The 144,179-nt window shown below is 40.8% G+C and overlaps 1 protein-coding gene, 1 long non-coding RNA gene and 1 pseudogene across 6 annotated transcripts; 2 read left to right on the forward strand and 1 right to left on the reverse strand.

Annotated features, from left to right (window-relative positions):
• Positions 1-1,476: 1,476 nt before the first annotated feature.
• Positions 1,477-34,945, reverse strand: NRBF2 (nuclear receptor binding factor 2). 5 transcript variants are annotated; one of them, XM_088020061.1, is made up of 5 exons: positions 34,719-34,797; positions 24,722-24,915; positions 18,369-18,453; positions 14,180-14,220; positions 1,477-2,975 (listed from the first exon to the last, which is right to left on the reverse strand). In XM_088020061.1, the coding sequence occupies exons 4-5, from the start codon at positions 14,201-14,203 to the stop codon at positions 2,265-2,267; spliced, it is 735 nt and encodes a 244-aa protein (XP_087876187.1). In that variant the 5' UTR covers positions 14,204-14,220; positions 18,369-18,453; positions 24,722-24,915; positions 34,719-34,797; the 3' UTR covers positions 1,477-2,264. The 5 variants fall into 5 exon arrangements, with proteins under 5 accessions (XP_087876187.1, XP_027979785.1, XP_027979786.1 ...); XM_028123984.2 differs by having other exon boundaries at positions 24,665-24,915; XM_028123985.2 differs by lacking the exon at positions 24,722-24,915 and adding an exon at positions 31,035-31,117 and having other exon boundaries at positions 34,719-34,790.
• A 619-nt stretch (positions 34,946-35,564) lies between these two features.
• Positions 35,565-79,023, forward strand: LOC148162177 (uncharacterized). Its single transcript, XR_015767124.1, has 3 exons — positions 35,565-35,644; positions 38,887-39,037; positions 78,875-79,023. It is a non-coding gene; the product is annotated as an uncharacterized LOC148162177 (long non-coding RNA).
• A 33,777-nt stretch (positions 79,024-112,800) lies between these two features.
• On the forward strand, positions 112,801-114,529 carry LOC114224776 (induced myeloid leukemia cell differentiation protein Mcl-1 homolog pseudogene; annotated as a pseudogene).
• Positions 114,530-144,179: the final 29,650 nt, after the last annotated feature.

Genomic DNA, 144,179 nt, shown 5'->3' on the forward strand with positions numbered 1-144,179 from the left:
TCTGTTGTCCTTCTGTGAAAAGCTGACAGTGAGAAACTTCCCGGCCTTTCTAACATGCAGCTGGTTATGTGGTCAACAGCGAGAGGCCACCACCAAGTAAGTTAGGACAAGAGCCCGCTAAGAATCCGGTACAAGCAGAATGCGTTGTCATTCCGTGCCAACAGGCTATTCTCAAGCTAAATGAAGACCCAGGAACACGGGAAAGCCCGGCAGGCAGCGGGGCCATGTGCCCAGAGGCTGGGTCTTTCAATTAAACAAAACAAGGGTTTTTTATTTCATTATCTACTCTATGGAAGACACCGTGAGACTGCTGCAAAGGTGCCAGTCATGCTGGTCAAGAGGCACATACGTTCTGTTAACAGATTCAAGCACAAAACTCAACGGAATAAACCAGATACGCACTAGTGTGAGAGCTTCAGAATAACATTAAGCAGAAGTCCATGCAACGCGCACTTGCTCTGGAGACGCTCAGAACGGGGTTCTGACGAACAGGTCCAAGTGCCGAAAGTGAGCGGAGGGCGGGGGGCCAGGGCACGCTGGCCGGGCGAGGGGGGATTGACTTAGAAAAGGTTCAGGTCAAAATACAGCAAAGCTCAGTTTCGGGAGAGAAATGGTGAGCTGGGTGAGTTTCTTTGGGGCACAAACTTTTATACTTTTTTTTAAGCAGGCTCCAGGCCCAGCCTGGAACCCAACGTGGGGCTTGAACTCACGACCCTGAGATCATGACCTAAGGGTCAGAGGCTTAACTGACTGTGCCACCCAGGCGCCCCTGGGGCACAAACTTAAAATCTGAAGTTTTGTGAGGAAGGTTAGGCAAGCAAAATACTCTGAATCTTTGATATTACAACACTGAGACGGACAAACTGACATAACTTTAACAGAATAGGAAGTCTTTTAAGAAGCTAGTTTATTTTTGGTTTCACCCACAGCAAGATGAGACATGAAAAAAACGTGGCCTCCACAAGCTCACTTCCATCTCATGCTCCTCCTGCCAGTTTCATCGCCAAACATGAGCCCAGTCCTACCCCTCGGCCCCACTGTCCCTGAGGTCGGTCTCTGAGGCAGTGTGGGGTCCGGCATCTGTCTGGCACTCCCACAATTCCACACAGTGAACACAGTCTAGGCTTTAAACACACCCCGTGGCCTGTAGCCGCGGGCTGCGCTCACGTCGTCCTCCTCTCCCTCCCTCCGGGAATGTCTGAGGCTGAGCCGGGGGGCCAGGGTACAGCCACCCCCTGCCTGCGCACTGTCCGTGTGGCGGGGCAAGAAGAGGGGGCACACTTAAACCTCAGGAGCTCCCTGTCCACCCCACTCTGTCGTAGGGGAAACGGACACACGCCCTGAAGCCCTGAAGCACGACTTTAACAAACACAAGGAATCACCTGGCTGAATCTCTTCAAGGGCATATGCAGAACTGACAACAGAGGAGCCACCCAAAACCTGCTTATCAACTGCCAACCACATTCAACAAAGGTATAAAACACAATTACTTTATTGACTTCTTACAATCAAACAATGCCAACTACCATCACTTCCACTCATGCATCAGTAAAGGATATGTCCTTAGTACTTTCAAATGATACATTTAAACAATAAACAAAACAGAACTTAAAATGCACCCTGATTAATTATGTAAACTGGTAATTTAAAAAAAACAAACAAACATAACAATTTGGTTCCTTTCTTCATAAAATGGAAATTTAAATATTTCTCTTGATAGTCTTGAGGTTCTCATGAGTAGTGCAAAGTGTGGCAGAGTTTCATCTAGAAAGGTGTGTCTTACACACCTTATTCAACAAATGAAATGTGCATAACAAAATGCATAGAGTCAATGCATGATAGAAAGCATGTTTCAAATACAAGGTGGCCCCTCAGGCCGCCATATTCTTTAGGTTTTGCATTATCATTTATGGCATTATAGATTAATTATACATAACATACTTTTATACATTTTAACCCTGAAGATAAGAAAAATAACTGTTGCTTGAAAAAGTTATTCCAGGTAGCCATTTGGTTTGTATCAGGAGAGAGGGAGCCCCCGGGGAGCCTGGTGTCTGCCCCGTCTGGAGTCCTCAGCGCCAGTGCTCAATTGCACACGGGACGCGTCACAGTGAGCGTTTCCCGGCCCCGCGTGCCCCCCCCACCCCACGGCGCGTCTCTGCTATCACCCCCCGTGTGGTTTTCCCTTTTTTTTTTTTTTCTGGATGAACTGTATTACTCTATCATTTTGTCTTGTCTTCTCAGCTCTTGTCTGGCCTTCCATTTCAATTATTCATAAATCCTTTCAGAAGATCCTCCGAGAGCTCCATAAGGGGAAGTTCTGGAGATGGGAAATCCAGGGGCGGGAGACTGGGTATGGGGATGTCCTTGGCCCTCCCCGCGCTCGCAGCCAGGCTCTGCCAACCGGACGAGGCCTCGGCAGTCTCGGGAGGTGGCGGCAAGCTCCACAGCTCCGACTTTTCTACGAAGTCAGCATCGACACCCAGCTCCTTCTCTACTGCGCCTTTTAGAAGTCTGGCCTTTTCGGCCTTCAGCTGTTTATTTTCTTTCCTTAATCTTTCATTCTCAGCCACAAGGAATTCCACATGCCTCTTCAAATCGGCAATCTTGGTTGCCTGCTCCTCTATAACTGTCTTATCATCTTTGGGGGCTCTGCTTCCGATGCGCGGCTCTGCCGGCTCACGCTTCTGCTGAAGTAAAAACAGGAGAGTGTCTGGGTCCCTGTCAAAGACCCCCTGAATTTCAGGCAGATGTTTCTCCGCGGAAGGGCTGTATTTCTCAGAGAGAAGGGGACTCTGGCCCTCGGCGTCCTCAGAAGAGGGCTTGGGAGATGCCTGCAGTTGGGCAGCCGCCTCCCTGTCTGTGCTCTGCTGGGCTTTCAGTCTCTCCTCCCGCTTGGCCCTTTTCCACCTCTCCTGGATGAGGAGGAGCTGTTTCATGTGGCTATCCCTTTGCAATTCCAGTGACAGATGAGCCTATTACACAGAAGGAAAGGGATCATTTAACATTTAAGTCTCTTTAGTAATATCCAATGAATATAATCCCAAGATCCTATCCTCCTTTCTGAATAACTTTATAACACTTAAAATTTACATACTATGTTTGCTATTCAACAGAGCCTCAAATTTTTTCAAAACAAGTATTAGGTCTCAGCTGGGCCAGAGGCCACTCCCACCCACAGCAGTCATGGCCCCGCCACAAAGAGGGTCCCTGCAGGCCACAAAGGGGATTACGGAGGACTGCACCTCTGAGCCCCACAGGACATCTCCTACATAAGGCCACTCCGTCAAGACCAGGAGATGAAGGTGAGCTCCCTAACAGACAGAAATAAAGGCAGTTAGTCAAAATAAGGAGACAGAAGAACACATTCTAAATGAAAGAACAAGACAGACCCTCAGAAAAACAAATAAAACAAAGATGAGCAATCTACCCCATAAACAGTTCAAAGTAATGGTCATAAAGATGCTCATCAAACTTGGGAGAAGAATGGATGAACGTAAATCTTCAACAAAGAGACAGAAAATCTCTCTACAATAAGAAAGTACCAAGCAGAGCAGAAGAATACAATAACCAAAAAATACACTACAGGGAATAAACAGATTAGATGATACAGAAGAACAGATCAGCCATCTGAAAGGGTAGAAATCACCCAAAATCAACAACAAAAGAAAAATTTTTTTGGATGAGGATAGTTATTTAAGAGATCTCTGGGACAACAAAGCATAATAAGAAAACTTACATGAAATAATTACAACGACTGCAATAGCCAAACTATGGAAAGAGCCCAGATGTCCACTGACAGATGAACGGATAAAGAGATGTGGTATATATATACAGCAGAATACTACTCAGCCATCAAAAGAATGAAATCTTGCCATCTGCAATGGTATGGATGAACTAGAGGGTATTATGCTAAGCGAAATAAGTCAGAGAAAGACAAATACCATATGATTTCACTCATATGTGGAATTTAAGAAACAAAACAGATGAACATAGGGGAAAGGAAAAATAAAATATGATGAGAACAGGGAGACAAACCATAAGAGATACCAAACTCTAGGAAACAAACAGGGTTGCTGGAGGGGAGGTGGGTAGGGGGATGGGGTAATTGGGTGATGGGCATTAAGGAGGACACTTGTGATGAGCACTGGGTGTTATACGCACCTGATGAATCACTAAATTTTACCCTTAAAATTAAAAAAAAAAGGAATAGAGCTTTTCAAAAATAATTTTTATCTTAAAACAAAAAAGAAATAGCTGAAAACTTCCTTAACATGAGGAAGAAAACAGACATCAGGTCCAGGAATCAAAAAAAGCCCCAAACAAACTTAACCCAAAGAGGTCCATACCAAGACATATTATAATTAAACTGTCAAAAATTAAAAATAAAGTGAATCTTAAAAGCAGCAAGAGAAAAACAACTAGTTACATATAAGGGAATCCCCACAGGGTTATCAGATGGGTTTTTGTGGGGGTTTTTTTTTTTGGTAAATCTCCTTCCTCACCTTTGTAACATCTAATTTTTCAGGTGGTTTTATTTTATATCATTTCTGTACAGATCTTTGCACACTGGTTTAGATGAAAACTATATAACCTCAACTATAAAATAACATTGGGATGTTATTAATTATATAAATCAATTTTCTTTTTTTGTTTTTTTTTTTAAAGATTTTGTCAGAGAGAGTGAGAGAGCACAAGCAGGGGGAGAGGGAGAAGCAGGCTCCCCACTGAGCAGGGAGCCTGATGCGGGGCTCGATCCCAGGACCCCAGGATCATGACCTGAGCCAAAGGCAGACGCCTAACTGACTGAGCCACCCAGGCATCCCTAAATCAATTTTATTTTCACCATCAAAATGATCATGTTCTATCAACAGCGGTGTAAAGTCCGCCATCCGCCATCACCGGAACTGCAGCGGCAACTGGGAGGAGCAACATGGGAAACAGTTTGGCAATTTCAGAAATGAAAACACTTTTCCAACGTACATGAGTCCCATAAAAAGACCAACGTGAAATATTCAAATACTAGAATGAAAAAGAACAAGCATCCCATACTATTCAATAACTGAACACAGCTACTCTTTCTTCTGCAACTGAACCAAGTACAGGATGCAGCTGGAGGACAGAGATCACAGACAAGTTTTCATAATTTCAACACATTTCATTCTCGGTTTCTGGAGTAGAAGCACAGACTGGAGAAGTGTCACTAAGGAGGAGGGGGACCAAAAAAATCCTAGGAGAGCTGACCACAGATCACGTGGTACAAATTTTAGGAAAGTGCAAAACTCCTGCCTGGAAGTGTGTTTTTCTGACCACCACCGTGAGGAAGACAGTGCAAAAATGTGATCATCTATTTTTCCCCTAAGGTCTTGTTAGGTCTTCTAACATCACAACCCTGATTCACACTAACAATACTAGAGTCCTGACAAATAATACCAATTACGGTATCTGGAAGGAAATGGAGAACATGTTTTATTTGCCTGGTACTCTGTTTAGGACCAACTAAGGCCCTGGTCATTGACACGATCTCTCCTAAATGCCGGAAAGGCTCTGGCCTCTTAAGATAAATGCTCTGGCGGTGCTCGTGTCTGCACAAAGCATGCCTGCAAGTCCCTGGGTCCCCATGCCAAGGGCAGAAACCCCTGGCGGCGTAGCGGGGAGAGGAGGGAGAAGGCTGGCTCTCTCCCATTCCTCCCAAAGAAAGCACGGGAGCAGCCGCGGGGCCTCAGCAGGACACCCCCTGACCTTCCGAGGCCAGCCCTCTGTGGAGCCGCCACAGAGGAGGCTCAACCGGGGCAGATGTCACCTGCCGCACGAAAACCTGGAATACGAAAGGTGTCAATTCTTCCCAAATCGCTATACAGGTTTAATGCAATTCCATCCACATCACAGCAAGATGCCAGTTACAAAAGAGGGGAAGGCTAGGCCTCTGGTGGGAATGTTACAGTAAATCCTCTGCCAAAGAGATGTGTTCAGTTATTGAATCCTGAACCCTAAAAACTAGATGTTGTTACAAAGATGATCCAATCCAGTTACTGAATCCTCTGCCAAAGAAGAGTAACTGTGTTCAGTTACTGAACAGTATGGGATGCTTGTTCTGTTTTATTCTAGTATTTGCACATTTCCAGAATCAGGTGGATTCTAAGCAAAAGGTCTGCAGGCCAGGAGCGGCACGATATACTCAAAGTGCTGAAAGGAATCAACAAATACCCAGCAAGGCTAGCATTCTGAATTGAAGGAGAGATAAAAGAGTGTCCCAGACAAACAAAAGCTAAAGGAGCTCATCACCACTAAACCGGTTACAAGAAGCATTAAAGTGGAAAAGACCAAAACTAGAAATAAAACACATGAAAGAAAAAAATCTCGCCAGCAAGGAAAAACATAGGAAAGGAAGTGGACCAACCACGGATAAAGCTAGTATGAGGGTTAAAAGACCAAAGTCGACAAAATCTACTATAATTAGTTAAGGGACTCATTAAATAAAAAGGTATAAAACAGATGTCAAAAACATAAAAACGTGTGTGCGTGGGGGTGATAAAGTGAATGCACAGAAAGGAATCCAATGATAACACTCAAGAAGGTAAATCACAAGGGAAGAGAGCAATAGAAGAAAAGAACAAGAAATGCAAAACAACAAAAAAACAATGTTTTAAATGGCAATAAACACACACCAACCAATAATTACTTTAAATGTAAACAGACTAAATGCTCCAATCAAAACAGGTAGGGTAGTTGAATGGATTACAAAAAAAAGGACCTACATACATGTTCCCTACGACAAACTTACTCCCAACCTAAAGACACATGGACTAAAAGCGGAGGAATGGAAAAAGATATTCCACACAAACAGAACAGAATAAAAGCTGCAGTAGCAATATATCAGGAGAAATACACTGTAAAACAAAAGCAGTAATAAGAGACAAAGGAGGGCGTTACACAATGATAAAGGATCAATCCAACAAGAAGGAAACACCTGGAAACATTTACGCAGCCAACATAGGAGCATGAATAAATACATAAACCTAAATACATAATACCTAAATACATAAACCAAATATTAAACAGACCCAAAGGGAGAAACTGACAGTAACAGAGTAACAGGGAACTTTTAACACCCCACTTACACCAAAAGATAGATCCAGACATAAAATTAATAAGGAAACACTGGCCTTGAAAGACAAATTAGACCAGATGGACTTAAATCCATCCAAAAGCAATAGAATATACACTCTTCTCAAATGCACATGAAACAGTCTCCAGGATAAATCACGTTAGGCCACAATAAATTTAAGACTGAAATCATTTCAAGCATCTTTTCTAACCACCAGAGTATGTAACTAGAAATCAACTACAAGAAGAAAACTGGAAAAAACACAAACACGTGGAGGCTAAAACATGCTACTAAGCAAGGTCAGCAAATGAAAAATCAAAGGGGACTCCAAAAAAAGACATGGAGCAATGAAAACACAACAGTTCAAAGACTATGAACACAGCAAAAGCAAAAGGGAAGTTAATAGTGATACTGACGACCTCAAGAAACAAGAGAAATCTCAATCTAACCCTTCAGATAAAGGAACTAGAAAGGAAGAAGAAAGCCCAAAATAAATAGAAGGAAGGAGATTATAAAGATCAGAGTTTCGGAAATAAGTGAAATAGAGACTTTAAAAAATAGAAAAGATAAAAAACGAAGAGCTGGTTTTCTGAAAAGACAACAAAATTGATAAACCTTCAACACTCGTCAAAAAAAGAGGACACCTACATATAAAATCAGAAATGAAAACAGAAGTTACAACAAATACCATAGAAATACAAAGGATTATGAGAAACTACTACAAAAACTTACATGTCAACATATTGGACAACCTAGAAGAAATGGATAAATTCTTAGAAACATATAACTTCCCAAAACTGAATCAGGAAGAAATGGAAAAATTTAACAGACTGATTACTAGTAACTGAACTGAATCTGTAATCAAAAATTCCCAACAAGCAAAAATCCAGAACCAGATGACTTCACAGGTGAATTCTACCATTTTTTTTTTTTAAGAGTTAATACCTATCCTTCTGAACCTATTACAAAAAATAGAAGAGCTAGGAAAGCTTCCAAATTCTGTGAGGCCAGCATTATCCGGATACTTAAACCAGACAAAGACACTACAAAAAAGAAAATTAGAGACTAATATTCCTGATGAACACAGATGTAAAAATTAGCAAAGTATTAGCAAAAAAATTAGCAAAACTTAGCAAAGTATTAGCAAACCAAATCAACAACACATTAAAAGGATCATCCACCACACCACAATCTAGTGGGATTTATTTCAGGGCTCTAAGGACTGTTGATATCTGCAAATATATCAACCAGATAATACCAGGTTAACAAAATGAAAGATAAAAATCATACAATCATCTCAACAGAAGCAGAGAAAGCATTTGACAAAATTCAACATCTATTCCTGATAAAGAAGCTCTCAACAAAATGGGTTTAGAGGGAAGATGCCTCAACTTTTATAATAAAGGCCATATATGAAAAACCCACAGCTAGTATCATACTCAATGGTTAGAAGCTGAAAGTTTTCCCTCTTTAGATCAGGAACAAGATAAGGATATCAACCCCTGCCACTTATTCAATGTAGTACTGAAGTCCTAGCCCCAGCAATAAGAAAAAGAAATAAAAGGTATCCAAATTGGTAAGGAAGAAATAAAATTGTCACTATTTGCAGATGACAGAATACTATATAGAGAAAACCCCTAAGAAGCCACCAGAAAAGTATGAGAATAAATGATTCCAGTAAGGCTGCAGGATACAAAATATACAGTAATCCATCATGTTTCTAAACACTAGTATCAAAGTAGCAGAAATTAAGAAAACAATCACATCTATAATTACATCAAAAAGAATAAAATATCTAAAAATAAATTTATAATCAAAGAGGTGAAAATGACCTATACTCTGAAAACTAAGACATGGATGAAAAAAAAATTAAAGATGACACAAATAAATAGAAAGATATACTATTAAAATGTCCATATTACCCAAAGCAATCTACGGATTCAATGCAATCCCTATCAAAATACCAATGACATTTTTCAAAGAACTAGAATAATCCTAAAATTTATATGGAAACACAAAAGACCCCAAGTAACCAAAGCAATCTTGATAAAGAACAAAGCTGGAGGCACCTGGGTGGCTCAGTCGGTTAAGCATCTGCCTGGTCATGCTCAGGTCATGATCTCAGGGTCCTGGGATCGAGCCCCAAGTTGGTGGGGGACATCCCTGCTCAGTGAGGAGTCTGCTTCTCCCTCTCTCTCTGCCCCTCCCCCAGTCATGCTCTCTCCCTCTCTCACAAATTAAAATCTTAAAAAAAAAAAAAAAGAACAAAGCTGGAGGTACTATACTCCAGATTTCAAGCTATATTGCAAACCTATGTAATCAAAACAGTATGGTATGGCACAAAAACAGACACAGAGATCAAACAGAACAGAACAGAGATCACAAAAATAAATGCACATATAGCTAATCTATGACAAAGGAGGCAGGAATATACAATGGGGAAAAGACAGTCTCTTTAATAAAACTGGCCCACTACATGCTAAAGAATGAAACTGGACCACTTTCTTACACCACTCACAAAAATAAACTCAAAATGAATTGAAGACCTAAATGTGAGACCTGAAACCTAAAATTCCTGGGAAAAAACATAAGCAGTAAGTTGTTTAACACTGGTCTCAGTGATTATTTTTTGGATCTGCCTCTTCAAGCAAGGACAACAAAAGCAAAAATAAATGGGACTATATCAAAATATAAAGCTTTTGCACAAGGAGGAAACCATCAACAAAATGAAGAGGCAACAACCTACAATATGGGAGAACGTATTCACAAATGATGAATCCAATAAGGGATTAATATCCAAATATATAAAGCATTCATAAAACTCTTTATGAAAAAAAAATCCAACTAAAAAATGGGCAGAAGACACGAATGGACATTTCTCCAAAAAAGACATCCACATGGCCAACAGACCCATAAAAAGATGCTCAACATCACTATCCATCAGGGAAATGCAAATGAAAACCACAATAAGGTATCACCTCACACCTCTCAAAATGGCTAAAATCAACAACACAAGACACAGCAGGTGTTGGAGAGGATGTGGAGAAAAAATAACCCTCGTTCACAGCTGGCGGGAATGCAAACTGGTGCAGCCACTATGGTGGTTCCTTAAAAATTTAAAAATAGAACCACCATAGAACCCAGTAATTCCACTACTAGGTATTAACCCAAAGAAAACAAAAACACTAACTGGAAAAGATCTCCGCACCCCTACGTTCACTGAAGCATTATTTACAATAGCCCAGATATGGAAACAACCTAAGTGTCTATGGAGAGATGAAGAGATAAAAAAAGATGTGGTGTATATGAACAGTAGAATATTATCCAGCCATTAAAAAGAATGCGATCTTACCACCTGTGACAGCACGGATGGACCTAGAGGGTCTCACACTACGCAAATAAAACAAGGATAAGATAAATACCATATGATTTTACTTATATGTGGAATCTAAAAAGCAACTGAACAAACAGAAACAGACTCAAATACAGAGAACTGGTGGTGGCCACAGGGGAGGGGGATGGGTTGATGGACGAAATAGGTGAAGGGATTAAGAGGTACAAACTTCCATTATAAAGTAAGTAAGTCATGAAGATGAGAAGTACACCACAGGGAATCCAGTCATTGAAGAAACACTGTATGGTGAGAGATTGGAACTATACTTATGGTCACCATTGCATAATACACAGAATTGTCAAATCACTATGCTGTGCACCTGAAATTCATGTAACACTGAATTATCAACCAAACTTAAAAATAAACAAACGAATGAATGAATGAATGGATGGCAGTTGAGGAAGAGAGAGACTCAGGAACATGCCCAAGGTCACACAGCCAAAAGGCAAAGCTGAGGTGTGACCGACCAGGGCAGTACGGCCCCACTGTGGTAGTTTTAAAACATGTCTATAAACTTTTGAACAGTCCTATCAAGGGATGGAGTCTAATGCCCCTCCCCTCAAACCTGGGTGGGCCTTTGTAGTCAATTCAAGGAACAATGCAGAAGAAGGGACAATGCTGGGAAACCTAACTGCCACGTGGCCAGGTCACAGAGACCAGAGAGAGGAGGAGGAGGAGGAGGAGGAGGAGGAGGAGGAGAACGATGCCGTGCTACCTGAGGAGCCCCAGCTGTCTCAGGCCGAGCTAAGTCTCCCTAGCCCAGCACCAGACAGAAGCCACCTCCGAGATGACATCATCAGCCACCACCATCTGACTGCACGAGAGCTCCCCACCCCAACTGATAACTGCCCAGCTGAGCCCAGTCAACCAGATTTGTGAACAAATGCCTATTTAAAAAGGAAAAAAAAAAAAAACCTTTATGATGATAACGCAAAAACCTTATGATCTCCTTCCACTTAATGAAGAGTAAATCATGCCATATAGTTAATGAACTTACCTGTGTGTGAGCAGCTTCATGTGAAAATCTAGTAACTATGCTGCAAGAACCGTATGAAATGTTTCTGCGTCCTCAACATCGCTGAAGTATTCATTTATTGTGTCTGACACCGTGTGCAAGCCTTGTGTGGAAGCAGTCTACCTTTACATGGGCATAATGATGAAGTTTTCTTACCATTTTATGACCTTGCTTTCAAAGAATTACATTACCATTCGGTACGCCTCTCCCGTAAACGGGAGAAACCACATATTAGTCTATCATCACAGGTGTGTTTTTTAAGATGTAACAATGTTTCCAACACTGTATTATGAATATGACTGTAATACTATACAACATAAACATTCTATAATGAATGAGTCATACATTAGTGTTTAGGCTAGTCTACCATAAAGCAACCATATTGCTGCTTCTTTGCTTTCAGTGCATGAATTGTTTGTTATACCTGCAAATGAGTTTTCTTCACATTTTCATTTTTGATGTCTCATGTCAGTAACACATGTAACATCTACAGTACTGATGTCAGTAGTAACAGACAATTCATCCCATAAACAGACAACAGAAACCTTAACCTATATAGAGTCGACAAATACAGGACAGTATGCTAAACATATTTTCTCTTTCTTCTGATTTTATTTTTTTTTTCTAGCTTATGGTTATATAAGAATACAGTATATAATCATGCAACATACACAGTATGTGTAATCAACTGTTTATGTTATTGTTAAGGCTTCTGGTCTACAGAATATCAGTAATTAAGTTTTGGATGGGGGGGAAGTTTAGGCAGACTTTCGACTATTTAGGAGGCTGGCACTTGTAAGCCTCAAGTTGTTCAAGACTCAACTGTATTTTCCACATTTTCTATGCTGAACATGTTTTTTGTCAATGAGTATTTGTGGAAACTTTCTGTTAACAATTTTCTACTTGTAAAAGTAACATATTCTCAGGGAAGTGTGTGGGGGGAAAAGCTTTTAATATTTTGTTTAAAATGCTATGGCATTCTATTAACCATACTGGGTGCTTTAAAAAAATTCTAAGTGAGAAAAACAATGGTCTAAAAAATAATAATAATAGGGGCAACCTGGGTGGCTCAGTCGTTAAGTGTCTGCCTTCGGCTCAGGTCATGATCCCAGGGTCCTGGGATCGAGCCCTACATCGGGCTCCTTGCTCAGCGGGAACCCTGCTTCTCCCTCTCCCACTCCCCCTACTTGTGTTCTTGTTCTCGCTGTGTCTCTCTGTCAAATAAATAAATAAAATCTTTAAAAAAATAAAAAATAATGACAATGTGATTCAATCAGAATTCTATTCTGATATGATGTTTTAAAATTTTTTAAACAAAAAAGCAAAAACAAAATAACTGGGCCTTTCTACCTTAGATAAGCTAACTTTTTTATTCATATACAAACCCCCATTCATTCAGAAAGTCAGAAGTCCTTTCCAAATCAACATATTGAATAAGAACTCTTTTGAACAACCCTACCCCTCTGAAATGCCATTTGTACTAAGCTTAAAATTAGAAAACTTTCCTCTTTAGTCATTCTACAACTAGTTAAGATCTTTTTTTAAAGATTTATTTATTAGAGAGAAAGATGGGGGGGGGGAGAAGGAGAGAGAAAAATCTCTAAGCAGACTCCAGGCTGAGTGCAGAGCCCAGGGTAGGGCTCGATCCCAGGACCCTGAGATCATGATCTGAGCTGAAATCAAGAGTCAGATGCTTAGGGATGCCTGGGTGGCTCAGTCGGTTAAGCATCTGCCTTTGGCTCAGGTCATGATTCTGGGGTCCTGGGATCGAGTCCTACCTGATATCAGGCTCCTTGCTCAAAAGGGAGCCTGCTTCTCCCTCTGCCTGCCGCTCCCCCTGCTTCTGCTCTCTCTGACAAATAAAGAAAATCTTTAAAAAAAAAAAAAGTCAGACACTTAACCAACTGAGCCACCCAGGCGCCCCAGCTAAAATCCCTTTTTATTAACAGTGGTTCAGGAGGCTCAGTGCATGTTTGTATTATGTGGCTAACATGAGCAGTTCTATACCAAGGGAAGAGCACAGAATAGAACGTAACTTTCAGGTTCTCTTGGTTCAGTTTGAGGAAGCGGTATTTTTTCCCTGCCCTCTGATATCCCCTAAGGATCTCCTTAATTCAATTAGACAAACACTACTGAGTATCTCCTATGTACCCTGCCACTTTTATAATCAGAAAATCATCTTTGGATAAACGTATTTTCAAAACCTAGGTAGGCCCTCCCCAAACACAGAAGAAATGTAAACCGTTGGTGAAACAAAATTTAAAGGTACCAGAACTGCTTAGGAGTTCAGGAAAAAGACAAATTCAGATTTAAATTATTTTTGGCATGCAAAGGGAAGGCCAACTGGTTTCCCATTGGCCAGACCTGCTTACTCTCTGTGAGTTAATGCTCAGGAAAGGCCCTAGAAGTCTCTAAGGAACACATTTGGTGATCTGAGATCTAGGAGTAACTAAGAAAAAACAGAAGTTTCTGCATGCCATGTCTGGGACACTGAGAGCAGTTCACTGAGTTTTAATTTTTGAAGGACTCTTCTCTTATCCAACTTATGTATTTTGGACTATGGTGCTTTGAGAGGGGCACAATACTTTATTTTATACACAGTTCAAGTCTCCACAAGAAAATCCTTCTAACCGTTATCAAAAATATTAAGAAACTGTCTCACCTGCTCAGACTGCGTGAGCTTCATGGCTTCAGAAAGATATGCTGGTTAAAAAAAAAAAGGCACATTAATATGACAGTCATAATCTTGTAATCAACAGGTCAAAGGAAGAGTTTTAGTACTCCTATGACAAAAAGAACTAGTTTTAGAAGCAATTCTGCTACACAGTTATCCTGTTCCTGAACAGAAACAAGGTGGGGATTTTAAGACAGGATTCCTAACTTCTCCAAGAAAGAAGTCAGTGGTAACCAACTGTAGATATTCTCTACCCCATTTTGAAGGGGTTTGTTCTTCAAAATCCTTGTAGATTTCATAATTAAGAAAGTAAAGATGGCCTAATTAGAAATATAGGATCAGGAAGGATTAAAATTAAACAGGAACCTATCAAAACCCTACTACTCATTTTGATCACAAAAATATCAAGAGACTGATGATTAGTGTCTTTTTACCCACATGAATACCTGGACTCTATCATTTTAGCCTCCTACAGAACTTTTATTGAATTATTTCTGAGCTATCCCATCAACCTACCATGAATCAGGTAGTTAAGAGCCATAAGAACCTGTTGACTTATTTATTGTAAGCAAGTTGCTGAGGACAGTATGTCTTTTATGAAGACCATTAATGATCAGTAATACATTTCTCTCTGACCTTAGGATCAGTTTCTGGGTGACTTAATTTACTTGGATTTAAAAAGTCACTGTAAAAATCCCTAATTTTCCTCTCTGAGCTACCTTCTAGAAAGCTCAAAGCCAAGTTCTCCTATCAAATAAGCAAGAACTCATGGTGCATTTTGTGAACTATGCTTCCAGGCACTCCTCATTTTATCTTTCTGTGGCTTCCCCATCTGCTTATTTTTAATTACATTTTATATTTTGCTATATTCCTCTCTAAGGCCTTTTATATACTGTGGAACAAAACAGGGTATAAATGACAAGTAATATAATAATAGATCACGCACAGTCTCCATTTTTTATTTCTTGCTTACTATAAACTTTTCAGTGTCTCTCATCCCTACATTAAGTTCCTTTTTGCCTTTTTGCAGATACTACAAGGCAATGTTTCTGTCTTCTTAATTCAAATATTTTAAATGATTTTGTTGTCTGCCAGGTTCTATCATAGTCTTTAAGATACAGATTAACTGGATGGTCTCTCCCCAACAGAAAACAGTTGGTTCTACAGCCTTTGCTCTAGCCATACAAAAATTTTTCTCAACTTTTGCCCTTTATTCCTATAGTAAGTCTGAACTACCCTAAACTACCTATTATGTCTGCATACATTTGTGTCCCTGTGTGAACTATAGTTTGCTTTAAATCCACTTTATAAACAAATGGAACAGTTTCATAAAACCAGCCTTAAACCAACTGGACTGCCCTTGTAGAACCTTGAAATCCTAACATGACAGCAGAGGATACCCAAGGACACTGAGTCTCCAAGTACAAAAGAATCAAACAAGAGTCACACTGTCACTTAAACCATGTCCCCTGCTTCAATTTAAAATTTGGGTCTTGGGGTGCCTGGGTGGCTCAGTCGGTTAAGCATCCGCCTTCGGTTCAGGTCATGATCCCGGGGTCCTGGGATCGAGCCCCGTGTCAGGCTCCCTGCTAAGCAGGGAGTCTGCTTCTCCCTCTCCCTCTGCCTGCTGCTTCTCCTGCTTGTACACTCTCTTTCTCTCTGTCAAAAATAAATAAAATCTTAAAAAAAATAAAAAATAAAAAATAAAAAAATAAAATAAAATAAAATAAAATTTGGGTATTAAGGGGTACTTAGCTGGCTTAGTCAGTAGTGTGTGACTCTTGATCGCAGGATTTTAAGTTCAGCCCCACGTTTGGTGTAAATCACTTAAAAACAAAAATCTTAAAAATATGTACTCATAAATAAAATAAATTTGCTCTTTTCACTATTTGTGAAAAAAACTTAGGGAAGTGGACTGTGTAAGACTACAAGTAAGAATTCTAACGACTGAGCCACCAGGCACCCCTAACCACGCCAATTTTCAAACTAGCATTACATTCACAACTCCACTCTAAAACACAAGGCTATTTTTTTTTTAAAGATTTTATTTATTTGACAGAGAGAGACACAGCGAGAGAGGGAACACAAGCAGGGGGAGTTGGAGAGGGAGAAGCAGGCTTCCCGCTGAGCAGGGGGCCCATTGCGGGACTCCATCAATCCCAAGAATCGATCCCAAGAACCATGGCCTAAGCCGAAGGCAGACGCTTAACAACTGAGCCACTCAGGCGCCCCACAAGGCTATTTTTAACCAAGTCTGAACTCCAAATCAAATCAGCTCAGTGGGATTAACTAATCACACTTAAATTCTATCTCCCTCATTAGAGCTAATGGGATCCAAAAGGCTGCCTTTATCTTTTCTACTCTGAGAATGTGGCAGACTGCAGATACTGAGAAAGTAGGAAGGGGCGTGTAAAGCCCAACATCAATCTTAACTCCTCAAATAAAGACAGGGATGTAGAGGGTATCTGGGTGGCTCAGTCGGTTAAGAGTCTGCCTTCGGCTCAGGTCATGATCCTGGAGTCCCAGGATGGAGTCCCACATCAGGCTCCCTGCTTCTCCCTCTGACCCTCCTCCCTCTTGTGCTCTCTCTCTCTCAAATAAATAAATAAAATCTTTAAAAAAAAAAAAAGACAGGGATGTAGGTTAGGAATTAAGGAGACCTTTCTCCCTTTTATATACTCAATCTCCTACTGCTCAATGCACAACATATGCTGGTCACTCCATTGTATTATATTTTATATACATGTAACCACAACCACTGTGGGTTATTTAATCAAAGGTATGATTTCAGTGGCATTCATGCACAACATTTTTTTTTAAAACATTTTCTTTATTTGACAGAGAGAGAGAGAGAGAGAGTACAAGCAGGGGTAGTGGCAGGCAGAGGGAGAAACAAGCTGCCCACTGAGCAGGGGCTTGATCCCAAGACCCTGGGATTATGACCTGAGCTGAAGGCAGACCCTTAACTGCCAAAGCCACCCAGGCGCCCTACACAACACTGTTTTTGTTTTTTTTTTTTAAATAGTGTAGTACATTGTCTTTTCTGTAAGGTGACTATAAATTTAACAATTTGATTCACAACAAAATATGGTTTATGAAAGATTTAAAGAGCACTAGCTGCCAAGTTTAATTTTGTATAAAGGTCTCCATGAAACTCACCATAAAAATTCACAAAGACTTACAGGGTACATATTAGGCCCCCAGCCTTACTGCTGAAGGGGTACACTTCAGTGGCAAAACTAATTCTTTTAAAAATAAGACTTGAAATTTTCTCTGAAAATCACAGGCGTGTAGGCAAAAATCACTGACATAAAAGAACTTAGTCAAACCAGTATCCACCATGTGGTCTGTATTCCAGCACTAAGGCAACACTGGAGGGTACACTCTGCCAAGAAACAACATGGTTTTAATCATTACAGTGGCCTAGAAGGAAAAAAAAAGTGTCTTCCTCGCTCTAAGAAAGGTGGCCTATTTTGAATGTAGCATGAGTAAAACACTCCCTCCCCGAAGTTTTTAGGTTCGTTAATCAGCCAACAGAAACCAGTCTTTACAAAACAGACCCCAAAAATCTATTTCTGAGTTCAACATATGCTAAACTGCAACTGACTGGGATAAAATAACTGTTTGATAAGAAGTCATTAATTCTAAACTTCATATCTAAAAGAAAACGATCATCAGCATGATACCATAGGCATGAACGTACAAATGAAATATTCAGAAAGAAGCTAAACAAAGAGTATTACCAGCATCTCAGAAAACAAATTCAGTGAAAACTAATCAGTTAAAATTTAGTTATTACTTTCATAACCCAAAACGGCTATTTGAAATTTATTTTCCATAACAACTAAGATAAAGTGGTAGACTTCTTGCAATCACTTCTACCTTTAGGAATCTTTGGATTCAGAAAGCTGTGTCCACAGTCATTTACCAGTATGGCATATGCAACCTTCATGGTTTAGGAAGACTAGATTAGGAGGAACTACGAAATCCAACATACTCACATGAAAAGTAATCCAAACCGATATTCTGGTGGGTCAGTAGTGTCAACCTTGTATATGTAGGGCAACACCACATCATTACTACTGTGACTTTCATTCTGAATAAATTGTTGAGATGGCTGGAGAAAAGAAACTGCCCTCCAGTTTTAGACTCAGTATTTCTTTAGAAGAATACTCACCTGAAGCCTTTTTGTGACAAGAAATAGCCTCTTCGTATTTCCCTGCAGCTAATAAACGATCTGCTCGTCTGCTCTGTTGATGAGCCTAAAAGAAAAACATTCCCAAATTCCTCTGAATTATATAAAAAGATATGACTTAAAAAATTTTTTGGGGGCGCCTGGGTGGCTCAGTCGGTTAAGCGGCTGCCTTCAGCTCGGGTCATGATCCCAGAGTCCTGGGATCAAGCCCCACGTTGGGCTCTCTGCTCAGTGGAGAGCCTGCTTCTCCCTCTCCCTCTGCCTGCCTCTCTGCCTATTTGTGCTCTCTGTCAAATAAATAAATAAAATCTTTAAAAAAAAATTTTTTTTTGGACAAGATAAATGATGCCCTTTTTTCCCCACACATCAAACCATTACAGCTATATCGGTAAGAAATCTAATGGATAGCTCTTTGAGGTGTAGCATCTGAAAGGATTGGCAACTTTTCTCAACTCTACCAATAAACCATTCGTTTCACACCAGGCACTTAACTACTTCAGTGACTCACATTCTTCCACTCTTCAGAGATTAACCAAGAGTTATAATCACAGATTGTTACCTAAAATGTATATTGAATTGATTTTTAACAACCTTTCAAAACAAAAGTCATCTTGTGGATCCTTTCACTAGTTTGTATTGTTCAATAACTAAAATCAGGAAATTTCCAGAAAAGTCAAGCTTCTCTTACATCAACTCATTCTTCCCTTCCAACATTACAGTTACTATTTGTTTTTAAGATAAAAATTTGCACACTGTACAGTTGAAGAATTAACTATACAAAAAATTTTTTTAAGATTTTATTTTTTTATTTGACAGAGACACAGCGAGAGAGGGATTGCAAGCAGGGGGAGTGGGAGAGGGAGAAGCAGGCTTCCCGCTGAGCAGGGAGCCCGGTGCGGGGCTCGATCCCAGGACCCTGGGATCATGACCTGAGCCGAAGGCAGACTGAGCCACCCAGGCGCCCCTGACTATACAAATATTTAATATTACAGGGATTTCTTTTTCAGGTACCACTGACCAAAACAACAAACTCAGAACTTCTGAAAGCAAATGACTAAAGTGCCCCCGAATGTAAGGGAAAATCAATTAATAAGTAGTAACTGGCCTCTTCGCATCTGTGCTACACTTTCTAAGTTCCTACAACTTTATATATTTCCCTTTCTGACATAAGGACGTCCAGCAGACCCCTGGGGCCACATAACTCACCTAAGGTTATACAATTAGCAGCAAAGAAGAAAGAAATGATCAACTCATAATTCTTCTAACTAGTGTAGTTTTCCTCACAAACTCACAGATGATTTAGCAAAGCTTCTTAAGAAAGAGGTGAAAAGCACTGCACACTCATGTCCGCAGCAGCGTTAGTCACAGCAGTCAGAACATGGAATCAAGAGATCAGTGGAGGAACAAAATGCAGTACAGACACACACACACACACACACACACACACACACGGGAATTCGTATTCAGCCTTGCAAAGGAAGGAAATTCCAACACATGCTACAACATGGATGAACTCCGAGAACATTATGCTAATAATAAAATAGAAAATAAGCCAGTTACCAAAGACAAATACGTATGATCCCACTTATACTGGTACCTAATGTAGTCAAACTCATAAGAACAGAAAGTGAAATAGTGGTTGACAGGGGGTGGCAGGAGAGAAAAGTGAGGAGTTGTTGAAGGTGTAGAGTTTCAGTTTTGTAAGGTGAAAGGTTCTGGAGACCTGTTGCACAACAAGTGAATGTACTTGCTACTATACTGTGTACTTAAAAATTATAGAGCATAGTTTATGCTATGTGTGCTTTACCACAATTTAAAAAAATTTTAAGTTTATTTATTTTTTCAGTAATCTCTATACCAAATGTGGGGCTTGAACTCAGGACCCCGAGATCAAGAGTCACATGCTCTTCCAACTGAGCCAGCCAGCCAAGCACCCCTTTACCTCAATGTTTTAAGAAGGCAAAAAGCAAATCTGTACCGTCAGGTGTAAAGTGACTTAACTTGAATGTTTTTCAAAAACTGTGCCACAGATGCCTCACAAAAATACTTCAGAGAATCAGTTTTGCAACGGAGATTAGAAATATTCTGGGCATGTTTGCAAATCATGCTCAATCTAAAACAGAGGTGAAGACAAAAGTAGGAAACAGCGCTCCTGGCAATGCTTGCTGTTTACATTTCCCTTCTATTTTTGTAAGGAAGACACAGCAACACTCTTTAAAAGCAAGATCATCTGGGCGCCTGGGTGGCTCAGTCGTTAAGCGTCTGCCTTCCGCTCAGGTCATGATCCCAGGTTCCTGGGATCGAGTCCCACATCGGGCTCCCTGCTCCGCGGGAAGCCTGCTTCTCCCTCTCCCACTTCCCCTGCTTGTGTTCCTGCTCTCGCTATCTCTCTCTGTCAAATAAATAAAATCTTTAAAAAAAAAAAAGCAAGATTATCCATTTCAACTGTTTCAGAGGCTTTTTATTCTTCAAATAATAACTAAACTTTCTCCCCTAAGCCTCAATTTATTCCTGAAAATAATAATGGGTAAAAGAAATGACTATATGTTCTGAACACAGGAGTATTTTACAGTACCCAGAAATGATACAGATCTTTTGGGAAGAGACTACACATGAAGAAAGCTAAATTATGATCAACACAATTTCTCTAAGTAATGTGTTCTGATAATGTAGTTAAAGCAAGTGGCACTCTATCAACAAGGCTCTAAGTCTTTTTCTAAAAGAAAAAAAGGGGTCAATCTGCAGGTGCCTTAACCTTTCTGAGCTTTGTAAGAAAAGCCATACATAAGAGACAAACCTGCTCTGAAATTCCAAACTACCTCCTAACTATGCATGGCAAAGTGCAGATCCATCCCTACCATGAACCCAGGGCTCTGGACTCAAGTTTTGGCTTTCCCACTAACTAGTTAAATTACTTCATCCTTCAGGCTCTGTAAAATGATAGATATGGACCAGACTGGTGCTTAAGTTTTAATGGAATACAAATCACCTGGGGATCTGGTTAAAATGCAGACTGATTCTGTAGGTCTAGAGCAGGTGCAGGTGAAGCAGCTGGACACACACTGAGAAGCAGGGATGAGATGCTCTCTGAGGTCACCTTGCTCTGATGCTGCATCTGTGTCTCTGATGACATTAACCACTTTCTACTTCGTACTATACTTATGAAGCTCCCTAATTCAACTTCAAGCTCCACAGTAAGAGAATAAATTGTTTCTTGAACACCAAAGAAAAAGTTCTCCAGTGGTGAGAACAGTATCTCCTACTCCTCTTGAACTCACTAAAACCTCCCCATGTAAAGTCCAATCTCTGATCACTCTGCCAATTCAGGAGTGACAGCTCATTTAAAAACAGACACCTGGGGTGCCTGGGTGGCTCAGTCATTAAGCTTCTGCCTTCGGCTCAGGTCATGATCCCAGGGTCCTGGAATCGAGCCCCACATCGGGCTCCCTGCTCAGAGGGGAGCCTGCTTCCCTCTCCCACTCCCCCCCTCTTGTGTTCCCTCTCTCACTGTGTCTCCATCAAATAAATAAATAAAATCTTTAAAAATAAATAAATAAATAAATAAAAACACACACACCTACTCTAGGTCATTTGGCATCACAGCAATCAAATTCCCTATTAAAAAAAAAAAATACAGTTCCTACTAAGTTCTTGTTAGACACCCAGCAAGCCCAGACTCCATACAGAGCTTGACTGCTTAGGTTCAACTCTCAGCTTGAACATTTATTAGACACATGAAATTGGCTTTCTTAACTTTCTGCCTCAGTTTTCCCATCTCTAAAATGAGAGTATTGTAAAAATTAAACTAGTTAAAAGACAACAGAAGCCTTGGTGGTACTTGCCATCAAGTTCACAACGTAGTTGGGGAGACTAAACTGTTTTTTTTTTCCTAGCTGAAGATATTATAGGAAATTTATTTTGGTAATACTTCTTATTTATTTATTTATTATTGATACTTTTTTTTTTTTTTTAAAGTAGGCTCCATGCTGGGGCTTGAACTCACAACCCTGCGATCAAGAGTCAGACACTTAACCTACTAAGCCACCCAGGCACCCCAATACTTCTTATTTTTAAAACAATTTTTAGGGCGCCTGGGTGGCTAGTTGGTTAAGCGACTGCCTTCGGCTCAGGTCATGATCCTGGAGTCCCGGCATCGAGCCCCGCATCAGGCGCCCTGCTCAGCAGGGAGTCTGCTTCTCCCTCTGACCCTCTTCCCTCTCATGCTCTCTATCTCTCATTCTCTCAAATAAATAAATAAAATCTTTAAAAAAAATCCAATTTTTAAAGATCCTGTTAAGTTAAAATTAATCTCTTTAAATACTGTTCTTGGTAGAATCACAGCCATTAAACATACTAAGTCTATAAATAAGTTTCTTTGGTAATTCAAAATAAAACAGGAACAAGAAGCAACTGAAATGGAAATACTGGTTGAGAGATTCTAAAAGCAGTCTGGGCAGTGATATATTTTAATTCTGATAACATGGGGGGGTTTTTGGCCAAGTATTTCAAAATGCACTGATTTATGGAAAAGGCTGTTATCTCAATATTTCATTTTCATTAAGAAAGGGTAAAAGACACTCCAGGTCTTTATGAATGGTTTCACTAACAAGTCAAAAAATGTTTAAGCCAAGAATGCATCTATTTTGGCTACTAAACCAAACAAATTAAGCTTAAATTTTATTTATCTTTTTCTTAAAGTATCAATCCTGGCCAGGAAACTGTTAGGCAGAAAAGGCAACATAACACTCTTCAAGAGCTTCAACTCCATTAACCCATCTTCATCTCCCTTGCTGATAAGACAAATGAGCTAAATTTTTTGTCTGTTTTAACCCTCTGGATTTCTTATAAAAGTGTATATAAATCTTTCATAAAAATCAGTGTTTTCCAAAACAACAGAAACAGACTCATAAACACAGAGAACTGGTGGCGGCCAGAAGGAAGAGGGGTGGGCTGATGAACAAAATAGGTGAAGAGAATTAAAAGATACAAACTTCCAGTTATAAAATAAGTCACAGAGATGAAAAGTACACTATAGTCAATAACAACATAACAATGTTGTGTGGTGACAGATGGTGACTATTTATGGTGAGCACTGAGTAATGTATAGAATTGTTAAATCACTATGTTGTACACCTGAAATTAATATATAACACTATGTCAACTATACTTCAAAATAAAAATAAAAAATTAGTCTTTTCTGTCCTGATTATCTTTCCCATTCTGATACATCACAGTTAACTAATCATTAGTAGTTGCTTCCCACAGGATATTTTCTTTTCTAATTCAGGTATAGTTGACATGTATATTCGTTTCAGGTGTACATGACTTGATATTTGTGTATATTGGAAAATGATCACTACAATAATTTAACATCATACACCATACATGATTACAAAAAACTTTTTTTTTTTTTTAAGAGGTGGGGAGCAGAGGGAGAGGGAGAGAGAGCATCTTAAGCATGACCGTGAGATCATGACCTGAGCTGAAATCAAGAGTCGGATACTTAACCAACTGAGCCACCCCACTGCCCCAAAACTTTTTCTTCAGATGAAGACTTTTAAGATCTACTATCTTTGCAACTTTCAAATACGCAATACAGTGTTATTAGCAACAGTCACCATGCTATACATTATATCCCAGGACTTATTTATAACTACAAGTTTGTACCTTCTGACCTCCTCCATCTATTCTGACCACCTCCTCATCGCCACTTAAGGCAACTATCAATCTGTCCTATGAGCTTGGTTTTTGGTTTTTTCTCTTTGCCTTTTAAGTTCCATATGTAAGTAAAATCACACATTATCTGTCTTTCTCTGACTTACTTCACATAGCATAAAGCCGTCTGTGTCCATTCATTTTGCCATAAATGGGAAGATTTCAGTGTGAGTGTGTGTGAGTGTGTGTGTGTGTGTGTGGCTAAATAATATCCCAATGTATAAGTACCACATCTTTATCCATTCATCCATCAATGGAAACTTAGGCTGTTTCCCTATCTTGGCTATTACAAATAATGCTTCAATGAACATGGGGTCCATATATCTTTTCAAGTTAGTGTTTTCATTTTCTTCAAATACCCAGAAGTGGAACTGTTGGATCATAAGGTAGTTCTATTCTTAATTTTTTGAAGAACCTCCATACTGTTTTCCACAGTGGCTGCACCAATTTGCATTCCCACCAGTAGTGCACAAGGGTTCTCTTTTTTTCACATCCTAGCCAACAATTGTCACTTCTAGTCTTTTTGATATTAGCCATTCTAACATGGGTAAGATGTATCTCACTGTGGGTCTGATGTGCATTTCCTGATGATCAATGATGCTGAGTATCTTTTCATGTACCAGTTGGCCATCCACATGTCTCCTATAGAAAAACGTCTATTTGGGGTGCTTGGGTGGCTCAGTCGGTTAAGTGTCTGCCTTCATCTCAGGTTATGATCCCAGGGTGCTGGGACTGAGTTCTGCGTCGGGCTCCCCGCTCAGGAGGGTATCCTACTTCTCCATCACTCATGCTCTCTTCCTCTAATAAATAAAACCTTAAAAAAAAAAAAGGAATAATGTCTACTCAGATCCTCTGCCCATTTTTTTTTAAAGATTTTATTTATTCATTTGACAGAGAGAGAGAGCACAAGCAGGGGGAGTGGCAGGCAGGAGGAGAGGGAGAAGCAGGCTCCCTGAGGAGCAGGGAGCCCGATGAGGGGCTCGATCCCAGGACCCTGGGACCATGACCTGAGCCAAAGGTAGACGCTTAACCAACTGAGCCACCCAGGTGCCCCCCTCTGCCCATTTTTTAATTGGACTGTTTGCTTTTCTGCTATTGAGTTATATGAATTCTTGATATATTTTAGACATTAACACCTTATCAGATGTATGATTTGCAAATATTTTCTCCCATTCATTTTGTCGATGATTTCCTTTGCTGTGCAGCTTATTAGTTTGATGTGGTCCCACACAATTATATTTTCTTGATATTCTTTGTTGATTCAGTTATTTTCTTTGCTTCTCTATCAACTGTAGTAAGCAGATTCTGATGTAGCTCCCAATGACCCCTGCCTTCTGGTATTCACACGCTTATGTAATCTCTTCCCCTCTAATGTGTGCTAAACCTAGTGACTTGCATCTAAGGGAACAAAATAGAGCAAAGGTGGTGGATGTTGCTTCTATGATTAGTTTACAAAAGACTGTCACTTTCATCTTGGTAGCACTTTCTCTCCCTTGCTCACTTTAATGAAGCCACCAGTCCTGTTGTGAACTGCCCTATGGAAAGGTTCACATGGAAGAAACTGAGGGTAGTCTGCCAACAACCAGCAAGGAACTGAATCCAAAAGCTGATTACAAAGCCTTCAAGGAATTAAATCCTACCATCAACCATGTGAGTGAGCACGGAACTAGCTCCTGCCCCCGTGGAACCTTCAAATGGGACTGCAGCCCCAGATGACACCTTGAGGGCAGTCTTGAGAGACCCTGTAGCAAAAGACCCAACTAAGCCATGCCCTTATTCCTGCCTCACAGAAATTGTGAAAAAACAAATATGTGTTATTTTAAGCTCCTAAATCTTGGAATACTTCACTGAATAAGTCACATACTAATGGTATGGCATCTTTGTCTTTCATTATAAGCTGCCTCAAACTCTTAGAAAAAAATTTTTTTAAGTAAACTCTACACCCAATGTGGGACTTCAACTCACAACCCAAGATCAAGAATCACATGCTCTACTGACTGAGCCATCCAGGCACCCCTAGAAATAGATGTTTAAATAGGGAAAGCAGTGACTGGCCAATCTTCATGAGGTTGTGATACTCGTCACTGAGTAGCGAGTATTAGATTTCATGATACTACAATCTCATATTAAAGTACTTTCTGGCATTTAGGGTTTACAATAAACTGATGTAATTTTGTTGAGAACCTCTTGAATTCTCATGGAGATTTAGATTTATGATCCAGCTATGAGGGAGTAGCTAGCATTGGCTTACCTCCAGCTGTAGACAATTACAAAGCTGGATACAATATATAAAAAAAAGTTTATAGACACTGAACAAAAAAGTAACAGAAGGCTACATTTTCAAGAAAAGGGAAAAGCACAAGGTGAGAACTACATTCACCTGGCTTTCTTTCTGAGAGCGCTTTCCAAAATGTATTGCAGAAAAATAAAACCCCCAGGCAGACGGCAGTATCTAATTGGGAAGGAGGGATGGGGACTGGAGTCAAAAGGCTGGAATTTGAGGAGGGTCCAGGATTGGAGGGAACTGCAGTGAAGACGACAACCTAAAAATAGGCATAAAAAATCCTCTCAGGGGACACCTGGGTGGCTCAGTCGGTTAAGCGTCTGCCTTCGGCTTAGGTCATGATCCCAGGGTCCTGGGATCGAGCCCCACATCGGGCTCCCTGCTCAGCGGGGAGACTGCTTCTTCCCCTGCTTGTGCTCTCTGTCTCTCTCTGACAAATAAATTAAAAAAATTTTTTTTTAAATCCTCTCAGGTCCTTACCAAATGCCTAAGCTGCACGTGCAAAGGGTATATAACTCAGGAGGCCTAGCAGACACTGTGCAGACATTTCCAAAGCCACACATTGGGGAGACAGGTTGCAGTTTAGGCTGGACAGACTACAGTAACCCTGGTGAACACCAGAGCTTTCAGTTCATACCCCAGGAAGGTCAGCCCTGGGACTAAGGATCACACTCTAGGCATTATGGGTAAAACTAAAATAGGCCCACCCTAATAAAGCCTAAAAACCAAATTTAGGACTAGATCATGGTGATCTGCCTGTATTTTAACTGCCAACGAGAACAAAATACTCCTTAGAGGAATATTCCTATTTCAGTCTCTACAACACATCATCCACAATGCATGACATACAATAAACTTACTAAGCATGTGAAGCTGGAAAAAGTGACTGATAATAAAGAGAAAGACAACAGAAACAGACGTAGAGATAATCCATATATTGGAATTAACATCAAGGAACTCAAAGTAACTATGCTTCAGGTATTAAAGAAAATACAGAAGACACAACAGATGAAAACTAGAGATGTGGGACAAAAGTTCTGTAAGAATTGGGACCTTGTCCCATTCACTGTTGAATGCTTGAGGTCCAGAACAGTATCTGAGGAGAGAGTACTTACTCATAGTTGCTGGGTTAGCGGATGAGGGAATGAATGCTAAGTTGCATGGAAGGATGGGAGATTGGTAAATGCTGACATAATATTACTGTATTTCAGAAAAATATCAGAATAAAACTGCATCAAAATCTAAAATAACTATACATATATACAAAGAAAGAATTGGTCCTTGATGCACTTATTTCATTCACTATTTCATCCAACAACCAATCTCTAGCGCATTTTAACCAGAATTTTCCTACTCCCTCTTGAGTACAAATGAAAGTCCAATACAACAAAATGTTCTAAAACATTTACAGAAAGTAAAACACCTTCAGATTTAGTAGTGTCTTACTGTATGCCCTATACAAATTCCTCCCTTCCTGAATCCTCCTCAGAAACAGCCAACACTTTACACATAATCCCACTCCTCTCTGTTAACACGGCTCTTCTTCCTCAGTAATCAAACAGGATTCTTGTGGAAGTTGCCATATTCTTATATTACCTCGTCCCCTGGACACCTAAAGAATTTGTTCCACTAGATTTTCAAGTTTAGGAACAGAGAGTCTGTCAAGAAAGTTTTAAGTGGTTGTAACTAATGTGACATTCAGGAATTAACCAAATAATGTAAGTCTGCAGAGAGAAGTAGAGCAGTCAAGCCTGAAGAGGCAGAGGGAGAATCTGATTATCTTTGAGCCTCAGGTCCCATATGTTCTTAGACCCACCTACATTGTAGCCCTGCCTTTCCTGCACCTTTCTTTTGATTCCAATAAATTATCCCTTTTGGCATTAGCTAATCTTAAGTGGCTTTCATCACCTGCAACCAGTGAAAATCCTAACTACAACTAGATTACTTAATGACTGCCCCCACCAAGAAGTACCTCCTACTTCCACATACTAACTGCTTTAAAAATACAGATTCAATATTGTCTTTTTTCCCAAAGGAAAACAGTATTACCTTCTATTACTTTTCATGTATTTATTTCTGTGTCCTTGGGGAAAGCTGTACATAAAGATGACAAGAGGAACACCATAACGAACACGATACCAAAAAGGCAGAGGAAAATGTAATGTCCTCTTGAACCCTGTGGTAGGGTCTTCAATAGAGAGCAAAGGAGAAGCTGCATTTACTCTCCCTTCCCCCAATAAATTCACTGTAAGTCTCCTACAGGCAAGTAGTATCTCCTAACAGTAAAGTAAGTACTGAATTGACCTGTCAAACTAATGTAATTATACTTACGATAACTGCTCAAGTGTTAGAGAAGTCCGAGACCTGTTTTTGATTTTAAGTCTAAGGATCAATTTCTCCCACATGCAGCTCTGCTGCATCTTTTTTCCTACTTCCTTTCCAGTGTAGCTTACTTTTCTTCAGAACTGTCACCATCTGCTGTGAAGACAAACTGTAGGATACAATCCACCAATGAGCTGTGAAATCAATTTAGTGGGTCAAAAACCAGCATTTAAAAAAACCTAATAGTAAATATTAGAGTAAATATTTAAGCTCTAATAGTAAATGTTAGGGCTTAAAAAACCTAATAGGAAACATTATATAGTAAATAATAGTAAATATTACTCTAAAAGTTTTAAAAAATATTTGTAACAGTAAATATTAGGGTTTTGTTTTGGGTGAAATTTATGAGAGCCCCTGCATTTTGCACAATTTCAAGAGGCATATGCATAATGTGGCAGCTCTGCAGTAATATACACATATCTATGTGTGTATTGGTCATTACATAAAAATCTCACTGTGGATCACAGTCAAAACAAATGGGCAAACACTGATCTAACAGTAAGATCACTATTTTAATGAGAATCTTGCTTTCAAAACCCACTATCACATTTACTTGGCATTTTAATTGTTCATCAGTAAAATGGGGAAATATACAGCTACTAAAAAGATAAATAATACAGTTTACCCTTGAACAACATTGGTTCAAACTGCACAGGTCCACTTATACGTGGATTTTTTTTTTCCAGTAAATACAGTGTAGTACTGTAAAGTATTTTCCGTATGATTTTAGTATTTTCTTTTCTCTAGTTTACTGTAAGAATATGGTACAAAATATGTGTTAATGAACTGTTTATGTTATTGGTAAGACTTTCAGTCAACAGTAGGCTATTAAGCCTTCAGGGAGTTGGGAAAACTGGACAGCAACATGCAAAAGAATGAAACTGGACCACTTTCTTAAACACTATACACAAAAACAAATTCAAAAGGGATGGAAGACCTAAATGTGAGACAGGAAACTACCAAAATCCTAGAGAACACAGGCAGCACCCCACTGACATCAGTCATAGCAACTTCTTACTAGACACATCTCCAGAAGCAAGGGAAACAAAAGGGAAAATGAACTACTGGGACTTCAAGTAAACAGTCAACAAAACTAAGAGGCAACCTTCAGAATGGGAGAAGATATTTGCAAATGACATATCTGAGAAAGGGTTAGTCCAAAATCTATAAAGAACTTATCAAAATCAACACCCCAAAAACAAATAATCCCAGTTAAGAAATGGGCAGAAGACATGAATAGATATTTTTCCAAAGAAGACATCCAGATGGCCAGCAGACACATGAAAAGATGCTCAACATCACTCATTATCAGGGAAATACAAGTAAAAACTACAGTGAGGTATCACCTCACACTTGTCAGAATGGCTAAAATTAACAACACAAGAAGTAACAGGGGTTGGTGGGGATGTGGAGAAAGGGGAACCCTCTTGCACTATTGGTGGAAATGCAAACTGGTGCAGCCACTCTGGAAAACAGTATGGAGGTTCCTCAAAAAGTTAAAAATAAAACTAACCTATGACCCAGCAATTGCACTACTAGGAATTTATCCAAAGGATACAAATATAGTGATTCAAAGGAATAATGCATGTCAATATTTATAGCAACATTATCACAATAGCCAAATTATGGAGAGCCCAAATGTCCATCGACTGGTGAATGGATAGAGAAGATGCAGTATACACACACACACACACACACACACACACACACACACACACACACACACTGGAGTATTAAGTCATCAAAAAGAATGAAATCTTGCCATTTGCAATGACGTGGATGGAACTAGAGAGTATTATGTTAAATGAAATAAATCAGAGAGAGACAAATATCATATGATTTCACTCATATGTGGAATTTAAGAAAAAAAACCAGATGAACATAAGGGAAAGAAAAAAGGAGGGAAGCAAACCATTAGAGAGATTCTTAACTACAGAAAACATATAGGGTTGCTGGAGGGTAGGTGGGTGGCGGGGGGGGGGTGCGGTGGACTAAGTGACAGGTATTAAGGAGGATACTTGTTATGACTGTGCAATGGGTGTTATATGTAAGTGATGAATCACTAAATTCTACTCCTGAAACTAACAGTACACTATATGTTAACTAGAATTTAAATAAAAACTTGAAACATTAATAAATAAGACTATTAAGGGTCATGGAAACAGAAATATTTTAAGTTTATGTAAATACTGGTAAAATAACAGAGGCATATTTAAATTATGTTCTCATGTATTAATAATATTCTTTATGGGGGGGTGCCTGGGTACCTCAGTCCGTTGAACGTTAGACTCTCTTGATTTCAGCTCGGGTCATGATCTCAGGGTCGTGGCATTAAGTCCCACATCAGGCTCTGCATTCAGCAGGGAGTCTGCGTGAGATTCACTCTCCCTCTCCCTCTGCCCGTCACCCGCCCCCCAAATAAATAAATCTTAAAAAAAATTATTTATGATTATTGTTGAATATACAGACAATGTAGAAATAATAAAGGAATATTCAGAAATTTAAGGAAGGTATAATTTTATAAATAAAAATTGACATTATAATCATAAAAAGTCTTTGGGGAGTCAAAAGTTATACATGGAGTTTTTGACCACACAGGAGGCTGGAACCCTTAATCCTCACATTGTTCAAGGGTCAACTATATATGTAAAGTGCCGGATGCCAATCCTAGCACTTAGTAATTGTTGGGTAAGTCTTAGTGCTCTACCACCTTTCCCCAGAGTGCTTCCATTGGGCCCAACATAGCTGTGACAGGATGAACTTGAAATTTTTTAGGGCAACAAGGAGGTGGTTTAAAACAGCCTCTTTTTTACCTTAAAAGATTTTACTGCCACCATAAGTAAGATGGGATAATTATAAAGGCTCCAGGTATGTACAAGGCCATTCTCTGGAACCCATACCTGATTCCTTGTCTTAGAAGAGAAATAACCACTCTAGAGGGAAGCTCAGTTACTCAACAAAACATTCTCGGCACTTAATAGAGCCAAACACATACAACTGTGGCCACACAGTCACATGGACCCTGTCCTTAAGAGTTTGCAGAGTAGGTAAACAAAGCATGAGCAACAGTCATGTGTAAATTAAGGTCTGACATCACTTCCCAAATAGGCAGTAAACAAATCAAAGAACTACAAATTATCTCACGCAAGTTTTGACATTTGCTACCAGCACTCACTTTGACAAAATTAAATGGAAATGCCTAAATATACTCTAAGTAACTTTACAAGTTATAATTTTTCTATATTAAGAATTGACCAAAGAAAAAAACTGATAAAACTTATTCAGTCCAAAGACTAGTTATTCCTCTGCCCCCAGCAATGGAAATAATTTAGTTTTTCTTTTGACCAATTTCAAAAACCAGAGAAGTAGAACACAGTATCTGTATTATATATTTAAATGACTATTTTTGAACCAATCTCTTCTGTATCTTAAAAATCTACTGCCAGGAAATAAGCACATAAGGTCCTTACTGCAAACCTTCCATAAAAGAATCAATACTAAAGCAAAGGCACTAATGACACAGAATCCACAATTCAATATAAATAAGGACCATACTGAAATGAAAATGGTGAGTACTGTACATTAATTCAGAACTATTGTTAGAAAAGGTCATGATATTAAAATAAGCTGTGATCCACCAATCTAAGTAATTACTTAATTTCTCTCAGTCTAGGCTTATTTTTCTGTAAAACTGGGAAGCAGTTCTTCCTAAATTCCAAGGATGCTCTGAGGACACATAATTATAAACCTAGGTACTGTTATAAGTCCTTATACAACAAATCTGGACTACACTATAATGTCATTAGAAAAAGCATATATAAACTACTGGGATTTTCACAGGCACTCATTATATCATAGCACTGAGAACTATTTCTCACGTTTAGTCAACTGGATACTAAGTTGGTTAACTGCTAACATAAAAAAAAGTGATAGTCTTAAAAAAAAACAAACCATCTTTTAAAACTGAGTGACAAATTCAGAGGCCTCTCATTGGTACTTAGCAGTTAATAATTCAAGTAAATGTTAATCTCTGTCTCACTGTTATCTTCCAATAAACAGCTAGGCTAGAACTCAGATCTTTCAAATCTCAATCGGTTTAAGAATTCAAGATGCCAAATTTCTGATACTTGTCCATGTATATTTTATGGCTGGATTATGGAACTATGCTAGCCTGCTTGACAAGGCTCTCGCCCAAATTCTCCTCTATAGAAAGATAATACTACTGTCACCATTTAACTAATTTTTCCTAAACTGGTGATTCTGCGGCTCCATCTACAACTGTCACCCAGCTCCAGTCTTCTCATAAGCTACCACACAGTAGTGGGGCAGTTGGCTGGTGTTATGTTGCAGCCTCTAGCCAAATAAAGTGACGCTAACTGGAACTGAACCAATGGTCATTTTGCAAGGACACTTGAACTTTGAAGCACTCTGTAAATTGCTGGTTATTTCTAATAATATTCCTGTGAAGTTTAGTATTGAGCCATCTATTATATTTCACTGTAAACTGTCACCTTAAAAACAAAAAAAGTGCAAGATATGTCCCTGGTTTTTAAAAACTCACAAATCTTGTCCAATTCTTTTTAAGTGTAAACAACTCTTACCAATGGGGGCAGGCTCAACTTAAAACTGGGAGGCGCTTCTCAGAGCAGCTAACCTGGCATCGGTCATTTGGGAACAACAGCTATAGGTCCTAGAAGCTTAGGCTTTTCAAGCGCAGCAAGCCCAAGCCTTCATTTTACAAATGAAATTTTTAATTAAGAGCTTATGGTCTGATTACTATAATAGCTTACTCTTACATTGTACTAGGTACAATGTAAGCCCTTTACACCTATTTACTCCTTTAATCCTCACAACAAACCAGAAACAAACCTCACCAGGGTGAGGTCAACTAATTTGCCCAAGGTCACAGAAATATTAAGTGACAAAGCCAGAACTGAAATCCAAGCAGTCTAGCTCCTGAATCTATACTCAAACCAAGCTCTACTGCTTCTCTACAGAATGGCTTAAATGCAGCCTAGGGCTCTTCCACGACACTAGGGTTCAGAGTTCCAACCTGAGAAACTAATTCTCCCTACCTCCCTTTCTTCAATGCCACCATCGCCCACTATCGCAAATAAACTGCAAACTTGTGACTCCAAAAGTTCCTCCTGCCTGTCTACAATCTTAAGTAATCTGACTTTTGTATCCAAAATAGGTACCCTCTAAGAAACCGAAAGATGCAGTAGTCAGTAGTCAGAAAAGAACTTGTGTTGCTCGCTGCTGTTTTAATGGGAATATCTGAAATGCCAATAGCCTATGAGCGCTTTTTCTGAGAAGGGCAAACACCTACCGTATTTTCATGATGCCTAAAGTGATGAAACGGAGCTAAAAACAGGGACGGCCCTCTTTTTTATCCAGCTGTCTCTAACTTATTCGAGAAGGGAGATTCTCAGTTTATGCATCTGAATGTAGATGAGAAATGGGTGGAGGGAAAAATGGGGGTAGCGAGTATTACTCCAACTCTCCAAACTAAGGAGGCTCAGACTTCAGACCCTATGTGTTAGAAGTTAAACCCAGCATTACACACCACTGCTGCCCTGGCCGGCTTCAGTGCCCCTCCAGGCTGCAACGAGGTGGTTACGTGGCGCTTGGAGGCATTTCCTCCAGCCTGAAGAGGTGGCGGCTTTCCCGGCTGGTGGAAGCCCCTCGCGCAGGGCACTGCGACAGGGGGAGTCCCGGGGCGGCGGGAAGTGGGACGTGATAGCTTCCCGGGGATACCAAAGGGGGCAACTTCTGGGACTGCTTGCGCGGAGCCGCTGGGGGACCACTCCTGCTCGCCTCCCCTACCCCTCAGGCCCAACCCCGCCAAACCCGCCTCCCGGCCTCGAGGGTCTGCAGCAAGCCGGAGACGCGACCGGACTCCTGAAGCAAGAGCTCCCGAGGGCGGACACGACCCTCTGTGGGCTACTCACCAGGTTGAGGGGTCCTTCCATTACTTCCATAGACGCCGGGGTAAGCGGCGGCCTGAGGAAGGGGAGCGACGGTGCCGGGGCACATGGAGGGAAACAGTAGTAGAGGGGGCGACGCAGCGGCGGCGACAGCTGCCCCTCTCCGCGCCCCGGGAGCCAGCAGTGGGCGCAGAGGGAGCAACAACCGCGCCACTTCCTCCTCCGGTGGCGCGCCGCGGGCCCGCCCCCTGCGCCGCAGGCACGCACGCGTCATGGCGTCACACGTGGCTGGTTCAAGGTGGGAGTGAGGACCGGGGAGTGGGTGGGGCTCAGTGAAGGCGGGGCACGGACGGGCGTACACTTGCTCCTGGGCTATCTTTCCTCTCGCGAGAGGCGTGTCTTCAGCTTCTTGAAGTCTTCTCTGACATCACGTGGGGGTGGACAGCCTTGTTGAAATTTAAGTAAGATGGCCGACTAATGTTCTTGGCCTCACCCATTTTCTGCCAGCGTGACTTTTCCCAAAATCCCTCTGCTCTGCTCCACCTTTTCTTGCTCTCCCGTTCCTACCTTTATTCTTGCATCTGATTTTTTTCAAACAAAAAAACATCAGATTTGAGCAATGCTAACCCATGGCGCTGGACTAGACCTCCCCCTGGAGGGAGACAAACGAATGATAAAGGGCTCTGCCCTCCAGATGATAGCAAACTAATTAGGAAAGTGATATGGGTTACAAATAGCCAAATAGAATACTTGATTAAGCTAACAATTATATGCTAAACCACTCTGCTAGGTTCTTTCCGTCAAGGAATTCACTGACAAAAAATAATTGTGATTTATGTTGTAAAGGGAACAGATAGGAGCTGGGATAGAGGCACCATGAATTGGACGGCTTCAAGGAAATGAATTTGTTCAAAAGCCATGTGATCTTGAAAGAGGATCCCAAGCTTCAGGTGAGGCCCCAGCTGGACTAGACCTCCAGGTCTACACCTTGATTCATACTTGTGAGATCCTGGGCAGAGGACTCACTGAAGCCATGCCCAGACTCCCGACCCATGGAAATTGTGAGATAATGAGTGTGTGTTGTTTTAAGCCACACATTTGTTAAAAGGCAAAAAGAACAACAAACTATTACAGACCCCTTGGAGGTGGTAGATAAACTGTAAACGTGGGTGGTAAATCCATGTCACTGCCCTAGTGAATTTCCAGTGGTTGGCTGTGTAGGGGACCAGTTTAATAAACTTCAGTGACAGCTGGACAAGGAAGGAGGAGAGTATGATGTATTCAAGCACTCAACTGTGTTTGAGGGAAACTTCGGTCAGATCAGTAAAAGAGAGGACATGCTCCATATACACAACCATATCCAAATGGTGATGTGGACATTGCATCCACCAGCCCTAGTTTCTGCCCCTTGCTGTCACCCTGTTGGCCCGCCTAGCCACAGGCTATGAAGAGCATGCTGGACATGGCCACGTCATCAAAGGAAAAGGGCAGAGGCCTACAAAGACTTTAGAGCTATCCAAGCTGATTCCTTTGAAAGTTGGGAAACAGCAGCTGCACCAGAAGCTTGCCACTGGCTGTTTTTACTACTTGCAGGTTTGTATCCCTTCAGACACATGGACGACTTCTTTGCCTTTGGGAAAAGCCCATTTATCTCCTGAGACCATCAGTGGGGGGTCATAGAAATCCCCAGGCCGTAATAGCTGGGAACACAGTGGACATTCCTACTACTGAGTCAGAGATGAGAAGAATTCAGCACTAGGTCTCTGCTGCAACTCAGCAAGATGGAGCCAGAGGCCTTTGGGAGAACATTTATTTTATTTTATTTTATTTTTTAGGATTTTATTTATTTGAGAGAGAGAGAGAGAGAGAGCATGAGCAGGAGGGAGGGGCAGAGGGAGAGGGAGAGGGAGAAGCAAACTCCCCACAGAGCAGGGAGCCCAACCCAGGACCCTGAGATCCCAACCTGAGCCAAAGGCAGACACTTAACCAACTGAGCCACCCAGGTGCCCCTGGAAGAACATTTAAAAGCTGCAAAGCTTTTTGTGCTTTCTGTGGCTCACCTGGAAAATGCATTTCATGTTAAAGAATCCATTCCTAACTGGGCCACCACCGATGGACTTGGCACATAGGAGAGGTTCCTTTGTTTCTCTAGAATTTACCACAAGGCATTCAGACATTCCTTGTATATTAGCTGCTCTAATCTCATACCCATCTATAGCATCATGATGGTCCAATCTCTTCTTGAATGCTCACTACACCAATCAAAGAGTGATCTGTTGTGATCTATTATTAATGATTAGAGAATTCTTCCTTTATTTGAAATGTAATCTGTCTTCCCGTGACTGCCATGCCCTAAGTTTGTATAAATCACTGTAACACCTTTGTGTGAACACATGCATAATCTGTTCCCTGCTATCAAAATGTAGTGTGCATACCCTTGACTTAGCAATTCCTACAGAAATACTAGCATAAATATAGAAAATAAAGGTATGTGAGGAAGTTCACTGGGGCTTTGTAATAATGCTTTCCCTAGTTCTGGAATGCTCAAGTGAATCTAGAAGGACCATTTGGCAGAGACGTTGTAGAAGACATTGCTGCATCAAGTGGGAGCTTGAATTGATGACCTCAAAAGTTTGTCTAGTTATAGTCCTTTGGTGTACTCAGTTACAGGAAGAGAGGAGAGCAGGCCCTTCTGGTCTTCTGCTCCATCTTCTCTACCTTTGCTGTTCTCTCCACTCCATAGGAGTTCCGTGGAGAAGGGGATCAGGATAAGGCCAGTATCAGGAAGCTTCACATGATCCTTGAGGTGTCTGGGAGCCCCTTTGATTATGCTATGGAAAAGGGAGTCCAATATGCCTCTCACACCTGCTGTTTATAGACTTCCCAGTGAATCCCAAAGCACAGCCTCTTCTGTAGACATGAAACCTATGGGCCCTGCCAAAGGGTCAAGAACAGGGGTCGCAGCAGGGGCAGCAACAACAGTGCTGCGTGCAAGGCAGCAACCAGGTCTGCAGGCCCAAGATGGATCAACACAGCAGTATCAAGAGCAGCCAGCCCTAAGGGCCCAGGAGGATGAGAAGCCAGCACAGTTATGGCAGAACCATGTGAGTGGTTCCGGCAGGTGCTTTACACACGTCCTTGAAAGGTACTTTCAGACCTGATGCACAAAGAATTACAACAAGGTGGGGGGATTGTTTTGTATCCAAGCAGGGTGGCAGGTATGGGGGTGCTTCCAGCTGTGATTTTCGCTATTTTACCATGTCTGAGATCGGTGATCTTATCGTCATGACGCCAGGTGGCAGTTGTGATGAAGTCGCATTGCCTTAGGAAAAAACCTTTAACCAAGTTTCTTTCATTTATGTTTACCTTTTTATGTATGATATGGGGCAAAAATACATCTAAGTCTGAAGGACCAGCCTCTTTCACTACATATAAAATAAAAATTTAAGTGATGAAAACAATGGCTGCATTTCAGAGAAAACCAGTTTAAGGTGGCATAGTTGGCATGTAAATGGATAATAACCCTCTTTCCTGTACTCACTCTGTATGAGGACTCATCTTCCTGCTTCATTGATCCTTGCCTTGAAAGGAACTGCCAAATCCTTCCCTTTTCCAAATTCATCATGAACAAAAAGTAACACTGCCTTTAACTGTAGGGACGCCTGGGTGGCTCAGTCAGTTAAGCGGCTAACTCTTGGTTTCAGTTGAGATCATGGTCTCGGGGTCTTGGAATCAAGCCCCAGGTCAGGCTCCATGCTCAGCAGCAAGTCTGATCCAGGATTCTCACTCTCTCTCTCTCTCTCTCTCTCTCTGCACCTCCTCCCACTCTCTCACACACAAATAAATAAATAAATCTTTAAAAGGGCATCTAGGTGGCTCAGTCAGTTAAAGTGTCTGCCTTCGGCTCAGGTCATGATCTCTGGATCCTGGACTCAAGCCCCATGTCGGGCTCCCTGCTCAATGGGGCTCTGCTTCTCCCTCCCCTTGCTTGTGCTTTCTCTCTCTCTCTCTCTGTCTCTCTCTCTCTCTCTCTCGTGCGCGCGCACGCTCACTCTCAAATAAATAAAATCTTTTAAAAAAGTAAAAATAAAATTAAAAAAGGACTTCCTTTACCTTTAAATGGAGACTATAGTTTTGTTTTTTTGTGGTTTTTTTGTTGTTTTTTTTAAGATTTTATTTATTTATTTGACAGAGAGAGAGCACAAGTAGACAGAGCGGCAGGCAGAGGGAGAGGGAGAAGCAGGCTTCCCACTGAGCAGGGAGCCCGACGCGGGACTCTGTCCCAGGACCCTGGGATCATGACCTGAGCCAAAGGCAGACGCTTAACCGACTGAGCCACACAGGTATCCCTAGTTTTGTTTGTTTTTAAGACCGAGCATGTTGTTGAACAGAGGTAAACACTATCTCGCTTCAAGTTGATTCCAGTGCTTCATGAAGATTTGAATTTCTTTTTTTTCTACAACTTTTCTATCCCCATTTCTCAATAGCAGTGGTTTAACTTTGTGTAACACTTTGCAGGATTCCAAGCACTTACATGTAAGCTTGCTCATTTAATTCCAACAGGCTCAAATTAGTGACTTGCCCAATGTCATAAAACTGGTAAATAGCTGAACTAGGTCTGAAATCTAGGTCTGTCTGGCCATAAGCCCAGTACTTTTTCCACTACAAGTAGCTAAATATCTACTGGAGTGACATCGAATGTTGGTAATAACAGAAATAGACTGTTAGGGTAACCCACTGTAATTACATAGGTTATTTTGGGTTTTCCTAAATTCACAGTCCTGAGTACCAAGAGATTCAAGCTAAAAAGGGAGTTGCTATTGTTAGTGACTCTATTCTCCTCTGGGGTATTTGCCAAGAACTATTCACAAACCAGACTGGGCAGGAACAGGCCATGTGAGGGAGGGGGAGGGTAGCAGTGAGGTCACAGGCTCTAACTCCTTGGACTCTCAGCCAGGCTGTCCAGTTGCTTCAGCATGAGCCAGGATGAAGAGAGCCAAGTTAGGCAGGAGTCAGGCATTCTATTCAACAAAGTTCAACAGAGGGGAGGCCAAGGAAAGTAGAATTTCAGGGCAGGTTTCTTATCCAGTAAGCTGATACCTGGGAAAAGTCAGTCAAATAAAGGCAGAAAGGCAATGATTCAACCAACTTTGTATCACGTTAGTGTTTGTCAAACAAGGGAGCAGAAGAGAACTCTCCAAAATCCCAAAATGTCCTTGGACCATGTATCTGCTGTTGTATCAGCAGGGCTGCTTCGTTTCCATCTAGAAAAAATAACTTCCCTGTTTATTTGTGGTATCTGGCATGAGGGAAACCCTTTATATATATATGTGTGTGTGTGTGTGTGTGTGTGTGTGTGTGTGTGTGTATATATATATATATATATATATATATTTACCTGAGATGTTAGAAGATAATAGGGTTTGGTTACTCTTAAATAAATATAGATGAGAGGAGACTTAGAAACGGAATGGTGTGTGTATATACATGTGTTTTTAGTTTTCCTTTCAAAGTAATCTCTACACCCAGTGTGGGGCTCGAACTTACAACCCTGAGATCAAGAGTCACATGCTCTACTGAGTGAGCCAGCCAGGCACCCCCATCTCTCTCTCTATTTTTTTACAAGCACTTCAGAACACTGAGGCATCTCTAATTAAATCCTCTTCAACCATTATAATCACCACCCCCGATTACACAGACCTCAGACTTCCATTTCTACCTCTTGCTCTGACCCTTTGCTGCAAAATGCTGGCCCAGCTGGACTTTGTTTCAAACAGAGGGGGTCACATATTGGGAAGGGATCATGGGAATCCTAAGATGTTAGAAGATAATAGGGTTTGGTTACTCTTAAATAAATATAGATAAGAGGAGACTTAGAAACGGAATGGTAAAGAAGAAATGATTGAAGTCATAAGGCAGAAGTTTAGAGATTGTTCTTCCTTATGTTTCTAGGAGAGATTTGCCTCCATCTTCCTTTTAAAAAAGTATTTCCCAAAGTTGTCAAGATTCGCAAGTCCGTTGTTAATCTGTTTAGGCCCTCTGTGCCCATGCTTCCGCTGCCATTCCACCTAAGCGACACTAGCATCGGACACCTCTCACTGACAATCCTGGGATGCCATGTGAGGGCTTCAGGGAAGGAAGGGGTCATTGCAAAGTAGCACAGACAAAATATTCAATTCCTTAATTGAATATTTTACCTCTCACTTTCACTGTACTCTTTACTTCTGAGATGGTCTTTTTCACGTCTTTATACTTTCCCCACCCTTCAGGGAACTGGAAAATGCTCTGGGAGCTTCTCTTTTAAAGCCCTGTAGGCAAATGATTCCAAAACAAACAAAAAGTAGGGGGGGGGGAGATGGGGAGGGAGAGAAGAAGAGGAGGGGAGAGAGAAAGAGGGAGTGAGAGAGAGAAGAAGGAGGTGGAGGAGGAGGAGGAAGAGAAGGAAGGAGAGAAAGAAAGGAAGGAAGAAAGAAAAAGAAGAAAGAAAGAAAGAAAGAAGAAAGAAAAAGAAAGAAAGAAAGAAAGAAAGAAAGAAAGAAAGAAAGAAAGAAAGAAAGAAAGAAAGAAAGAAAGAAAGAAAGAAAGAATAAGAGGGAGAGAGGGAGGGAAAGAGAGAAAGAGAGAGAGAAAGAAAAAGAAAAAGAAAATATGACAAATCCATTATACTTTCTATCCTGACGTATTTACATCATATGCTGTTGACATCCAGTCCAGAAGCAACCGTGGGAAGAATGATGCAACCTCAGATGTGAGGACCTCAGGACTGTGGCCAGAGAATTTTCACAGCATACATGGAGGCTGGCCAGACTTCAACCTTGGCCAGACACTTAGGTTATTCCATGCTGAATTGTCTCTCGCCAGTTCTAAAACCTGCACAACTCTGACTGACTCTTACATGGTTTGACTGCCATATTCATCACACTATTCTTTTTCAGTTCAGGTTTGGGGCGGGGGGGAAGGAAGAAAAGTAACTGGGGAAATAAACCAACTGGAGAATTTTTGGTCACAATGTTGAAATAATTTACAGAACTCTCTTGAATTTTTCAGTTATCACAGAGCAACTACTACCAGATTAAACTGTGATTATTGGCTGTATTTTATAGGAAGTATATTTTATAATTGTAAAAACCATTATAACCTTTTTTGCATAGATGCACTTTGTATACCTCATATGAAAAATTTCAAATATGGGCGCCTGGGTGGCTCAGTTGGTTAAGCGACTGCCTTTGGCTCAGGTCATGATCCTGGAGTCCCGGGATCGAGTCCCGCATCAGGCTCCCTGCTCAGCAGGGAGTCTGCTTCTCCCTCTGACCCTCTTCCCTCTCGTGCTCTCTATCTCTCATTCTCTCTCTCTCAAATAAATAAATAAAATCTTTAAAAAAAAAGAAAAATTTCAAATATATCGAAAAGTATAATAGTATAATGAACACCCATATACCAAAACCCTGTATTTAGTAGTTAACATTTTACCATATTTTCTCCACCTATTTGCTAAAATTTTTACTATAATTTGCTAAATTATAAACAATATATTACTTCCCTCTAATTACTTTAGTATTCATCTCTAGAAAATAAGAGTATTTTCCCTACTTTACTATGACTTACTATCATACCTTAGTTATGCATAATGGAAGTAACATCAGTTCCTTAACATCAACCTATATCATAGTCAGAGATCCCCAACTGTCCCCCAAATGCCAAAATTGTAGCAAGTCAAGATCCAAAGTCCACACGTTGCATACGATGATTATATCTCTTAATTCTCTTAATTTGCTTCAATCTAGATAAATCCTGACTCCCTTTTTTTTTTCATGACAATTACTTGTGGAGGAGACTTGGCCAGTTGTCCACTCTCCCACTCTATTTTTAATCATTGATCACACTGTCTTTTAAATTCATCAGATGTAGGAGTGCCTGGGTAGCTCAGTTGGTTAAGCATCTGCCTTCAGCTCAGGTCATTATCCCAGAGCCCTGCGTTTGGCTCCCTGCTTCTCCCTCTCCCTCTGCCTGCCGCTCCCCCTGCTTGTGCTCTCTCTCTCTCTGTCAAATAAATAAATAAAATCATTGGCTATAGATATTAACTATGCTTTCTTCACATATTCACTTATAATAAGCCTTAAAGTAAGTAAAATAAAGAATAGAAAATTCTGACTTTATAACCAAGAATCTTGTGCCACTTATTTTAGTGGGTCCTCTTTTTGTTGGGAAATAGCAGGAACCAACCTTGACTAGATTAAATCAAATGGGAAGTTTAACTGAACTTGTTAGTTATGGAGTGCATTTTCCTGCATGTAATATAAAATCCCAGAGTAAAAATGGCTTAAGTAAGATAGAAGTCTGTAAAAGACATCAAGAGGAGAGCAGTCCAGGCCGGACCTGGCAGAGACATAGCAGGGGCCCAAACTATCTCTCCACTGTACACTCAGTCACGTGGCTTTCTTCTCAAGGTTAACTCTCAACCTGCTACCTCTTCCTTTGCTTTGAGCATCCGTGCACTCTGAAGGAGTAGTGCATCCTCAGGGACCATTCTCATCAACAACTTACACCTCTCCCTTGGGGACCTCAGTGCTGATTTGAATTAATTATAATCCTTGGTTCATGACCAAATGTCATTAGTAATCCATGCATGGCACTTTTTGTTTATTTGTAACTGATGTATTTAGAATATAATAAGTGCCCATGAGCCCACCACTACTATAAAACAAAACTAATATGAACATTCCTGTCCATGTATTTTGGAGCACATATGTATGCATGGCTGCTGAGCATCTATCTAGGACTAGAATTGCTGGGTCATGTGTGATGCGTATGTTCAGTTTTAGTAGATATTGCCAGTTTTCCAAATGCTTATATCAATTTACACTAACACTGGCAGTGAATGAAAATGCCATTTGCTTTAAATTACTGTTGATACTTTGCATTTTTTGTCTTTATCATTTTAACCGTTCTATTGATAGGTAGTTTGCCTTACCATTTAACTCTTTAAAAGTTGACTTGTGCTCCCAAAACTTTATCCTAGTAAAGGATATGCTCCTGAAGATATCTCTATTAATTTTTTGATCACCACATCTAATGACCTTTCTTCAATTTATGCCCTTCATCCCTCAGTAACATTTGACATCACTAACCACCACTTTCTTCTGGAAACTCTATTTCATTGACTTCCATGACTTTGCATTACCCTGGAACATGCACTTTTATCCACAATTCCAAAATCCAGTACACCTTGAAAACAAAAAGTTTTTGTATTACTCATTTGGTGGCAAGACCTCTCTTGAGCTATCATGAGACTATTTAGTCTTTCTTTATCCCACTTGGTGTTATGTTTACATGATTCATTGAAGATTTGTTAATGCATCCATTTATTATGAGATACTGCCCCAGTCTCTGTTCTATGATATGGAGTAAAAGCACCATATTAGCTTTGAAAACTCAGAAAATTCTAAATTCTGAAATAGAGCCAACTCTTAAAATTTTAGGTAAAATTTTGTAGGCTATCATAGAAAAAGTATAACCTTGGAGTCAGATAAACTTGGGTGTCAATCCCACTTCATTCAACCTCTTGAAACTTCAGTTTTGTTTTTTTAACCTCATCTCTAAAGCAGGATTGAAATAACTAGCTGATAAGGCTGTGAGAACATCCTTACTTGTATGACTCACACATCTAAAACTCAATATATTGAAAACTGAGCTCACCATCCTCCCCGCCCCCGACCATCTGCTTCTTTGTTCCCTATCTTAGGGCATGGCACCAGCTTCCCACCCATTTGCCCAACTCAGAAACCTAAGCACCAACCTCAGTTTATTCCTCCTTTCACAGTCCATTAGCAAGTCCCGTCAATTCTACATCCTGAGGGGTTCTCAATTCTGCATATTTCTCTCCATTCCCACTACCATCTTGCCTATTTTATTGTAACAGACTCTTAAGTTGTCTTCCTATCTCCATCCAGTGTTGCCGCTTTTCAGTTCCCTCTCCACACTAGAGCAATCGATGCAAATTTGATTATGCCATTGTCCTGCTTACACCCATTGTCTTCCTGTTGCTCTAAGATCAAGTCCCAGTTCTATCATGATTTCCCAGGTCTTCCCAGATTGTCTGCTTACTGGGCAAACTACCTTTCATTCCCTAACTTGCCATATTCTCTCTTGTGCCCTGGTCTTTGACTATGCTTTACCTGATGTTTAAAGCACACTTTTCCCATATCCTATACCCGGCTATTTTCATGCAAACTTAAGACCTTACTTTGAATGAGACTTCTTTCTGAAAAGCTGATCTGTTTTGGACTGCATTTTGTTTTTCCAAAATTCATATGTTGAAGCCCTAACCCTTAATGTGACTCCATTTGGAGATGGGGCCTTTAGGGAGGTTATGAAGGTTAAATGAGGTCATAAAAGTGGGGTCCTAACCCAATAAGACTAGGCTCCTCATTAGAAGAGGAAGAGACACCAGGGAAAAGCCCATGTGAGGACACAGCGAGAAGGCAGCCAGGGAGAGAGAAGCCTTAAGAGAAACCAATTCTGCCAACCTTGATCTTGGCCTTTTAGCCTCCAGAACTGAGAAATAAATTTCTGTTGTATAAGCCACTTGGTCTGTGGTGTTTTGCTGTGACAGCCCTAGCGGACTAATGCATAATCCTTCCTCTGTCTTCTCAGGGCATGCTAGAATTCTTCCATTAGACTCTTCATCATGTGATATCATAATCATCTGTTTTGTTTTCCACATCTCCATATCTCCTTTTAGACTTAAAGAAGCTACCTCTAGGGCAGGGTTGCGTCTTTTTTGTTCACCACTGCAGCCCTAGCTCCCCGCAGAATAGCTTGCATGTCATAGACACTCAAAAGTATTTTTGAATGAATAAATGAATTAATAGACTAACATATGTAAATGTTCTTGTGTGGTTAACCATAGATATTCACACTCCCTAAGTGTTTGTTATATCTTTTTGTTTCTCCTGTTTCCAATTGCTTCTTCCTATCACAAGCTCCTTTTCCCATCCAGTAAATGTAATTGCAGCTTAAGTCTACTATTTAAATTGAGACATGACCAAGCACATCTGAAGATTTTATAGGATAGACCCACCAACCACGTGTATGGTTGCGTTGTGTATGACAGGTTGCGTTGTCTCCTGAGAATCCAGCATGACACGTTTGACTGAGGAATAACAAGCCTTGGTCTATGGGAGAAGTGACCCATCTATACCTATAGTTTTGTTACAGAATTTCCTTCTCCATAGTGCCTGCCATTCTTGGTCACTCCACTTGAAGAATGAAGAGGTAGAACAGACAAAGAGTGGTGGGCAGCAAAGCAAAGTTTTACTGAGAGATAGTAAAGTGATAGTACAAAGCTTCTGAAGAGGGACAGTGGCCCGAGAGGGTTGCCCCCAGAGTTTCTCAGTCTAGGGTTTTTATGGGCTTGGTGGCGGGCTGTTTTAATCTAATTAACCTTCCACGTGCCTGACATCTAATCAGGTTTTTGTCATCTGTCTGTCAAGTGCAAAAGGGTGGAGGGCTCCTTCCAGGGTGGGTGTAAAATTCTTTTCAGGGTTGTTTCCTCTTAAGGGGCAGGGCTGGGGGTGGTTTGTCCTTGCCTGCCTTTTTTCCAACTATCCTTCATCAGTTTCACGTTAAGACATCTCAAACCAGAATATATGCAGTTCCACAGGTGACTTATGGTATGTGCCAAAGATTCCCAGAATAGGGGAACACTTCATTCATCGTCCTGCATTGTCAGTCATTACTTGTGAATAAATAATTGAAAACATTATTTTATTTGTACCTCAGACTTAAAAAAAAAACTAATTAATTGGCTCCAACTGATGCAGGCTGGCTGGGTCCAAGGACCCAGAGGAGCTCTCAGAGGACCAGCCAAGAGGGTCCTTGGCTTCGTGCAGGATGGAAATCAAACATGAGCCAAGACGAAGTGAGAACAGAGTTTATTGAAGATACAGAAATGATATGGTTTTGGAATATAGGTGAGGTTCGGTGGGGTGGAGTCCAGAGCAGATGACCAAGAAAGAATTCTTGAGACATCTTTAGTGCAAAATGGTAGTTTTATTAAAGCATGGGGACAGGACCCGTGAGCAGAAAGAGCTGCTGCACTGGGGGCTTGACAAGTGGCTGATTATATACTTGGGAGCTGGGGGAGGTAAGAAAAAGGGAGGTTTCAAAAAAACTTTCATATGCTAAAGAGGACCTACAAGATAATGGAGGCCTTGCCATCATCAAGTTAAGGTTGTTTTCCCCTCTAGCAACGTATTCACATTAAGATAGTTGGGAGATCCCTGGAAGTATGTCACACTTGTCCCACCCAGGAGTCAGGGGTAGGGGGAGGTTGCAGGGTGTGAGCTTGTGTTTTGTCTTCAGCTAGCCTTCTGCTCCCACATCAGAAGGAGAGCAGATACAGGGTGTCTGGGAGACTCCTAAAGAAAAGGAGACAGTCTTGTCTTTGCCTGAAGTCTGGGGATTTTATTGAGGACTGTAGTCTGGAGTACGTGTTCTCTTAGGCAACCAGGAACTGGTCAAAGACCAGGAACTGATCAAAGATGAGTGCTCAGGTGTCCTCCATAAGTCACTTCTGCCCTAGAGTCAGAGTTCTGGGCGTCAAGGTGTATGGGGTTGGTGGTCTTGGAAAATGTTCATGATGACATTGCCCTGTCACTCCTTAGATGTTATCTATTGTGCTAGAAAACGCCAAAGAAATCATTAACTCCTTGACCATTACAAGGAGGACATACATTCAGGCATGTGTAAGGTGGGGGTGCAGGTCCTAGTGATGTGGGAATTAGTTGGGGTTTGGAGCCAATGACCAAGAAAGAATTCTTGAGACTTCTTGGGTGAAAAAAGGTGGTTTTATTAAACCACGGGGATAGGACCTGTGGGCAGAAAGCTGCACTAGGGTCATGAAGAGTGGCTGATTATATACTTTCAAGTTGGGAGGGGAACACAAGCCTCCCAGCTATTTTGGAAACAAGGTTTCCAGGATGGTGAGGGGGCTAGCTATTGTTAGGAAAATTTCATTTGTTACTGTTTGGCAAAAACTCAGTTATGAGACCCTTCAGATGTGTATTGCTGTGTCATATGCTTGGGGGATGATTGCCAACATATATCTAGGGGTGGAGAGACAAAAGAAGTTTCCAAAGGAATTTTTATATGTTAAAGTAGACTCACAGGATCCTGGGGGTCTGGCTAAGATTGCCTTTTGCCCTTAGCAAAGTATTAACATTGAGGCAGCTGAGCGCCTAGAGGAATGTCACTCTACCTGTTTCAAGGACTTGTCAATGGACTGTAAGTAGTAAGGAAATTTAATTTTTCTTTTGCCTTTGTTTCCCACATCACTAGCAAGAGTGGAGGCTGTAAAAAAGCAGTCTCTTCAGTTTCCCTGTCTCACAACCTCTTGTAAACAAACCATGATAAAGTTAATAGTTAATAGCAAACTCCAAAACGTTCTCCTAATGCTCAAACAACTGAATGGATTTGGTTTTGTAACTCTGGCAGAATGAGTAATTTTTGTTTTGTTTTGTGTTATTTTATTTAGTTATTTTCCATTTAATAGTAGTTATGGGAGATTTCTTCTTCGCAATAAGCAATAACCAAGGCATCCCCGGGACAAGGTTACACAGGGTGATGCCATTCAGGGCTTGGAATTGTTAAAAAACAAAACTCAACTGAGTAAATTTGAAGATCGAATTGGCTTTATTCATTGATTCATGAAGTGGGTTGCATCCCGTCTAGCAAGTAGAAAGGAGTTCTGAGGAACTGTACAAGAGGGAAGGTAGGTGGAAGGGAGCAGGGACAAGGACTTCATAAACAAAAGAAAGGATATTTTGGGCAAGGTCACCTTCCTTGGGGGAATGGTGGAGATCCACCATGCCGATTCTCTCAGGAGTGTTGACCAGGAAATTCCAGACTGATTGGTATAAAATTCATTCCTGAGAGAGGCTAAAACTGCAATTAGGTTAGGTATTAAGTCTTTGTTTGCCGGCCCCTTGGGCTCAGCACAAGTGACTCCATCTTGGGCCTGCTGTTTCTTTCTTAACAGAATGTAGATTTTTACACTCGTCTCCAAATGAAATTACTCTTACACCCCCAGAGATACAGTAAAGACCGAGAGCAGAAGGCATTTATCACACAATTTGAAATGTGTATCCCCTCCTGGATGCCATGCTTATAGTACACTATGAATTAATTTGTTTTATGAATCTCCCAATTATCTTTTGAATGACATGATTTAATTTGTTAGATGTGAATATTTAAACTATGTCCTATTTGGGGTGCTTGGCTGGGTCAGACAGAGGAGTGTGCAACTCTTGATCTTGGGGTCATGAGTTTGAGGCCCACATTGGAGGTAGAGATTACTTAAATAAATAAATAAACTTAAAAAAAAAACCCCAACTATGCCCCAATTTTAGGCCAGCTTTTTAGCATATCTTCATCATTTAATATGATGAGGTTTGGCCCTTTCTCTCTCATATACAAGGAGCCCTGTAGAACTACTGATTGGCTCATTTTGTTCAATACTGAATGAACACAACTTGTGTTGTAAAACTTACTGGGGCTCTCTGTTCCCTATTTCTCACCATCTTCACCTTGAGTGAGAACTAGGGTCAAAAAAATATTTCCAAAGCAGCATTTCTCTAAACCCCGTCTCTGAAGAAACTCAAATTCTTTCCAAATAGGTCTAGGAGTCCCCAGTGCCTCAAGTGTGTCTCATGGGCTGAGATACTGAAAAGCAAATAAGGGACAATATGGATTCTATGACAGCTGTTATTTATTGAATGCTTGCTATGTGTCAAGGCTACACAAGTCACAAGGAAAGGGGCAGTCCGGGTGAAGGCAGGAGATATTCTCCTGTCCTTTGTAGAAACTCTGGGGAAGGAAAAGTCTTTTTTTTTTTTTTTGTTCTAACTTTTTTTAAAATAATTTTTATTGTTATGTTAATCACCATACATTACATCATTAGTTTTTGATGTAGTGTTCCGTGATTCATTGTTTGTGCATAACACCCAGTACTCCAGGCAGAATGTGCCCTCCTTAATGGGGAAGGAGAAGTCTTATCGCCCACTGACATCTGATTAAAACTTGGCCTTAATAGAGATGATGTGGTACATATACACAATGGAATATTATGCAGCCATCAAAAAATGAAATCTTGCCATTTGCAACGACGTGGATGTAACTAGAGGATATTATGCTAAGTGAAATAAGTCAATCAGAGAAAGACAATTATCATATGATCTCACTCATGTTGAATTTAAGAAACAAAACAGAGGGTCATAGCAGAAGAGAGGAAAAAATAAAACTAGATTAAATCAGAGGAAGACAAACCATAAGAGACTCTTTTTTTTTTTAAGATTATTTATTTATTTATTTATTTATTTATTTATTTATTTATTTGACAGAGAGAGAGAGAGACAGCGAGAGAGGGAACACAAGCAGGGGGAGTAGGAGAGGGAGAAGCAGGCTTCCCGCTGAGCAGGGAGCCCGATGCGAGGCTCGATCCCAGGACCCTGGGACCATGACCTGAGCCGAAGGCAGACGATTAACCGACTGAGCCACCCAGGCGCCCCCCATAAGAGACTCTTAATCATAGGAAACAAACTGAGAGTTACTGGAGGGGAAGGAGGTGGGGGGATGGGGTAAGTGGGTGATAGGCATTAAGGAGGGCACATGATGTAATGAGCACTGGGTGTTATATAAGACTGATGAATCACTGAACTCTACCTGGAACTACTAATACATTATATGTTAATTAATTGAATTTAAATTAAAAAATTATGTACAGAAAGGAAAAAACAAACAAACAAATTTGGCCTTAAAGATCTTCAAGGTCTTGAGGAGAAGGCAGGAAACCAGAAAACATTGTGATTTCAAAGTCTTGGGTGATTCTTCATGTTGGAAGTTATAGAAACCTGAAGTCACTTTTGTGGCCAACTACCTTTTGATCGGGAACAATTCTTCTAATAGGTTGTTAGTCCTAAAATGGAAAGTAAAGAAACTTTGCTGACATAGAGACATTTTGATGTCACTTCCTGTGGCTGACATCTGCTTTGGGAGTGACAATGGTTTTAAAATGTCTTTTTGTGGGGAAGGTTTAATTTCATCTGGGAGACGAGTAACCTTTGAGGGGACTGCCTTTTAGCTGAGAGGCTAGGAGCACACCCAGTCAACCGCCTATATTCATACTATCCTTGTGTGGTAGCTTCTCTTGTTACTTTCCAAAGTAACTCTCCTCTTCAGACTTCCTGCACCCCGTCACTCTTCATTGATGACCTTGCTTCAGACTTTACCAGGAAAATAAAAAGAAAATAGAGGTTAATCATTTGGGAGTGATTCCTTTAAACCTCTTGCTTTCACCAAATCTGTCAATTTGCCTTCAGCTGTACCTTCTCTTGCTTCCTCCTCTGCAGAAGAAGAGTCCACAGATCCTAAACTATCATATCATGATTCTTACCTAATCCTAATCAAACCTCCACTGTGGCCCATATGAAGCGACCTGCCTTAAACCAGACTCCAAAACCTCATAAATGTTCTGATTTTGCCCTCCCCACTCTGAGACACTTAGACTCTGCAGGCAGTGCTCTCCCTTATCTTGGTGAGAACAAACTTACCTTATCAGCAGCCAGCTTTTCCTCAGGAGAGATGAATGACTCCCCTCTCTCCTAAAGCACTTGGCTTCTACAATTAGCCTTTCTCTTCTGCATTATTATTCTCTTTCTCTCTACTGGGTCAGCATACAAACCCACCCATCCTTAAATGCCCACTTCCTCCCACCTGTGTCTCTTCTAACTTCCAGCACTTTACTGCTTCCTATTGCAGTTACATTTCTTTAACACACACACACACACACACACACACACACACACACACACACACGATGTTTTAAATAATATATTCACATGCTTCAAAAACTCCAAAGGCTAATTCTCCCTGCTAGAAGTATCTTGTGTGTACTTGGAGAGATATACATATTGAAGCATCCAGTAATAATACCATAAGGCACACACTGTTCTTTACCTTTCAACAGATGCTGGCATTCTTTCTGTATCAGAGCAGAAAGATCATAGTCAAACTTCTGGTAGTTTTTGTCTAACCTTTCTAACCTCCCATTCTCTCTCTAATTCATTCTCATGTGGCTTCTGTCCCTTCCAGTGAAATGGCTATCGTCCAAGTCACCAAAAATCTCCACTTGCTAAATCTAAATGTTGCATGTCAGTCTATAACTGGGGCACAGGGGTGTAAGAGCACCTGGTGCCAGGGACCCACACAGATCAGATTTGGCCACTCACTGCTGACAAAAATCTAAAGGCAGAGAGATGGGTGGTTGTGATACAAGAAAGGGATTTATTTCAGTGAAGCCAACACTTGGAAGACAGAGGACTAGCATCTCAAAGACTCTCCAAAGTGATGAAAATACTTCTAGATTGACTGACTGACTGATTGATTTAAATTTATTTATTTAAGAAAAAGAGAGAGAGAGCATGAGCAGGAGGGGCAGAGGGAGAGGGAGAAAGAATCTCAAGCAGACTCCCTGCTGAGTGTGGAGCCAGATTTGGGGCTTGATCTCATGACCCAGAGATCACAACCTGAGCTGAAACCAAGAGTCTGATGCTTAACCAACTGCTCCATGCAGATGCCCCACTTCTCGACTTAAATAAGGAAAACATGGGACAAAGGTCGTGGGTACCTGCAGGTGGGCAGCGAAGGTCAGGTCAGTCATTGTCTTGGGGTCAATCACAGGTGGGCAGGGGCTTTCTGGCTCAGGGCAGTCCCTGTTCTTTTTTTTTTTTTTAAGATTTTTTTTTATTTATTTGAGAGAGAATGCAAGCCAGAGAGGTCACAGGGAGAGAAGAAGAGGGAGAAGCAGGCTCCCCACTGAGCAGGGAGCCCAATGCGGGGCTCGATCCCAGCACCCTGAGATCGTGACCTGAACTGAAGGCAGATGCTTAACCAACTGAGCCATCCAGGCGCCCAGGGCAGTCCCTATTCTTGAGGCAGTAGATTGGGTTCCCATCAGGGGGTGCTTTGCCTGCAGGGTCTTTTGCCTGAGTTAAGAGATAAGCTGGAAAGAAGAACTTATTCAATTAAGAAATACAGACTGAGGTCAAAATGGAGATAGTTGAAGTCCTCTTTCAAGTCCTCATCTTATTTTACTCCTTGGTTGCATTGGACACAGCAAAACTCTCTCCCTTTTATGTTTTATCGCCTTGCAAAGAAGAATTTGCTGCAAAGTAAAGGAAGTATGGGCCATAGGGCCCCCCACTGGCACCTGCTCTGCCCAAGGACCTACAAGGAGTTCTAGCCATGTGTTCACAGGATCATGAAATCTTGTAAAATTTGCAAAGTACTTTCACTGCAATTAGTCAAGACCACTGTCTCTTTTCATTCTGATCTCCACTTCATCACTTTCTCCCTGAATTTAGGGACCCCTCTCAGGGAAGTTGAGCTGCAAACGCATTTAGTTAGGATCTAGTCACACCAATATAGTGGTACCGGGGGTTGGGGGGAGAGGCGGGAGCTCCAGGAATATGCATTCCGCCCACTTGGCCAACCTCTCACTCCAAGTTGTGACATGAAAATGTGGACCTGGGGTCATGTCTTGACATCAACACGTCCTATGGCACCCTGCTGTATAGGTACATAGGATGTGGGGGGCAACAATGTTGGAAACAGATTGAGCTGGAAGCTAATTTGTGAAAAAAATCTTCTAATCTTCAGACACATATATTTGCAAGCAGGGGAATTAGAGTTTCTTTGACAGTTTATCAAAGTAGAAGTCCTCTCCTATCAGGTATATGCTCAATCCTGCAGCATGTGCATTAAAAATGCACTGTGCTTGGGGAGGGGGGTGGAGGGATGAGATAACTGGGTGATGGACATTAAGGAGGGCATGTGATGTAATGAGCACTGGGTGTTATATAAGACTGATGAATCACTGAACTCTACCTCTGAAACTAATAATACATTATATGTTAATAAAAATGGGAATCATGCAAAACAGAATTTATCAGAAAAAACCTCTAGGGCAGGAACCTGCACAGTACTGCAATGAGTATACACATGTGCACAATCCTGACAAACTGGATTGCATTTTAATGTACTTGCCACTTCAAAATCTGGTGGTTTCAGATGAAATGGCACCAAAATTTGCACCAGGAGAGTGAAGTGGTCTAAAGAAACTAGTGTTTCAGACACAAAATTCCTATACTTTTTCATCAGTAAGTCAATGTATGTAGAATAAAAGAAATTTGGTTTCACAATTGCATTGCTCTATGCAATGTAGCAGCAATTTAAAACATTTGAATTGCTCTTGTATATACATTCATATTTATTTATTTATTTATTTATTTATTTATTTATTTAAATTTATTTATTTGACAGAGAGATAGAGAGCACAAGCAGGCAGAATGGCAGGCAGAGGGAAAGGGAGAAGCAGACTCTCTGCTGAGCAGGGAGCCCGATGCGGGGCTCGATCCCAGGACCCTGGGATCATGACCTGAGCCGAAGGCAGACGCTTAACAACTGAGCCACCCAGGCGCCCCTATACATTCATTTTAGATCTCTATTTTTTGGCACTAGCGATTATTTCACTATTCAACTAGGATGAGGAGGCAGTATCCTTTGGAAGCCAAAAATATAAACGGAAAGAAAGAAAGGACAGGTGGAAGGTTTAAAATCCCCCCCCCAATTTTTTTATTATATTGCCACAGAAACTAAAGTCTCTTGTATTCAAAATCATGAAGATTAGGGTAAGATTCATGATAGCCAACAGAAGAGATAAAAATGCTTATGATAATCAAAATACCTGAAACAGGAAACAGAAAACAGAAGAAGGAAGATGAAAGTAATAGTAAAGAAAAATAAACGTACAGTCAAAAGAATACACAAACATCAGAAGCTGCTTCATTTTGATGAATTCACTGATTTTGGTAATTGCCATGATCTTTCATTGTGGTCTGCTATGAGGAACAATAATTTCATTCAACATTGAATAATGATAGAGTTCACTTTTTCCAAATTTTGATCTAATAATATTCACAGAGAATTCAACAGAACAGATCATGGGAAAACATATACTTCTCAAACAGATACGTTTTATATATATTTAAAATGGTCAAGGGGCACCTGGGTGGCTCAGTTCATTAAGCATCTGCCTTCGGCTCAGGTCATGATCCCAGGGTCCTGGGATTGAGCCCCGCGTCAGGCTCCCTGCTCATCAGGAAGCCTGCTTCTGCCTCTCCCTCTGCTGCTTCCCCTGCTTATGCTCTCTCTCTCTGTCAAATAAATAAATAAAATCTTAAAAAAAAAATAGTCAAACTGCTATGAAAACCTGGCTAGCGTATTCTAAAACTAAAGGTTGCCTTTATTATTTTATTTGTAGACTGTTTTCAACAAGACAGATTACATCAGATGGGTTTTTGAACTGGATAAATACACTAAGTTTAAAAAATGAAGTATATCTCACAGAGTGCTAGGATATCATGTTTGCTTGAAATACTAGTTGACTCTTGAACAACACAGGTCTGAACTGCACAGGTCCACTTATTCACGGATTTTTTCTTTTTTTGTTAATAAATACAGTACTGTAAATGTATTTTCTCTTCCTTATGATTTTCTTAATAACCTTTTCTTTAGCTTATTGTAAGAATATAATATACAGTACATATTACATACAAAATATGTGTTATTAGACTATATAAAGGTAAGGCTTCTGGTCAACATTAGGCTATCAGTAGTTAACTTTTTGGGGAATCGAAAGTTATACACAAATTTTTGACTTTGTGGGGTTTGGTGCCCCCCAACCCCCACGTTGTTCAAGGATGAATTGTATATGTAAGTCTAATAAAAATGCATTAAACCAGCTTCTTGAAAAATAACCCCCCCAAAAATAAACAGGGAAAACATTCTGAATTAATCAGGATGCCATAAACTGTAGCAGCAGCTATTAAATTTTTAAATAAAAATGGCATTGGAAAAAAAAATGGCTTCAGAGGTCCTAGTGAAAACATTGTGTTCTTCAAAGGTAGTTTCATGGTTATCCCTGAACTAATTGCTGAATTCTCCTTTTGCATAAGAACTTGGAAAAAAATGTCAAAATAAAAGAATGAACGTGACTTCTCTAAAACCTATTAAAGACTAGTGAATCAAATACATAAACCAGATATCCAATACTACTCTATTAGTTAAAGTCTATATACAGGAGTGCCAAACACTTTCAGATGGTGATTGTTGTATTCTACATGAACAATAGAAGCATCCATGAACAATTTTTAACTTCTCACTAACTAAAATCTATCTGTGACTTTACTCAACAATTGCATTCTTTTACTGAACAGTATTCATGGTCAGGTGTACTCTCATGTAAGTAGGAATGGTGAAAGCAAAGGACTACAAGTGTTCTTTTAAAACATTAGTTATAGGGCACCTGGTTGCCTCAGTTGGAGGAGTGTGTGACTCTTGATCTCAGGGTTGTGAGTTTGAGCCCCACGTTGGTTCATAGAGATTACTTAAAAATAAAATCTCTAAAAAAAACCATTAATTATGCAGAATTTTCTTAATTTTTGGGGGGGGAGAAAAAGCTGCCTTGGTAGTACCTGAAGTTATTGACTACTTCAGTATTTTGCAACAGTTATATTTTACTGTTTTGGTTTTCTCTCACATACAGAGCATTGTATTTATTTATTTATCTTCTTTTCAAAATTTTATTTAAATTCTAGTTAGTTAACATATAGGGTAATATTGGTTTCAGGAGTAGAATTTAGTGATTTATCACCTACATATGACACCCAGTGCTCATCACAAGTGCCCACCTTAACCCCATCACCTATTTAGCCCATCTCCCACCCACCTCCCTGCCAGCAACTCTCAGTTTGTTCTCTACCATTAAGAGTCTCTTATAGTTTGCTTCCCCCCATCTTTTTTTTCCTTCCCATATGTTTGTCTGTTTTGTTTCTTATATTCCACATGTGAGTGAAACCATATGGTTGTCTTTCTCTGACTTATTTTGCTTAGCATAATACTCTCTAGCTCCATCCATGTTGTTGCAAATGATAAGATTTCATTCTTTTTGATGGCTGGGTAATAGTCCATTGTGTATATATGGCACATCTTCTTTGTCCATTCATCAGTTGATGGACATTTGGGCTCTTTCTGTAATTTGGTTATTGTAGATAATGTTGCTATAAACATTGGGGTGGATGTACTCCTTTGAATCTCATACAGAGCATTTTAAACAAACATGCCAACTCAGATTTTTTTTAAAAGATTTTATTTATTTATTTGAGAGACAGAGAGAAAACGCATGGGGGGGGAGGGGCAGAGGGAGAGGGAGAAGCAGGCTCCATGCTGAGCAGGGAACCCATTGCAAGGCTGGATCCCAGGACCCTGAGGTCATGTGAACTGAGCAGAAGGCAGATGCTTACTTACTTAACTACCTGAGCCACCCAGGCACTATTCGGATTTTTTTTTTTTTTAAGAAATCTAAGTGTAATGAGATGATCTGCCTATTGTAAAGCTGTTCTAAGCCTTGCAATATGGATATAACAATGTTTCAAGCATTCTAACACATATTTTTCAAAGACCCAGAAGAGAAAGCTTAACACAACCAGATGCAAAAAGTTTATCCAAAACGTTGGTTAAATTAGATTATGTTGTTTTAATTGCAATTTGGAAAAATGTTTTGGAGTATTTCAGAAACAAGTGAGAAATTATAGACTTCTGATTTGGACTTACATAAAGGATATTTCTTCTGTCACTTTAAATTTATTGATATATTAAATAATGGAGTGAAAATTCGGAAGAAAAGGGGATGGAATGTGAAAAGGTGACAGGTTAAGTGTGCCTGGGTGGCTCATGTAGTTAAGGGTCTGACTCTTGATCTCAGGGTCCTGGGATTGAGCCCCATGTCTGAGCAAAGAGCCTGCTCAAGATTCTCTCTCCCTCTCCCTTTGCCCCTCCCCCACCCTTCTCTCAAATAAATAAATAAATCTTTTTTTTAAAAGTGATAGATTAATTATCTTGATATTGAGAAGCAAAATGAAACAAAAGCAACAACACATTGAAAAGAAAAGATACATTTTGAGTGGAAGGAATGAATAAACTTGTGAATTATTTGGAAATCCTGCTAATAAAGAGAAGCAAATCATATAAGGATGTTGGGAGAAAGACTTACTTTCCTTGCTAATTTACGTGGAAAATGACAGTGATGAAATTAATGTAAAACTTCAATATGACACTACGTGGACATCAGGACATTGGTGACAACTAGTAAAGAAAAACTACGGAAGAAAACATAAAATGCCCTACTATCCCACAGCTCGTGAAACAAGCCTGATGAGAGTTTTCTAAATTTGACATCAGTCCTAAAAACGTACATGACATTACAAACTATGACTCGAGAGGTTGAAAGGAACTTTCTTAAAAAAAAAAAAAAGATTTTATTTTTTTATTTGAGAGAGAGAAAGTGAGTGAGCACGGGGTGAGGGAGGGTCAGAGGGAGAAGCAAGCTCCCTGCTGAGCAGGAAGCCCCATGTGGGACTCGATCCCGGGACTCCAGGATCATGACCTGAGCCGAAGGCAGTCGCTTAAACAACTGAGCCACCCAGGCACCCGCCCCTACTCATTTTCTAAGAGGTGCTGTGCTCCCACAGCTGTGGGATGGGACTCTTGCTTGCTCTGTGCACAGTTTCTCCCAGTGGTGCCCAGACTAGTAACCCAGGCTTTTCTATCCCCTGAACTCCAGAAGGCCTCTTTGACTATTTGACAATCTGGATGTCTAACAGGCATCTCAAACAGAACATGTCCAAAACAGAACGCTTGACACACACAAAAGCAAATAAACAAAAACTATTCCTCTTTCAGATCTACCAACACAGGAAATGGCATCAAAAACCACCCAGTTATTCATGTCAAAACTACCAGCAATCATCCTTAATTATTCCCTCTCCTTCACCCCTCAATTCCAATCCATTACCAAATCCTTTTGACTCTTCTCACAAACCTATCCTTGAGCCATCCATTTCTCTCTATTTCTGCTGCTAACACCCTAGGCCAACCTGCCATCATCCTCTGCCTGTACATCTGAAACAGTCTCCCAACTGGTCTCCTTGCCTCCCCTTTCACGGTGCATCCTCCACAGCCAGAGTGGCTGACCAAAGTTAAATAATGACCTTCCCTTGCTCAACAACCCCCTTGACAAGTCTCTGTCACACTATTAATAACATCTAAGTCTTTGGCCTGAAGGTCCTATGTGGTTTGACCTCTGTCCACCTTTCCAAAGCCATATTCACCACACTCCTCACTGAATCCATGCTACTCCCAGCAGTCTTTCTGCTCCTTGAGCCCTCCAAGCTTGTTGCATCACTGTAGTAAACGTGCATCCGGTGTTCCTTTTGCTCAGAATGTTTTTCCCCAGTGGCTCTTAAAGAGTAGCTTCTTAGCAAGCCCTTCCCTAATCACTTATTCCAGTGGTTCTCTATCGTGTGGCACCAATCCCAAGGAGGTGTTTAGAAAATGTGTGGGGACATCTTTGTTAATCACAGGATTTGGGGGTACTACTGGCATTTAATGGCAGGGTGGGAGGGGATGCCGGGGATGCCAGATGTCTGGCAATATGTCGTAGAGTCCTCCCAATGATGGATTGGCCTGCACACTGCACGACTTGGAGTATCTCATTTGTCATGTAGGGGAAAAACCTGTTTATAATTATGTGTACCGAGAACCCACTCCATAGACCCATAGATACCTAAATACTAAATATTTTTTTGCCTAGTTTTAACACCCATTAAAATTTCTAGGGATGCAATTATCATGTAAATTGATGAAAGATAATCGATTGTTTTGTTTGAGGCATTACCCAGAGTTGTTCCCTGTTTAGGTAAATCATGTCACTAAGGGCAATGCCAGTGGTATTTGAGTCACTTGTAACACTCCTATAATCGTTGGGCATTTATGGCTATTTGCATTTATGGCAATTCAGTATATGAATGCAAACATCTGACTGCCTCATTATGTTCTCAAGCATAGTCATGTTCAATCTTTTACATATTGGAATGCATATTTTGTTATAAAATTATGTCTTCTTATTTTTCCTCTTTATTATAGTTGGGCATATACATATTTATGTAATATCTACATACATAATATGTATGAAGTATACTCTATCAATCTAAGAATTTTATTTTAGAATCATAAATGTTGTTATACTTGTTCTGGATAGAGGATGTTGGGTTTGACAGGTTTGAAAGATACTGAATTAATTCAAAGTAGTTCTCCAGTCTCTTCCCATCACTTACGTTGTTTTATTTTCATCGTAGCAATTATCACTAGCTAAAAGCTTCTTGCTAATTAATTGATTGACTTGACTGGTATCTGCCTACCCATTCTAGAATGTAAGCTCTGTGAGAGTATCAATCTTATCTGTCTCATAAAATGTTTTATTCTCAACGCCTAGAACAGTGTCAGGAACAAACTTGCCTCAACCAGTGTTCTCCAAAGGATGGATGGTTGGATGGATGGATGGATGGATGGATGGATGGATGGATGGATGGTTGGATGGATGGATGGAGAGGATGGCAGTATTGTCTGTTTGCTGTTGGATTTGAGTCTCTCTAGTTTAAAAGGTGATGATCAGAAACTGGCAGAAAGGCTAAATGAGATTCTGACACAGGGTAAAAACCGTTTATGGAAGATTTTGGGATATTCTGGATGCAGACAGAGCTGTTTTGGGGCTTAGGTGAGAAGATGTGGCACAGAATTGAGGAAGAGACCATCCCCCCGCCCCTGCACTGCCCACAGTGCTCCTTGGCGCTTGGGAGGACTAGGAGCTTTGATGGCTTCCAAAAAATGTTGGCAAGGCTTCTGTGGTTTTAGGAGAAGCCAGTGATGTTGGCAAGTTGAAGCTAGAGCGAGAGGTGATGGAACACCATTAAGGGCCTAGAACTACCATCTGGGTTGTAGGCATGTGAGAGGCTTCCCTTTGGGGATTTCCAGAAATTACTCACGTTGGGGGCAGGTACCTAGGGACTGGGAGGGAATATTTAGAGTCCTGGCCATTTGGGCAGCAAAGTTAACTTTGACCTCTTTTTGAGTTTACAGGCTGATAGCACAAGCAAGGTACAGATTGCATATACATCATGTTTTAAATCATCTAGATCTTTGATCTAATCTGTAAATATAGTTACAGAAGATGCACTATTGAGTTACATGATAATTGTGTTCTCTCTTTCTCTTGTCCTTAATTTGGAGCCATCGGGTACAGTTGTGAATGTCAAGGGCACCCAGCTGAGGGATCCTGTGGGAGTTGAAATCTAGTCCTTGCTTCACTCACCAAACCCCATGCCCTGGCTCCTTTTGCCTAGAGGAGAAGTGCTTTTTCTTAAGTGATGTGCGAATACTATCTGCTTACCAAGTCTTGGGACTGTGGCCCACCTAAAAGGACATTTTTTTTTTTTTATTTGCAGGAAATGTTTGCATGAACTAGGGGAATCCCTGCCTTAATTCTTCTGTGTGTTTGCTCCTTTTTACCTTGGGGTCTCTGCAATGATGTCTTATAGCACAGCAAAGGCCAAAGTGGTAACTGTGCCAGCAGCACATGCTAAATGAGGCCTGGTACATTATAGAGCGTCTCGAATGGACTTCAGAGCCAGAGTGCCTGGCTCCACATCCCAGCTCTGCCATTTACTAGCCATGTGACCTTGGGCAAGTAATTTAATCTTTATGTGCCTTAATTTTCCCAATTGAACATAGGGATGATAATAATAATAATACTCCCCTATTAGCGTTGTGACTTAAAATGAATGAACATATGTAAAATGTGATGTCTGACCTACAGTAAACCTCATAGAAGGGTTAGCTATTAAGGTCTTCCTTCAGAGTGCCTGTGTGGCTCAGTAGTTAAGCGTCTGCCTTCCGCTCAGGTCATGATCCTAGGGTCCTGGAATCGAGCCCTGTGTCAGGCTCCCTGCTCCGCGGGAAGCCTGCTTCTCCCTCTCGCACTCCCCCTGCTTCTGTTCCCTCTCTCGCTGTCTCTCGATCTGTCAAATAAATAAATAAATTCTTAAAAAAAAAAAAAAAGAAAAGCCTTCTTCTTCTTTCTTTGAGATACAAAAAAGGGTGCTGCCCATGTGATCCCTATCACAACAGTCGAACTCTGATATCAAGGCTGTCATGCACCATGCCCTTGCCTAGCAGGGCCTCAACTATCAACACAGCTAACACCAGCCCAGCAAGGCTCAGCCACAGCTGAGGCTTCTGAGGCCTATGACTAGGGCGCCATCTTTGGCAGGGTCTTTACCTCTGTGACTTCAGTGTTTCCACACTCGGGGTTCTGTGCAAAGAGACCCTGGGGAGATAGGATGATGGTACGAGGAGGGTCAAAGAATAATCTTTTTTTCTTTCTGTAGGCTCCATGCCCAAAGTGGGGCTTGAACTCACGTCCTCGAGATCAAGAGTCCCATGCTCTACTAACTGAGCCAACCAGGGCCTCCAAAGAACAATTTTTTTTTTTTTTTTTTAAAGATAGGATTTGGGCGCCTGGGTGGCTCAGTTGGTTAAGCATCTGCCTTCAGCTCAGGTCATGACCCTGGGGTGTTGGGATGGAGCCCCACGTTGAGCTCCCTGCTCAGCAGGGAGTCTGCTTCTCTCTCTCCCTCTGCCCCTCCTCCTTGCTTGTGTTCTGTCTTTGTCTTTCAAATAAATAAATAAAATCTTTAAAAAAAAATAAAAGATGGGGGTTACTGGACTATCCTGTTGGGAATGATTGGGTTGGAAGGGAGAAGATGAAGACACAGAAGAGAAAGAGAATAATGCCTGGGGATAGAGGGTTTGGCATCTAGTCACCCTGGGCCTCAGAGAGGAGAAGAGGTCCCTTGACCCCTCTTATTGTAACAAGAAGGATTTGACAAAGATGAACACAGGTACTGGAAGGCTCAGAGATTCAGTGCTGGGAAGATGAAAGCCCTGTAACAATGCCTGATGTCCAATGGTTTCTGTTTTGTCACTGAAGCAAGAGGGTGTTTTCTTGGCTCAGCAGACCTGCATCCATCTCTTAGCAAACTTTCCCTGGAGCAGTGTGGCATGGTGGTCAAACATATAGGCCTTGTAGTCAGGCAGACTGGAATTTGTTTTTTTGTGTCTCAGGTACACGGAATAGAATTCACCCCAATTCTAATGATACACTTTCACTGTTAGTCCAGGCTAGTGCTTCACTGCTACCTCCTCTGTGTGCCCTTGGACAAGTAATTCATTGCTCTAGGTCTTAGTTTCCCCAACTGCACATCTCACCAACTACTAGTTTAACACAGAAGTCCTGGTCAATACTATTTAAAGAAGGGTATTTTCCCATTGCATCACTGAGCAAAACCCAACTGCTATCAAGAGAGACAACTTTGTCATTCCAGGACAGAACAAAAGAACAAAAAGTACAGTAAGAATATAGAAAATCTAGAAACCTTCCCTTCACTTTTCATGTCAAGGCATGCATAGAATAGGCTGTGATGAGCACTGGGTGTTACACTTACCTAATGAATCATTGAACACTACATCAAAAACTAATTATGTACTATACAGTGGCTAACTGAACATGAAAAAAAAAGAATAGCATAATTTTGGGCGTGCCTAGGTGGTTAAACGGCCGACTCTTCATTTCGGCTCAGGTTATGATCTCAGGATTGTGAGATCGAACCCTGCATCAGGCTCCATGCTGGGCATGGAGCATGCTTAAGAGTCTCTCTCTCTCCCTCCCCTTCTGCCCCTCATCCCCCCTCTAAAAAAAAAGTATGGTTATTTTGTATGAACTCTGGGGTAAAACTGCAGACCTGGGGGCACCTGGGTGGCTCAGTCAGTTAAGTGTCTGCCTTCAGCTCAGGTCATGATCCCAGGGTCCTGGGATCGAGTCCCACATTTGGCTCCCTGCTCTCCTTTTGCTGCTCCCCATGCTCATGCTCTCTCTCTCTCTGTGTCTCTCTCTATCAAATAAATAAATAAAATCTTAAAAAAAAAAAAAGGAAAAAAATAATGGCAGACCTGGCCAGAAGGACCAGTGTAGATGCCAGGCCCCAAACCCTGCCTATCCCAAGAATTGAGGGGGATCAAGAGCTTCATTTTCCTGTAACCCTTTTATGGCACACCTGTTGGGAAGCTCTTACAGGAGAAGAGGTCAGTGAGGGCCAGATAAACTGAGAAGGGTTTCATGGGAGGTGAAGATAGAACTTGGCTTTAAAAGGTGGTAGGTTGGAGGGACAGTATTGATGGTAAAAGACATTCCAGCAGAGGAAAAGACATGGAACAGGGCAGAGCAGTGGAACAGAATACTAGATCTGTGGGCTCTGGGGAGACCGAAGGCAGTGACAGATGATGGCAGGGGATCTAGGTTGAAAGGCAGTGGAATTTTTGTGCACTAGACCTAGAATAGAGAAATCGTAGAAATGATCACATTCAGACTCAGGGAAGAAGGAGATGAATATTTTTTAAAAAGTCTATGTATTAGGGAGAACTGAGGAAATAGACACTTCTGTATGATGCTGGTGCAAAATAAATGGTATGACCTCTTTGGGGGAAATGTTGGCAGAATCTACCAAAATTACAAATGCACATATCCTTTGACCCAGAATTCCACTCTGAGGAATTAATTCTACATAAATAGGTATACATCTTATATATCGGTATGTACAAGATTAGATACTGTATCATTTTTGTAACAGCAAAGGTTGAAAACAAGATTTGGAAACACTGAATATTCACTAACAGGGGCTCATTGAATAAGTTATGGTACATCTATACAGTAGAATACTATATAGTTATAAAAAGAACAGGCGAGTCCTATGTACTTCATGTTTTCAAAGATACATTAAGTGGAAAAAGCAAGGTACAGGATACAATCTTTAAAGTGCTCATGCAGCTGCAAAAAGCAAGGGAAAGAAGAAGTGTGTGCATGTCTGTGTGTATGTATTTATGTATAAAAGAAAAGATTCATAAAAAATTAACATTGATTGCTTCTGAGTCAGGAAACTGGTTGCTAAAGGACAGGAGTGGGAAGAAAACTTTTTATAGCTTATCTTATTCTTCTTCCAAAAATTTGAACTCATATGGATTCATGATGTATTTAAAACTAAATAAATCAAAATTGAGAAAATCCCTTAGACTACTTAAAAAACACATACGGCATCCATGATCCTCGATGTTCTAAGTGTGCAGGATACTTCCTAGGAGAAAAAAAATTTTGACCAGTTTACTTCTTTTAAATCAGGCCTTGGTTTATTCTACTTTTATGAGTCTTCTGGATTCCTGTTTTCATATTAAATAGTCCAACAATGGTCACTTGGTTCCACTTTAATTCAAAATCTCTTAATGTCATCTGCACTTAATTCACCATCCAAAACCATTTGATTGTGCTTATTTTGTACATGGATTTAAATGAATCGTATCATTCAAGCTTCAGACTGAAATGTGTATGGACCTCACAGCTATTCACATCATTTAATTCTGTCCTTTTCATGTAAGTGCTCAATAAATGTCGAACGATAATGCTATCCCCATGTGTATTAACAAATGACCCTCGTGAAACTAACAAGTCTCTTCATTGTTTTCCTCCTTGAAAAAGAAATTGAAAATTGCCAAATGCACATTTTCCCCAGTTCTAAGTCTATGTCTAACCACACCCTGTCTGGACATAAAAATGCAGCCTCATTCGAGTTTGTTATTGGTAAGTACTTCCAGACACCAGTAAGCAACTTCTTCCTGTCCCCTGATCTCTATCCCCCAAAAGGGAAGAAAACATTTCGGTAGAAGGCTCAAGTATTTTTAATCAATAATTGCGTCAATAAAGCAGATATTCCTGAAGCAATACCCTTGATCAATACCTGGTCTAATCCCTTTGTAACAAAGGAAGAGGAAAGTTTCTCATAAAATAGGATGGTATCTCCATGGGAGGGCCCTGTTTAAATTCCACCATAAAGGAGTGCTAGACACAGCCTGCATTCTTGTTGTAATAAATATTGCTTGAAATATTTAAACTCTCTGGGCCGTGGAATTTTGTGTTAAAAATAGTTGTCCTTGTTGTAGTTGTAGCTGCGTTTTAACAGACTGGTACATCTGCTGTAACTAACTGCACGTTACTGCCCACCCAGACGGCGCGAGTCCAACTTCCTGAAGCAGGGAAGCAGTCTCGACCAGTTCACCAATTAGTACATTGGAAAGAATACCGGAGGTTGATGGGCCAAAGGGATAAGATGGGTCATCTCTCCTTTCTACCAAAGGGCAGACAAAGTTAACCAAAGGGAAGTTTTAAATGGCCCCAAAACACCTTTTTTAAAGTTTACAGAATCGGGTCCCTGGGTGGCTCAGTCGTTAAGAGTCTGCCTTGGGCTTAGGTCATGATCCCAGGGTCCTGGGATCTAGCCCCGCGTCGGCCTCCCTGCTCAGCGGGAAGCCTGCTTCTCCCTCTGACCCTCTCCCCTCTCATGCTGTTTCTCTCTCGCCCGCTCTCTAATAAATAAATAAATAAAATCTTAAAAAAAAAGTTTACAGAATCCATAGGTCCAAGTAGCACTAAGTAATAGGAAAGCAAATAAAGCATCAGAACAAAGGCAGCAGAAGCTTTTCTGTCTTCTTTGACCACTACCAACCCCAGTGTAGGTTTTCAATGATTTTCTTTTTAAGCTAATAACACTCATTCTTATCTATTTTAACAGGAGTATCCCTGCACATGCCCTTATGGAGCTAGTGTAGCCTATCCAGCATCATGAAGAACTGCTCTGGCATGTGCTGAGGATCTAATATCCCGGTTTCAGTACCAAAGCCTGGTGCTCAACTCCATTCCCCTCCTCCCACCAGGCATCCTGAATAAAATACTTCTTAAACACAGAGGCAGCAAGAGGAACCCTTGAGCTGTTGCTGTCCTGTTCCCATGTAGTTTCTAAATATGTCCTCTAGGTGTCTTCAGTGACCAATATTCGCAGAGATTTTCTGCATGGGGGCCAGAACAAGTTCTGTAATCGCTTCTTTATAGCATTTGGATTATCAAAAATGAAGTATTTTGGATTCCATGTTTGTCTTTTGTGCAATAAATACTTCTGAACATTGAGAAGACTTTCTGCATTCATCTTAGGTAACATACTGATCTCATATTTCTACCATGTGACTACTCAGGAAATTCTCATGTAAGTGGTTTAAATTAGGTTATTAAAAAAACCCTAAGTGGCTAAAGCAAACAAACTTCTTGGGGTGCAGGGGGGAGGTTAGGAGATAAAATGTGCAATTAGGAAAAATGTGACTCTTGTCTGGATTATGCAAATTAGTTGGCACAAAAGATAGAGTTTGAGTAAACTCCTCAGTGGGCTTAGGTGATCAGGCTGCGAGCTCCAAACTCTTCCTTTGTCATTGTATTTGGGGAGAATTCTAAAAATACGTCAAGTAGGAAGATCGTGTTGTTCTTTAAACCTAAGGGAAAGAGTTTGAGGAGGGGGATGTGATTTGGACTTTGACAGGTAAATGTGGGTAGGGTCTCAGTGTACCTTGAACTAGGGAGTTTCTGTTGCAAGACAGATCTATTGACTCTATTTGCAAGACTCCGTGATGCTTAGCGTAAGATACTGATGACCCAAGAGGCTTGCAACATCTAAAAATGTCACTTTCAAGTAAGTTTCGTTCAAATATTTTTCAAATAAGTTCTTACATTCAAAATAAGAAAGCAAGACAACTAATTTGCAATTATAATTAAAAGATAATAATAAAGCATCCCATGAAATCATTTCCTTTTGTTCCTTTGTCCTGAGAGCTACAGAATATCAAAGCATTTCTTTTTTAAAGCTTTTATTTGGAAATGGTTTTAAACTTAACAAAAAAAGTTTGCAAAAATGGAGAGTTGCAAGGAACACTTTTAGATCTTTTATCCAGATTCACTTATATTTAACATTTACACCATTTGCCTCGTCATTTGTGCCCCTTGATCTCTCCCTCCCTCTTTCTCTATATTTTTTTCTGAACTCTTTAAGGGTAAGTTACAAACAGCATGGCCCTTTGCATCTAAATTCTTCAGTGGGTATTTCCTATGAATGACTACCATACAGTCATTTACTTCCTAAATTTCCATTGATACAAGTCTTCCTTTCCATCTGCTATCCATGTTCTGATTATTATCAGTCATCTAGTGATTTTTTTTATTGTATTTTTCCTCACCAGTGGATCCAATCTAGGGTTAGGTATCGCATGTAGTCATCAAGTCTCTCTAGCCTCCTTTATTCTGGAGCAAATCCCACCAACTTTCCTTGTCTTTTATGATACTGACATTTTTTTGAAGAATATAGTGGGGCCTCCCCTTTTAAAAATGAATATAACATTTCTCATTTTGTATTTCTCTGATGTTTGCTTGTGATTAGATTGAGACTGTACATTCTCAACCAGATTATTGCCTAGGTGAGGTGTCCTCTCTGGACATTGCTTCTGGAAGCATACAATGTCCATCTGTCTCTTGTTGGTGATACTAATTTTCATATCCTGGTCACGATGTTGCCTGATTTTTGCATTATATAATTTACTTTCTCTCTCTCTCTTGCAACTGATAGGATTATGCAAATATCCTTCATCTCATTCAAAATTTCCTCCAAGATTTAACATTCATTGACAATTCTTTCTTAGTTTGATTTTAACCATAACAGTTGCAAAGTGATAATTTTCTAACTCCAGTACCACCTCTCTATTTAATATTTGGTCCTCTGCATTCTACTGTAAGCTAGAGACCTTGATTTTTATCTGTCTATCATCTATCATTATTTTTTTATCCTCTGTCATTATAATCACCGTTATCATCTGTGTATTTTTGGAATGACACATGAGTTCTTATTTATTCAATGGTTTAAAATTCATGATTGATGCTGGGACATTGATGCTCAGATTATTCCAGATTTGGCCAGGAGTAGCCCATTCAAGGCAGCCTTGGTGTCCTTGTTCATTGTTTTGAGTACTTTCTAACTTCCTGGCCAGCAAGATATTCCAGGGTCTTTTGCACCTACCCTGTCCCATCTCTGGAATCAGACGTTTCTCTGAGAAGCCCTAGCTCCTCTTCATGGGGAGTTGTATTAGAGACCAAGACCTAGGTATACTTGTTGCTACTGGGGACCTCTTTGCCTCTTGGCCCTTTTAGTGTATAGAGCTAAGAAATATATACATTTATATATGTGTATGTATACACATATACATGTTTATAATATACGTATGCACACAGACATGCATATAAAAATACATATTTTAGAAATCACAGTTTATACCAGTACCTCCAATTCCAGCACAGTTCTATAGGATTCTTTTTGGCTTTCTCCTGTCTCATATTTGTATGTCCCTTCTTCTACAATGAGACTATGACTCTCAATATCAACACATTTACTCATTTTCAAAGTATTTTGTTTTTTCTTTTTTTTTTTTTAAAGAATTTATTTATTTATTTAACAGAGAGAGAGAGTGAGGAACAGAAGCAGGGGGAGCAGCAGGCAGAGGGAGAGGGAGAAGCAGGCTCCCTGCTGAGCAGGGAGCCCGATGCTGGGCTCGATCCCAGGACCGTAAGATCATGACCTGAGCCAAAGGCAGACGCTTAACCAACTGAACCACCCAGGTGCCCCAAAGCATTTTCTTTTCAACCTTTCATATATGGCTTCACACACAGAAGACCATTACTTTTGAAAAGTTTGTTATGTATACTATAAAGAATAATGCAAAGACAAATTTCTAACCATTGAACAAAACGGTAAAAAATGGAAAACTCTGAAAATTTTTTTCTTTCAACATGAAGGACTTTGTAAATCTGTAGTACCAGTTCTCATATAATTTCTTAACTTGGAAGTGGGTTGAGTGGGACAAACCCTTTGAGTTATAGAGAAAGGCAGAGTAGCCAGCCGCCCTGTACTATATAGGATCGGGTGGGTTTTAAGTTTCTCGTCTCATGTGACTCAGTGTTCTCCAGTATGTCTTCTTTTATGATGTGGGGCAGGAAGAAGACAAGAGGAGACTGAGGCAAGAAGTAAGCCAGCAGCCATGGTGAGAGGACTGGTACTTGGAAGTACCACTTACAAGAATGGAGCTCACTGGTTCTGGTCTCTGCAAATGAGTTTTAGAACTGTACCCAGACAGGCCTGCATGTCAGTCTAGCTGGCTTTTGGGGATTGGGTCATAGAAGAATTTCTTCAAAAGAAAAGACTGTATGTATCATTGCTGAAAGTGACTTCCTCTTTGAATTTTTAAAATGAGGGCACCTGGGTGCCTCGGTCAGGTCAGTTAAGCCTCTGCCTTCGGCTCAGGTCATGATCCCAGAGTCCTGGGATCGGGTCCCGCGTCGGGCTCCCTGCTCAGTGGCCCCAGTACCCTTTCAGCCCTTAAGATTCTGTTATCCTATGAATGAAGAGGTAACTATATCAATTAATGAGTTAGTTTTGCAATTATCTAATTAAGGTGCAGACATTCCCGGAGTGATATTCCCTTCCCAGGGAATTCTCCTCCAGACTTTCATCTATAACTGCTCAAGTCTTTGGACCGTCCTGTTCTTATAACCCTTCTGATTCTCTAGCTACTCTCCATGACTTACCTCGCTGCAAAAAAGCTTTCTTCCAGAATGCAGCACCTGCCAATGACTTCTTCCTCACTTCCTGGCAGGATGTAGACCAAAACCCCAGACAAACCACAATTTGTTTTATTTAATTGTATCACTAGTCTTCACTGTTTCTCCTTTCCTCCTCCCCTCCCTCCTGCATAGATAACCCAGATCTCTAGAGCATAATTGGCTTCCACCAAAATGCACTTATTACTCCTTGTGCAGTTGGAAGAGAAGGAGAATGGCATTTCCTATTTTGTTTTACTGTGATAAGAAGTAACCATTTCTGAAGCAGGAGCCTACACAGGTGAAGCTACATTTTCCCATCGGTCATAACATTTGGGTAATCCGGTAGAGATATTGTTGACTGACACAGACATCAATTACTTGAAAGACAGCATTTTACGTAGCATGGGTTGATAAACTATTCTGTACTCTGTAGTCTGTGAAGTATTATTTGCATTATACTTTAAAGATAAGTTAGAGAGCAATACCTATATAAAAATCATATTATAGCAGCTTTTCCTTACTGTTTACTCGTTCTCCAACAAAGCCTTTCATGGGTGCTCCAATTTCTCGTTCCTTCCCTTAGTTCTCTGGTTCTTGAGATCTATCATAGTTTTAAGTATATATAGTCCTATTTTGTTTGACATAAATTCTTCAAAATGGTATTTATAGTCTTCGTTTATTTTGTATTGCTTCATCGAATCCATTTATTGGTGGGATTTTACATGGTTTCATACTTTGTCCAAATGAGAATATTTTGGTTCTGTGTCCTGAGCACAGCTGTAGTCGACAATAACGTAGAGCTTACGAAAGGGGAACGCACGTTCTGCTCAAGTGAGTTCTTGCTCAGTCAAGTTTTCTTATAATAGATATTTAGTCACTGCACTTATGTATTGATTCTGTACTTACTATTGGAAAATTGGCTTTTTATCTCATTTCACAGAAAACCAAGCAAGGCAAGTTTAAGTGATTAAATGCTAGGGCACGGGAGGGAAAAGTCACAGATTTCCTGTGGCTACTATTGAAAACATTCTGAAATCGTGCCTGACGTATTGGAGGTTTGTTTGTTTCCTTCTTAAAAAAGAGCTTGGATGTGAATGGACCCAATAGTGGAAGAGGCTCCCGCCACACCAGCATTTCCAGCATGGAATTTGTGAGTGGGTGGGAAATGCTTACTTGCTATTTACCTGCCTTGCGCTGCCTTTGACACACATGATGAGCCAGCGTCATTTGACTGTCACCTCCTTAGGAGGCAGGATTCTTCAGCCCACACTCTGCTCGGCACTGACTTCTTCTCTGTGCATGCTTTGTGTCTGTATTTTTTTGCCCAGACTGTGCATTTTGAGCGAAGCACCAACCCAAGACAGGCTCCTCAGCTTTGTCATTGTAGGGAGACCGACAGAGCCTCCCACACAGCGACACCCTCAAAGGGAGGCAGGGATGCCAATTCCTTTGAAGAAGCATTTCTTAAACAAAAGGGATTCCCCTATGGGCTGGTGCGCCTGACAATTGGTTCTTTCCCACCACATTGGGCAGAACTCACAGATGGGTGGCGGCCTATTTGTACTTATTAGGACATATGTTGCCAAATAAATAAATAAACAAGTAAATGTTTTAGACCTCTAGGCTCTGGCTTTAACTCATTAAGGGTTTAAGTTGCAAAGATGCAATTACGGGTTTATAAACGAGCTCGATGTGTTTTAGAAATAAAACAGGTGGGTACCCAACACAACAGCTCTGGCTAGAGCATGGGCCAATATTCGTTAATTCAGATATACCACAAGTCAAAGTGCATTCTCCAAAACACAATAGAGCCGTCTGGCCAAAGCCAGAAATACCAGTTGGGGCGCCTGGATGCGTCCCTTCCACATACTGAGTATCTCTGGTAAGTCTCTGCAAATCTGTGCTGCTGGAGAAGCCCACCACGGAAGTCTTCTGCAAAGAATGGACCCGAACTACCAGATCAGTATCAAACTAAACTTCTTCTCTGTAGGCCTCCTGGGGAGGGAAGAGCCCATGGGCAGCCCAGAACTCTAGATGAGACTGCTCTGGTCCTACAACAGTCCTATAATCTGATCTATAACCCTAAGTCCAAGTGGGAACTCAGTCAGTCGTTGAGGGGGTGCGCTGCTAAGGGAGAGCCATGGTTCTCTGGGCGTTCCTCTGTGTGTCAGCCCACATTCTGCTGGCTCCCCTCCCCTGATGGAAGCTTCATTGAACGCACTGAGACAATAGGAAGGAGGCCCAACCCTTGCCCACAACAGCTCCCACCTGCCACGCAAGGTGCTCGATGAGAGTCCCTCGGGGCCTGGCTGGAAGTTGGCGCTGCCCCGGCAGGCCCAGACACTAGCAGCTTGGGAGAAGTTGTATTCATTCCGGGGGCTTTCCATTAGTTGTCTAAACTGGTTCAGCTCTCCAACTCCATCTTACTTCTCTATTTGTTTTTTTCCCTCCCTTTGGGGCACATATTCTTCATCTTGACGGCCAACTCACCTGCAGATTCACAATGTCCTTGCTTACGTAGCTCCCTCCACAATAGCTTTAGATTCCCAAGAAGCTTACCCAGTTAGTAGGGTACTTTTTCCCATTCTCAGAAAATACCTTCGGAAACATTTCTCTAGTTACTACTGTGTCCCTTGCCTTTTTTTTTTTTTTTCTTCTTCTTCCTGATGGACTCTTCTAGTCCATAGATGCTTTTTACAAGTGATGGCAGATATGCAGTGGACATGTCATTCAAGTTGTGTGGGACACCTTTACCTCCTTTCCCACATCCCACCCTGGGGGCCCAGGGAATTGGACCTGTCTTCCAAGCTGTGGTGGAAGATGAGAGGAAATCAACACTCTATTCCCATGATTCTGTTCCTCTTTCTCCATTTTGGGCCTGGTTGCTGATTTAGGTCCATAGAGAAGATAATTTGTGGAATTGTTTTTGGTAGACCAGAGGAAAGGAGACGGAGCCAAGACTCAGCCTGTGGTTACGTGACAATCCACTGGCTGAGTGAGGTGGCAACATGCCCAAGGGTGGTGAGGAAACTGTAACTCCTTCTATGGAGATAAGAACCAGAATGCATGGTGAATTCCCCTGGGTCAAACTAAAGGCAGAAGGATGGGGAGAACTGTGTGAAAAGGAAGATGGCGCCTTTGTCTAAATATAGTATAGCACAGAGGCAGTGATACTAACATTAAAACAGACCTTGGTGTTCTGATCAGGGCGACCTACTCATGTATTTCAGTTTGTGCTAAACACCTAAACACATGGGAGGCTGGATCAGTCTGCTTATCTCTGCATTTTTACACTGGCTTTCACCAGAGAACCCAGGTGCTCAGACTGCACCCAGCTGGATGACTTGCCCCCTCCCAAAAATCTGGCAGGGGCCCAGGCTAAACATGACAGTAATGTTTGAGCAAGAGAGGCTCCACCCCTGCCCAGGTCCTGCCTTTACACCTCCTTCCCCTCCCAGCTGAAAGCAGCTAGTCCCCTCAAGGGATCAAGTGAACAATTGGGTCAGCTTCTGATAATGAGATCTTGGGCTCCAATAAGAAAAGAAGGAAATTGAGATTAGCGTTTAAACACAATCCGTAGCCCTGTCTGGTGGCCTCTGCATGTTCATTGAACTGCTCACTGACGCTGGAAGGAAAATCCTGGGCAGGGATGACACGACTACCTGGCACAGTGATGTGGGGAAACACAGATGAGGGTGTTCTTTTTATCACACTGTCCAAAGGATGGCGGGGAGCAGGAATGGCTGGCCACCTGGCGTAACTGGCACTAACCCTGTTTGGAGGGTTCCCACCAGGACACAATCTGGCAGCATTTCTTCAGCGTCACGATTTTTGTCATCCTGGTGCACAAGCTGCCCTGTTGTTTACTTACTAGTTTCTAAAAACTTCTACCTACTTTCGAAACATAAATATTCTCCTTTAGCTTTGTCCTAAGCAACGATACCCATGAAATCACTGGTTTGATATTTTCTAATGTACTTTTGAGTAAAAATGTAACTGCCAAAATAAGAGATAAAATAAATAAAAAGTATAAAAGTAAAATAGAAAGTACTGATTCATGAAGCACCTAAAATTATTTGGAGTACCATATTTTAGGAAAACACACAAGATACGTTGGCTTCAGAGGACGGGATATACTAGGTCAAGAATGTTATCCCGTGTCAATGTGAGGAGATGGAAATTGAGTTGATTCCATATTTTTTCTTAAGATTTTATCTCTTTATTTATTTGAGAGGGAGGGGGATGGATAGGGGCAAAGGGAAAGGGAGAGAGAGAATCTCAAGCAGACTCACACTGAGCCGGGAGCCCAACGCAGGGCTCGATTTTACAACCCTGAGATCGACCTGAGCTGGACTCAAGAGTCAGACCCTTAATTGACTGGGCCACCCGGGTGCCCCAATTCCATATTATTCTAACATGAGCTTCAAGATTCCATTCTTCTGGTGTAGAAGGAGGAAGAGGAAGAAGAAGTAGAAGTAGAGAAGGTGGAGGTAGAAGAGGAGAGAGAGAGAAAGGAAAGGGGAAGTACACATTTGGCTCTTAGGCTAGGTAGTTGCAAAACATGGATTTCACTTGGTGAGGCTAAGGTAAGAAAACATTTTCATAATCATAAAGACCAATACTCGTTGCTTGTGGCACTAACCCTGACCAATCTTATCCCAAGTCGGCAGCAGTGTATAGGCGGGCTAGGCCAGGCAATCCTAAGGCGACCCAAGTCTTCAAAGTCTTGGTGGCTCAACGCGCACTAGTTTACTTCTCCCTCACACAAAGCCTGCTGTAGGTTACCTGGGTTCTCTGAGGCATCTTCCTTCCAAGGGTGAGTCAGAGATCCAATTCTGTGGCTTCGCTACCTCAGTACGTGGTTGCCAGAGTTACCACAGGAGAGGAGCAGCCCCTGGAGAGTCACACAGGGCTGGTTCACTGCCCAAGCCCCAAAATAACCTGTGTAGCTCACATGGCCCTGCATAACAACGAGAGGGGCTGGGACGAGCTTTTTCCTCTGAGAGTCCAAGAAGGTGAGGAGAACAGGATACAGATGAGAACTGGAAATCTCTACCACGAGTAAGAAGAATACAGCTTTTAGAAACTGACTGTCTGTCTTACCGCTCACAGTTATGTGTTTCTTCATACAGAACGCCAGCACAAGGATGGCCACATTGTGGCTTTGCTGTGAGGTTAGGTGAGATATCACCTAGAAAGTGCCCAGCTTTGTCCAACTACTACCTAGTTAATCTGGACAAAAAAAGTGTGGTGTGATAGAAATAGCAAGATTGCTTCTGGAAGTTGGATGCCAAGCTAGGACTTAATTCCAAGTCCCAGGGTGAGGCTTCTGGTGTTAGACAAAGTGCCTGCCCCCGCAGCAAATAATAGTTCTCTTTGCCTCCCCTCCTTGACAAGACTGACGGAGCCAGTGTTAGGTTCTAAGTTCCATTTACAATGTTTTTAAAACATTGTGGTAGAAAATATGTAACATTAAATTTACCATCTTCCCCCATTTTCAAGTGTAGAGTTCAATAGCCTTAAGGATAGTCATATTATTGCGTAACAGATCTCAGGAACTTTCTCATCACGCAAAACTGAAGAGCGACCCATGAAACATGAAACGACAAGTCCCCACCTCCCCCTCGCACCGGCCCCTGGAAACCACCGGTCCACTTTCCATTCCTATCACTTTGTCTGCTTTTAGAAACCTCATGGGAGGGGAACAATGACAATAATTTTTAGTTAAAAACCATGATTAGAAAACAACAAATCCCCATGGATAACAAATGTGCCCCTCCTCCACTACAAATATAATTCTTGAGACTGAGAAAGGGAATTACAGGATCTGTGACACTGGGAGACTTGATGGATCTAATGTCTCCTCTGGTGACTATAAAGCAATTAACAAAACACAACTGTGGAAGTTGAGATCCTTATATTTCCTCATAAAATTCACTTCTTGTGCTTAATCTGTTACTCTCAGTAGTGAAGTTTGAGAGTCATCAATATGACAGGACAGCAATATTGCCTCATCAGTCATGATTTACTTAATGTTTTCTGAATTTAGTAATATTTGATTAAAATTTAATGTGAACATATCATATCATGCCATATATATTATTGCATCCATTAATCAGGTAACTATAGTAATGAAATGCCGGAAGGTTGGATGAAAAAGGAGCTAAAGTCTTGATATATGTTTGACATAATTCTGTGAGTGATTAACCAAAAAAGAAAAAAGTCAGTCATACAAAACTTCATTAATATATATTACTTTTACAATCATCTATGTATCATCAGATATTTTTAACCTTTGTTAAGCTGAATTTTTAATTTACTTAAAGACACTGAATATTAATAACCATGAAAGATATACATTGTTCCATTGAATCACAAGTTGACAGAATGATTCATCGTTTACTCTAATTTTTTTTGTATAATGATGTGTGTTAAAACATTATTTAAGTTGTTCAATCAGTTTGTCATGGGGGAAATAGCACATAGTCAGCATATGGCTGTGCAAAATACTAATTTAAATATCATATTGTATTTCTGTCATCTTCAACTTCCATGTCATCGACCATAGCAGGTGATCAGTGTGACGATGCATAATTTATGTTTGACACAGGCTGGTTTTTGTGTACAAAATTTCTCTTTTCCTTATTAAAACACTGAAATTAGTCATAACTTGTTTCCTTTAATGCTGCCATTTTAATAAACTAATAAATGACCAATTGCTATGTAAACATCTATCTACCCTGTTCATCAAAATAGTTAAGGAGGGGTTTGCATTTAAAGAAGTAATGAATAGAATAGAAAATTATTTGCAAGATAGTTTTACTTTGATTTAATGGAGGAATGTTGATTATTTGGACACAGTTTTCCTCTTAGTTGTTCTCTTTTTAAAATTGTGTCAAGTTGCACTTTGTTCACTCATTCGTTCATCACATTTTCTTTTTTATTGAACAATTCTCTTGACAGGCATTGTGCTAGGCTCTGGGATACAACCTAAACTGATATGGTCCCTGGTTCCGGGTAGCTCACAATCTAGTGATGAGCAGAAGCTGACACAAATGCAAGCAGGGATGAGCTCCAAAATGGAGTCTTCACAAAGTGCAGTGGGACACAAAGAAGTTGGAGGGAACCTGGTGGAATCTGGAGAGCTGCCTTTTGTGGATACTTGGGATGTAAATGAAGGGTTTCCCAGACACACAAATGGAGTGCGACTGTGGGAGAGGGGCGAGGCTGGGCAGATTCTAGAAAGAATGAACAGCCTGTGCAAAGGCTCAGAGGCATGAGAAAGCATTTTCAGGAAGAAGAAAAATTCACAAACCTGTCTCGATCTAGTATATATAGTATATATAGTAATGTATACCCTGGTGTGATAGAGATGTCAAGATTACCTCAGGGTGCTGCATGCAGAGTGATGCCTTCTTTCCAAGGCCTAAAGAATTGTAGCTCAAAAAATACTACCCAGAAAATTACCATTAATTTTCCCCTGAAGTGTTCAAACAGATTAATTATAGATGGAATCAGGGAGCCTAGGACTATGATATACGTCGCAGCTAAATTCTACCTTAGTAGGGAACCCATCCTAAGAAAGTAGATGTGAAGAAGGACTTTAAATAAAAGGGACAACTAGACTCCAGGGGTGTTGGAACTGGAATCATTTCTAGGATAGGATTGATTCAGAATTAGGAGGTAATGGAGTTAGGAAAGAAAGAAAGTGATATCCGGAAGGAAAGATCAAACCTGCCTGTCGTATGTATCCGAAATGCTTGACCCTGTCCTTGGGAGTGGGAAGTGGCTCCCAGTTGGAGATGAATGCTTTTCATGGTTGGATGAGTCTGGTCCATGGTGAGGTCAAACATCATTTTCAGTGACTTGTTGCAACATTCATGATTAATGTTGATTTATTACTCGATCATTGTGTTATGTAAATAGGCGGCAGTTTTTTTGTGTGTCTTGGTGTGATGCTGGTTTAATTGAGTTTGGGAATGGGGGGAGGAGGTGGGAGGTTCCAGGGTTAATACTGTTAGCTTCTTCCTCAGTAGCAAACTCTTCTCATGATGGATGAAACAACCAAACTGTTAATGGAATTCCATATGGAAAAGAGAGGTTTTATTATGGCAATCTTATGACAGTAACAAAGAAAGATCTATAAACTAAAGAAAGTTAGTTATAAATGTTACCATGAATCAAAAAGTGCAACAAAGCATATGCTAATTTGCTGACTCCTTAACCAAACTAAAATTTTATTATTTTATTCAATAGTGAGCTTACTTAAACACAGACATACATGGATACACGGACACACACACACACACACACGCACACATGTGTGCTGTGTGCAGAGACAATTTAAACAAGAAGCAAACTTACATATTTTCCAAAATGATTGAAGTGGAAATGAAATGAAAATGGAAAAGCCCATATTTATTATAAGATTTCTATAATGAAAATGGAACTGTTTTATAATCAGGAAAAATTAATTAAATCCAGATTGAACCAGTACTTTATTTAAGTATCTAGTTCACTATCTGGAAGCTTCTACTGGGAATTTGAAACTCAAAGTGGAAACAACTTTCATATCCCTGAAGGAAACTTTCACTTCTAGGATTTACTTGGTCCCAAGAACTACAAGTGATGAGAAAAAGAATCTCTACCCTAAGGTCTGGAGATTCTGAATCGACACCTGAGTTTCTGATGACCAAGGAATCTTCCCTATCAATCTGCCTTGCCCTGTGGAGCTGCTGATCCAGAGTGTGGGAGGTGAGTAGGACAAAGCCTCTTCAATTGTGATCAGATAGCTGTTCACAGAAAGGTCTTCCCAGAGTTTGCTGTATAGAAAGCACAACCCACACATCATCATTATTCATTCTTCCAGCTTAAGAGGCTTGTTTTTCACAGATGTGCCCTTCCTGTTTGGCATTTGTAACTGTGGACTGTTGTTCAGTTGAGGAAAATGCGTCATCTAAATATGAACTGAGATTTCGAGCTGATTCATGAACACCTTTTGTTGAGTGAGACATAAAAAGGAGTATCGTTGCCCAGAGTGAGGTATGCAGCCTGGCAAAATTTTACTATGGTATACCACCCCAGGCAGAAGGGAGGAGAGGGCAGCTGGTGTAGGCAAGGGAACCCCTCTTTCAGAAAAAGTAAAATATGAGTGATAAGAAATTCCCTAGAGGAAATAAATGGACAAAATGCTTTAGCTTCCATTTTGCTTGTGTACACGCTCTATATTTCTCTGGAAGCTTTTCCCACAGAGATAGTGGCATTATTTTTTAAACCAACTACCTGATTCAGTCTTTGAAGCAAATTAACCTTCCTCCTACGCTTTGATTCAGACATTTGTTTTAGGGAATGTTTTATCTACTGAGGCAGTAGAGAGCTACTGACTCACTCAAACTGACAGGAGGGGATCTTGTAATTACAAGGGATATATTCATTCATTTAGCATTTATTGAGCACCTATTGTTAGCTAGGCAGTGTGTGCAATAAATGTTTGTGGAATTGATTTCTTGCCACTTCCGTGACACTTCAAACTTCCTGTGTCAGTTGATGAAATATGACCCAAACAAATTTGGTCTGGGGGTTCCGAGTCCAGGACTTTGTGACCATTAGAAATCATGGAGATAGTAACTACACCTCGAGGAATATAATATTTCTATCAGGTTGAACATTTGCTCAAAGTTGGTCTGCAAGCTATTATCAGAGAAAATGAGATCATTCTAATAAAGGACACATATAGTTTCTCTCTTATGTCTTTTACTGTTTCCACAGTGAATCATCATCTAAGTTCACATTTGCATTTCACCAACTGGGAGGAAACAAACACTGCCCTCTTATTTCTAACCAATGTTTTATAGCAATGGTCTAATTTGGTCAAAATTCTGGGTCTGATTCCTAGCTGTATCTCAACTCTGTGACCTTGGACAAGTCACTCCTTCGAATCTCAGTTTCCTTAACTAAAAAAAGAAGAGAGATTAATATACATGGAATGAGATGATGTTTATAAAAATCATTTATTACCTTGATCCCAAAACCAGACAAAGACCCCATCAAAAAGGAGAATTACAGACCAATATCCTTGATGAACATGGATGCAAAAATTCTCACTAAAATACTAGCCAATAGGATCCAACAGTACATTAAAAGGATTATTCACCATGACCAAGTGGGATTTATCCCTGGGCTGCAAGTTTGGTTCAACATCCGCAAATCAATCAACGTGATACAATACATTAACAAAAGAAAGAACAAGAATCCTATGATCCTCTCAATAGATGCAGAAAAAGCATTTGACAAAGTACAGCATCCTTTCTTGATCAAAACTCTTCAGAGTATATGGATAGAGGGTACATACCTCAATATCATAAAAGCCATCTATGAAAAACCTACAGCGAGTATCATTCTCAATGGGGAAAAGCTGAGAGCTTTTCCCCTAAGGTCAGGAATGCGGCAGGGCTGTCCACTAGCACCACTGCTATTCAACATAGTAGTAGAAGTCCTAGCCACAGCAATCAGACAACAAAAAGAAATCAAAGGCATCCAAATCGGCAAAGAAGAAGTCAAACTCTCACTCTTTGCAGATGAAAGGAGACTGTATGTGGAAAACCCAAAAGACTCCACCCCAAAACTGCTAGAACTCATACAGGAATTCAGTAAAGTGGCAGGATATAAAATCAATGCACAGAAATCAGTGGCATTCCTGTACACCAACAACAAGACAGAAGAGAGAAAAATTAAGGAGTTGATCCCATTTACAATTGCACCCAAAACCATAAGATACCTAGGAATAAATCTAACCAAAGAGGCAAAGGATCTGTACTCAGAAAACTATAAAAGACTCATGAAAGAAATTGAAGAAGACACAAAGAAATGGAAAAACGTCCCATGCTCATGGATTGGAAGAACAAACATTGTGAAGATGTCAATGCTACCTAGAGCAATCTACACATTCAAGGCAATCCCCATCAAAATACCACCCACTTTTTTCAAAGAAATGGAACAAATAATCCTAAAATTTGTATGGAACCAGAAGAGACCCCGAATAGCCAGTGGAATATTGAAAAAGAAAAGCAAAGCTGGCAGCATCACAATTCCGGACTTCCAGCTCTATTACAAAGCTGTCATCATCAAGACAGTATGTACTGGCACAAAAACAGACACATAGATCAATGGAACAGAATAGAGAGCCCAGAAATGGACCCTCAACTCTATGGTCAACTCATCTTTGACAAAGCAGGAAAGAATGTCCAATGGAAAAAAGACAGTCTCTTCAACAAATGGTGTTGGGAAAATTGGACAGCCACATGCAGAAGAATGAAACTGGACCATTTCCTTACACCACACACAAAAATAGACTCCAAATGGTTGAAAGACCTAAACGTGAGACAGGAGTCCATCAAAATCCTAAAGGGGAACCACAGGCAGCAACCTCAGCCGCAGCAACTTCTTCCTAGAAACATCGCCAAAGGCAAGGGAAGCAAGGGCAAAAATGAACTATTGGGATTTCATCAAGATAAAAAGCTTTTGCACAGCAAAAGAAATAGTCTATAAAACCAAAAGACAACCGACAGAATGGGAGAAAATATTTGCAAATGATATATCAGATAAAGGGCTAGTATCCAAAATCTATAAAGAACTTATCAAACTCAACACCCAAAGAACAAATAATCCAATCAAGAAATGGGCAGAAGACATGAACAGACATTTTTCCAAGAAGACATCCAAATGGCCAAGAGACACATGAAAAAGTGCTCAACATCGCTCGGCATCAGGGAAATCCAAATCAAAACCTCAGTGACATACCACCTCACACCAGTCAGAATGGCTAAAATTAACAGGTCAGGAAACGACAGATGTTGGTGGGGATGCGGAGAAAGGGGAACTCTCCTACACTGTTGGTGGGAATGCAAGCTGGTGCAACCCCTCTGGAAAACAGTATGGAGGTTCCTCAAACAGTTGAAAATAGAGCTACCATATGACCCAGCAATTGCACTACTGGGTATTTACCCCAAAGATACAAATGTAGGGATCCGAAGGGGTATGTGCACCTCGATGTTTATAGCAGCAATGTCCACAATAGCCAAACTGTGGAAAGCGCCAAGATGTCCATCGACAGATGAATGGATAAAGAAGAGGTGGTATATATACACAATGGAATATTATGCAGCCATCAAAGGGAAGGAGATCTTGCCATTTGCAACGACGTGGATGGAACTGGAGGGTGTTATGCTGAGTGAAATAAGTCAATCAGAGAAAGACATGTATCATATGACCTCACTGATATGAGGAATTCTTAATCTCAGGAAACAAACGGAGTGTTGCTGGAGTGGTGGGGGGTGGGAGGGATGGGGTGGCTAGGTGATAGACATTGGGGAGGGTATGTGCTATGGTGAGCACTGTGAATTGTGCAAGACTGTTGAATCACAGATCTGTACTTCTGAAAGAAATAATGCAATATATGTTAAGAAAAAAAAAAGAAGAAGAAGATAGCAGGAGGGGAGGAATGAAGGGGAATAAGTCGGAGGGGGAGACGAACCATGAAAGACGATGGACTCTGAAAGACAAACTGAGGGTTCTAGAGGGGAGGGGGATGGAGGGATGGGTTAGCCTGGTGATGGGTATTAAAGAGGGCACATTCTGCGTGGAGCACTGGGTGTTATACACAAACAATGAATCATGGAACACTACATCAAAAACTAATGATGTAATGTATGGTGATTAACGTAACAATAAAAAAAATAAAAAAATCATTTAAAACCTGTGGAGCCCTATGCAAATGCACGGTACAGTAAATTTAAAAAGGTTAGCTTAAAATCAATTAAGTCAAAGGCAGGGGACAACTTTTGGTTAGGGAAAATTTCCTTTTTTGTATTGAACCCCTTAATCCTTTCCCACTTAATTAGAATCTCCTGGATGCTAAATTCTGAGATGAAATTAATTACTGGTTAATGTCTGAAATTCCACCTCAAAATGTGGTTGTCTCTGTTCAAATGCAAGTATACTTGAGCTGGCTATTAGTCATTTACACCTTAGTATAACTGAGAAGAGATTAAGAAGTTTATTTTAAGGGGTGTCTGGGTGGCTCAGTCAGTTTGGTGGCTGGCTTTTGATTTAAGCTCAGGTCATGATCTCACAGTCCTGGGATTGAGCCCCGAGTCGGGCTCTGTGCTCAGTGGGGAGCCTGCTTGAGGATTCTCTCTCTCCTTTTCCCTCTGCTCCTCCCCCTGTTCATGCACTCTTTCTAAAATAAATGGATATATCTTTTTTTTCCTTAAAGAAGGTTATTTCAAGAAGGGACATAGGTTGAACACCCCAAATGGGATGCAGAAGAGTTGGAAAAGATATCCACATTCCCTTAAACTGTAATTCTGAAATCCTCAAACCACAGGATTTTTTTGTAACTCATTTAGCAACAAAACCTGCCCTGAATGGATATGAGACTGACTAGATTCCTTATTGTTCCCACTTAGTATGATTGGATGTTCACATGCTTTGCTGCAGAATATAAGTGGGTTTGACTGTAGGGTGTTTTTCCCAGGCTCTGCTGAGGATGTAATGTAGCATATAGCATATGCAGAAAATAGAAAAAAGTTTCAATTCCAAAAAACACCGGGCCCCAGTGATTTCATTGAACCTATGCAAATATTTTGTACTGCCCAGATTACTTCCATATTATTGTCTAACCCAACTGAGTCCTTTTAAAAGCTTGCCTATTAGCAAGAGAAATAAGCCAAACTGTACATAAAATTAATGTCCCCATGGAGTTATAAAGAACATAGTATTAGCTTTCAACATGCCCCATTTTACCTAGTAGCATCTATTTACTTCTTTTAGGGGGTTGAGGAGGAAGGGGTGAGGGGCAGAGGGAGTAGGGAAGAAAGAATCTCAATTAGACTCCCTGCTGTGTGGGGAGCCCTACTTGGGGCTTGATCGCAAGACCCTGAGATCATGACCTGAGCGGAAATCAAGAGTTGGACGCTTAACCGACTGAGCCACCCAGGCGCCCCATCATCTAGTTACTTATACTGGCCTTTTTATTGTACATCCTCAGTCTTTTGGCTTCTCTATTGTCTGTGTGTTTCAATTCACAGTTTTTTGTTTTTTGTTTTTACCTTCTAGACTTTGGTTTATCTCTGGACTTTGTTTTCCCTGTGTCGTTGGCCTGCCTGGATTGACAGCTTCATAATGACAATACCACTGGTGGGATCATGGGACTCTAATTCTGATGTAGAGAACTAGGCAGTGACCCTCACTGGGAGCCTGGCCCTGAAGCTAATCCCCAAACATCACTAATCAGTATTAAGGGCACCAAAGTAACTGTTTAGTGCCTTATGGCCTTGCTTCTCAATGTGTGGTTCCTGGACCAGTATTAGCGTCACCTGGGAGTTTGTGAGGAATGCAGAGTCTCAGGCCCCACCCCAGATCTTCTAAACCAGAACTGCATTTCAATAAGATCTCAGGCTATGTTCACTCACATTAAAGTCTGAGAAACCCTGCTCTCGACTAATGTCCCCACTATGCCTAGCCTGATCGCAAGCTGCTTGCTGTAGAAGTTAATTTCCATTAAGAAATTTCTAAATATTTGAAACAATAAAATACATTTCTACATTAATTTATTTTTATGAGAAGAAGAAGCCTCTGTCTTTTTCTCAGGATCATTAGGCAAGTAAGACTTCTAAGAAAATTCTTCTTTTCTTTTAAAAGTTGTATTTTTAGTGTCAACTACTCTTTTGTAAACTTTTGAACAGTAGAATTCTACCTCTCATGACATCACACTTGTAGGTTTTGATGAAGACCAATGATTAGTTTTTAGTTTTTAATACCCAATTCACCAAAACCTTCATGTATATATAACATTCTACCTGTTCTTAAAAAGGTTTTAAGAAGGCATATACTCATCCCTCCCTTTCCTCTGCTTTGTAATTACAGTTTGCTCAGAGGTACTCATAAGGAATATTTTATTTTATTTATTTTTAAAGATTTTATTTATTTATTTGGTGGGGAGAGAGAGAGAGCGCGAGAGAGAGCGTGGGTGCACAAGCTGGGGGAGGGGCACAGGGAGAGGGAGAGAGAATCTCAAACACACTCCACGCTGAGCACAGAGCCCCACACCAGACCAGATCTCAGGACCCCAAGAACGTGACCTGAGCCAAAACCAAGAGTCTGCTGAGCCAACCAGGAACCCCATAAGGAATATTTCAAAATAATAGTTTATTTTATTTTTACTTTTGTTTTTTTAAGATTTTATTTATTTATTTGACAGAGAGAGTTAGCGAGAGAGGGAACACAAGCAGGGGGAGTGGGAGAGGGAGAAAGCAGGCTTCCCTCAGAGCAGGGAGCCCAATGCGGGGCTCAATCCCAGGACCCTGGGATCATGACCTGAGCTGAAGGCAGACGCTTAACGGCTGAGCCACCCAGGCACCCCAGTAATAGTTTATTTTAAAAAAACTGACACTTTCCCTGGTTTACAAAGCCCCTTGATTAAAAAAAAAAAAACTCACCTTAAAATAATCAATATATCTCACAACTAGTCCGTTTTAAAATCTCTAGATTATTATATATATATATTTCTTATCAACATTTACTATAGTCCCTTTTGCTGAACCATATGTTCCTGCTCGGGTGGCATATTTTGTAAGCAAACCAGTAAAACCCAATTTATCATTTTTGGGCACAGTCTTGGGCTTTGCATGTAAGAGCATAAAAATCCAAAAGCTCCAGTGCCTTTCCTTAGGGGAGCTTACGGTCTACAATGCAGACTGAAATGGCTCTGTCATGAGGAGAGTATAATACTTGTTATAAAAGCATATACAGGACACCAGGAGACTTTGGAGAAAGGAGAGAACACATCTGGTTTGTGTGTGTGTAGGGGGGGAGGCTAGGGGAACATCTAGTAAGCCTTTCATAAGCGTGAACGTTCACCACACAAACTCTTAACTTTTTTTATGATTAAAAATATAAGGAAATCCAGCCCTGCCTACATGGTTGCTGCTGTTTTCTTTTTGTCTTCTACTTTCTGCCTTCTCTCTCCCAGGATGGCCCCTGGAAAAGGGGAGGGAGGGAGGAAGAGCGCGCACTGTTTGCTGATGGCTTTATCTGGGTGGCTCCCAAGACCCCAGGTGCTGGTGTGCCCCATCTCCTTCCTGACCCACCCGGTTGGTGTGTCTACCGTGTAGACATGGTCTTTGCCATCAGGTGGCTTCTCCTGGCCTCCCCTGCCCCGCAAGTCTGAGACTCCCTGTAGCACAGCGCCCGTGCTGGTCTTCAAAGATGGAAGTCTCCACTTTCAGGAAGGAAGGAGATGAAACAGAAGGAAGCGGGGGGGTGTGGGAGGACACTGCAGACCCACAGGAGCAGACCAAAGGCCACTGACCTGGACAACTGCAAATGGGGCAACTATGAAAATAAGACTCTTCATAGTCTTTCAATTACTGGAGACCTATGATACATATTCCATTTATCATATAGATCAACATAATATCTTCGTTTGCCAGAGTAGTAACTAAATTTAGTCCCCCGGGGGGTGGGGGGCAAGGAGTCAGGAAACCTGACTTCCGGCTGAATATAAGCCATTGCCTGGCCAATATTAACGTCCCTGTCCATTCCTCTCATTGATGGTGTTTGTGTGCAAGCGATAACTCCTGACCATAACATCATCTACAAGTTCTTTGAATTTTCTGGCCAAAGCAATCTCCTTAAACCCAACGCAATAGAGGACAATGTTTGACAGTGAAACATGAACCTCTGGTAATAAATACAAGGGAAGCAGAATGCTTCACCAGTGAGGCTGCTTCCAGTTTATCATGGAATTCTTGAATGGCTGGTATCTATACAAGTGTTGTGTTTTTATTATTCATAGAAAAGTAGACCCATTGAAATATTTGTGGGAGGCCAATCTTAAGCTGTAGTTGTTTGTATGACACAGGAAAGTGAGTTTGCACAACTGTAAAATAAAATACTTGCATCATCCCTTTTTTTAAACATTTTAAATGAAAACAGATTTGGGAATGGAAAATTTATATTTCCACAAAATATTGGAAATCCAAAGTCTAAACTGTTTGACTAGAAATTGTGAATCATAATAAAACCAATTCTCCCCCAAAACCTGACCTATTTGGTTTGGGCTATGCAGTATAATTATATATTTATACACCCCAGAATCCTGCCTGACAATTGAACATTCAGAGCAGAAGCATAAAAATCAGATTGGAAGCTAATAGAGAGTTCCTTTCTCTTTGCAAAAATTTGCTGGGTCAGGCAGTGTGGGAAATTTTACAAGGCTCACACTCTCTTCTTATTCTAAGGAGAAGTAAATGGCTTCAGAGCCCTTGGGCATTCTTTGGGAGGAGTGTGGTCACAGACTTTCAAAAATTGGGCTTTTTTTCACCATGAACTTGTTTGTTAATCAATCCTCTTCCAGTCTGTAAATACAGCCTTCCCCCTGTTTCCCTGAATAAATTATGAGCTAAAAAGCTGTTTAAGGAAAGATGTTTTACTCAGATAAAATGAAAAACAAAAACAAAAACAAAAAAAAACCCTAAGTGAGGCACTCAGTAAACATAATGGGGCCGTGGTGCTCCTAGGCAAGTCACCAAACCTTCCTGCACCTCAGTTTTTCCGTCCGTGAAATGGGGGTAATAATACACATTCTGCTACCTCACAAATAATTCCTTGAGACTATTTCCATGAGGGACCAAGGAATCTTCTAGCAGAGAAGTGAGGGCCCTTCCAAAATGAACGCATGTGTGTTCATTCATTATACCAACACCGTATTGAGGGTCTTCATGACAGGTATGTGGACTGTTCTGGTGACATAATAGTGAGAAGATGTACTGAACTATCTGAGCAAAGCAGAGTCAAGGCAGAATGTCCGTTGGCCTAACCTGTATGGACTTGTGCCTGATTGCTAGGGAGAGGCGCTGTGATTCAGAAATAACTATGATTGTCTGAATATGATTCTCATGGTCCAGTGGGAGACCTGCTGTAGGATTCATGGGACAGGGAGTGGCCCTGACTTCTGGGGCATCAGTGCCCCCATCCATCGCAGAGATAGAAGCTCTCAGTTGGGCTTTTGGGACTCAGGAGCCTCCCCCATGGCCACAGGGAGCTGGAGTAAGAGAGATGTCTCTGTTCAGGCTGTTATAAGAAATATGTAGACTGAAGAGCTTAAACAGCATTTCGTTCTCACACTGTGGAAGCTGGAAGTCCAAGATCAAGGTGCTGGCAGCTTTGGTTTCTGGTGTGGACCCTTTCCCTGCCTTGCAACTTTCTCACTGGGTTTTCACATGGTGGGGATGACAGAGAGAGAGAGATCTGGTCTCTTTCTCTGCTTATTAAGGGCCCAAATTCCATCGGGGGGGGCCCTCCCTCATGATATCATTTAAGCCTAATTGCCCCTCCAAGGCCTTACCTCCAAATCCCATCACACTGAGGATTAGAGCTTCAATATATGAATTCTGGGGGGACATAAACATTCAAATCCATAACAGGAGGGAAATGGCAGGCGACCCCCAGAGCTACAAGCTCCTGAGATCCTCTGGATGGGATCCTCTTGTGAGAAACCACTGCGGGTGAGCTTTCCAGGGAATGGTGGTGGGACCAAAAGAGTGAATGAGCTAAGAGCTGGAGAGATACTGTTCTTAATATTATGGTGGCTTGCTACTGTTACTGCTGGGGCTGTAGCTACCGCTGTCCTTACTAGGGCTACTACTACTGCAAGTACTACTACACATAGATGATGACGACGATGTCTCTTAGGCACAAGGAAACATTCTCTGCCGCAGGAGCAGTGGTAGTACTGAACTTGAACCACGGCTGCGGAAAATAGGAGAAACAAAAATCAAACTAATATGTGAGAACTTGCCTTACAGAATTATATCAGATATCTCACTGGAAGTGAGATGTGACGCTCAGTCAGTATTTTCATGGTTGACGCCATTAATCATGGTCTTTTTAAAAATAATAAATCACTGGGGCACCCGGGTGGCTCAGTCGTTGAGCATCTGCCTTTGGCTGAGGTCATGGTCCCAGGGTCCTGGGATCGAGCCCCGCATCAGGCTCCTTGTTCAGCAGGGAGTCTGCTTCTCTCTCTCCCTTTACCACCTCTCTCCCCACTTGTGCTCTCTCTCTCTCTCTTCAAATAAAATTTTTAAAAGAAAAAAAAATGGGGTGCCTGGGTGGCTCAGTCGTTAAGCGTCTGCCTTCGGCTCAGGTCATGGTCCCAGGGTCCTGGGATCGAGCCCCGCATCGGGCTCCCTGCTCGGCGGGAAGCCTGTTTCTCCCTCTCCCACTCCCCCTGCTTGTGTTCCCTCTCTCACTGTGTCTCTCTCTCTCTCTGTCAAATAAATAAAATCTTAAAAATAAATCATTACTCTTTAAAAAAAAATCGTTACTCTTAAAAGATCCAAAATGAATGCTTGATTTTTCCTGATTATCTTTTTTTTGGGGGGGAGGTGAATATGTTTTCATTCTTTTTTTTTAAGATTGTATTTATTGATTTGAGACAGAATAAGAGAGAGAGAGAGCACACGAGAGGGGGGAGGGTCAGAGGGAGAAACAGACTCCCCGCCGAGCCGGGAACCCGATGTGGGACTCGATCCCAGGACTCCAGGATCATGACCTGAGCCGAAGGCAGCTGCCCAACCAACGGAGCCACCCAGGTGCCCTGTTTTTGTTGTGTCTTTACTGCAGCACACATTTTCATCTATGTGAGAACATTGTTTGGGTCTATTTTCTCGATTGTCTGAAGTGGCTGGCTGGACTTCTGTACAATCTGGACAGGATGACTGCTAGGATTGGACTGGGCTTCACTCGTGGGGGTGCAGTTTGAGGATTACCTAGAACTTGTGCAGCTGCGGACTGAGGGAAGGGGATGTGCTGTTCAGGGGTAAAGCCACGTGAGAGAGAACGGTAACCCTCCAGAAATGTGGAAAATTTCATTAACAGACTGATGCCCTGAATTCAGACATTAAAAGAAAAGCAGGGGGGGGGGGGATCAGTATTTACTATCTAGGCTCCAGATTACACTGGTTCTCTCAAAACTATCCCTTAGATTTTAAATATTTGTAGTTCCCATAAACCATATTCGGTGCGATGACTGGAGCTGGGTCATCCTAACTGACATTGTCTGTGAGAAGACATGACCGTATTCTCACATGTTGTTAAGGCATTTATCCTGCTATCTGGGAACCAGGGATTTTCTGTTTCTCTCTCCCACTGGGCAGGGAAGATCACCTCTGCATCTTTGGCATCCTAGCACCTCCTGGCAAAGAGCTAGGGTTCTGTAAATGTTGGGTGAATGAATGCTCACCTATCTATTCTATCATCATATATATTCTGTTGTGTCTCATTGCAGTTCAGATGCTCTGAATGAGTAATATTTAGGACACAAAATAGGCAGATTTGGTGATTCATCAGATGTGAGAAGAAAGAGAGTGAGAATGAGATCAATCAACCTCGGATGACACCTAAGGGTCTGGACTAAACAATCGTAAGCACTTTGAGTGACATTCATTTATTTTTATTTATTTTTTAAAGATTTTTATTTATTTATTTGATAGAGACAGACACAGCGAGAGAGGAAACACAAGCAGGGGGAGTGGGAGAGGGAGAAGCAGGCTTCCCGTGGAGCAGGGAGCCCGATGTGGGACTCGATCCCAGGACCCTGGGATCATGACCTGAGCTGAAGGCAGACGCTTAACGACTGAGCCACCCAGGCGCCTGACATTCATTTAAATAGGAAATAAGAGGTGAGTAGTATTTTGGGGAAGAACAGTGAGGTTTATGATTTCTATCGACAGATAAGAAAACTGAAGTTTACAGAATTAAATCTTGTGCCTGAACCCAAACAACTAACAAGCGGCAGAGCAAGGACTCGAGCCTAGGCAGCTATGCAGCTGACTTAACAGCTATTATTAGAACATTTCTTAATCTTAGGCCCTGCCTACCTGCCCAGGAGGAGGCATGCATTTCAGCCAAAGCAGGCTGACTGGAGAGACTGAAATGTCTATTTCTCCAGCACTGAGCGCATCTGTGAGCCCAACCGGTTGCTGTGATTGAGACACATCAAGACACACCAACATTGTTAGTGTTAGGTGTTTTTAAATACCATCAATTTTTTTTTCAAAGCAAACATCTTGAGAAATTATTCCTAAGTATCAAAGTGAAGAAAGCTATATTAATAAAGGTATTGATTAAAAATATTAGTAAAGAAAACGGAAATATCCCATGTAGGCATGTATATATGTGTATGGGTGTTTATGTGCTTGTTGCTCACTTTCTAATTTTATCATCAAATTTTCTTTATTTATTTTATGGGGGAGAATTTCATGTTATAGGGTAAGAATTTATAAGTGCTTAAAAGACTTCCCAAACTAAAGGCAACTCTGAAGAATTTTAACAGCAACATCCGTCATTTTATTGTTTTTATCTGTAAACTGACAATATCATTTAATATTACTTAAATCAGAGGACTAAATGAGCTAATATACTTAAAATGCCCAGAATAATTTCTGACACACACTAGAAACTTGATAAACTTTAGCTCTTGTTATTGCTAATAGTTTTTATTTCCCTTCTCCACAGCTATCTATTGAATACCGACTCTTGTCCAAGCACATATGGGCTCAAAATCCTGATGTCTTTAAAACATTTTCAGGAAAATAAAGTTTCAAAAAATTTATTCTGTAAACTTATGGTAAGAAAAGGGTTTTAAAAATTATTAACATTAGATGAAAAAGATGCTTTTTCTCTAAGCCATGTTTAAGATAAAATTTCTAATCAGGCATCAGCCAATCACATGCCGTGACTGGATAAAAATTCACTTTAAATTTATATGTAATGACATACATTTCTTTAACAGGCTGTGAATCACATATTTATTTAAACAATAGAAAACTTTACAAATTCTTGTATTTAAGATATTACTTTTTAATATCCTTGCATTAAAATGAAAATGATTACTTTTTAATATTACTAGAAACCACCCTATCCCCAATTGTAAAGATATATTTCTTGTGTGATTTTATTATATGCTTAATAATAGTACCTGTGAGCTCGGATTTCTTTTGAATAAAATTGATTGGAAACAATATCTACCCTAAAGCATCTTTAATGTCATTATAGATGGGTAGGAGTAAATTAAGCGGTATTTAGGCACCAAAGTCTTTAATTTCATTGCATTTGAGTAGGAGTTAGACATTATGAGGTCCAATTAAAAAAGTCGCTAATGTTTTTACATCTGAGTAGGAGTAAATTAAACAAAATCACTCCTGAGCTGCTAATATCATTTTAATTGAATGTCATTCAGTTTCTCACTGCTGTTACAACACTACAGATAATGAGGCTATTTCTACAACGCATCTGACTCTAGGGCTATGGCTGCTGAAAATAAAGTTATAGGTTAGGAGATGACAAGGCAAACACTGGAACATGGAAGGAGAAGGCAGCTGATGTGTCGAGAGAGGTGACATGTTTGATGACATGACCTACATATATTAAAACTACTGGATCAAGAAGCCCAAAAACCTGCGGGCTGCAAGTTGGATTGTTACTCTTGCAGAACTGGCTTTGGAAAACTACATTTTCCCCGATGATGAGATTTATAGATTCTGAAAGCTAGAAGCACTAATCCCATTGATTTAGCTACCATGAATTATTCATAGAGTTTGATTCAATGGAGAATTTGAAGTTGAGACAATAGTTAAGAAAGGCATCTAAAATAATAGAGTGATAACTTTAAGACAAAGTAATACAAACATTAAATGAAGTTTCTTCTGTACCTCAGCTTATTATTTGAGACCTTGAAAGATTTTAATAATGGAGGAGGAAAAATTTTAAAAGGAAATCCAGATTTGGTGCATAAGCCGTACAGCAATACTACTTTTAATAATATTATTATTATTTACATTAAAGTTTACCAAGTGTTGATTGGGGAAGCAGAAGATTTATTAATGAAAACTACTATTAATCCTTTCAAAAATTAAAAAAGAGTTATCAAAGAATGTTTATATACATAGTACATTTATACATTTAAATATACATTTATGTACATTCACAAATTAATGGCTTATAATGTAAAACACCTGTTCCCTCTACTGCCCCATTCAAAAGTTGTTAATCGAACCATCCTAAATGGGGATCTGTCTGTATAAAAAGCAAATGACAAATGTCCTTTGGTAGATCAGGTAATTGTTCCCGGTTCTTTACACCCTCTCTATAAGAGGAGTGTGCGTTATCCATTCTGCCATGAGACTTGGCAAAGCCTCCAAGTAAAATAGGTGAGTCAACATCCTGGCCTTGTTGATATTAGGATTGGCCACCTGACTTGACTTGGCCAATGGAAAGTTAGCAGATCTGATGAAAACAGAGGCTTTAAATATGCACACTTTGGCTTAGCTATCTGTGCTTCTGTCATCTGTCTTGGACATAAGCATGTCCTAAAATGACTCTGGTCCCAGAATGAGAGATGTGGAACAGCCTGTACTTGTATAAGCCTGAAGCAGGGCTTCCCTAGCCAACCTGTGGGCACACAGGAGAAATGGGGGCTTGCAGTTTATACCATTAGGTTTTCTTTGATCGTTCAGAATATTATGATGGAGGGCGCCTGGGTGGCTCAGGTCATGATAATGGGGTCCTGGGATGGAGCCCCACATCAGGCTCCCTGCTCAGTGGGGAGTCTGCTTCTCCCTCTGCCCCTCCCCCTGCTCTTGCTCTTGCTCTCTCTCTCTTTCTCTTGCAAAAATAAATAAATAAAATCTTTAGAATATTATGAGGGAAATATAGTCACCAATAAAAGACTTTCAGAAATAAATCAAGGAAATGCTCAAAACCTCAACTGAAATGAGCGAAAAAACCAAGAATAGATTAGTCTCTCTCCAGCTCTAATTCTTTCTTTTGCCCTTGCTTGCTCCTGCTCTTACACACAGACACAAAACATAAAATGCCAATCAACATATGGAAAAGTATTCAATTTTAGTAATAATCAAACTCAGCTTAAAATATCAATGATCTATTCCTCAACTTCTCAACTTCTTACTGTAATACTCTAGATGGAATTACCATTTCTTTTTCTTGCAATAACCAATTACCTGGTCTTCCCTGATGCATTCTGATTGTTCAGTAATCTATTCTCCATATTGCAGAAAGAGGGAAAATTTCAAAATTCAAATCCAATCATGTCACCTCCATGCTAACCCCCCAGTTATATCTTCACCTCATCTCAAACCACTCTTAAGTATTCTAGTCATTTCCTATAGTACATTTATCTGTAATTATATTTCAATTTGCATAATTATTTGTTCAGTATCTATCTCCTATACCAAACTATACACTCCAAGAGATCAGAAACTAGGTCTGTTTTGCTTGCCAGTGTATTCCTGGATAGGTATTTTGTCTAATTAATTAATGAATATTATTATTTTGCAGTTAATTGAGACTGATGAAGAAAAGTTAGCACTTCATGTTGGCAAAGCTACAATAAAGGGGTGCCTGGCTGGCTCCACTGGTAGAGCATGTGACTCTTAATCTTGAGGTCTTGAGTTTGAGCCCCACATTGGGCGTAGAGTTTACTTAAATAAAATTAAGAAAAAAAAGTTACTATTTCTCAGGAAATGCTGCTAGCAGTTTGAATTAGTATTACTCTTCCAGACAGAAATTTTATAACATATACCAGGTTTATACTTTTCATGACCTTTGATCCAGTTACTTCACTTCTAGGAGTTTTATGTATGTATGTACGTATGTATTTAAAGAGCAAGAGAAAAGAGTGTGCACGGGCATGCGCAAGTTCGGGGCGAGGGGCAGAGGAAAAGGGACAGGGAGATAGAGAATCTTAAGCAGGCTCCATGCCCAGTGCAGAGCCCATGTGGGGCTTGATCTCATGACCCTGAGATCATGACCTGGGCCAAAATCAAGAGTCGGATGCTCAACTGAGCCACCCAGGTGCCCCTCAGTTTACCTTTTTTTTTTTTAACAAAAGCTAATTTACTCACTTGTGAGCTTTTAAATGCTTTCGAGCACTCTTAATTATTTTGTTTAGCTTTTCTAATTGTCCTCAGAGGAAAAGGTGGTCCAAATTAGATTAGTAGAATCCAAACATTGAAAATCATTTATGTTTTCTAGATGCACTGTTTTTCTCCATTTAAAACCCCACTACATTATTAATATCCAGTATTTTTAATTTGCTTTATTCAAGACAACACTAATTATGGCAGAAAGTTAATTACTGGAAGACCATTCATTAGACGATGATTTTAGTTGTCTGTCTTAAGGACATATTTGGCCATCTTGATTGTCCTTATTCATTTCCAAGTTTTCCACCAGCCATATAAGTATACAAGTGAGATACACATTAGATGCTTTTATAGCAGCTAAGTCTATCCATTTTAACTAGTTAAAAATATAGTTTCACTGTTAGATGAAATTTTATTTATAAATGTTCAATCATCCTATTTACTAGCTACATTGTATGCATTTAAAAATAAAAACTAAACTATAAAATCTGCTTTAAAGGCTATTAAATATGAAATCAAACACACAATATACTTTATAAACACTAATAAGCACCTACTGCATTCCAGGCAGTGTTCTGAGCAATGGACTTACAGTAGTGAATAAAACAGAATAACAACCATAACAAAACCCAATATCAACAACCAAAAAAACAAAGCAAACCCAAGAATCTTTGCAAAATAAAACTTTTCCTTTAGGCCAAATTCAGCAGTCCTTATCATTCTTCCTAATTTGATGAGCTTTGTTTTTCTTTGTGTGTTTGTCATATCCTACAAGCTCCTTTCCAACCTTAGATATGCATAGATTACTATGTACAACTATGTCAAACACTGTGGGCTACTCTTCCTCCAGCCTTGGATGAACTGTTAAGAAGAGCCCATAACTTTTATCATCAATCTCAGAGAATAAATCCTTCTAATAATATTGTCCCAAGAACAGGCTCATTTCTGTCATTGATTTGTCCAGCCGGTGTCACAATGGACATCTAGAGTCTCATTCAAAGTTAAGAGTTCTCCCTTCCTTGCAACCTGAGCCTCCTTCAAGTCAGCAAACCTGTGGCTGGGAGGTGGATGTGGTTCCATTCTTCCATTTATTTCTACCTGTTCTCCTCCTGCTCTCCCCCTCACCTGATTGTTCCTGGCTCCTCCTGGGTTGGATAAGGAGCTGGAAGAAGAAAAGGACTTGGCACACACATAATTTAGTGATGGTGCCTGCTGGGTATGCAGTATTCCCAATGTAGTTTTCCTTCTCTCTTATTTCATGCTCTCATGGGTTCCTTGCAAGATATGCATGCCTGGAACCCTGTCTACATTTCCCATGGCATGAGAAAGTCCATTTTCCTTGCTTGTCACTCAGAATTCCTGGACTTCCCATGGTCCACCACACTTGCCCACTTCATTCCTTGAGGAAGTCCTCTTGGGCAGGATTCAATCCAGCCGTGTGCTCATGCATTTATGCTCTGCCATTGGTGTAGGTACAGTTTTCTTCCAATGCAGTCACATCATCCATTTACTCCCTAATCTCCAGGAGACACATTGGGCTTTTGAATGATTCTCTCCTTCTTACTTGGCTTAACTGAAGCACAAGCTCTGTCATCCTTCCCCTTATTGGCGGAGGGGGAGGGAATACACAGAAGACCAATAAATCTCCAAATAAATTCTCCTTCTTCTTTCATAACTTCAATCCTTTTATATCCTTAGGAGGGGGCATGGGTTAGGGTTCTGCAAATTATTTTTAGCTACCTCTTTGGCAAATCCTTCCTAGATGGTCCAGCATCCAATTTGGAATGCCATGAGATTTGGCACTTATTGGCCATTAGGCATTATCCAAAATTAAGGCAGAAATTGTCCTGTGTTAACATCCTGCTGCATCGACTATAAAGTATTTGTATTCTGGCACAGTGGGATGAAAAATATCACTAGTTATAGAAACTCATTGCACCTTCTTCTTCTTCTTTTTGTTTTTTTTCTCTTTGTCTTACAAGGGGAATGTCTTAGTTTATCTCTGGAAAGATAGATTTTTACTTATTTTAAAAAATAATCTGATGAACATTTTTTATTTAAAAAGGTGATTACAGCAGTTCTGCAAGGAGAAGGGGAAACACAGTATGCTGATGTGTTGTGCTCAGTAGGTGAGAGGAATCCTTGAGTTTCCCGGGAAAGGGGCAGAAGGGGCCTGGAAAGGGAACTCTGTGGGGAGCCTTGAAGCAGTTTGGTGAGGGAGGGCCCATAAGCCTATTGGGAGGTCCTGGCCCAAGGAGAAAGGATGATTAATGACAGGGATGGTCAAGGGAATTTAAACACAAGGATGCCTGCCACTAAGTGCTGAAGGGTTTAGTGCCAATCCTCTTTTGTAAGTAGGCTATAGATAGTGACCTTGTGTTAAGAGGTGGCTTTGGAAGTTAAAGCAAAACAGGTCTTGTGTAATGTTTGGGATGATGTTAAATACAGGAAACAAGACTCTCTAGTGAGACCAAGTGGGAGCAGGAAATCGAGTGAGAGTTGACCATGAGAAGTGAATCATGGCGAGGACACTAATCTTCCCATAGTATGGGATGGGGGGATTGGGGCACTTAAAATTTTTTTCATTATAGAAATTTTTTTTAAAGATTTTTTATGTATTTATTTGACAGAGAGAGACACAGAGAGAGAGGGAACATGACCCAGGGGAGTGGGAAAGGGAGAAGCAGGCTTCCCGCTGAGCAGGGAGCCCGATGTGCGGCTTGATCCCAGGACCCAGGGATCATGACCTGAGCTGAAGGCAGACGCTTAACAACTGAGCCACTCAGGCGCCCCTCATTATAGAAACTTTGAAAAACACTAAAAAATAGCAGTGAGAACTTGGTTACCTATCATTCAGTTTCAAAAGCCATTGAGACATTTTTAAATTTTTAGTATTTAAGGAAAAAGTGAGTTCATTAAGGATGAAGGACTTGTGACAAAAACAGGGAGTCCTCATCTGGGTTATAGTTGCAAAATGGTGATTGGGAGGCTTCTTATAATGTTCTAGGAACAGCGGTGGAGTCAGTCCATTCACATATCAATAAATTTTTTAAAAGATTTTTATTTATTATTTGACAGAGAGATAGAGAGAGAGCACAAGTAGGCAGAGCGGCAGGCAGAGGGAGAAGGAGAAGCAGACTCCCCACGGAGCAGAGAGCCCAACGTGGGTGGGATCATGACCTGAACTGAAGGCAGCTGCTTAACTGACTGAGCCACCCGGGCGCCCCTATCAATAACTTTTCTAGCAGGAGATCTGTTACACCTGAAAGACTTCTCACATGAAGAAGTAATTCCAACATCCCTTAATTTTTACCCAGTACTAACAATTTATTTGAGAGAGATCGGTGTTTGTTTATTTTGTCAGATGTATTTGAGTTATGTGTATATGTGCATTTGGCAAGGCATTAGAGTACACAGTAGTCTTAGAAAGTTGCTCAATTTTCTCCAGGTGCATAGATTCCTGGAAAGTCACTGTAACAGTTAGGATGATGTCAGTATCCTAAAACTGGTCAAAACAAAAAAATACATTTGTTATCTCACATACCAGGAAGTCCAAGGGCAGAATAGTTCCAGGATTAATTCAGTGGTTCTGAATGTTGTCAAAGCTCCAGCCTCCTTTCATCTCTTCACTGTGTTATGGCCAGTGTTTTGATTTTTCCTTATGTTTCCTTCATGTTTACAGGATGACTGCTGCAGATCCAGGCATCATATCCTCACATGGCAGCACCCCCAGGAAGAAAGGGGAAGAATTTTCCCTCTCTTATGCCTTATTAGAGAAGACAGCCATTTGCAGATATACCCAGCAAATTTCCGACCAAAGCCCGTTGGCCGAGATTGAGTCACATTTTCGTGCCCTAGCTGCAAAGAAGGCTGGAAAAGAATCAGGTGTTTTGGGAGGGATGGGGTGGCTGGGTGATGGACATTGGGGAAGATATGTGCTACAGTGAGCGCTGTGAATTGTGTAAGACTGTTGAATCACAGATCTGTACTTCTGAAACAAATAATGCAACATATTTTAAGAAAAAAGCAAAAGAAGAAGATAGCAGGAGAGGAAGAATGAAGGGGAGTAAGTCAGAGGGGGAGACGAACCAGGAGAGATGATGGACTCTGAAAAACAAACTCAGGTTTCTGGAGGGGAGGAGGGTGGGGGGATGGGTTAGCCTGGTGATGGGTATTGAGGAGGGCACATTCTGCATGGAGCACTGGGTGTTATGAACAAACAATGAATCATGGAACAGTACACCAAAACAAATTATGTAATATATGGTGATTAACATAACAATAAAAAAATCTAAAAAAAAAAGAATCAGGTGTTTTAAAATTTATCTTAGATGGTAGGGTAGCTCTATTTTTATCATCAGGAACCTCCATACTGTTTTCCAGAGTGGCTGTACCAGCTTGCATTCCCACCAACAGTGTAAGAGGGTTCCCCTTTCTCCACATCCTTGTCAACATTTCTTGTTTCCTGTTTTGTTAATTTTTGCCATTCTAACTGGTGTAAGGTGGTATCTCATTGTGGTTTTAATTTGTATTTCCTTGATGGCTAGTGATGTGGAGCATTTTTTCTTGTGTCTGTTAGCCATTTGTATGTCTTCTTTGGAGAAGTGTCTGTTCATGTCTTCTGCCCATTTTTTGACTGGGTTATTTATTTTTTGAGTGTTGAGTTTGAGAAGTTCTTTATAGATCTTGGATATCAGCCCTTTATCTGTAATGTCATTTGCAAATATCTTCTCCTATTCTGTGGGTTGCCTCTTAGTTTTGTTGACTGTTTGCTTTGCTATGCAGAAGATTTTTATCTTGATGAAGTCCTAAAAGTTCATTTTTGCTTTTGTTTCCCTTGCCTTTGGAGACCTGTCTTGAAAGAAGTTGCTGTGGCCAGTGTCAAAGAGGTTACTGCCTATGTTCTCCTCTAGGATTTTGATAGATTCCTGTCTCACATTGAGGTCTTTCATCCATTTTGAGTTTAAAATTTATCTTAGGAAGTGGGCTCTGCCTAAGGAAAATGTAAGTTGGAAATGATTATTGGTAGGCAACCATTGGTGTCTGCCACCATTATTTAGGAAGTAAATATGATTAAATAATGGTATTTAATTCTGTTGCATGCTAATATTCTTAGCACAAAATGATGCCAACGTGATGCTGAACATGGTGCCCTTAAAGCTACTATGCAAGAGCAGCAAGTCCCCAAGTAATGCATGGTAGAGTTTTAATGATTGTACCAGGGAAGGTCAAGGTGTAGAGGAATGAACCGAGGGCTAGGAGTCAGAAGACTAAAGATTTAGACCTGGCTTTGCCCCTTTCCAGCCTGACACTGGTGCAAATAAATCCAATCTTAAAAGTCTTGATGTTCTTATCTATAATTATCTGTGGAAGAGAGATGTTTTTGGTTTGCCTTGAAGTGATTTTCCTTTATTCCAATAAGAGCACCTCAACTTTTCCTTTAGTGCTTGCTATCTTGGTAGGTCTGTTTCCTGCCCAGCTCTGGCCACAGGATGGCAGAGAGTCCCAGCTTGGCCAACTAAATCCTTCTCTTGATTCCAGCTTGATTCAGCTACTGCCCTTGTTCCCTGCTCTACTTTAGAGAGAAATGCCTCATATGTCTTTTTTCCTCTTCTCCCATTTTCTCTTGAACCCTCTCCCACTGGTTTTTTTGCTCCCACCACATTATCTGAATAGCTCTGGTTGCCAGCAGCCAACATATTGCTAAATTCAATAGTTAATTCTATCTTACTTGGCCTATGGCCCTCATTTGGCACAGAGTCTCTTGAAACATTTTCTTTGTTTGGGTTTTAGATACAAGTCTCTTCTGGTTTACTTCCCATTCCTTTGCTGAATCTCCCTCATGTCTCTGACCTGTCAATACTTATGCCTCTACATGTATTCTGTGGGTGAATTCATCCAATCCTATGGCTTTAGATGCCACTTATGGAGTGACAACCACCATATTAATACCTTAGGATGGAGCCATCCCCTAAGTTCTGGATTTATATATCCAACTACTGCTCAGGATGTCCACGTGAATGTTTAACAGCCATCTCAAATTAATCCGTCCCAAATAAAATTCCTAATTCCCATTGCAATTTCCATGTCCACTACCTACCATATAACCTATCCCACCTCATCATGATTAATACAAATTCCCCCTTCCCTTAGTGTCATTTTGACACCATCTCATTACTTTTCTTGCATTTTTTTCCTATGAAGTAGATTTTGAAAAATTAGAAAAATCTGATTATTTTATTTTAAGAGAGGGAAGGGGGAGAAGGGTGAGAGGAAGAGGGAGAGAGGGAATCTTAAGCAAGGCTCCACATCCAGTGCAGAGCCGATGCAGGGCTCAATCTCACAACCCTGGTATCAGGACCTGAGCCAAAATCAAGAGTCAGAGGCTTAAGTGATTGAGCCACCCAGGCACCCCTAGAATAATTTCATTAGTTTAAAAAGCTCTTTGGGAATTTTGATCAGAACTACATTGATTATATAACATAATTTGAAGAAAATGAGCATTCTTACAATAATGAGTCTTCCCTATTCCATTCACAAACCCAACACAGCTTGCCATTGGGATGCATTCCATTTTGATGGTCAAATTATTTGTCAAATAAAAATTCCTTAATACAGTTACTGGATTTTCCTATATTAATGATCAAAATTTTGTTTGAATAGGGAGTAATACACCCATTTGTCTTTTAAAACAGTTTCTAAATGAAAATTACCATAATGACCATTGTATTTTTTTAAAAAGCAAGCAAATATTCAATGAGTAAATTTTGCTTCTTTTATATTTATATAATATCTCCTCATAATGTCAGTACTTTTTCATGCACCTTTGACTCCTCTTTCTATTTTTTGTCTATTTCCAGTCAAATTTCATGTCTCAGGGAACCATTCTGGAATATTACTAAAATATTTCTTCCATTTCCATTTCTGGTGCCACTAACCTAACCCAAGCACTTGTTTGCAAGCTTGGCTTAAACAATTATTAGTGCAGTTTTTCTAGTTGGTCCCCTACTTTCTTCTTTTTCTTTTCAGGCTGCCATCTTGTTCCCCCACTCTCTTATAGTCTGTATTTGTCCTTAACACTACTGACATGTTGGCTTTTATATTTTTTTTAAGTTTTTAAGTTCCAGTTAGTTGATGTACAGTTTCAGGTATACAATATAGTGATTCAACACATACAACGCCCTGTGCTCATTATAACAAGTGCCCGATCACCTGTTTCACCCATCACCCCACCTACCTCCCCTTTGGTAACCATCAGTTTGTTCTCTATAGTTAAGAGTCTGTTTCTTGGTTTGCATAGCTCTCTTTTTTCCCCCCTTTGCTAGTTTGTTTTGTTTCTTATATTCCACATATGAGTAAAATCATATGGTCTTTCTCTGACTTATTTCCCTTAGCATAATATTCTAGCTCTATCCATCCATGTCCTTGCAAATGGCAAGAGTTAATTCTTTTTGATGACTGAATAATATTTCGTTGGGTATATATACCACCTCATCTTTATCCATTCATCAATTGATTGGAACTTGGACTGTTTCCATAATTTGGCTATTGTAGATAATGCTGCTATAAACTTCAGGGTGCCTGTATCCCTTTTAATTAGTATTTTTGTATTCTTTGGGTAAATACCTACCAGTGCAATTGCTGGATCATAGGGTAGTTCTATTTTTAACTTTTTGAGGAACTTCCCTGCTGTCTTCCAGAGTGGCTGCACTAGTTTGCATTCCCACCAACAGTGCATCCTTGCTAACACCTGTTGTTTCTTGTGTTGTTGATTTTAGCCATTCTGACAGGTGTGAGGTGATATCTCATTGTAGTTTTGGTTTGTGTTTCCCTGATGATCAGTGATGTTGAACTTCTTTTCATGTGCCTATTGGCCATCAGTATGTTTTCTTTGGATAAATGTCCATTAATTTATTTTTAAAGATTTTATTTACTTATTTGACACAGAGAGAAAGAGCACAAGCAGGGGGAGCGGCAGGCAGAGGGAGAGGGAGAAGCAGGCTCCCTGCTGAGCAGGGAGCCCGATGTGAGGCTCCATCCCAGGATCCTGGGATCATGACCTGAGCTCTAGGCAGCTGCCTAACTGACTGAGCCACCCAGGTGCCACTTCTGCCCATTTTTTTAGTGGGATTATTCATATTTTGGGTGTTGAGTTTTATAAGTTATTTATATATTTTGGATTCTAACCCTTTATTGGATATGTCATTTACATACGTCATCTTCTCCCATTCTGTAGGTTGCCTTTTAGTTTTGTTGGTTGTTTCCTTTGCTGTGCAGAAGCTTTTTATTTTGATGTAGTTCCAATGGTTCATTTTTGCTTTTGTTTCCCTTACCTCAGGAGACATAGCTAGAAAGAAGCTGCTATGGCCAATGTCAAAGGAGTTACTGCCTGTATTCTCTTCTAGGATTTTTATGATTTCAGGTCTCACATTTAGGTCTTTAGTGACATGCTGATTTTTAAATACTACTTTGTATTGATGTGCTCCTTCTCACTAAGGCTTTAGCCATTCAATAGCATGGAGTCCTAGCATCCAATTTCCACATCTAGAGTTAAGAACAAAGACAACACACCAAAGATGGAGCTGTAGAAAACAGAAAAGAACCTGGGTGCTTGATGATATTGTTGAGCCCTGAGTCAGTTTAGCTAAAAATGTACAACTAACTAGACTTCTTGCTATTGAAGGTAACAATTTTCCTTACCAAACTGAGCTGGAATTTCCTGATATTTGTTGCTAAAATCACCCTACGTAATATAAGATCTCACACTAATGCTGGTTGATGGCCAAGACTGCATGGAAGGAGCCTTCCTCAGTAGGTTCCTAGCCTGAATTAAGAGCAGCTGGTAATCAACTCATGGCTCTTGTGGGCAATAAGATGAACAGAGTGTTTGAACAACTCTAACAAGGAAATTTTGGAAGCCCCCATGTCACACTGGCCAGGACTGGGTCATGGGTGTGAGGAACAGGATGATCATGATTGCAGTGGTGCCAGAGGCTCAACTACAGTGACCACATTTGCACTTCATTGAATAGATAGTGACATGTATTTGTTGATTTTTTGCTTTTAAGACTCTTAAAATGTCTGATTTATAATTTCATAGCCTTTAAAGCTGGTAGCTTGGCGCTGTCGTTCCCCAACACGGCGGTTTACTCATTGAAATCACCTGAAGAACCTAAACAAACAAAAAACAACTGAGCAAACTCCCTTCTTCCCAAAAGATTCTGGTTTATAGATCTGATAGAGGGTCTAGGAATCTGTTTATAAAACATTTCTCAGGGTTTGGCAACTACTCCTTTGAAGTTATCTAGTCCAGTCATCTCTTTTGCACATTAGGAAACCTGAAAATGTGAGAGGTTTAAGTGACACGAGTGCTTTTTCCACTTTTCCAGGTTTGGTAAGCAGGTACGAATGAACATATCATCCAGCTGCTGGAACAAAAACTTTCTGGTGTCAGAGTCATTCTTGGAAAGCCTCAGTAATGCCTTCAATTTGATCAAGAACAACACACACACACACACACACACACACACACACACACACACACACACACACACGTTTTTCTTATTTTTTCCCTCTTTCTCTTACAAATAAGAGATAAACAATATCAGCTTAATCACTTAATTAAGGGATCTGGCTAGACAGAGTCTAGTTAAAGGAGGTTTCTTTTAAATCAGAGCAATAATGATTTAAGTTTTCTGCTAGAGAAAGAGAGAGCAAACAAATTGCTTTTATCTATACAAATTGAATTTATCTCAGCAGCTTCCTTTTAGTTCTTCAAGAAGGAAATATAAGATTTTGCCAACTTAAAAAATACCATAATTACTTATTTGGAACTAAGGTCATGTGGTTGTCATGCTTAATTGTGCAAATAGTGTGTCTTTTTTTTAGTCTCCCAAATCATTGGCAGCATTTAAGAAAAAGAATTCTATAAACCTTCCTGTGATATTTATATTATTTTCCAATTTAAAAATTCCTTTTCCTTCACAATAAAAGATTGTTTAAACTTATCAAAATCACTTTGATTTTACACCTACAATTGGAATCCTAACATCTCGATTTTCGACACTTATAAATGCCTTAATAGATACATGGACAGTAATTTAGTTTGACTTAAATGTAATAATCGAGCCCATTTATCTAGGCTGACAAGATTTCATTTCCTAATGATCTTTTATTGTAAATTTATTTGATTTCCTTTAATATATTATCTCATTTCTCATCGCCTTTCCTTTAGAAAAAATATGAATAATTTTGTATGGAATTATGAAGACTTGGCCTTGAGCTGACAGCTCTGGGAAGCACTGAATATCTCCACCCTTAAAACAAATTACGTAGTTTGATAACAAAGTCCCAAGAAGAAGGGAACATTAGTTTATCAAGAAGTTATTCTAAAAGATGCTGGAATTGTACTTCCAAGGGCTCATGTTTTCCTTGCAAGAATGGAAACCAAAATAATTAGGCCAGTCTGACTCCTTTTCTATATTTCCAATTGCCTATTTGAGCTCTAAGTATCCCATAGTCAATTCACATTCAACATTTGGTTATAAAGCCAAACCTACCTTCTTTTCTCCAAAATGGCTTCTCCTCCTAGATTTGTATTTACATTATATTTACAGGAATGATACCACCATCCATTCAGTCTGTCAAGCTGAAAGTTTCCAAGACATTTTGGAGAGCTTGCACTCTCCAAAATAGTCATCTGTCACAAGGTCTTGACTTCCATAAATTCCAAATCATTCTCAAAACTGTCCCCACTTCTTCATTCCTTCCACTGTTGCCCTCATGATTCTTGTCTGGGCACTCACTGCAACCTCTTACCTGGTTTCCCTGCCTCCAGTCTCACCCCACACCACACATCATCTGTGCTAGTGTGAGGCTAATCCTGAGGGGAATACCCATCTGACTTAACCCCCTATCATCAGCTCCCTAGTACCTGCAGGACTAATTTCATGGTCCTCAACAAGCCATATGAAACCTTTCAGGACCTGCTTCCAGCCTAGTTCTCCAACTTCATCTCTTGTCACTCCTTCCCTAGATCTGCTCTCCTACCTCAAATTCCTCTCCATCTTTTTATATATATGTGTGTGTATATATATATATATATATTTAAGATTTTATTTATTTATTTATTTTAGAGAGACAGAGAGCGAGAGCAAGTGGAGGGGAGGGCAGAGGCAGAGGAAGAGAGAGAATCTCAAGCAGACTTCATCCTGAGCTTGGAGCCTGATGGGCTCAATCTCATGATCCTGAGATCATGACCTGAGCCTAAACCAAGAGTTAGATGCGTAACCGACTGAGCCACCAAGATACCCCTCTTCTCCATCTTTAGGGAGGAAACTCAATTACCCACTCCTGTGATGATGCCCCAGCACAGGTAGTCTCAGTCCCCACTGCACTTCTATGTCTCCAGCTTGCCTCTGAAGTACTATTTACTCAATGCTGTAATCTGTCATGTGTGTCTCTCTCTCTCACCAGACTGTAAGATCCTCAAGAGGAAGTACTGTATTCCACTCATTGTTTTCTCAGTTCCCAGTGTGATGTTTGGCATAATAATTACATAATGGATAGTCACTGAATGAAGAGTTGAATGACTGAATAAGCTCCAAAGGGCTGTTTAAATTATTTTCTTTGGCTGGACGTTTTACTGTTGTGTCTGTGAAGCATAACTGGAATTTACTATTTATTATAATTATGTTTGTTGAAATGGCATTTGATCTGGGTGTCACAACTCCATAGTAGAAAAAAATGCCAAAATAAGATGGCAATTTAGAAACCTACAGTTGTAGTATAAATGTAGGCTATTGGCAATTTTAATATGTTTTTGAAGATCTTATTGCAAAACTGTATTTTTCCCTTCCCTGCCCCACCCCTTTTGTAAACACCATATACATGTGTGTTTGTTTATGTTGTAGAGAAGCCTTCTGTACTGGTTTTCCCCCCAACTTTATTGAGATATAATTGACAAATAACACTATGTAAATTTGAGGTGTACAATGTGATGAATTGATACACACATATATATTACGAAATGCTTATCACAATAAGGTTAGTTAATATATCCATCATCTTACATAGTGTGCATGTGTCTATATGTGTGGTGTGAGAATATTTAAGAGGTACTCTCTTAGCAAATTTTAAGTATACAATATGGTATTGTTAACTACCGTATGGAGTTTTGCAATAACCCTTCCCTTCTGCAGAATCAGGTAAGCATCCCTTCCATTACGCCCAGGATGTGAGGCAACTTGAATAAACACACGCAATTGAAATGCTGTAGGTATTTTTGTGAATGGAAAGAGAGCACCACTAAAATCTGTTTATTTACTTATATCCCATCTTGTTTAAAACAGACTTAAAACAGGGGCGCCTGGGTGGCTCAGCTGGTTAAGTGTCTGACCCTTGGTTTTCGCTCAGGTCTTGATCTTAGGGTTGTGAGATGGAGCCCCGCCTTGGGATCCACACTCAGTATGGAGTCTCCTTGGGATTCTCTCTCTCCCTCTCCTTCTGTGCCCCCCCCGACCCCATGGGCGCATTCTCTCTCTCAAATAAATAAATCTTCAAAAAAAAACTTAAAACATTTGATAGTTTTTAATATTGTATACACTCTTACTAAAGTAAAGCAGAAAATGCCCTGAATTTAGAAGTAGTTTCTTTAAAATATAGGACAAAGATGAAAAAAGCCTAAAAACCACTTGCCCTTCATCAAGAAGCACCCTAATTTTATCTACAGTTATATCATAATCTTTCCCAGATCCACCCGATATTCAGCTGAGTTTGGAGATTACCTAATACCCACTTAATAGCTGAGTAGGAAGGTTGAGAGATTTCCAAAAATGATAAATAAAATCCTTATTTTCTTTGGTTTTCAACTTTTAGGATTGCCTTAAGGAAACCTTACATTTGAAAAACCAAAAGCAAAACTGGTTTAAATGTTATATTACAAAATAAAGAGTAGAAGAATTGTATACTTGAGAGATCCTGAAGGTTCAATATGGCTGTTTTGTATTTTTTAATTAAATTTTTTTATTTTTTTCACTGGCAATTTAAATATAAGATACTTTAAATAATTCATAGAAGGACATTGTATATTATAAAAGCCTGGGGAATAACTAATATGGCAATAAAACTAATTTTTCTTCCTTTTAAAAAATCAGCTGTTTCAAAAAAGAAGATGGACAATGATTTTTTTTAAAATATTTTTATTATCTTGGTATTCAAGGCCCTTCACATTGTAGTCCTAAGTAACATTCCTTGCTGTCAGCACACCTGTTCTTGGGGAAACTCACTGCTCCCTCTTTGTGGCTCCATGGGATCTCTCAGAGCACTCATTACCTCAGTCAGAATTTTCTAAATGCCATTTGATTGTCCAGCTAGGCTTTAAGCGTCTTAAAATTCTTTTTTTCTTTTTTAATTGTTATATACATGAAATGCACTAATATTTAGTGCGCAGCCTGATGATTTCTTAAATTTCCACCCAGGGCCAAGATACAGAACATTTCTAGCATCCCAGGTTGCACCTTTGGGCCCCTTCTTAATCAACACCCCAGCCCCACTCTTTTGACTTCCAACACAATAGATTTTTTTTGGCTTGTTCTTGAACTTGATATAAATAGAATCATATTGGGTGTACCCTTTTGTGTCTGACTTCCTTCTCTCAACATTATACCTTTCAGATACATCCATATGGTTGAATGTACCAATAATTTATTCTTGCAATTGTTGTATAGTATTCTATTATATGAATATTCCAAACATACTGCAATTTATTCATCTATTCCACTGTTAATGGATATTTGTCTTTCTAATTTCTTGTTATTATGAAAAAGGTGCCACAGACATTTTTCCACATTTCTCTGGGTAGATGGGTGCTCTCATTTCTCTTAGGGACATAGATAGAAGTGGATGTCTTGGGTCATAGCATAGGCATTTGTCTGGCTTTAGTAGTTAGTAAATACTGACAAGTAATTTTCCAAAGTGTTTGTACCAGGCTTTTGCAGGGCTAACATTTTCTGTCATCTTTATATCCTCAGGGTTTAATGCAATATTTGGCACATAGTAGATGTCCAGCAAACACTTGTTGAATGACTAGATGCTGAGATGTAGCATAGGATCCTCTGGTTGTAAACAGTGGAACTTCCACCCACGTTGCCCCAGATTACCTTATCTCCTGTGTGAAGCCATCACTTCGTATAGCTCACAACTGTCTTCCAAATCTCTTGCAGGTACATCTGCTTGGTGGACCCAAGTCATGTATGAGCCCTAGGTGCAAGGGCATCTGGGAAGTGTAGTTTTAATTTCCAGCCTCTATAGTACAGGAAATGTGCCAGAGGGCTTAGAGACCATATGAGATGAGCCATTATGCAGATTCTGATACAGAAATGAAAGGGTGGACTGGAAAACAAAATGAAAAAGACAGAAGCCAGGGTTTCTTTGGAGATCTAGATGACAGAAACCAACTCACATTTCTTTGAGGGATATTGTTCTTTCCTTGATGATAAAGATTCAAAATCTTGAAAAGGAGTGTCTGGTCAGCAAAGATGGGGTCACAAGCCCATTTCTTGGGCAGGAGGGGATTGGACTGACAGTTCCACTAAAATGGCATATAAGAGAGAAGTAGTTTGCCCAACTTTTTCGACCCAAAATGGGATGCTATTGACAAGATGAAGGGAAATGTACTTTGGGGCAAAACCCCCACGAATGCCCACTACAGGGTTAAATAAAATAAGGAATGATAGTTTGAATATCAAATTACATTTCAGGCATTCTGCCCGAGAGCCAATTTCCCCATGAATTATAGCAGTTAGAGACAAAGGAGACTTAGAAAGTTCATTGTAGTGGCTGGAGCTAGAGCGAAATATGTCAGTCAGAGAACAGTAAACAACATACAATTTCCCTCATATATGAAATTTAAGAAACAAAACAGGTGAACATATGGGAAGGAAGAAAAAAGAAAGAGGGAAGCAACCATAAGAGACTCTAAATGAGAGAGAACAAACTGAAGGTGATGGAGGGAGGTGGGTGGGGAGGGGCTAGATGGATGATGAGTATTAAGGAGGGCATTTGTTGTGATGAGCACTGGGTGTTATATGTAAGTGATGAATCACTGATCTACTCCTGCAACCAATATTATACTATATGTTAACTAACTAGATTTTATTTTATTTTTTTAGAGATTTTATTTATTTGACAGAGACAGCGAGAGAGGGAACACAAGCACGGGGAGTGGGAGAGGGAGAAGCAGGCTTCCCGCTGAGCAGGGAGCCCGATGTGGTGCTCAATCCCAGGACCCTGGGATCATGACCTGAGCCGAAAGTAGTTGCTTAACAGCTGAGCCACCCAGGAGCCCCTTAACTAACTAGATTTTAAATAAAAATTTGGAAGAAAAAAGAAAGAGAGGTCATTGTATGGGGTCAGGTATATTATAGTATAATTTACGTACTGTAAACTCACTTTTTTTAGATGTAGATAGAGCACCACAATCAAGATATAGAATATTTCTTTCACCCCAAAAAGTTGCCTCGTGTCTGTCTGTGATCAATTCTCTCCTTCATCCCTAGTCTCAACCCCAACCCCTGGCAGCCACTGATTTGATTTCTGCACCTATCGCTTTGCCTTTTCCGGAATATCCTATAAATGGAAATATACAGTTTGTAGATTTTGAGTCTGACTTTCACTTAACCAGAGATCAATTTGTTCAATGGTGTGCAATCTCTTTCCGCCTCCGCTAGGAACATTTTTCCCCCCTAAACAAACTTTTATGCAGAAATTTAATACTTGAGACAGATAGAAACAGATTGCTATTATGAATCATGATGAGGAGCCCCAGCCCAAGGTATCTTGTGATGAAGCAAGGACATTGTAATTTGCTCACAGATTTTTGTTTTTCCCGTGCATTCCACAGTCACAATCAGTTCAGAATCTCTGTGCTTTTTCAAAGTAGGTTTCTGGTTGCAGAAATATTCACAAGAGAAATTTCTATGGAGGAAAACGTGGCCTGGGAAAACCATTAAAAATGCTACAAAATTTCTAGTCCTTACATTTTTGTTAAAGTATGGATTCTTACTTACTTAGCTGATTTTCTTTTTTTTTAATATTTTATTCATTTGAGAGAGAAAGACAGCACAAGCAGGTGGAGTGGCAGGAAGAGGGAGACAGAGAAGCAGGCTCCCCAGCTGAGCAGGGAGCCCGATGTGGGGCTCGAACCCAGGACACTGACATCATGACCTGAGCGGAAGGCAGATGCTTAACGACTGAGCCACCCAGGCGCCCCTACTTAGTTGATTTTCTTGCTAAAAATGTTCAGTTCAGGTCCACTAGGTGTCAGTTGGCATCTCTTCCATCTTTTTTAACCTGCTTCTTATAAATGCCATGAGAATGGTGAGTGTCCAGGTATTACTCCGTCCAAACAAACACGAAGGCAAGCCTCTGCAAGATGCGGCTTCCAGACCCGTGTCGTTCCAAGTAGCAGTCATTAACCACACATGACTACTGAGCACTTGGAAAGTAGCTAGTCCAAATTAAGATGTGCTGCAGGTATAAAGTACACACTGATTTGGTTGACTTTGTAAAAAAAAGAATATAAAAATGCCTTGTTAGTAATTTTTATATTGATTGAATTTTGAAGTGATATCTTAAATCTATTGGGTTAACAAAATATTATTAAAATTAATTTTCTTTATGTCTTTTTGCTTTTTAAAGTGTGACTACAAGGAAATTGAAAATCACGCATGCAGCTCATATTTGTGGCTTGCATTACATTCTATGGCACGGCACTGACTCACCAGATTGCTGATTATGCGTTTTGCTAATCCCTCCCAAAAAAGACCCCAAGTCTATACATTTCCAGTCTGGATCTCAGAGAGCACGAGCGACTCAGACCACTTTTTTTTTTTTTTTTTTTTTGCACTTCCTAGTAAGTTTAAAATGGGAAATGTCAAAACTGGAGTTACATAAATGGTTTTGTATTTTCATGGTGCAAAATTTTATACTTAATAAATCAACACTTTTAGTATAAAAATACATTGCAATGTCATGTACCGTGCCAGCGCTAAGACAAGTTTAGGATTTACAAAAAAGAGACCAATGGAGGTAACACAGTCCAGTTATGCAGCACAATTTGAAAGTTAGTAAAGGTACTTCTTTCCACCTTTTGATTTATTTCTGTAAATTGCATATGTAATCTTATTTGGAGATGACTTCAGAAGCCTAAATTGTGAATGTGAGCCCTGGGCCCAGTGGTCCACCTGCCACTGCTCCCCCCACCCCACCCCATCTTTCTCACACATGTGCTACTGGATCTTTCTAATGTGCCGGGCTCTCTGCCACACACTTTCCAATATTACTCTGGAGCCTCCAAAGCCTGCAAAAGGGTGCCTTGTTAGAAAGTGAAAGAAGGCCCGCTTCCTTACACGGTGGAATCAGGGCCTCCCCCATTTTTCTCACCCAGGAGGTGGCGGCGGCGGCGGCGGCAGCGGTGGCGGCGGTGGCGGCGGCGGCGGCGGCGGCGGCAGCGGCAGCGGCAGCTTGCGATGTTTGGCCTCAAAAGAAACGCAGTAATTGGACTCAACCTCTACTGTGGGGGGGCCGGGCTAGGGGCCGGCAGCGGTGGGGCCTCCTCTTCGGGAGGGCGGCTTTTGGCTTCGCGGTAGGAGGCCACGGCCCGGCGGGAGGGAGGGGGAGGGGAAGCCGGTGCGGTGATTGGCGGAAGCGCCGGCGCGAGTGCCCCGGCCACTCTTGCGCCAGACGCCCGGAGGGTCGCGCCGAGGGCCCCGACGTCACCGCGACCCCTCCAAGGCTGCTGTTCTTCGAGCCCACCCGCCGCGCGTCGCCGCCTGAAGAGATGGAAGGCCCAGCCGCCGACGCCATCATGTCGCCCGAAGAGGAGCTGGACGGGTACGAGCCGGAACCTCTGGGGAAGCGGCCGGCTGTCCTGCCCTTGCGGGAGTCGGTCGGGGAGGCCAGCAGTGGCCCTTGCAGGGACGGCTCACTGCCCTCGACGCCACCCCCAGCAGAGGAGGAGGAAGACGAGTTGTACCGGCAGTCGCTGGAGATTATCTCTTGGTACCTTCGGGAGCAGGCAACAGGTGCCAAGGACGCGAGACCCCTGGCCGGGTCTGCGGCGGCCGGCTGGAAGGCGTTAGAGGCCCTCCGACGGCTCGGGGACGGGGTACAGCGCAACCACGAGACGGCCTTCCAAGGCATGCTTCGGAAACTGGACATCAAAAACGAAGACGATGTCAAATCTTTGTCTCGAGTGATGGTCCATGTTTTCAGTGACGGAGTAACAAACTGGGGCAGGATTGTGACTCATTTCTTTTGGTGCCTTTGTGGCCCAACACTTGAAGAGTATAAACCGAGAAAGCTGCATCGAACCCATAGCGGAAAGCATCACAGATGTTCTCATGAGGACAAAACGAGACTGGCTAGTCAAACAAAGAGGCTGGGATGGGTTTGTGGAGTTCTTCCACGTAGAGGACCTAGAAGGTGGCATCAGAAATGTGCTGCTGGCTTTTGCAGGTGTTGCTGGAGTAGGAGCTGGTTTGGCATATCTAATAAGATAGCCTCTTAAGTGCAATAATTGACTTTTAACCAACCCGCACCAAAACCACATACGACTGCTGTGAAATCAGATGTATTTATGAAGTTGGACTTTGAGCTGTCCAGGCTGTAACCTCCAAGAGTTCTACTCTAGCAACGTAGAACAGCAAGTGGCAAGAGGATTATGGCTAACAGGAATAAATACATGGGAAAAGTAGTCCCCCTTGAAGAGTCACTGTCTAAAAGAAGCCAAGTTAGTTCAGCAACAGGCAAACTTTGGGAGGCCATGGAGGAGAACTTTTAGATTTAGTGAAGATGGTAGGGTTGACGAGACTTAATTTCCTTGTCTAGAACAGGAGAGTGGCCAGTAGCCAGGCTAGTCATAGAGTCCATTAAATATGTCCACTGAATTCATTAACTTCTTATAGTGTTAAAAGAGAAGCACTAACAATGGCATTGATCTGTATCAAATGGATTTAAGCTACAGGTAATAGAACTATGACTAGAAGCCTCAGTACTGTACAACAGAGTGTGAAGGGAAGCTTTTTGTCTGTAATTAGCTTTCCCAGGTATACTTCTTGAATAGAAAGTCCAAGTGCTCAGGACTTTTATACCTGTTCTACTTTGGCTTGGTTTGAGTGGTTTAGTTTATTAGCCTAGTGATGGCCAAGAATACTTGACTTAAGGCTCAATAATTACAGTTGCAAATATGAGAATATCCTCAATTTTTAAGGTAAAAACATCTCGTAAATGTATTTGTCTGTAAAAATTGTATATATTTTTACAGAAAGTCTATTTCTTTGAAATGTAAAGGGATGAAGAGTCTCGAAATACATCAGTTTTTGCATACCCATAAAAAAAAAAGAAAGTGAAAGAAGGACTATTAATTCTACCCCAAACTCCTCTCAGCGGTGATGTCCTTTGAGGGGGTGGGGTAATGGAAGTTTGGGGCAGAAAGGAAAATAAATAGTAGAGGAAGGGAATGACAAGAAATGAAAGCCCTGTCGCTTGTCTACATACAGCTTTGCTGTCCTCACCTGTGTGGCAGCCAGACTCACCCAGAAAGCTCTTTTCCTGATTGTTAGCTTCTGTGGAAGCTTGACGGCCCCAAACTGGAGGCATTTAAAAAACTATTATCTGGAGGAGCCGGGGGAAAGCTAGAGCCAGTCCTTCTGCGAGAGCACCACCTCCTAGCCGCAAATTACTCACTTTAAACCGTGCATTAGGCGGATGCCGCTTTGCCGACTGGGCTCTCGGGTCTTTATTCTCCTCCATGCATATGCCCTTTATGTCTGTAAAGTCGGGTTTTGTCTCGTGACTGTGTAAATCGGAGCCAAGGGAGTTTTCTTTTTTCTCTGTGACTGGAACCACGGTGAGGCAATCCAGCACTTTATACACTTCTGTGCTGTGTGGGCAGAAAACAAGGCAGAGGGAGCTCTTGAATGCACTTTTCACCTGGTTTAAACAAGACCTTTGATTTCTCCCTCCTCTTAATCATTATTGGGCTGGAAGGGAAAGCAGGATTCACAGAGTTGTTAAAAAAAACTTACAGGATGCTTGGATTTTAACACTTCAGATTATGGCTGAAATGCTCACCCAGGACTTCTGGAATATGGTAGAATGCTGGGTGGTTTTTCCGTTCAGGCAGGTATTTCTGTCCTTTTCTAATGCACCTCTGTATGGTGGCTAATTATAAAAGCCAAGGAGATATATTCTTCACAAAACCAGACCTGGTTGGAAAGGCCTTCTCCTCTTAGACATTTATTAACCAACATTTAACTGAGCTTCTAGTGTGTGCTTGTGCACAGACAACACTAGGTCCTTGCCTTTCCGGTGGGGTGGGGGGCGAGGAATGAGATAGGGGAAAGAGGCCCCCAGCTGCATCTTGAAGGACAGGAAGCTCTTGGCCAGGTGATGAAGGCGAGCAGGCAGGATTTTAAAGAATAGAGTTCTATTTTTTATTATTTTAGTTTATTTTTTTACTTTCAAGTTTTTATTTAAATTCCAGCTAGTTAACATGCAGTGTGATGTTAGTTTCAGGCGTAGAATTTAGTGATTCGTCACTTACAACACCCAGTGCTCATCACAAGGGCCCTCCTTAATCCCCATCACCTATTTAACCCATCCCCCCTGCGCACCTGCCCTTAAAATAAACTTTATTTTTTAGAGCAGTTTTAGGTTCACAGCAAAAGTGGGTGTAAGGTAGAGAGATTTCCCATTTGCCCCTTATCTCACACACATAAACCTCCCCCATTATCACCATCCCCCACCAGAGTGGTGCATTTGTTACCCTTGATGAACCTACATGGACACATCATTGTCATCCAGAGTCCATCGTTTACATTAGGTGTTGTACATTCTATGGGTTGAACAAATGTGTAATGCAATGGACCCATCATTTACGGTATTTTAGAGTGTTTTTCAGAATGTCATATATAGTTGGAATCATACAGTATACAGCTTTTTCAGATTGGCTTCTTCCATGTCATAATGTGTATTTAAGGTTTCTCTGTGTCTTTTCACGGCCTGATAATTCATTTCCTTTTAGCACTGAATAGTATTTCGCTGTCTGGATGGACCCCAGTTTCTCATCCATTCACCCACCGAAGGACATCGTGGTTGCTTCCAAGTTTTGGCAGGGATAGGTATTTTAAGTAGATAGAGTAGAAGTTGTAAAGGCACGGAGTAATGAGTGCAGGGTCCTTTGGGAAACACATAAGTGGCATACAGAGTGTGGGGAGATGTTGCATGTGCCGTGCGTGACCAAGGAAGCTCATCCTTCATTTGGAGCATTGTTCCAAAACCACAATGTGGATCCTACTACTTTGGTGGCATTTCCATCATTATAATGTGTGACCTTGTAGATCTTGCCTGGAAACAGAAACAGGAATGTCCTATTTACATATGATTCACACGTTTATTTGGTTAATTTTATAATCTTACCTAAAACCCCAAAAGCTTCTATTAGGATGGTCTTAAGTTATGGATTATGTTATGAAAATCAAGTCAAGGAGTATAGTAACTTGTGGGTTTGAGTACAGTCTGGCCTTCTTATGAGTCAAGGGATTGTGTGGTTTTGGTTTTTGGTGAGAGCTTCACTGCATGTTTTGGACAGGAGCCTGACTTCGGAGGGGGGTGGTGGTGGTAGTGGTGGAAGTCCAATTTAGCTGAATGCTGATGAGCCACTCTGCATTTAGAAATAAACTACATAGGGCTCCTGGGTGGCTCAGTCATTAAGAGTCTGCCTTCGGCTCAGGTCATGGTCCCAGAGTCCTGGGATCGAGCCCCGCATTGGGCTCCTTACTCAGTGGGAATCCTGCTTCTCCCTCTCTCACTCTCCCTGCTTGTGCTCTCTTTCTCTGTCAAATAAATAAATAAAATCTTTAAAAAAAAGAAATAAACTAAATAATAAACGAGTCACTCTGAAAGCATAGTCTACAGCCTCATTAACAGGAAAACAATTACTGTTTCTGTTCAATACTTTATGAACGAAGTGCGGTTTACATGACAGATGTAATTATGCCCTTAGCATGTCTGTGATCAGTCGGATCAATATTTCACTTGAGGAGCCTAAAGGCACCTCTTTTTCCCCCTGACAGACTTTATTTCATTGTAACAAACACTGGTTGATCTTATAATATTGTCTCTTGAACACACTTCAGTTACTGGTAAACTCCATCCGCATCTGTCCCTGAGAAACTCAAGCCTTCATAGCTTGGAGATGTATCATTTTTTTCATTTGAGAAAGCACTTCAGAAAGTATAAGGTGTTACATTAATGCTAGATATCATTATTCTACTTTTTATTCTCTAACCCCCCTTTTTTTAGGACAACGAAGCAGCTTAATGTGGGGATTTCTGTCTTAAACTATTGAACTATTAAGAAATCATGTCGTAAGGATATTCAATCTTTTGACTCAATAATCCCAAACAGAGATGAATTTTAAATAAATAATCCCGCAGGATTAAGAAGAGTCCTTGCTTCACTGCTTAGTCATTGTGGTGTTATTTTCAATAGGGGTGGAAACTCAACTAAAATAAACATTCAATGTGGAAATCTAAATATACAACATTATGGAAATTAACTTTAAGAAAATATCTTGTTGGGACACTTGGGTGGCTCAGACAGTTAAGCGTCTGTCTTTGGCTCAGGTCATGATCCCGGGGTCCTGGGATGGAGCCCCACGTTGGATTCCTTGCCCAGTGGGGAGTCTGCTTCTCCCTCTCCCTCTGCCCTTCCCCCTGCTCATGCTCTCTCTCTCAAATAAATAAATAAAATCTTTAACAAAAATAAAATCTTTAAAAAATATCTTGTTGGCGTTTATAATTAGCCAATATACAGAGGTGTGTTAGAAAATATATCTAAATATTTAACATTTGGAAATGCTTTAGTAACCAAATGTATGAGGAAATAGTATGCTAATATTAATATGGTAGTTGGGAAGGTTGGTATAGAAAGATGGAAGGATGCTTGCGACAGATCATGTGAAAGAGCAGAATGTGGATTGACCTATGTACACAAACAAAAAATAACAGGCGTGTGGAAACAGAACTAGGACATAGAATTTGGAGAGGGTTAGAGAGATGGAATTGACGGTGCTATTCTTTGACTGAAATGTTTCTTAATATTAATGTGCTATCTTATCAATGATTTTAAAACTAAAGCCCTGTAGTCTTTCAATCCAAAGAGTGTCAGAAAATTTCATTTTTAGGGCAAACTCGAAAAGAAACTATTTCTCATAGGGCCACCAAGGGCATGATCACATTCAAAGCATATTTGTTAGATATTCTTGGTTTGTGGCTGAGGGTTATTATTACTTGCCCTCTAGTGGCTTAAAGTTGGAAACAGACAATTGTGGTTTAGTTTTTGTTGCTATTGCTAAGGTCCCTGTTTTTGAGGATAATAATACGCAAAATACCTAAGGTAAGACGCTTATAGAGTCATAGTGTGGAATGTGACCAAAAAGCATAATGTCGTCAGCCCCTCTGAAACTTGCCCTTTGCAGCTTACAGCTATTCATAAGGTTGTGGAGGGCAGAGTGGTATAAGAGTTGCAAGCCTGGCTTTGCAATGGAAAGAACTAGATAATTTGAGGTTCTGCCACACACCAGCTTGGGCACGTTCATTCCCTTGTTTTCCTCATCTACTAAGTGGGGATAATAATACTGCTTCATAATGTTCTTTGGATGATGAAATACTCATAGTAATGTGTCATGTAGCACAAGTATATGGCATGTAATGTGCTATTATCATTACTATTTTCCAGGACTGATTCTGGTGCTATCGGTGTTGATCTTGGTGCTGAGGATGAAGAAAGAAACGCAAGAAAAATTGGCCTTTATTTATTTTTTTCTAATTTTTTTCTAAAGATTTTATTTATTCATTTGAGACACAGAGATACAGAGAGAGAGAGAGAGAAAGCATGAGCAGGGAGAGAGGCAGAAGGAGAGGGAGAAGCAGGCTCCTCGCTGAGCCAGGAGCCCGATGTGGGGCTCGATCCCAACCTGAGCTGAAGGCAGACGCTTAGCCATCTGAGCCACCCTGGCGCCTTAAAAAATTGGCCTTTAAAGAGATTTCCACCTGCTTAAGAGACAAGACATGATTCCATACAATAATTGGGAAAATACATAGTAAATAAAGGCTAAAGGGTGACAAAACTATATATCATTGCTCCTAAGACAGAATTTATCATGTTTCATGTCCATGTTATTGAGATGCATCTAATAATTGATAATGACTTATTTAATAATTGGTAGCATCTTTTCATTTTTTAGTGGTGTATAAAATAATGGTGTATCTTATAACTGATGGTGTCTCAGATTCAATGAAATATGGTAACTAGTGGTAATATGTAACACTTAAAACATTTACCACAGGCTAGATAAAGAATGGAATTTGGCATTCCTGGGAGGAATGCAAAATTGTACAACCACTTTGGAAGACAGTTAATTCATAAAAAGTTAAACATACGCGTAACATGTGACTCCTCCATTTATTTATATAATATTCTAGAAAATGCAAACTAGTCTATAGAAACAGAAACCAGATCAGTAGTTGCCTAAATAGGGACAAGGAGAGGCATGATGAAACTTTTTGAGGGTGATAAAAATTTTCATTATCTTGACTGGGGTGATGACTTCACAGGTGTATAGGTTTGTTAAAACATCACACTGTATACTTTATGTACAGTTGCTTCTATAGTACTTTAATAACATTGGTTTTATTTATATTTTTTAAAAAGATTTATTTATTTTAGAGAGAGAAAGGGAGAGTGCGGGTGGGGGAAGGGCAGAGGAAGAGGGAGAGAAAGAGAAAATCTCCAGCAGACTCCCTGCTGAGCGTGGAGCCCAAAGTGGGCCTCGATCTCACAACCCTGTGTTCAAGACCTGAGTCAGACACTTAACCAACTGAGCCGCCCAGGCACCCCAAAATTGTTTTTAAAAAGAAGAAAAAAGAATGGAATGGGTTATAAAGATCATCAAACATAATCCTTAGGAGAAGTTCTGTGAATTTGGAAAATGGGAAAACCACTGGAGAAATCAGTGAGTCTTAAGGCAGTGAAGTTTTAAAGGACTCCCAAGGCCAGACTTGAGCTAAGTTGCTAAATGAGGAGAGTTGATTTACATAAGCCCTAAGAAGGCGGGTAGGGATTCCAAGAAGAGAGATGCTGCCCTTGTGAGATCCTGCTTGGAAACATGGTCATTACCTGCGTGGCCACTCTGGCGATTTATTCCTTATTAGAACCTCTCCCATCTTTACCGTATTCCTTTAAAGGGAGGACCTGGCACAGCTTTTCTTTAGTGTGATTTCTTCTCATCCATTTTGCTTTTGAGTTCTAATTGCTTAAAGCAGAGTTTCTCAACCTTGGCACTATTGACATTTTGGGCAAGGTAATTCTTTGTTGTGGGAGGCTTTGCTGGGCATCATGGGATATTTAGCATCATTCCTGGCCTCTACCCACCAGACGCTAGTAACACCTCCCCGTTGTGACAAACAAAAATGTCTCCAGACATTGCTAAGTGTCGCTGGGAGGGTGGGGGGCAAAATTACCCCAGTTAAGAACCACTGGGTGAGAGAAAGGAGCATATTCTTTTCATATGTGTGATGTGTGTGATGTGATGTGTGTGTGTGTGTGTGTGTGTGTGTGTGTGTGTGTAAGGAAGAGCATTCACAAACTTAAGGATTTTTTTTTTGAACAACTTTTCTATCTTGCTATGAAGTCTAGCTAGTAGACCACAATGATGCCATTGTGTGTAAGTTTAACAAGCGACTGCTCACTTGCCAGTTTGCTATCAATTCTGAAGTTTGATGGGGGTAGGGGGGTTTGGTGCCTGGGGAGCATAGTTTTTTCTTTTTCTTTTGAAATAATCTTATGTTCCCATATATCTTCCTCCCAACTTCCTCTAATGTTGACATCTTACATAACTGTGATACATTTATCAAAACTAAGATCTTAGCAATGATAGATACAATATTATTAACTAAACTACAGACTTTATTTGGATTTGCTCAGTTTCCCCACAAACCTTCTTTTGCAGTTCCAGGGCCCAATTCAGATTGCTCATTGCATTTAGAGAGAGCCTAACTTTTTTTTTAATGGAAAGAATATAATGTATTATTCCTGGAAAATTGCTGATTCTCAGATGATGACAGCGAGCAGAATTTTCTAAGCCGTGACCTATCCGCATTAGCACCCACTAAGCTAAAAAATTCCTTTATTTCTGCTTAAAGTAGAAAGTGGAATCAACATTTGCCAAGGCAAAAATAGCTATGACAGTTCATATTTTCTAAATATCAGAAAAAGCCTAAAGATGGCTTTTGTCTTGACTCTCAGTCTACACCATCCTCATTTCGTAGTTTTTCTCTAAATGACAAATGCTAATGGAGTGAACCAAAATTATAGTCCCAAATTGCTGTTTCATATTTAGGGCAAGCTGAGTGGTTCTCTTCCAATTCTTCCCGACAAATACGACATGAACACAAAGTGACATGGAAAAGCTATAATCTATTGAACCTGGTAAATGTGAGTTGTAAGTAATTGCGTTTCCCTCTTGGTCCCATTTGCTGCTCAACCATTTCTCATTATATGATCCCTTAAAGTCAACCTGATTCAGGAGCAGATCAATACTAGGGAAACCCTTTTGTCTTCTTTTAGGGCATAAAATTTAAAAGATGCTTAAGTCAATATTCCTTTTAATAATGTGTCTTACAGAAATGCCTGGGTTCCCTCTTCTTGTGATATAATTAATTGAGCTGCCTGCCACCCACAAAGTATAGTCATTCCGTCCCATAATTCTCCGTTGGCCTAATTGCCATTCTGTTTTCAGTTCTATTTGTCTTTAGATATTTCTTTTTCTCCCCAGTAGTGTTCGGCATGCTTTGTACTTAGTTTTATCTTTCTGTGCTTTTGCTTCTAAATGTCAGCATAATTTTTCTGCCTTATAATATTGGAGATGTCATAACCATCCATCAGCCCAATAGAAGAGCAGAAAAGATTAGATATCATTTATCTGTATTGGTTGTTCATTGTAATGACCCAGTGGACAACATGAACAGATAATCTGTTGCTTTGATGAAAACTAATTATTTTTAAGCATGACAGCATCGAAATAGCTTTTGTGACATTGTTTTTTAAAAATGACGGCTACCTAGTCATTATTAATGTAAGCGGACGTTCAGTGGTGTTCTCTGATGATTTCCTTACTTAAGCAACACAACAGTTTGGATCTTTTATTTCTGCTTTATGGGAAAATTGAACTAAAATTTAAGAAATTTAAAATTTCAATTGACATTCAAATATAAAGACTATCCAATAACATTTCTTTTCTTTTTTAAAAAAATATTTTATTTATTTATTTGACAGAGAGAGAAAGAGAGAGAGAGCACAAGCAGGGGGAGCTGCTGACAGAGGGAGAAGCAGGCTCCCCACTGAGCAAGGAGCCTGACAGGGGGCTCGATCCCAGGACCCTGTGATCATGACCTGAGCCAAAGGCAGAGGCTTAACTGAGTGAGCCACCCAGGTGCCCTCCAATAACATTTCTTAATGTGAAATAATTTACTGTTTCCTAGAGAAAAGTAAAAGTACAATTAGCAGATAGCTTTTCTAGGAAGCTTTAATATAGCTTGATTTTTTATTTTGCTGCTGGTGATTGTACTAACCATGCGGTTTGGAAGATAAAGTTAAAATTCATTTTTGATGGAATTTCCTAAGTGAAAAGCATGGTTCTATGATTAATTCTTAAAATAATGTAATTTATCTGCACAAATAGGTGAGGAGGCTTTATTTTATGTGTATTTATATGTAAACTGAAAGGCCCCAGTATATTGACATATTTCTGTGTTTATATACTATTCCTAAAATGCTTTTGAAACTCAGTCAATATTCTATGACAGTATTTGTATTACTAGTACCACTAATAACCTGATTTAGATTTGTATATTATTACTGGCCATAGCAGAAAGGTACTTTTATGACAGTGTGCCTTGGTTTGAGAACAGAAGCAAATGGAGTAAATGTTTCCCTTTGTTATAACAGCTTTTGTAAAAGCTGTAAGCTTGGGGATGATTGAGATGATGACATAAACCGTGGTTAATGTATTGAAATACATTAAATGAGTTTATAATTGCCCAAGTAACACTGACTGTAAAAAATTATTGTTGCAAAAGTGTCTGAACAATGCTGAAGTAGGTGGAATAAAAATAAAAGCATCCTTCTACCTTCTACTCATTCTGGTTTCCTCAGGTCCATTCTCTTCCTCAGAGGGTTGCTGAATATAGTGGTGCATATCGTTCTAGGCTGTTTTCCATGCACTCACATACAAGGGTACACACACACACACACCCCCCTCTAGGATTGTGCTATGGATATTCTTTAGACCGTTCTTCAAGTTGTGTTTTTCACCTAAAAATATGTTTTGAGCATCTTTTCACATATGTATACATGGTTCTTAAAAAACGGGTCATACCTGTTTTTAACTATGATATTGTTTTATGAAATAATATTTGCTCTTTCAGGTTATCCTCTGTTTTAGGAAGTCTCGTTCAGACACAGATAAGCTGGAGGAAAAGCTCAATAGGAGTCTCAGCTAGTTAAATGGCTGATTGGGCTGACTCCTTCCGACCAAATCCAAAGAAGGAACTCGTCCCATGGTTAGAGAGGATGTGAGCCCCTGATTTGGCGCAAGTGCAGGTGGGAAATCTAGCTCTGACACCCAAGCAAGTCACCTCTCTAGGTTTCAGTTTCCCCATTTGAAAATGGGACCCGGGGTGGATTGGGCCAGATTTGGTCCTGTTCCTCTTCAAACATTCTACCCTCTATTTCTGTTTTCTGAGCTAAACACTGCATTTCTACAGGGGGTAATTCTTCCGGGATTAGTTATAATTGTGTGCTAGTGACAGACCCCCAAAGTCTTAAGTAGGGACACTCAGGTCTATTTTTATCAATCATGGGCATATGCCTTTGTCCTTGAAAACACTGCTTGCAACAGCATTTGTCATCACCAAGGTATGATAAGGCTAGCCAACAGGGAGAGAAAGACCCAGCCTGCTCCTCCTGCGGCCATTGAAGAAAGCTGCACTGGAAGACTTACTTGTTATTACAGCTTGTAATTACAAACTTTTATTTATTTTTTTAAAGATTTTTATTTATTTATTTGACAGAGAGAGGCACAGCGAGAGAGGGAACACAAGCAGGGGGAGTGGGAGAGGGAGAAGCAGGCTTCCCGCTGAGCAGGGAGCCCGATGCGGGTCTCAATCCCAGGACCCTGGGATCATGACCTGAGCCAAAGGCAGATGCTTAACGACTGAGCCACCCAGGAGCCCCTAATTACAGCCTTTTAAAAGAGGATTCTTGATATACCCTCCGCTATCACTGGAAACCTGTTAGTTGACTTTAGAATTTACACTGCACAGATGATGCTTATCAACAGGTGTTCTTTGGCCACATTTACTTTTAGAATGATGTGTTCAAACACCCTAAAAATAATAACCATAGCAGCTAACATTAATGAGCACTTACTATGTGTTGGGAACTGTTCAAAGTACTTTAAAAGTCACTCACTGCAACCCTAGAAAATAGTTTACGGATCGGGAAACAGACTCAGAAAGGATAAGTAATCTGTCCAGAGGCATAGAGTTGCAACTTAGTGATGCACCCGGAATGCAAATTCCTTCTCAAGGGAAGAATATCGGGAGTTAACTGACTAGTTACATAGTTATAAAATGATTAAAAATTTAACCTGACAGTGGTGACCGATCTGGTCACCATGCAGATGGTAAGTGCGGGTGCTTCTCCCTTCTTACGATGACACTGTAAAGAGTGTTGACTTGAAAGTAGCCCCCGTTTCTCAGGCACACTCATGGTGCTGTCTATTGTAGTTGGTTCTTTAAAAAATATATAAACAAAGCAATTCCTTATATTCTTCCTGCAGCTATAGATCATTCACACTGACTTTTGCAAAGCTCCTGCTCTGGTAGACAAGCCCTCGTGTTGGAATCTGCAAAGTTGATGATTAGCCGAAACAGTCTGGACTGCAGCCACGGGACATCTTGTAGTACAATCAAGCGCCACTTCATCATGCCTGGTGACAGGAGTTTCCCCGCTAAGTTTCCATCAGGAGCAAGGAGCCAGGGCACAGCTCAGCAGCTAATTAGACAAGGCAACATACAAGCCTAGTACATGCCAACTTCAATGGGCTGGAGAGGTGGATCTGTCAAATGGATCTGTCTTGCCCTCTGTGCTTTATATCCATTACTGTACCTGGTTGAACATTAACACTCGGAAATCTGCTGATTTTCTCCAATATCCTGGCCCATGCAGAGAAGGGGTTGAAAAGGAACTGTATGTCTTGAAGGTAGTCCCATGCTTCATTATCCTGAAAAGCATCAATCTTCAACTCATTGTTAAGGAAGCATCACAAGATGTGGCAATGTGGAAAGGACGGGTGGAAATGCAGTGTATGGACTTTTTAGTGTCTCGGCAACAATTTCTTCTCTTTCCTGTGATGTTTGTTTTGAAAAAAAGTCGAAGACTTTAAAAAAATGAAAAAAGTTTCCCAGCTGAGACAAAAGCCAAGAGATTGCAAGTGTTTCCTTCGCTCTTGTTTCTGTACCTCCTAAAAGATTTAGGTTACAAAGAAATCTTAGATTTGTGTGTGTGTATTCTTAGCAAGTTGTCAAAATATAAAGGCAGATACTCCAAAAAGATTGTAAACAAATATTGAGAATATAAAGGTCATATCAACACATATTTAAAGATGCAGCAGCAGCAACAACAACAAGGCAAATATTTTATATCGGGTTGGGATATAATCCTGACCACTTAAACCATTAACCCTATACAGTATGTCGGTCTTAAAGATGTCAACTTTTTTTTTAAAGATTTTATTTATGTATTTGACAGAGAGAGACACAGCGAGAGAGGGAACACAAGCAGGGGGAGTGGGAGAGGGAGAAGCAGGCTTCCTGCCGAGCAGGGAGCCCGATGCGGGGCTCGATCCCAGGACACTGAGATCATGACCTGAGCCAAAGGCAGACGCTCAACCACTGAACCACCCAGGCGCCCCAAGATGTCATCTCTGTGTTTGGATGTGTTTTCATCAGAAAACTTTGTAAAGCCTCTACTCGCTGTGGCAGAAGAAGCAGAACATTAGGAGACTTGCAGAATCATCTTGTTCGATACTGTCACTTTGCAGATGAGAAAGCCAGAAGGGACATATCCACGATTATCCCCACGTGGACAGACCCAGTGCCACTGCTCTTCCCTGCTGTGGGTCCACTGCTTTTTCGACAACACCATGCTGCCTGTCAGTCATTGGGAATTTGGGGGTAGGACCTCTTTTCAGAAGCGGAGATACTGGGGGTCAAATCTGCCTCGGAACCCTGAGGGCTGGAAACTGTGACGACAAGGGACTCCTCCAGCTTTCTACTTTGTCTGCTGATAGAAAATATTTCCTTGTGTATTTCCGAGAGAGTGAGGTATTGTCATCTTCTGATTGAGTAACTTCATGGAAAAAATGTATTCAGAGGTGAATCATGACGTGCTGTGTTAATTTGTATACTGCTCTTCTGTGGAGCCCAGGGGACCCTGCTAATCACAGAATGAAGAACAATGGGGTTCAAGAGGAGACCCTGATTTACTGGTAAGTGAACACTAATAATAATAATAATAATAAAATCACAATAAAGTTTGTTGTTTTTGGTGCTATGGAGCTATGTGATGTGCCATCCAGGGGTAGACTCCCGAGTCTATGAGTAGTATGACTGACAAAGGATAGGCTTCTTTTTGCTCATATTCCACTTGGTGAATACATTCTCCAATCATCTAGTAGTGTTGTAGAATTGCTAATAGCTCATAACACACCACACACTGAACAGCAGAACTGGAGACTTGTGTTCTAGACCTAGTTTCCTGATGAGCTAGCTAGGTTTCTGACCATCCCCAAACACTGAATATCTTTGAGTCTCAGTTCCTTCAGATGTAAAGTGAATGAATTAAAGTCAGCTTATGTCTAAGGGCATGCCGATGTCTAATGTTGAATGGTTCTCTGATTTTAACAGTTTCAATATTACTGCTATGAAATATTCTTTGTTCTCACTTTTTAGTTGATTTGTTCAGCTGGGGTTCAACTCACTGTGGGCCCAACTGGCACCGCTTCATCTCATGTCCATAGAGGTGACTCCCCATAAGGACAGATTTTTTTTTTTTAAAGTGTTTTCATGGCAAGAGATTATACACAGATAAGAGCTCATCAGTTGTCGTAACTGAGAAAAAAATGTCTCCAAGTATGTATTAGGCATTAACTTTATAGAGGAGGCATAGAGGTAAACAAACTCTATCTTTTCTGATCCCAAAGTTTTGTGCTGAATTTAGATTTAGTCAGAAGTGAGGGCTGGGCCTGGAGGCTGAAGGCTGAGTGGGCCAGGTGGAGAAGGATGGGAAATAAAATCTAATGGGCAAACCTGACTGATCTCAAGATCTGAAGGCACAGCTTGCACACAAGTTTTTTGTTTTGTTTTGTTTTGTTTTGTTTCTTTGCTTTTTGGCCCACACAGTGTTACTTGGAACAGTGTTTCTTAAAGAACAAACAAACAAACAAACACAAAAAACCCACCCACCCAACAAACAGCAACAACCACCACCAAACCAGACTGAGTGGCCAACATGGGAAAAGTCGAGATTTCTGGCTTCTCTCGAAACATCAGCCAGTTTGGCAGCCTTGAGTCCCGAATCCCAGCATGTCAGCAAATGGCTGGAGGTGCGCAGTGGCCACCACCTTTAGATGGGCTTATAATGCTTCTGTTTTCCTCAGTCCCCACCATGCCCTAGTGCCATCATTGAGGACTAGTGTTGTTGCCATTTATCATTGCCCTCAGAATGCTATTTTCATGTAGCAGAGTTCAGGTAAAATCTATTTCTTTTGTCCAGGTCTCCATTAAAAGCAGGAAAATAAAAGCAGACTGAGCAGAATGTGTGCTTCTTATACCCAGTCTGCTTTACGGGTTGATGTTATATGTCTTTCTCCTGCAAAGAACTGAGTTTTCAAGCCCTCTCCTAATGTCAGCTCTGCTCCCGACTTAAACAGCAAAGAAAAAAAAATCCGGGTAAATTAGAGAAGAACAAAGTGTAAAATATTAGCCCACATCCTCTCCCTATCCCATTATATGTTCAATTTGACTGTTATTCCTTAACCAGTTTGAAGCAATCAGGGCGAGAATTTTGAGGGTTTTCCCTATTTTGGAGCTTCCCTATTAGGGAGAAAATGCAGGGATGACACAGGCAAGACACTGACGTGGGAGTGGAGATTCTTTTTCTGACCTCTCTTGCCTGGAAGCCAATTCACCAAGGATGCCAAGGAATGCCCTGGTGTAGAATTTGCCAGAGCAGCTACCGTCTACAAGTCAGTTTGCTCTAATTATTTGCGGTTCTGTTGAACCTGGAAATCTCTTCATAGAAATACCTGGGGTTTGAGGTTTGCCGACTCAAATTCTGAGGACATTGGGAAAACCTGGAAAGATTGTTGCAATAATCTTTATTAGTTACTTTTTAGGTTAGATTAATAATGGCTGGTCTGGAGTGGTTTTTTTTCACACCAGAAGGAACACTTGAATGGTAAGTCTAATTAAATATTCAAGTCTTGAGCTATGCTTTTGTTCTTGCATGACCTTTTTAGTCTCACCTTTTATGTTCCTCAATTCTTTAATTAATGAGATTATGAAAATTTCAAAGGAACTACACAAATGTGGCACCATCAAAATGCTAGCATAGACATGAAATTGTATTATGAAATTGGGAATAAAGACAAGTCATAGCGCTTAAATTTGAAGTGCAGTTTTTTATCTCTTTTACTTTCAGCTGCTCATTTATTCCCTCCAGAGAAAACAAAATCCAGAGATATCAAGGGTGAAATTGTTAAATGACTGTAGAAATTGGCTTGTTTTCGGGGACCCTTGTATAGACATGGAAACTGTGTGTGTGTGTGTGTGTGTGTGTGTGTGTGTGTGTGTGTATGCACGCGCGCTGCTGGGAACTTGATGGAGTATTTAGGTAGGAAAATATCAAGCTCAAGACTCAGATAAACATGCCGACATTTCAGTGCTCACCCAGGGCTTAGCCCTCTTTGGTTGGGAAACAACATGAGAACAGCCTTTGTTTTTCTATTCCAGTTCATTACTGGTGGGACCTTAGCCAACAAGAAAACGCTGTCAGAACAGCTTCAGAATTCAGACAAAGAATCACGTCAGTTCTTATTTTAGACGAACTGGTTCGGCCATTCCTCCTTCAGAGAAGTAGGGTGGGTTTCCCCCGGTGAGCCTAATTGAAAGGACTTGCTTCCACTTGAAAGATGTGGTAAACATCTGGCAAAGTGAGGGGAGTTTGGAACTATGTAGAAATCTTGGAAGAGACCAGGAGCCAGAGGCCTAAGTAACTAGATTCAGGGCCAGGGTCACTGATTTCATGCCTGACTTCTCCATTCATTTGACTTTGACCTTGGATGTGACTTGGTTATGTGTTTCCCCTCTGTTGAATGGGAATGATGAGATGATGAGTCACATTTGCCACTGGGACAATTAAAAGAACAACTGAAAGCACTTTACAAGCAGGGTTTCCACAGGAGCCCAATTATGCTCAAATAGCTGGAAAAATTTTGGTAGTGTACAAATTTCAAGGCAGTAACAATAAACCATAGATTTTGCTGCATAAGAAAACATACACTTCCATAATTTCAGGACAGTTGCAAACTTTTATTATCAAAGGACATGCCATGGTAGAATAAGGAATGCAGAAGAGTAGGTAAGACCAAAGATATTGAAAGAGATATCATTCATTCATTAACTCAACATATATTTATTGAGCTGTTTCTATTATCTATGAGCTGGGTTGGAAATAGGAATTAAATGCATGCACTCCTTGCCCTTATGAAGCTTATTGTCTAGTGGAGATGCAAAAAAGAAAATGGTCATAGTAAATTCTGGTCCTAGAATTTACTATGGGCGAGCAACCTCTGGGGTCTCAATATTTACATCTGAAAATTGGAGATCATACCCATCCCTAGCATTCATTCTAGAATTAAATGAGTATTTCACATAAAGTACTTAGTGCAGTGCCTGAGAACAGTATTTATGGTAGTAGAGAATGTTTATTGCAAATGTATTTTTAAAAAATTTAGATTTTTGCATAATTAATCAAACTGGAGGAATTATTACTAACTGTGGGAAGAATTCCATAGATAGAGGTGGGTTTGGAAAAAAATGAAGTTAGACATTTCAACAGCCTCACACGCAAGGATAGCCTCACACGCAGCGATAGCCTCACGCGCAGTGAAAGCCTCATGCGCAGCGATAGCCTCACGCGCAGCGATAGCCTCACGCGCAATGCCAGAGAGGCGTCATGGTGGGCTTCACACAAACAAACACGAAATGGAAGAAAGTAGGATTCTGGTCTTGGCTATGCTGCAACTTAACTGTGAAATCTTGGAAAACTCAACTTTATGAGCTTCAGTTTCTTCATCTATCAACTGGATTGGTAGTTTTATTTGTGGCCTAGTCCAATTCTAGATTTGATGACTCCCTATAATAAATCTTACTGAAGAGCAGTAGTCAACAAAATGCAGTGCTAGTGCTTATTTCTTTTAGGTGCGGACTAAGCCATGAGCCAATGCTAATAAGTGTCATTTGTAAGTATAGGAGAATTAGTATAAATGAGGAAAAAGAATTAATCCTTGATAGGAGGATTAAGGATATGTAAATATTTATAGTTATATTGTATACTATTAAATCTATATATGCATATGTATTTAGTGTGTATGTCCTGACACCCACATATATATCACTGTTACAGATTACCACGGATAATGTTGCTTAAATTGGTAAACAAATCAGACCACTGCTTAAGAACATGCTTGAGCAAAGTGGCAAGTAGGCATAGAAATCTTAAGTAGCTGAAAACCAACTTTTTAAAAAAAGGCAAGACCCTATGCTGTCCTTAGGTAAGAAAAACCAGGGGCTCTCAAAGTGCTGTTTCTGAACCGGGAGCATCAGCGTCACCCGGGAACTTGTTAGAAATGCAAATTATCAGGCCACACTTCAGACCTATTAAATAACCCCCGAGTGTGGAACCTAGCCGTCTGTTTAACAAACCCTCCAAGGATTCTGAGGGATGTTCGGGTCTGAGACTCACTGAATAGACTCTTGTCCAGATAAGTGCTAAAAACTGAGTAAGAAGTAGAAAGAGAACATTAAGTTAGAAAATTAAGTCATTAAGCATCTACTAGGTGTAAAACACTCTGCTTGCTTCTGTAAGGAGATACTAAGATTTACTCTGGAATAAAATGAAACAATGTCATGATTTACAACATGGGAGCCTAGTGAAGAAAAGAGGATCAAAAGTTAAAATCTGAAGAGATTGCCTCTCCTCTTCCTCCAGCCAGTCATGGAACCCTGGGCACACCATCTCCAGTCTCTGGGTTGGATTACAGTTTCTTCTGGTGAACCAGAAACAGTGATTCTTACCCAGGAATGAGGAGATGGTGGGCACAGCAGAATCATCCTGAAGATTTCACTCAAGACAAGGAAGCTCACCCCCACCTTATCTTTCAGAAAGTATTGTATCCTTCCCATAGGCTGGGGTAGGGAAAACAAAAAGAAAACGAGAGACAACTAGGTTAGATGCCCTTGAAGTGACTGTGATCAGGATCCGGTATGACCTCAAGGAAAGCAAACTGGGTGGAGAGTTGTGGGTGAAGAATTTTAAAGGACAGATGGAGTAATCCGGGGAACGAGGCCATTTATAGATTGAGAAGAAGCCCTACAGTTCTCAAGAATGGAGAAGCAGCCTCTCAGGGCCCAGGTGCTTTGGCTTGGTGGTAACATGAATGAGAGCTGAGTACACAGAGTACTTTTCTTCCAAGGATTTGATCTTTATTGTTTCTTTCATTCTCTTGGCCTCTCCGTGAGATAGGCGTGGGTGGGTGCTATTTCCCCATCTCCTCGTAAACAGGAACACTAGGAAAACCTGCGCCTTTGATTGGAGCAAGCTCCATCAGTCAACAAATATTTATTAAGTATCTGACAGTATTTCCTGGCATCCCTCTTTTTAAAGGAATGTGTAGGGATGTCCCTTCATTTGGGGAATGTGGCAGGAAACTCAATGAATTAAGGGGAAATTAAGGTTCTATTGCTTATCTAAGATCACTGTGTGAGATAGGGACATGGACTTTTGCTACTAAGCACAGTTTATCACCATGACTCATTCCTGCCCTTCAAGGCAGCTCTCCGCAGGTTGTTAATGACCCACTGTGAGGTCGGATTCGGGTAAGGTGAGACCTCCATTAACCAGGAAAGGTGGTTAAATCAAGTTTTCTTATTAACTGAAGTTTCAATTAAAAAAAAAATCCAGGAATAATATAATAATGCAAACAGTTTTAGAACAGGCGGTAGGAGACCTTTGTGTAAGCCTTGTTTCTGCCGTCCAGCGGCACCATGATGGGTGACATATCACTTAGACTCCTTTGGCCTCAACTTTTCTCATGTGTAAAACGAGGGGGTAGTTCCAATTGATCTTTATGGTTCCTTTGAGCACTCTTTTGAGGTTTTATGCTTTCTTTCTGACGGGCAGGAGCATCATCGTCCCAACATTAATTTGTATTCAAGCCGGCAGCAATAAATTGAGAAAGTGAGAGAAAATGGGCCCCAGTGTGCTCTGGAAATAAGCAAAAACTTTGTGTTACTTTTTGAAGAAAATAATTTGGTATTGGCTTGTTTTAATATATTTTCAATGTTTAATATATTTTAGGACATGTGGTGTAGGTTCATTTTGATTTACGTGCAAACAAATGTATATTTCATATACCTGCAAATCTAGTTATCTCCAAGTGGTAAGACAGCAGGTGATTTTAATTTTGCTCTTCATTGTTTGTCACAACTATGTAATGAACATACATTACCTATGTAATAAGAAAAATAGTTAATAAAAAATGAACATTGTGGAAATAGAACCAAAGAGGTTAAAAGCTGAAAAAGTTCCTAGGACTAGTCCAAGCCACTCATTTTTGGATTGGAAAACTGAGGACCAGAGAGATACATGACTTGCTCTAACTCTGAACCTGTTAGAAGCAGTCTTGGGATGACTGATCAAGCTTCTACTTTCTATGGCATACTTCATTGTATTTTTCCATTTGCTTCTTAAAAAAAAATAATTGGACATTCTTACTATTCAGATTCTGTTTAATCATGATTTGGTAAGCCCCGTGGAAGTGATCTGTTAGAATGCAGGCTTTACTGTGGCCCAAATTCATGTGTCGTGCTCTATGCCGAGAGTGGTCCTTATCTTGGTGTTGTGTGTCTCTGCTCTACTGTGCACGTTGCGGGAGTGTTTCGCAGAAAATGCCCTCATGATCATCATAGAGATCATTAGGAACATGTTCAGGAGACTAAAGAGGGCAGAGGAACAAGGCAGAATTGAGCCACAGAGGACAAAAGCCAAGGAGGAGAAGAGAGCAACTCCCTGAGCTTGCTACCGCAATGATGTCTGCATGCAGGATGATGATGCTCATTCACAGTTAGCAGAGCCTGTGTGCAGACACTCACCGCTCTCTTGATATGGGCCTCATTAATTGTCCCCCCTTCATTCCAGTGATTTCAGAAAAAAAGAGGGGGCACTTATTTTTGTCAGTTTGGAATTAACTGATTTGTAGAAATGATCTAACTGCATTATTACCCCAAATGAGAAGTTCTTCGGGGTAATGAATGACAAGAAATGTTCTACAGAATGAAGAATGTTTGCAAGTGGGTATGAAGGGGACTATCTTTATATGGAAACCAAGTTAGGTGAATACTTTTGACTTAAATTGTGAACAAGTTTCCTCAAAAACAATCCTATTTTTTCCCTAATCTTCATATGTAATTTCTACTAATAAATATTTCTTATGCTTTACATCTGTGTGGAAAAATTGCCTCCTACACAAGCACCAACTTCCAGCCACGTCCAAACGTCTCACCACCAATGTTATCATTATACTCAGGATTCCAGCTGCCTTTGGTTATGAGGATTTCATGCAAATCTGAACCAAAGAGAGCAAAACATAAAAAGCTGCCATTTTTTCCTTCCCATTTCCCCAAGTTAAATGACAGTTTATTCTGCAAGCTTTCAAATCACTCCCACAAAATTGGCAATCCAATACAATTGGCACATTCATGCTAATCCACCCAGAAGTAAATACACTGTGGTAAAATTGTGACATTTGCAAGGACCATGGCTCCCCAATTACTGAAGAATTAACTAGGGGTATAATGAGGGAGGGCCAAGTGTGATTCAGCGTGGAGAGAAGCAGCCTTGCCATTCTATGTCTAATCCTCAAGTGGAAACTTTCTATACGTTTGAGAACTTGAAAGAGAAGTGTGGATAACTTCGACATTCACTTTAAATAAAAATGTTGCAACACGTTTTCTTGGTTTCAACCTAAGGACTGCCACAGTGTGTCTAAGGTACTGGCTTTGGATTCTTTTGGATGTAGCTACTACTAGAATATACTCAAACCCTTGCAGGAATGTTTGTCATGAAAGCATGGTCCCTGGGGGTCCAACACTTGTTGGATGTCCATCGAAAGAAAAGGGAATTTGTTGGCTTATCTTTTATTGGGTCTTGGAATGGGAGTAGGCAACCTGGGATTTGAGCCCCAGATTTACCCTGTGACTAATAAGGGCACTAGGAAGAACCATTTATTCAACGCTGTACAAATTACTGGAGTTTTTATATGCAATTTTGCCTTACATTGACCTTGTGAGGCAACAGAGGCACTGGTTAGTCATTCCTGTTTTGTAGGTGACGAAGCCGAGGATCAGAAAGGTGGTTAGTTAATGGGTTTGTTATCTCCCAGCAGCTCCTTCCCTCACTTAGCAGACGAGCCCAGGCGGGAGTCCAGAGAAGGCAGCTGCCTCACCTGCATCACACAGCAAGTCTGATGCTGGACAGGGCCTAATTTGTCTGGAATTTCCAGCCCATTGCTTAGGTCACTGGACCATGTTGTCGGCAAGCATCCAGCCTGGTCTGGGAGGTGGGCCACCTCACATTTTATCCCCTAGGCCAGGAAACTGTTCCTGAGCTCCAACTGGTGCAGAGTGAGCACAACAGGCATAGACAGGTAGTTGGGAGAGGAAATACAATGCTAATGATGTTCTTTGCATTTATAAGAGCATCTCCCGTCCCTATAAATGGACAGCTTGGATAGACGACTCTGGAGTCATAATAAATAAAGACTTGCCACCACTTTAATCTCTGATCCCAGGCCACCCACAGCTTTCAGGAAAATGCCTGACTGAGCAGACAGCTTCACAGACTCTAGCCGGTGTCCGATCAGGAGGGGAAGAACGTTCTGGAGGCGTGGGCCCTCCGGGAGAAGGCTAGTCTGCTCCTAGACAGCTCCTAGAGGGCACACAGGCAGCTTTGCCTAGAGAGCATCAGACAGCCCAACGCCAGGGTGGCGAGTCAAGGGAAACATTTTTTTTCCCACTGGACACTTGAGTATAATGAAGTAAATTTTATTGAGCACATACTATGTGCGGGACTAAATTCAAATATCTAAGGAGGGTTAATAATCAATGGGGCAAAACTTGATGTGCTGAACCATCTGGCTTCTCCCAAGATTTGAGCTTCATCAAAAAAATTAAATCAAAATGGGAAAAGAAATTTAGTTTTTGAAGGTAGGGAGAGAAGAGAGTGAAAGAACTGTAGTAAATTGTTATTGTTGTTACACTTGTTAAAAGCACCATTTATAAATTTGAACTCACTTGGTTTAGGAACAAAAGGTGCATTTTGTGCAATTTAATTTGTTTAGAAAATGATCATTCTTTGTGTGCTCTGGGATATGAAATCCAAAAGTGAAAATTTCAGAGAGAGATGGGACAAAGAGCTTCTCCCAGAACAGTCTTCAGAAATAGGTATCTTTTTTGGATTTTTTTCTTTTTTTGCTCTTTTACTCTAAGAACTTAAATTATAAATATATATTCTTTTTTATAGTTACTAAATGAATGTAACGAAGATTGTCGTGAGTAAATGTTAGCAAAAACAGACAGAAAAACGCCAACAAAATCACGCATACACACACAAAACAAAGAAATTGAGAATCCCACTCATCCATCAAATTAAAGCTATCCTGTGTTATTCTCTTATTTTCCTGCATTTCATATGCATTTGAGTTGTCCTCTACATAAGTATTGATTATCTAATGATTTAGTAATTTCTAAGAAATTACTAAGTAATTTCCCCCAATAAATTAGTTCTTATTTGACCTTAAGTCCCTATTGCCTTTAGTTGCCTTCAGGGGGACCTCTGTGTCCTCTGTTGATTTTAAACCTCCCATCTCCCCAGCAGGGAGGAGCTCAGCAGGGGGAGCCTTATGCTTTTCTAATTTCCACCTGTGAGACATAGGCCTGAAGTTTCCCTCAGTTCCCCTCTGGAGCTGTGGGAGGGCGCAGGAGGAGGAGCCAAGAGGATTTGGAAATCCACACTAGGATCAGAGTTTAAACGTCTTGTTTCTGCTGCTCATTAATGAATGATGTATGATATTTGGTAGACATGGAAAATAGGGGATTTTTTTAAAAAATGAAAGAAAAGATAATACAAAAGATAAAGCAAACCAAAGCTGTTATATTTTACTGAGTTAAAGACTTTGACTCATGCATATGTGTATTTTACTCCTCTTCATGTCTGCTCCCTTTTCAATGAATACTGAGTAAACATTTACTAGTATGTGCCAGGCCCAAGGCTTTATACCCGGGATTTGGAAATGAATGACACAATCATTGCAGTATCTGGGCCAGCCGTTTCTCACTCATTGTTTCTTTTTTTTTTTTTTTTCCAACAATGCTCTAGGGTACATCTCTTTACCCCCATTTCACAGATGAAGGAACAGTCTTGCAAAGTGTAAGCAACTTGCCCAAGGTCACACAGTGAGTGAATGGATAACTTGGAATGGCCTGATGACCCCAAAGTCCCTGCTCTGTCACCCTGGCCGTGGCTGGTACAGCCTCCCAAACATCTGATGCAAGACTGTAAGATTTCAGAAGAGCTCCAGAGAAGGGCGGTGGAGTGCAAGAAGGATGAGAACATCCGAATAGGAGTGGAGGGGGAGAACGGGCCTGTTGTAGAGGCAGACAAAGGCCGAGGTAAACATGGTGAGTGGTGTGTGCGTGTGTGTGTGTGTGTGTGTGTGTGTGTGTGTGTGTGTGGTGGGGCAGTGGGGGGGAAGGGAGGAAGGTGGAGCTGAGGGAGGTGGGGATGGTGGGGGAGGCTGGCTAAGCAGGCGGTGCAGGCCAGCTTGGATAGGGGCTTGAAAACCAGACCATAGAGTTTGAATCTGAAGGTAAGTTTTGAATCTGAGTTTAAACTCTCTAGCTCTTGGAGGATGGCAGAGATTGGGTTTTGGTGGGAACAGTCAGTCCCCAGTGCAGCCATACCACAAGTAGAGAGCAAAGAGATTGTTCCCTATTTCAAGGTCCATCTATAGTCACTCATCTTAGATTCTTCTGCAGTTTCAAGGTGATTGTTTTACTCAGGTCTTACTGTGACTTACGCATGCCTAAGAAATCCCCTTGGGAAGGATTTCAAAGGTCTCACAAAAAGGACCTCCTGTTCATTGAGTCTAGAAAAAGGAACCAGACAAGAAAGTCACTTATTTGCTGAGGACATACAATGTGCAAAACATTGTTCTAGGCATGGTGGGGAATAAAACATAATGCAGGAAAAATGTACCTAGCAAAACAGGGAAATCTTGAGACATGATGTCATAGTTATGCTGTGAAATACTTTCTGTTGATATGAATTAATATGGATGGTGTCCATGAGACCAGGCAGAATTGCGAGTATCAGAATCCCCTGGATAGAAGGGGCCCTGGAGTGGGCACACCTGTGTAAACTGGGGCCTATGGAAAGATGTGCATGAAACTTTCTGGTGAATTTGAAGTTCTGTTTTACAGAAAAGAAGTGGTAAAGGTGAAGAGGATCATGAGGAAGACCACAGGATTGATGTTGTCTGGGAAACGATGGGTCTGACCACTTACTGCCTCTTTCATTTGAACATGAAAGGCCTGGAACTTGATGGTACCCGAAAGACATTAAGCCAGTTGCAAACCAATATCTCATTTACCATAGATCTTTTCTTCATGTTAATAAACTTTGGCTAGTAGGATTCCTTGGCGCAGGGAGTATATATCCTGAAAAGAAATATTGAAAAATTAGAGAAACATTCTTACTGCTAATGACTTGGTCAACTGAGAGTGGGTAATAGGCCTCATTTCTGTTTGTTATTAGGCATAACATGTTTTATTCCTTAGTGTAGAAAATATGAGCTTTTGATATCACTGCTTTAGTATAATTTACTCTCTGAGCCCTGTCTAAACTTAGTGATTCATCATTTTTCAAATTAGTAGGGACACGGGTAGAGTAATCTGAGGCTGTAATCAGTAAAACCTTCCAAATGCCTTCCACAATAATGGATTGGGCTGTCATTTGTTGTATCTCTTATTTCTGTTATTGTGTGAGCTTAGGATGTCAATTTCAGCTCATTAGTTTAATTTTTAAGATGTTTCTCCTTGCTTCTGACAGCAATAGGAAGCATGTCCACTGGATGCATGCTGCCTTATTTGTTGAATTTGGCAGCAGTGAGCGCCCCCCCCCCAAGTAAAAGACAAGATACTCAAGTGTCAAGCGCTTACGGGGTCATCCATCTTCTTCGGCCTTCCACCCACTGGGCTGGACCACATGCACCCACTGTTGGAGCCCCTTCTCTGCTCTCTTTTTGTCATTATGCTGTTGTCAATTCCACCGTTTATTCAGTGATTAATCATCATTTGGAAGGTTCTGCTGGGAGCTAACAGAAAGGGGAGTATTCCTGCAGGTGGTTTCTCTCTGATGAGTCAAAAGTGATAATGACTTGCTGCTGGGGCTTTGTCATGAGGAGGGGAAGAGGGTGCCTTTTTTTTTCTTTTGCGGAAATGCATTGGAATTTTATAAACCTGGGAAATAAACTTTAATTGTACAAACATCGGAATACGTCTTTTTAAAGTGTTCTACAAGAGACATCGTTTTCAGTTAAATCGCATTTAGGATCACAACTCTGTTATGCTCTTATTCTGATTTTTTTTTAACCTTAGGGCATCAAGGTGCATGTTTATCAACTTAAGTGCCTAAAAATAACTCCAAGGGAGATGAGATATCTGGTGGCTTACCAGCAATCACTTCTCACTGAAGTACTGTATTTAATATTTTTACCTTTGCAGCCACAAAGATGGATAATGTTGGTATTTAACTTGGTGCAGTATGGCTCTTTTATATTATTTAGGAATAAAATTTCCGACAATGAAGGGTTCAGTTTTACGGTTTAATGATGACTACTACTTCCATTAAAAAAAAATAAAAAGCATTTAGAAGGATGGACACGCTGGAAGGCTTTCCAAAGAAGCTCAGGCTCTGTCAGAGTGGGGGTGCCTGGTTTGTGGTGGCGAGGTGTGGCCAGGGCAGGAAGTAAGAGCGTCTCTGGGTGGTGAAGGGAAGCAGGAGAACAGGGAGGGTGGGGAGGAGCAAGGGAATGCAGTTCAGCCCACTTCCAGCCGGACCAGTCTCTCCACCAATTCTTACATATGTGATTTCTAAGTGAGTAGGCAGAGTTTCCAGAATGAGGAAAGTAGGACCTTCTGTGGACAGTGAGAAAGAGTATGAGTGTGCATGAACTTTTTTTCACTTCTCATGAATGTGAGAAGAAGGATGAGTGGGCTCAGAGAGATTTACTTATTTTGGTCTTATTCCCATGGGCAAATTCAGAGATCCCGGATACTGCTCTATGGATTTATTCATTATTTTCATCTGCTCCTAATGTGGAGTTTCTCTCAACTGACATGTGTGGATGAAAGAGACTAAACATGTCAAGATTCCAGAACCAAATATTCGTGTCTGGTATTTACTTTGACTAGCAAATTATCTCCTCCTCCCCAGGCTCCCTCTTCTTTGCTGGTGATTCAGGTTTTTCCTTGGATCTTTGCTCTCTTTGGTCTGAGGCTGAGCATGGTATTTGGAGCCCAGGCGTGATCCCTGAAGGCTGGCTGTGTGGGTGGAGGAAGCCCTGGTCACTTGAAGCACGCTATTGGTGGGCATGGCTGGCGTGTGCGTGAGAAGCGGGGAAGGGGTCCCTCCCCCAGGACAGCTGCCTCTTGGGCAGGGAGCTTGGACCAGTCCTGGGGCGATTTGCAATTCACCAGTTACCCTTTTAACAGGCCAGTTCCCTGGGGACTGGGAGCAGCTGTTGCCTGACAGGGAGATGGGCAAGAGTGACAGCTGAGCTTCCAGCCTGGGAGGTGGATGGGAGACCTGTGGTGGAGGAAGGGCTCTTGCAGAAGGTGGCCCAAGAGTAAGGGATCCACATGGATGTGTGAGGGCCAGCGGTGGATGTAGGGAGCAGCCCAAAGTCCTCTCCTGGGCAGAATCAGCAAAGTGCGGAATACAAGCCTCAGTGTCCCCTCCCGACCTTCCAGCTGTCTGCTTGCCACCCCCAAATCTAAGCCTGCTCTTGGAGCCTTTTTCTACCTCCAGGTGTAAGAGGTGATGACAGCTGGAGTGTAAGCTGTTCCAGGTGGAGATTGCTTTTGAATGGGCATCATGACCTGCAGAAGTGGCTCCCAAGGGCCAAGAGAGTTAGCATTACTTGGAAATTTGTTAGAAAGGCAAATTTCTAAAAAAAAAAAAAGAAAAAAGAAAAGAAAAGAAGAGAAGAGAAAAAAAAAGAAAAAGAAAATGAAAACAAAAATAAAAGAGGCAAATTCCTGGACCCTACCACACACCTACTGAGGTAGGAACTCTGGGAGTCGGGACTCAGCAATCCGGTTTACCAAGCCCTCCAGGTGATTCTGATGGATGCGAAGGTTTGAGAATCACTGACCTACAGTGATCGTGCTCTCACTCAGTGGTATTCGGGGCATTTACCAGTGAATTGAGGCAAAAGAACACTAAGGACAACAGGGCCTCATGAGCCTCTCTTCTCTCTCCTCTCAGGACACAACCTATGCTACTTGTAACTAAAGCCCTCCTACCCATGGGTCCTAAGCTGCTGAATTCAACAAAGTAAAAATAGCCTTTGGAATTTAATTAGCCTGAGTATTTCCACTGTGGACAGATACACTGTTGAAACGTTTGAGCAGATATGGCTTCCCCTTCTTGTTCCTAGTGCTCAAGTTTGGCTCTCGAATTCTCCTCCTGGAACAGAGCCATTGCCCTTCAGTGAGTGGTTGTCCAATGCCTGGCTGAGGGAGAAAGGGCATCTACAAGCAAATGGTGCTAATAAAGAATGTTAGGGTATAGGAGATTCCCCAGTGGTGAGCAAACTCTGTCTCCAAAGCAGCCCCCTGCTTTAGAAATGGCACCAAAGAACATTTGATGGCAGAGAATGGGACCTTCAGAAAGTTAGGATTGTGTCCAAAGTAGTGGTCAGTACAGAGCAGTAGGTCCTTGGTAGATTCTTACTGAATTGAAAACCTCCTTAACTTCATCTCAAGAGCCTGTTTGTAACTCTTCATTCATGTGTGTATCTCAACCTCCTTGAACCTGATTTTAATTTTGGTTTATATAGGCTCTTGCAGTAACAAGTCCCAGATGAGGTAATGAATTTACTACCCACAGTGTAAAGGAATGTGTCCCTTTATTTATCCTAAAACGACCTCTTCCAAGTTTCAAGGGTGCTTATCTGAAATCTTAACTCTTAGATTTGGGTGTTGATCGCTTCCGACTTGGTCTGAGATATTCTCTTTGTGATTGAGCAAAGATGAGTCAGTAGCACTGATCAGCACTGCCACACCACGCCAGGCTAGAAACTCTTCAAGGAGAGGAATGCCATCTGACTCCATCCCAGGCTTACCTCTGCTAGAGTTGGTGGTCATCTCTATCATGTGCTTTAGGAACTCACCAAGACCCCACCACGTTCCTCCTGAATCAGTGCTTAAAATTCTACCTGGAAACCCACTGCTTTGGGTAAAACATTTCCTTTACAAGTATTTTCTATTACTGGATTTGACTTTCATAAAGGCAGGGAGCATGGCTCTATCATTTTTTGTTAGCCATTCCGCCTGTCATAGAGCCTGAAATAATAGACTTGCCATAACTCTTCACTTTTGTGTGGACACATATTCTTAGAGAGGGAAAACAAGTTATTCATTTACTCCTTAGTATGAATGGGAGGTGAGGGTGGAGACAATGATTGAGGCACGTTCCTTGCCTTCATGAAAGCTAAGTCTGGTAGGAGAACGTACTTGTAAAGGAATTGCTTTGCCCAGAGAAATGATTTTTCGATGGTAAAAGTTTAGGCATTTGTGATCTGGCCAACTGGGCCAGCCAGCCAGGAGTCATCTTCTTCCCTCACTCTTCCACATGGTATCTAGAAGGGATCTCAACTTAGAGAAAAAGTTTTGTCCATTCTCTGAAAACCGGGAAGATGAGGGCAGCGTGAGTGTTCTGGTTGGGTGGGGGGGGGGGTGGGGGGAGAAAAAGATATGCTGACATAACAGCTCACATTTACTCAGCATTTACTACGTGCCAGGAATTCTTCAGTGCACTTAATAGTTATCAACTCACTGGATTCTCATAATAACCCTAGGAAGTAAGCACTCCTTTTTTTTTTTTTTTTAAGATTTTATTTATTTATTTGACAGAGAGAGACATGGCGAGAGAGGGAACACAAGCAGGGGGAGTGGGAGAGGGAGAAGCAGGCTTCCCATGGAGCAGGGAGCCCGATGCGGGGCTCGATCCCAGGACTCTGGGATCATGACCTGAGCCGAAGGCAGACACTTAAGGACTGAGCCACCCAGGTGTCCCAGAGGTAGGCACTCTTAGTACCCCTATTTCAGGGAAGGGAAAATCGAGGCTCAGAGAAGTGAAGTAATTTGCTAAAGGAGACCCAATAGCAGGAGTTCAAATCTAGGCAGTTTGATTTCGAAGCCTGAGTTGGAAACAGTAAGCTGTGCTGCCTCCCTGCAGAGGAAAAGGGACACAGAAAGGCAACATCAGGGCGGAGGACCAACTACTTCTACTCCACCATTTTGCTGAGGATGGGCCCACTATGGCAGGTGGCAGCGTTCCAGGGAACAAAGATGGGATAGTGCCAGAATCCTGGGAGCAAACACATGAAGCAGATGTAGGACCTCTCACAGACACAACCCTGCTTTGCCAGGTAAGGGAGGGTAAGGGTTATTTAGAGGCAGATCAGAAGCCCCCTAATAATTTGATCAGTTCTCTGTGAAAAGCACTTAGTTGCTATGGTAATGAGTACTCTATAAATATTAATAGAATAAGGCCAAACAGAATATTACCCCATTAACGCAGAGGCTCGTGGAATTGGCCTTGAACATCATGGTCTAATGATGGACGATTCAGTCATTTGGTTTTAAATCCCACTGAACACATGCACTAGCTCTGGGTCTCATAGTGATTAGTAACAAAGGTCTGGAGTAAATGCTGTCGTCTTGCTTTGGAAGGGCAGCCCACCTCTCCTCGAGTGCTCTGTACATCCTAGATGTGCACCGTTTCGATGTGTTTAGGGGCATTTAGTAGAGACAACTGTGATTCTGATTACTTGTATTTGGTCACACCTCATGGGATTTTAGCACTGAAGGACTACAGATAGATTCATCCAGTTTCGAGCAGAAAACGACCTTAGGGATCGGTTAGACTAGACGTCTTGAACTCAAATGCTACAGGGTTGGGAGGCAAGTAAGGTAAATGAGAGGGCAGGCTGTGCATAAGACAGGCACTGCAACGTGCCTGCCGCTTGAACTCTTGTTTTAGATGCAAGGTGTTTGTTTACTCATTTTCCCTCCGTCTCTGGAT

The sequence above is a fragment of the Eumetopias jubatus genome, unplaced genomic scaffold (assembly GCF_037043125.1).
Source record: "Eumetopias jubatus isolate StellerSeaLion01/CBP00866 unplaced genomic scaffold, mEumJub1_p1.0 scaffold_17, whole genome shotgun sequence".
Lineage (NCBI taxonomy): Eukaryota > Metazoa > Chordata > Mammalia > Carnivora > Otariidae > Eumetopias > Eumetopias jubatus.

Bases quoted from the DNA above. Each gene is read 5' to 3' on its own strand.
- NRBF2 (XM_028123983.2), bottom strand. From the start codon at position 34,748: ATGGAAGTAATGGAAGGACCCCTCAACCTG. The intron at 14,221-18,368 runs GTGAGTATTCTT...TTTTTTAACCAG, and splicing joins TTGTCACAAAAAGGCTTCAG to CATATCTTTCTGAAGCCATG. The intron at 2,976-14,179 runs GTGAGACAGTTT...TCTGTGTAATAG, and splicing joins AGCTCACGCAGTCTGAGCAG to GCTCATCTGTCACTGGAATT.